Below are 144,179 nucleotides of genomic sequence, written 5' to 3'. Positions count from 1 at the left end.
CATCTTTGTGTTTATGCACGTTTTTAACATGGGTGTTTACATGATTCCGTACAGAAGCGGATGTATTGATGACGGATACTATCCTGATAACTAATGCTTCATACAAGCCGCTACCCGTGAAGAATTGGGATGATCTTCAGTGACCCGTGCTTGGCGTAAATGGCGACGTGACTAACGAGTGATCACACACTGTCATCGTATGCCAAGTGCTTAGATCGACGCTCGTGTATTTTGATCACTGGATTATCTGGTCTAGACCCGATTATTTACGGCCAGCCACTCGCTCAACCACTCATATATGTCGCCAGGAGTTTTGGGAGGTGGGGTAACCAGGCGGTTAAAGCGTCCACTCGTCACGCTTCGGACTTAGGTTCGATTCCCGACATGATGTGTGAAGCCCATTTCTGGTGTCCCCCGCCGTGACATAGCTGAAATGTTGCTAAAAAGGTTGAAAAAAATAAACTCACTCATACACTGTGCCGCCATATAGTTGGAATATCGCGGAGAGTGACGTCAAACAACCCGACCAAATGTTTATACTGAGGCGCACGTAAAATATCCCCACTAGCTTACAGGGAAGGTGTCTTCTCTCATTACGGCGGTGTGTTAATGATCGAGTGCGGATCAGGCAATCAAGTGAACGGCCATTGCACGTGTATTATCACCATAATAACTTTGGGATGTGCTGTTTGGAATAATAAGTCTTGACTGGAATGCCCAGTTGGTTGGTTTCATGTTTATCGATGCACTCCGCAATATTCCAGTTATATGGCAACGGTCTGTAAATAAACGTGTTTGGGCAATACAATCCAATGATCACCATTAGGAGCATCGTTCTCAGCAATTGGGATGCGATGGCACGTGTCAACCATTTCAGCGAATCTGACCACCCAGTCCTGTTAGTCCCATCTTGCTGCAAACATGGGGTTACTGAAGCACAATTCTTGCACGGATCTTTACATGTAGGAATACCCTAATGTAGGAATGTGCCTTTATGATCAAAGACCCGTGAAGGTCCCGGGGTAGAATAGGCCTTCAGCAACACATGCTTGCCACAAAAGGCGACTATGCTTGTAAGAGGCGACTAACATAATCAGGTAGTCATATCGATGCTCATGTTGTTGATCACTGAATTGTTTGGTCCAGACATATTGCTGGAATATTGCTGAGTGTGGCGCAAAACTAAACTCGCTCACTCACTTAATGATCAAAAGTCTTCAGGAATAATAACGGGAGTTGTGACTTTGACCTTGTCTCAATTTACACAAGTACATATCACAGCGACTTATCTAGAATCCAGTGTTTTCCATGTCATTGATAAAATATTTCAAAACCAATAAAAACTGAAACAAGTGACGAAGGCCTGCGTATAAATACACCGAAGTGAGCAAGCGTGATGAGGGAGGGCGTTATACCACTGCGGCATAAACATCAAGCACATAAAAAGTAATGCTGATATTTATTGCTTTAAAATCTGCAATACATAAGTTTCACCATTTGTTGGTGGCATTTTATGCGAACGTCTGTCGTCATAACAAATCCTGACCAAAAGTAACTTCAAAGCGGTGTCCATATTTGTTTACAGATGGTGGAGATTTAAGTAGCCCCAAAATATTGACCAATCAGCCATGAGCTAAAACACCCAACTTATCTTCTACAAGCGATATCTACTCTAGAAACCAGTATAAGATGATTAAATAATGTACAGATAATGGTAGTCTTCTCGCAGTTGTCAGTGGCCCTTTACTAGAGATACTTCTACTCTAGAAACCAGTATAAGATGATTATTTAATGTACACATAATGGTAGTCTTCTCGCAGTTATCAGCGGTGTTTTACCGACGCAGAGGTAGTTCTAAAGGACATCATTATTGATATCGCTAGTTTCACAGTATCAGTTGGACCCATCGGGATAGAACTCTAACACCATCTGATACCAAGAAGACGAGTGATTCTTCCTCGACATCATCGCAGTGTTGGTTAGCCTAGTGGTTAATGCGTTCGCTCGTCACGCTGAAGACCCGGGTTCGTTTCCCCACATGGGTACCATGTGTGAAGCCGATTTTTGGTGACGGCATTTCCTTATTTGTATAGATGTAAACAAATATAACAGGAACAAAACATCAGGGTCTAGTTTCTAGTTTGTTTTCAGGCGTCCATGGTAGAACGGCTGTGGAAAGTCTACTTTTATTTGGATGTAACTGTGTGAATCAATGTTAACGGTTGGGCAAGACATGCCAAAACCTTTTCGGAGAACACCTAGTGGCATCACTGGTTTTCGTTGGCCCATTCCTATAATGTCCCTGGATACTGTCCCTTTGCCTAAATCGAATCTGTTTTTGAGGAAAGTTATGACCATGTATTCCTCTTCATGGACATTTCAGATATATTAACACGTATGGATGTTTTATCTCAAACTATTGAAATCAATTCGGAAGCAACGCCAGAATCACATTATGGTAACCCAGTTCCATGCTGTATACAGAAATCACAGGGTTATATAAGTACGTGATCATGTGATAAAACAAGCACATCATAACTTCAAACCTAAGCATAATCATAACCACTAATTTTGATAAAGCGATAAGTAATGAATTGTAGACTATCCGCTGCACCTTTGGATGCATTTAGTATAACTAAGAATAATCAGGATTGAATAATCGTGTTCGCACAACAATCGAATTGTTTCACCCTCATTTGCCTATGAAGATGCTGAAGGACATATAATCAAACTGAACTCTGCGTCAGTGTACATGCATGTGCTTGCAAAATAATCATCAGCTTTAATTTAAACAAACAGAAATACTTTCTCTCATATTGTTTTGACACATAGGAAACCCAGCTTAACATAATCTTTCAATAACGCTGTAAACAGCTACACCAATAAATTATATACAAGCTGCACAATGTGTCGTGGTATATGCTTATATGTAAAAATCACAAAAAGTGTGTTTTGAGCCAATTAATTTATTGTAATCATGGCGAAATATCTTTTTAATATGCAGAAATGGGTTTCTTCCTTGATGTTTATCCATGAAAGGAGTATGTTGAACTTAGTAAAATAGTAATGGCATGATAAACAAATGAGGGATAAGGCAGGCAGAGAAGAAACATTTTAAGCATCCATCCACTGGACTTCACCAAGGCCGCACAGAGGTTACTGAAAACTTACATTTTGATGAGCATTTCCGAAATGTATGAATCAAGAAGAGTACATTCAGCATTCAAAGCATCAAAGCCTGTGAACATGACCTACATACACAAATTTCATATTATCCATCAGTCTCAATGAAACAACTTACGATTTCATATGTCATGGGTATTTTCTCGTCATCCATCTACGAAGTAGCGACTTTGCGTTTCCTTCTTCCTTGCTTCATCCAGCATTTCATTCGACGGTTCCACGATGTCAATTTCTAGAAAGCCTTCAGAATAAACCTTTTAGCATATTAGACATAGAGCAAGATAAATATTAATAAGTAAATGATTTGCGTATATCAACTGAGAACCAAATCACGAAATGATTTAAAACGTCTCCAATATGTAAATTTGTTCATCATATGCAACATATTTTTGATCTTTCACTTCGAACTCCGCCATATTCCATCTATATTACTACGGTCCATAAATCGGATCGGACAATCCAGTGATCATTACCGTCATCATCGATCTATTTGGATACGGCGTCATTTCTCTGCCAAATTAGCAAGCCTGACCAGCCTATCCTGTTAGTATGGACCAGTCTCCCAGTGATAAAGTATAGGAGAAAACACGCCTCAGTGGTTTTGGTGACAATGTAAAACCGGTGGTTTTACATTGTCCAAAAAACCGAGGAGATGTGTTTTCTCTAACATATATACCGTCAATGATGGGTAATTAGAATGCAGATGATCATTTAATGAAGCAGCATAACAATAATTGAAGCACACATAAAATCAATTTATTGACAGTAACTTAAGTAGATAATTTATACCCACCAGTTTCGTCGTTCCGGTGGATGTGCGGTAGAGCATCTGCCAATCTGCCAATCCCACTAGGAGAACACATTTGTCTTGTGAGTTTAATCTTAAACTATATTTTTCAATTGATTTCAAACACTCCTGTATCATGTGAATGTTGATGTTCGTATGAAGTTAGGAAAAGTAAAACCTGGGTAGCGGTCTTACTAACAAAAAGTAAAACCTGGGAAGCGGTCTTACTAACAAAAAGTAAAACCTGGGAAGCGGTCTTACTGACAAAACGTAAAACCTGTCCCTTCAAAACAAAAACCTCAAATGTGTGTGGATGACCTAATATGTAGTGAGAAGCACACTTTATATATAAAAGAGAATGCTAAGAACAAATGGACAGCTGTGAAATATCAGAGGGTTGGGCATATCAGCCTCGTCTTGGCAATGACTACCGAATTGCGGTCATCACTGACTGAATCCAATATAATGACTGATGTGGTGATCTGTGCATTGTCCTGATGACAAATTACATCTTTACAGTAATGAGCAACGAAGCCCAGTTTTATACGCATCATATTCCTACTTTCGGTCTATAATTGCCTCAAACCTTTTTTCTGAAATATTCAACTTCGTTCAAGTGCTAGGAAAATACGCTAAACCAATTTGATAGTAACGTTGTACCCTAGACTGACGCTTTTTATGTGGGACATGCAAAGCCTACAGTCTCGTGGACACCTTAATTCGCAATGGAATTGCACTTTGTATACGCTTATTGGACTGTGAATCTTAATGTTTGTTTTGCTCTAACTCTTAGAACATCCATGCACCAACGGATGTCAGTTTGCACATACATGTACCGTCCCGGAATTGTACGTGAAAATCGAACGGTGTATGCTCTATATTATGTAGTACCTAGTTGATTGGCTGTCAGGGTTCGTCTGATTCATTGAAACGAAATCTTAAAACCCTATAGACAACGTTATTTCTAAAGTACCTAATCCTGTTCGTGGGATTTCGATGCTCTTTGTAAATGGGTTATAGAATCAGATGGTCTGGTCCACAGGTTGTAATTATGCCTGTTGGTTTCTAGGTTTCATCAATATCACTTCAAAATGACAATTCAGAATCTTCCTACATTTCTGATTAATCCTGTCGACAGTCGAGGTATCCGACGTTATACAAGTAGATTCTATGTGTAGATTGACTGCAATACAATCAAATCCAGCTTAAGTAAAAGCAGTCAGTGTCAGATATGAAAACAAGTTCTATGCTTCTACCATGACAATTACACTTTCACATTTAGAAATGGAATATCTAGTACAAGGAAATGTCACTTATATCACTGGATATGTGTAAAATGATAATTTACCTTTTATCTGCTGGAGTGTCGTATTGAAGGTCCTAAGCATCGAAAACGTGAGAAACCAAAATAGAATTATCTCCCTTTGAGAGCTACAAGAATGCAGAGTGCACATCGCTCAGGAAAGCCTTTGTAAAAATATACAAGAATAAATTCAAAATTCCTACAATACCTACAGGGATATAATCATTGTGACGTACAAGACAGAAAACGGCTAAGATGGGCAAATCACATACTTTTTATAGATTTACTTTTTCGTTATGGCTACGGTTTATGTTTGAATATGCTAAAAGGATAATAAATTACTAGTTTTGAATTTATGTCTATGGTACACTAAATGTATTACTGTCCCTAGTTGACAGGATTTTATAATTTATCTTTAATTATTCATGTATTCACAGAAATACTGCTTATGTGACTTTGCATCTTAACTAACACACTCACTTACTCACACACTCACTTGTATGTACATATCAGTGAGTGAGTGAGTGAGTGAGCAGTATGGTGGCAGTTTTGAAATAACCGAGTCTGGACCAGACAGTGATCGATAGCACAAGCACCAGTCCACGCAAATGGGATAAGATGGCATGTGCCAGTCATGTGAGCGAGTCCGACCACTCGATCCTTTTAGCTGCCGAAGATTTAATCTAACATAGATCAACATGGATCAATACATATTTGAAGAAACGTAGGTAATAACAAGCATTTGAACACTTTATGCATGATGCATGATGCATGTCAGTGCATAGCTGTCTGATCGTGCTGATGAAATCATCCGTTCTTGCATCTGTATCTTGTATCTTGTTCTTGTATATTGTACCATTCGTATCTTGTGTAATTGGTTTTCGGACCCTTAAGAATATCCGTTGTTGTCTTGAGTAAAACAAACACAAACACAAACACAAACACAAACACAAACAACAACATCTGGCCTAATGTCAGTAGCCATTTCCATGTAGTATTTACGACGTGTTTGTGTATCAGAGTTCGATGGCACATTCGTTGTTGTTAGTTTGTTGGTTGTTTTTACCGGAATTCCGCCCAGAGCTGCAGTTTGATGCCGACGGTGTGTTCGGCATTTAGGCACGATCATACATTGTGTTTTACTGGTTCTTAATCGTTACAGGACCTTAAACATCCAATACTGGGTATGTATGGGACCTAGTCGTGCTGCTTTTCCTGTCTACATACTTGTTTCTGGTTTGGTGCAAGGCTAATGGCGTCACTTTTGTAGGGTAGAAAACGTATTTAAACCGAAATTCCAGTGAGAAGTATCAATGAGTTATTTACATGTTTGATCTTGCATTGTTTCTCATTACTTCGATTGTCATAACAATATGTTGTTTGGTATAAAGTAAACTAAACGGAAATAACATATTATATGTTCCGTGGGTTTTGTAGTCTATCTCAATAACTGGAAGGCGTTCTTCACATTACATGTATTTCACACATCGTGTTTCGAACTGTGCGTAAAATTATGTAGTAATGGATTACTACACAGGTCGAGAGACTGGGTGCAGCATGGTCCTGATCACAAGAATGTAACAATGTTGGCATAATCCATTCAAATTAAATTTGTCATTTTGTGTTCAGTGAGCGAACTTACTGCTTACTGCTGCTTGAAAGTGATATTGTGATGTTGAAATGTTGACTATTGAAATGACAGTGTATGCATTTAACGCCATGCGTCTTAGACAGGCATCTCTACATAATTCATAATGTAACATAACCGAACTGTAAATTTATTGCTTGTATTGCATGTAGTATATACTCTCTGATGGCCAACTGTAAATGTTGAATGGGCCTGTGGCCTCCACTACAACAAATAAGGATTGATTGATTGATTTTACACAATGTGCTCAGTATTGCTGATGCTGACGTGTTAGAGTACTCAAGGAAACAGAAAAAAAAATGTTTTTTAACTTTCATTGTTTTTCCTTAAAAGTAAAATGAGCAATTCAAACAAAATTTAATATCGTCAAAAATATCTTTGTTGTTCCCAACTACACTTTCCATTATCTGTATCGCACAGTCTTTTTCAAAATAGGCCGTTGTAAGGGTAAACATGGAATAAATTTGCATATGTACCTGATTTTAAGAAAAAAAACTGGCATCACTGACGTCACAGGCATAGACGAATGAGGACAACTACGTGCCGCACTGTTGAGATAGGAAAATTCATTTGAAGGTGCCTTGCCATTTGGCGCTCGTTGCTCTAATTGTTGGTCTAGGTTTCATTCGCATTTAGGTGATAACGTTCATTTGGAATTTACAATTATGTATAATTTATATAACAAGTGTAGAAGTGAGCACAGCTGTACACCTTGTGTTTTGGGGACGAGGAACACATTTGTTCATGTCCAAAAATATGTTCTTCTTCCTCTTATGTCGCTTGGTTTCGGTGTTGACGGAAAGGATGTTTCCCCTATGTATAAGTGTCCACAATCGCAGTCATGTATGTAGATTACGTCTTTGGGGTTTGGATTTTGATCATATGTAGAACATGTTACACATGAAAACATGAAGCCAAATTTGGGTCAACTATATGTCTGAACTACGTCTTTAATACAATTTTGAGCAACATACAGATTCCACAACCTTTACAAACCCAGTGATCTCATATTTCTCAAATATAAAGTATTCATGTCACAAAACATTTATAAAATGATATTTTAAAAACAATATCACCGATAGATCATTTGGGAATGTTTATTATGTCAGTTCTTACGTAATATCTGTTTTCATTGGAGGACTTGGTAAACGGAAATGCCTCCACATTCATCAAATAGCGCGCTAGGGTATTGCATGAGTTCCACGTGTTTCCATTTCCCTTGAAATTCCATGGTCTTCATGTTTTCCCTAAAGATAACTGCTCTGACATCTCCATCATCGGGATACAAGTTGTATAGAGTAGAAATAAGTATGAAACCGCCTGTAAGGAAAACACAGAGGGCAGTTTATATATTGGTGAATGTGACGAACAACTCAGCTGATAATCTGCAGGTTGTGCTTACATACTAAAACTTGTGGGCCGGGTCACAGACTGTGTCAAACGCACTAAAATCAAGGACCAGTTATTTGGTATGACTTATTTGTAGTACGAGGCGACTAACATGATCGAGAGGTTAGGCTCGCTGTCTTCTTTGTATCATGTCATCGTATCCCAATTGCCTTGATATTCATTGATATTCATTACTGGATTGTCTGGTCCAGACCCGATTACTTACTGCGGCCATATATCTGGAAGTATGTGAAGTGCGCCGTAAAACAACAAACACGCTCTTATGGTATGCCGGTATTTATCATTTATCGAAATCGTTTGCTTCATTTTCTTTTATCAGGGGTGTACTGATGACCAGTTTCACACCATACCACGCTCTCACACCAAACCAATATTCTCTGTGTTAAGGTGCAGTATTTTACAGCTTACCCATCTCATCACCTGGTGTCATTAATGAATTCTTGAATGCCATGGCAACTGAATCTCCAGAACCGTTGGCCTAAGGGACACTTTCTCTAAAACGTGACACACGGGGATACTTGCCTGGTTTCACTATGCGAGCCATCTCTTCAAAAGCAGTTAGAGGCATCCTTTTCAATACCACTGTGCTCAAACCCGACACTGTCACAACGTCATAGGTATCTAAAAGGCAAATTATCTGATACAATTATTAAATTAAACTCCATTTCCATCTTAAATTCATTCTTAAGGCTGAATATGCGAGCTTTGTTTAACACCTGTTTTAGCGATATTCTAGCAATATCGACTGTGAGACCAGAAAATGAGTTTTACACATTGATTGCTAATTACACAGTGACTATGATTGTTAATTACTTCTGAGAATGAGTAGATAAGTGACTTCACATGTATCAAACGTCCATTATGAGTTAATTAATATGTCCCACGCCCTCGAAGAATTAACAAGGAAGATTTATCCATAAAAGATGTTTGTCACATACACAGCTTCTAAATGCCTTCTAAATGCTAATGTTATTTCTCTTCCACATATTTTGCAAACAAACAATGGCACGTGGAGTAATGATCTTTGCATTTTGTGTGGTGACGATCTGCCAACGTTTCAGTTACATATGGAAAGCGAATAAATTCATTTTAAATGAAAAAAAAACACTAAGAACCTATTTTTTTTTGTTTTAACAAAAATCACCTCTCAAGAACGTATGTTTTTAGCCTGTCATTTTGTGTGCTTTATAGTCGGGAGAAAACATGTATTTCAAGCTTTCACTCTTTGAAAAATATCACATGCTCTTATGTGTACATAAGCTCATCATTCTGATAATAAACTACTAACCGCTAGCGATGTCCAAGGCATTGTTCCCTAAAGTGGCAATGAAGTAGCGGCTGTATAGACCTTTCATCCTTGCCACATCCAGCATTTTGCGTGAAGGTTCCAGGGCATCCATTTTGCGAAACCCGCAAGAATACAGCTGCAAATCGCACATGAAATATCACTACATCAAAATTAAGATGACAAGAAAACATTCTTGTGCACAGTATAACAATTATGCAGCTATACATCGAAAACACTAGTGTAAGTCAAAATATTTTTCATATACCCTGCACAAAAATAGGGGATTTTCCATTTTGTAAGCATACCATTAACAGTGCCAATGCATATGAGAAAAACGGAAACATTTGCAAATAAACTGTCACATTTTCTCTTAATTTTTCCTCATCATCTGTTTCCTCCTTGGCTTTATCGTTTGCATTTTATCAATAAACAATAAAGAGCTGAATAAACTATTAAAAGCATAAATGGGAAACGTTTGAAATTTTCAGTCAGTTGTGTGCTCTTAGTAAGTAAGTATAGTTTCTTTTCTTTTCTTTCCTTTCCTTGTTATATTTGGAAAGTATATTTATGTTACTCATTTGAGAACTTTGTGAACTGAAATCACACCATCGTTTTAATTGTGAAGCATCCGTGAGTAAGCATATCAATCTCCCACTTGACCCCGTGGCTCTCTGTGAAGATGCTACTTTGGTCCTGAATATATCGCTCTTCATATTCCTCTGTTTGCCTCTTTTACTGGATTCTTCCAGTTCTACTTTCACTGACTATTTATGTATTATAAAAGTGACTGCAAACCTTATCCGCACAAAGACCCGTTCCTGCAGCCACATCCAGGATATATATGTCTTTCCTGTTGCTAGGAAACAGCTCCGCAGTTTTCCAGGCTGTTAACTGTGGACCTTTGTAGGAGGCAGCTTCTAAAACCTTCATGTAAACAAAACATGTATGTGATTGTTCTCTGAATTATAGACTCGCGATCCCATACATCATTCATTACAAATCTGCAAATGCGTTTAAACACTTAAAGACTATCATGAATATTCCCCTTGAAAACAATGCCCTTCTCGACTTGTCATTCCACATCTGTGGACTTTCTGCCATGTTATGATAAGAGAGGAAGGAGGGTCTTTCACAAAACTATTTGACATAAACTGAAGGACAAACGAAGGTATTCATCTGGGGTTTTGAGATTATTCGAAAAGTTTTGTGATTTCGACTCGCAACGCCGAAAATAGGCACGCTTTATAATGGTATATATGGGTTTTGTGGTATTATTTTATGGCTGTTACTTATAAATCACACTAAAACCCTTTTCAAAATGTTTACACTGCTGGTGCTTTTATTTTTGTTTGTTTGTTTTGTTTTGATAATGATCTAAGGAAACCAGTCGTGTACTATATAAGAAGAGTATATGGTTGATGTATACTTCTCTCATATATTCACCAACTTCTAAATGCATCTGAAGGATCTCAAGTGCGTACTATGTTTTGAACATCAGTTTAGCAATTCCTCTCGAACATTCGATATTTCATGCAAGAAACATGCTATACAACCAACGCTTGACCGGTCGAGGTTTGTGGGGAATTTTCATCAACGCTTAACCCTGGTTCAAATCCAGCGATTCGTCTGTCTCTTTAAAAGGCAGACTGTGGATATACTAATGCATGGATTAATGACGCCTTACACCAACCTTTTCATACTGCTCACTGTAGAGAGAAAACCTCTCAATGATCTCCTCTGTGCTCATGTCATCGTCCCCCATCAAATACTGAATAATTCTGCTCACTTCCTCTTTGTTCTTCTCCATGTTTCCCGGGAATGCTTCTCGCAAATCTGCTTTGAATTGCATTGTTATTAATGGTAAAGATGCTGAGTAGGAAGGTGGAGCGATTCATCGTATTCTCGGTATATCTTGTCGGAGAGGCAACACGTGTTCTGTTTGTCAGCACCGTGACTGGCCAGTTAAAAGAAACGAAACTCTAGCTTTTCGTCAAGCTTTTAAATAGAGGACATTCACATGAAATCATACCTTTTTGAAATTTCATTTTTTTGAAAATTTCGTTTCTTTTGCTGTTCTGTATAGATTTCACTGGAATGTTGTTTCCACTTTGTCGTGTCTTAGCGATACTGCGCATATTTGTTTCTTTGTCACATGTGGTCAAAGATCGTACGTTGTACGTAATTGAAACTGCAAGTCCGCGGGAGGTGATTGGACTCAACTATCTCTCATCACATCTCGTGTATAAACAAAAAACAGCTGTTGGTTAAAGGCCCTGAAATTTCGGTCCAGGTCTTTTCTGAAAGCTTGAAAAATTTGATTTTTGATTTTAAGATACCGTTAGTAATTATATTACATCTATTTGTTTTTGGGTGATTTGTCCCAAATTCTGTCACAGATTGATCTCCAAATTTTCAATTTGGGAATCAGAACACAACCTAAACTTAATAAATGTTTTGTGGCAGTAGTTTGTAGTGAAAGGCAGCAATTAGAACTGAAACACTCTAATCTGAGCTTTCGTTTGGGATTAAAATAAAGATACCAGTACATTATTCATCCCGCTTTTGTACCCGGACTCTCAGAGTAAGTCACCTGTTCGCCAGCATAAAGAATCAGACGTCTAACCCATTCGGCCATCGCGGCTTCCACAAAACCGATATCACGAGCTTTGTGTGCCAATCTGGCATGCGTAAATTGACACGAATCACATGAATGTATGAATACACACTGCCTTTTAGAAATTTACAAATGCAACATAATACTTGGGATTACACTCCCTAGGTAAAGCACATATTCTAGTACTTTTGGGGGTTCGTTCCCTGCCTTTGGCAGATGCCGTGTAGAGGGTCCGAACTCTACCAATGCTTTGTGACTCGGGAGCAAGGTCATCTCTCAGAGATTCTCCAGTGAATACGGAAGAATGAGACATTTCCTCAAAATCACGAAATCACTCTCAGAATCAGATTGACAAATGACACAATCATGAGGTTGTAGCCATTGATACCTCGAGTGCTGGAGATGTGTGTGGTCGACTCTGTGAGTGTGGTTTCGAATTCTGACCGGGACTTTACTTCAAAATGTAATACAATATCTGCAAAGGGAGAAAATATAATCACAGATGTTACAATGAGACCTCGCCTTCGAGTACACCGACCATGGGTGTCACCAAATTCCAAATACAGTCAGGCTTCGTTTATCCGAACACTTTGGTTTTTTATTGAATTGTGCGGATATACGAATCTTTCGCATGTCTGAGTCAGGACCTAGGGGGTCGACCACATGTGTATAGCATAACATAACATAACTTACACTGGCTTGAAAAAGTCTTTGATGACGGGCAGTAGAGTTATGATTTGCTGCCTAAGAAATCTTGTTCATACTGAATTCATTCATCCAGGGAAGAATATATACAATATTAAAACATATAGAGTTCCTTACAAATAGCTGCTTCATTAGGAGACTGGAAAAATGGAACATTGAAGGATTGAGGGGTACATACCTTCCAACATTTAGTTGTGCAAACTTTTGTTTCTCTTGTTATAGTCTTGGATCTGAAGTCTCAAATAGAGCAGGGAAATGTTCGCAAATGAGAAACCTCGTGTTACGAGATTACTGAACATATGCATGTATTCATAAAACATTATGCAGTAGAAAAAGTGAGAGAATATGCAACATAATGTTTGAATAACAACTAACGGATCACATTATTGCATAGCACCTCCAATGGATTCATTATCTATATGGATTGCTTTATGGACGCTATGTATATTGTACATTTATATACAGTTGTAGGATAATTGAGTTTCAAATGCATCCCTTTCAGCCACGTTGATGATACTGGGACTTGTTGCGATAGATGAACAGGCAAACGCCTGTAATGAATACATGTATTATGGGGGTGATAATTTACCTACTACAAACGATCAGTCTGGGAACACCCTAACATGTGATAGCTACTTAAATGTGGTGAGGTCATGTATACTCTAAGGGAAATGCAACTTTTTGTGTGTTTAATGGACACTGCAAACAACGTTTTAGAACATGCAGTGAAACAATATTGGTTGAGTGCTTGTGAAAAGAAACATTGTCCAAAACAGCGAAAAAACAAGAGTGCTGAAACGCACCAGCACCGTGTTTGAGTCAACCGCCCAAACATAACAGCCACGTGCAGGTGGAAAGCAGGAGTTCCATGCGGTTTATTAAAGCTTAACTCCTACAAGCCATGGACAAACAGGTAGTCTTCCTGACAGGTTGTTCAAATCGAGTGGTTGTGCTAATCCCACGGCAGTATAATACAAAACATTGGTTATAAAAATATTTCCTTTAAGAGACACATCTGAATTACACCATGTTGTTGAAGCTTAAGCGGTAGGTCGGTAGTCAGAATATATAACACAGTATTCTGAGACTCACTCCAGATGCATTTACACTTCCCCTGTATAAAGTAACCTGTGTAATACAGAGGATACAGCCATAAGGTGTCTAATGTGTCTACTCATGCATAGATTATAGCTTCATGCGCGCTGTTGTTCAATATAAAGTTGCATTTAGGCTTAATGATGGGTGCTTTTATACTTTCATTCTAGAGTTACAATTCCCCAGATACCTCATGCCTCATAGGTCAACTGGACGGGTATTTATATTATCTTGTCTTTGTTAGTCAATACAATATCTTCTAAGCCTGTCTTATCTTATCTTGCTACGTACGAGGGCGAAAATATCGGGCTCATATTTTTCCCAAAAGAAAAATGTCATTTGTCATGATGGTGTTACATCATGAACAATGTTATGACGTCAGGTTTCTTCTGTGACGTTACGTCCTACATGCGACGATGGTGGGTAGCCAACCTATGTTTGAAAGTAGATTTGGGTTTATTTCCCTCAGTTTGACGACATCGATAATAAATAGAATATTATATTCGTGCTCACATCATGCTAGTATGCTTACGATATTAAAATATCGGTATATTCCTAGCTCTCGCTCTGGAAATACTAACATTTCGGCACTCGGATCGTAAACACAGTATGACTTGGACACTCATATAACATCATATCTATTTTCTTTTATCTTATCGTATCTTATGTTACTCTTCTTGGCATGAGTGTCACATGCTCCGATATATCATGCTTGGCGTGACTGGCGCATACTGGATTATTCACGGACAGCGGTCAATTAGGTGGTGGTAATTAGGCGGCTTTCAAAATATACACAACCATTGACTCCGGTTGAGTGCTCATGTAAGTGAGGCACCGGAAATTCAGCCATACAGCACGACACTAAGTTCAGATACATCTAAGTCAATTATGCACATTAAAACACATTGGAAGGCAATCTACGGAAAATATCGTCCCTATAATTTGATACTCGTGACCTTTTCAGCTTTTGTGTTTAAGTTCAGTGTGACATTGATTGTAAAACAGGGATTGAAGGCTTCTGTGTCGTCAGTGTTCCAGACATCGGGAAGCGGAGAACATATACTTTTGACTATGGGAATATTTACACTGACATTTTTCTGGATACTTTATCTGTTTGGGATTAGGGCCTCAAATGGTACCCTTGAAATCAAGACAAGACGTATCGGATACCCTGATGGACATGATAGTGACGAAATGTTTCAGGCATCATCGACAGTCACAGTAGATAGCGAACCATCTCGACTCCTCGTTGCTCGATACACTTTCGGGGAAACACCGCCAAAAGAACTCAGCCTTACTGACGGGACCGTTCGAGATTACCCAATCCCCATTCCCAGACAGATCAGCGCTCTTGCGTATGTCTCACGGCCGAGAAGACTGTTAGTTGCTACAAACAACCCTTATGTCATCACGTCATATAGATTGGACGCACCGGAAGACATGGCTACACTAAGGCGCGGCGTCCGTATAAACGCAATGGCCGTGGACCAGGGGAGACAACTCATCTTCCTTGCCGTGTACCACCCGCGATACAGTCTCTGTCGGATGACACCACAGGGCATGGACTTTCAGTACGTGCTGGAACAGTCCCGGTACGATGGGACATTTGTTGGTGTCACTGTTGATCCGGCGACAAGGACGGTATTCACGGCGTTTCGGACAAAGCTGCTCTCAGTGAACTACGACGGTGAACACATGCAGACGTTGTTCACTGGTGAGGTTGTATATGCTGTGAATTTCGATCCAGTGGACCACACCCTGTACTTCAACCACAACGAAAACGTGTTGAAGATAGTGCCTGGCTCCACCGAGCCTACTCTAGTGTATGAACTGGAGTACGTACCATTCAACATCGCTTATTATAACAGCAGTCTTTATGTCGGAAGCTATGCAGCTGGTGATGTCGGTGCTTTACGTCTTGGCAACCATTCCGTGGAATACGATGAGCTGCTGCAGGTGCAGCTGACATTTCGCGTGAGCATTTGTTTAATACCATAAAGGGCAATGACATGGCGATGTTACAATCAGTCCAATAACGCAGTTTCTCGGGAACAATTATGTTAGATGATGTGAATGCATTGTCTGTGTATTATTGATACTCGTTTGTATCAGATGCTTGTATAAACTGAACGTAAATAGGCATTGATTCCTTTTATATTCATTGATGTTTGTGTCTTTATTTTATATACACGCATCATACATATTGACAAACTGACGAGCAATAGAAAGGATCGCTGTCTGCTGGGTATTCACCTACGCAGCCGGATGTTGACGGTGTCGTCATTAGCGGCAACAGTCAACAGCAGCGGACAACAGGTTTCAAATCTAAATCCAGTGTCTGATCTAATTACAATTACAGAGTTTTTAAGCTTCGTCTTCCTATGAGCAACTGGGTTGAGGGATACACAACGTCTAAACCAGTCTGGAATAAAGCATGAGGCGACGTCACCCAAACACTCTAGAACATGTCTTCCACCTCCATGCTGATTCACCTTTAATGATCGCTCCAAGCTTTAGTAATTACGATGAGCGACAACACGTTTGACATTTTTAAGTGTATATAGTCGATAACCGTTAAAACGAGTTAAAACGACATGCTTTAAGGCACACTATCACGCCATACTTCTTTAGAAATATTGCATTTCCCTTCTTAAACCTAACCGCGTGCATACGCGGATCCAGGAATTTCGAAAGGTGGTTGGGGAGAGAGGGTGTGTTGGAGGAGAGCCCCTATGGCCCTATGGCCCCGTCAGTGCAAGAGAAGACCAATATGGTCTTGTCATTTTAAAAGGGGGTGGGGTGGGGGTGGGGGTGGTTGCACCCCCTGAATTGGGATGTGTAACTTCTCTCCTTACCCATAGTAACTGGGGTGAGTGAGTGAGTTTAGTTTTACGTCGCACTAAGCAATATTACAGCTATGTGTTGGGAGTCTGTAAATGATCGAGTCTGGACCAGACAATCCAGTAATCAACAGCACGAGCACCGATCTGCACAATGGCGACCCGATGACATGTGTCAACCAAGTCAGCGAGCCTGACCACCCGATCCCGTTAGCTGCCCTTTACCCAGAAGCATGGGCCACCCGAAGGCGTATATTTTAACCCGAACCTTCACGAGTACGGTGTTTTACGAGAGATACTACGGTTTGTGCCATGACATTTGGGCCTTCATGTCTGAGTACTCGTCTGATTCCATTTCGATGGAAAAAGAGTCTTGATTCGATTGCTAGGGAAGGACATGCTGACCCTTTCGCGAACACATGGTGTCCTCTGTGAATTGTGGTAATCAATTCATATAATTACCGCAGCAGTTTTGGCTTGACCTTTCAAGGAAACTTGTTTTGTCGCACCGTCAAGAGTTGAAGTCTTCTTATTTTGTGACGTTGCGCGTAGACACCATGCGCGTTCTCATTGGTGAAAAGCATACTAGCATTTATGCACTGTGACGCACTGGCGGTGACACCAAAACAGCAATCACACATGAACCATTTAACCACATTTAATACTAGTGGTTGTATACTGCAAGCACAGTTTGTTTAGTAAATGCCCATAACTGACAAAACAAAGACATGATTTTCGCTACACGAAGACAGAGACAAGTACATATGGTACGAGTCGCCATTCTGCTCGTCTGGAATAACACGAGTGACCCTGAATGTTGCATGGATGCCCACCAGCCTACCACCTGTATTACAAGTTTTATTTTAAGTAGCTTGGATTTACAAACGATTACATGTAGCTGAACTGTCATTATGAGGACTCAAATTATCTCATTTTGCGATTATTGACCGGTGTATGATATGAGTGTAGAATTAAGTTTTACTCTTCAACTACAGTCACTTGGAAAATGCCGAGAGGGCAGACCGTCTATTCTCCACATCCGTCTACTAAATAATCTGACATTTGTCATTGCATGATTTACTTAACCTTATGCCGCCCAGATATGTGGCATGGTACCATGAAACTATTTCATTGATTTGTCTTCAGAGTTAAGTGCATAATTATTCAAATTTTACTTTCCAATCTGTCAAGTCTTTTTGGTCGTCTGGTCTTCCTTTAATTTATTGAAACGATTGTTCATTAATCCTCTATAGTAATTGCTGAAACTCTCTCTCTGTGTGTGTGTGTGTGTGTGTGTGTCTCTGTCGCTCCATATATATATATATATATATATATATATATATATATATATATATATATATATATATATATATATATATATACGTATGTGTGTGCGCGCTCGCGAGTGTGTGCGTGTGCGTGGTCATTAAGATGGAAATGTAACTTCAAACGATGGAAATAAAAACTATATGAAATATGACTGTATTTGCAATGATTTGTCATATTTGCTGTTTATAAGATTGCCTTTGATCAATTGATCAAAACGTCTAACAGTAATTTAATTGTCAGCCTACTGGTTCTTTGTCATGTTGTTAAACAGAAGACATCGGTCAGTTGGGTGGTAACAAGTGAAGGCGGCTTTCAAAATAAACACAACCATAGACACGGGTTAAATGCTTCAGAAATGTGGAACCGGAAATTCAGCCATACAACACGACACCAAGTTCAGATAATCTAAGTCCATTCATTTTTCGAATCTCACGTTTCTTGTAATGAATACACAAGACGGAGCAAAACGATACAATTTGTACCTGATATACTGTAACACAGGAGGTACGGAAGCTACGAGAAAAGTTACCAGATCTTAGACTTACTAGATTTTTGTCCCAGGGCCCAGGTTTAGATATTGCCAAGGTATGATGCTCCTTTTTAGCTCAACTGGAGCACTTTGGTTCATCAAAATTGTGGCTTTTCAGATGCTAAGCGTTAACTTATAATGATCAACGACCACATGTCGCTGTCCACACGTTTGAATGGCTTGATGTGTTTTCGGTCGCAGAGCATGTATTTTTTGCGACGTAAAACAGGATGCACTTCCTAAAAAAAACTGTTTAAATTAACCGGAGACAGATTGCCTAGGCATTTTTCTCATCAGGTTAATCTCATAATCCTTTGGGGAATCTGGGTTAGAATAAGTCCCCAGGGAGCTTCTGGTGTGCTTAAGCTTGTCGCCGGAGGCAACCACATGGCTGAGGTTGATTTGGATCCACGGATGGTCCATTGCGAGTCATCGTGCCCTGGCTTTTGACATTGCACATTTTATTACTCTTATGGCTGGTAGATATCGAGAACATACTGCGATGGTATATGTGAAATCAGTGTGCGAAATAGACACTTGTCCTCTAGCCCGTGGCTAGTAAAAATCCATTCGGTCCAATAAGTCTCCGGAGTGACTGGCCAGTGAATTTTACTGGAGTCATTTTTAAAAGAAAATATCACTCTCCGAATTGTTACGTAATAACACTTTTTTAAATTATGCAAGATTTTGGGCCTAAAAATGCTCATCATGTTATCATCTTCATGATGAAACCCGTGTCTCCATTCAAAATTCGGACAAGTGAATTTATTTCGTGGGATAGTAACTTTCAGAAATAGCTAGCCTGACTGACTAGCAAACTTTGGAAACTAATTCGCACACTGGCTGAACTATCACATACTTATGTATCGTCAAACAATTAGATCGGGAATGTGTTAGAATAATTCTGGGATAGTTTAAAAAGGAAAAGATGCCATTTATTGACTGACCGCCTGTTTTCAGATGACACAAATCCGCAGGTACGGCTTGAAGATATGGATCCAAGATATGCCAGAACCAGGAGTCCGTACGCGTACTTACCAAGGCTGGAAGAGTCTGCATCATGCATACCTTGACTTCTGTGTTTCCTCAGACGTCAGACTCGCACGTCGAGAGGGAACATTAACGGCTGAGGTTCAAACCTATACACAGATGGGATGTGGCCTCCATGCCTTGCCAAAGTTGTGTTTCGATGCAAAGCAAAACAGTATTAGTCATAGTATAAACAAGCATGTTATGAAAACTCACAGCAGGACGCATGGCTGCAGACATAGCATACAAAACATACACTTTTTCAGAATATATTTCTCATATTTAAATCCAGATTTGAATTTCGTACCGTCATCAAAATATGTAGTGACAGGATTGTTGGCGATGTACTATAAAGCAAATGTTTATTCAGGTTGTAAATTTCAAAGATAAACTTTGATATCGCCGGTCACCCATAGCAGTGACAGTCCTGTAACTCACGGGCAGAAAACATCTACTCTGCTAAGGAGAAGCCAGTGGGTGACTAATTGTTTTTAGTAGTTTGCACCCCGGCGTTCGAATTAATATATTATAGTCTGTGACATGAAGCAATAGACACCTGAATGAAAATTGTTCTGTCATATATTCAGCTACACACTGCCAAATTTCGAAAAAAAAAAGGAATTTGTTGCAGACAAATCAGACTTTTTAAATATTTTTCAAATAGTTGATGTAAACCGTAAGTGTCTTGATCACCAAGTGGCACCACTATATCGTTGTTGTTTCCTTGCTAATGTACTTGATACCGTTTACCAAAACGGTGCTAAATTCCATGGGCTTCTGATGCAGCGCATGAATGGAGAACGTTCATCGTTATGTTTCAGTCGAGTGTCGACACTTGTGGGAAATCATTGCTCTGGTTGTAGATGTAATGTAATATATGCCATTAAAGTGTTGGGGATATACCATTCTCGGGACATACCATTAACCAATGCCAGTGTATGTGAGAAAAACTTATATACACCCATACAGATGCAACATTTCCAAAGGAATGGAATAAATTGTCTCATTTTCCCTTAGTTTCTCTTCATCAATTCTTTCCTGTTTGGTTTCCTCATTTGCGTTTTGACCCGTGAAGGTCCCGGGGTAGAACAGGCCTCCAGCAACCCATGCTTGCCATAAAAGGCGACTATGCTTGTCGTAAAACTAACGGGACTAACGGGATCGGGTGGTCAGACTCGCGGACTTGATGACACATGTCATCGGTACCCAGTTGCACAGATCAATGCTCATGTTGATCACTGGATTGTCTGGTCCAGACTCGATTATTTACAGACCGCCGCCATATAGCCGGAATATTGCTGAGTGCGGCGTAAAACTAAACTCACTCACCCACTCATTTGCTTTTTATCAACCTTGTAAATGCAATATCCCCTACTTCTTTTTAATGGTATATATTGACAACGACTCGAACAACTTCCTGCAGCGTCTTTGTCTTAAAACACTAGTACTGAGTAGCACTAGTAGCTTACTTCACGTATTCCTACATGTTCATGATATACTAGCATATTCTACATGATATATATTGATATACGGACGCAACACTTTAGTCACACGATTAACCGTGACACCACTTGACGGTTACGCATGGATTCTGACGTGATATTCTACATGTACTCGACTTATAGTCGAGACAGGAAGAAGTTCGAGATGAAAGAACTGTGAAATAATATGAATGGTGCAGTGAATGAAAATCAGTGATGATGTCCCAGGAAAGTGATTGAGTGAGTTTAGTTTCAAGCCCCACTCAGCAATATTCCAGCTATATGGCAGCGGTCTGTAAGTAATCGAGACCACACCAGACAATCCGGTGATCAACAGCTTGAGTATCTACGCAATTGAGATACGCTGAAATGTGTCATCCAAGTCAGTGAGCCTGGCCTTCTGATCCCGTTAGTCGCCTCATTTTACACGCATGGGCTACTGAAGATCAGTTCTAATCCGGATCTTCACGTGTCGTCCCAGGAACGCGTACTGTAAAGGATGGAGGTCGTGTATGGTTAAACACATGTGGACTGATATGTTTCAAATTCAGTACAAGTAATGCATTCGAAAACACAATCATCAGATTCTGTCAAGACAAAGATTACATCACATTGCATTATCAGGTAACAGCAAGTGTTATATCTTTGGTCTGAAATTAGAGGATACGAGTGATCAATAGTTAATCCAAGGATCATCAAAAACGTTACCTCTGATTTTGCCATATTTGATTAGTTTATTAGATGATATAATGAGTTAATGTGGTTTGATCAACGCTAAACAAAAACACTTACCTGTTTCTAAATGTGTTTGGATTTAAAACATTAAAAAGAAATTAATCCGAGTAATAATACACAATTACTAATAAACATCTTAAACGTCTCATCTTTGAAAATGAATGAATTTGCATTTTTGGGACACAGACTAATTCTCAAGCACAGTCTTCATGTTGATGCAATATGACATCTTAAATAAGTCTGTGTCTTCATTGAACCAATATATTCTTGCACAAAATATCCCGACCATATATTACCTAATTTTAACTGCTTCAGTAATGAGTAATGGAACAAGTTCAGAATATACATAATGTATTCCAACAGAAAGTAGCAGTCAATTTCTGCAACTGACATATAAGTCACTTATACCTGTATACAGAACTGTGGATAACCTTGATTCTTGTACCGGGGTAATTATCATGCTCGTGTGACACCATGAAGCGGTACTTTTGATGCACATTCAATCCTCGCCGACAGAAATGTTCCGAATCTCTGCATTGCATGTAAACATGCAAAATCTAAGCCTCCAGCACAGAGATAAATAGCCAAAGCTCACTGATGCCACCAAACTTTATTTTTACAAAAGGTCAATTTTAAAAGATACCGATAGCACCAACCTTCTTACATCTCGTTGTCTGCTTTCCTTGCTCTCAGTACTTACTGCAGTGAGCTGCCGTACATGGTTATAGTCACATGTTTTGGGCACACGAATGATTGATGATTGCAAATGGCTGCCGTAAACAAATGTTTCATTCACGAGTGGAATATTAGGCATTTTCACGCTGCTTAATCAATGAATAAAATAATCAGTGAGTATACAAAAATATATCGTGCATTTAAATAGGATTTTCACGCACTCCCCGTATATCCACGAATCAAGTTTACGCTATTGTAATTGTTTATAGTCTTGCTGTGTTGTTACCTCGCGTACAATGGAACTTCCCGGTAAGGAGAGATCTGGCCAAATGATCCTAGTATGAGATGACTGAGAGGTATTGATGTATGGCGATTAACACCGTTTAACGAACCAGGGAGTGTAAACGACGTCATGTCAGGTTGACATCGTCGCTTAGGGCGCTGTGAAAATGTTCAACTTCCTTTTTCATTTGCTCAGTGCTAAATTTGTATCGATTGAACATTTAGTTTATAATTCTAAAACTTGGTCAAATAAAATCAGCAGAAACCTCAAGATATTGCACAATGCCTGTATTTTACCTTAAATCGTGTAGGAAGAACAAACAGATCGCAATTAACATCTTAGCATCTTTAGATGGAGAGACTTAAAAATGTTGTTTCATGTAGTTAGGAGCAGTATTGCGCGGAAACTTTTATTGTATTTTCATTGACTTTAAAAAACCCATTCGATACTGTTGACAGAAACAAGCTTTTATACATATCTCTCTCTCAACAGTGACCTACATGATAAAATTAGCACTCTTTTCCGTCCAATGTATACCCATACAAAAGCAGCTGTCAGATGTACTAAGTACAGTATGTCCGAAATATTTAACCCAATGAGTGGAGTACGACTAGGTTGTATCTTAGCACCAATTCTATTTATTATGTACATTGACGAATTATTAACAACATCATAAAATAGCAACTATAGCGGCGCTTCTATTGGTGAGAATATATATACACTGTCAATTCGTCTGTTTGCAGATGACGTAGCTATATTTGGAGACAGCGTTGTGAATCTGCAGAAAAAGACTGATATTCTAGAACAGTATTGTACGAAATGGGGACTGTCAATTAATACAAATAAGACAAAGGTTATAGTTTTCAAATTAGATGGCAGAATAGCAGAAAGAGAAAAATAGTCAGTTGGAACAGAGAAACTAGAAACTGTCTCCAGTTATAAGTATTTGGGATTAAGGTTATCTTGTAGAAATGTATTCATAAATACTTGCGATGTTTTGTGTAAGCAAGCAGAGAAAGTATTGCTTACTATTAAGAAATTCATGTGCAGTTATAAAAGAATTCCGTTTGACATACTTTTCAAAATCTTTGACTGCAAAATTCAACCTATTTTACTATATTGGACAGACATTTGGGTAACTATTATCCACCATGGAATAGCAAAAGTACACACAAAGTTTTGTAAAAGCGTTCTAAAAGTTGGTTATCGTACAAGGCAGTTTTAGCCGAATGTGGGAGATACCCTTTACGTGTAAACTATACGTCACGAATTGTTTCGTTCTGGTTAAGTCTGCTTCGGCAACCAAACGTATATTACTCACGTCGCTCGTATGATATGCTGAGACGTATAGACGATAATGGGGACGTCAACTGGGCTTCAGCAGTACGATCAATGTTATTTCAACATGGCTTTGCTTATGTATGGATTTACCAAAATGCTGGAAACTGTGAATTGTTTTTAGATGTTTTCAAACAGTGCTGTAAAGACATGCACTATCAAGAATGGACACAAGATATAAGGAAATCAAAATCTTGTCACATGTATTCTGCTTTCAAATCTGATATTGCTCGAGAACTGTACTTGATTGCTCTCTCTTCGCAACATTTGCGCAGAGTTTTAACAAAATTCAGATGGGGCGCCACTAGTTTGAAAATAGCTTGGTGTAGAAGATCTAAAGACACTGACATTAGTGTAGCGATGTGTGATTATTGTAAAAATATATACCAGAAGATTAGTGTCATGTGCTAACGAAATGTCCTTTATATGCAGCAGAAAGAACTTAATATACACCATGTGCCTATTTTACGAACCCGAATACACAAAAATGTACATCTACTGAATACTAAAAACCATAATAAACCATACTCCGTCTAGCAATTCGTAATCTAAGATGTCATGATCATTTTGCACTATTGGCCTCACGGCCACATCTACGAAATAAACCTGTCTGTCTGTCTTGTCTGTCTGTCTCTATTACAGCAATATGACGGAACACCACAAGTGGGTTTCGCAAGTTGTATCCATCTGAAGAACGAACCGGAGCCATGGGGTTTATCAGAAAATATGTTCTTACGTATAAATGTGTAAATACATGGTGTATTACCAGATTACGAAGATACTAGCAACAGATGATGTTCAGTGTAAATATGACGTCACATTAATCACTATCCTGTAGCCCTTGGCAAACAAACACGTAAACACCACATGGACATACCATTTATGAATACGATTTGTATTCTGTATGATATCTATAAAGCCTTAATCAGTTTAGTAGCGCTTGTTGACATCTGTATATCAGAGGACAAGAAAACTTTTAAGTGTTCAAGAGGGACTTCTTAATGCAATAGATGCGACGTTTCGGTGTATAGTTTGGCACGAAATGAATGTAGATCAGGTTTTGTTTTGTAAATAACTCTTCATCCAATGATCCAATTGATCTCAAACTTTGCAAGTGGGTGTTTTGTCAGACAACCTAATCACATTGTAAATCACTGATTTTCTGCATTTGTATGAGAGAATCTGTCTGTGTAACTGTCAATAAAATAAACATATTTACAATGATTTACAATGTGATTAGGTTGTCTGATAAAACATCCACTTGCATCCACTTTACAAAAAACAAAAACAAAACAAAAACAAAAGAAAAAAAAACAAGCAAAAAAAACCCCGGGCCCACATGCATTTCATGCCAAACTGTAGATGCAAATGATGGACGAAACATAATGCACAAGAGGAAACATATATATGAAGGGTATATAAATTTATACACCTGAAGATGTTGATGTACAGCATTGTAACATAATGAGGTGTGTTGTGTTTGCATAAATGATTGAAGCCAGATGAACAAAGGGTTGAGAAAGCTTTTCTCTTCTAAGAATGTTTGTCTTCATGATACCAGTTTCTACATATGACTTAAGGAGGTTAGTGTTGACCAGTTCAGTTATAAGACTGGGTTAACGCCGTGCCCACACAAGTGACTGGGTGAGTGAGTTTAGTTTTACGCCGCACTCAGCAATATTCCCGTAATATGGCGGCGATCTGTAAATAATCGAGCACCGACCAGACAATACAGTGATCAATGTAATGAACATCGAGCTGCGCAATTGGGAACCGGTGACGTGTCCACCTAGTCAGCGAGACTTCACACATTGTGGGGAATCGAACCAGGGTCTTTGGCGTCACTAACGACCAAACTATCCAGCCGCCCTGCTGTCATCAAATACTAGGGGCTATGAAAAAGCTTTGAGCCTAAAATATCTTCTGATAAGTGCATGATAAAAATATATGTATGATACTGAAGAATGGTTTATAACACTTGCTCAAACGTACTATTGATATGAACATGACGCTTGTAATCACATGTAACCATATTAAAACGGCAGTAAATATAAATCATTTTAGGTTCAAAACTTGTAAATAACACCTTCATAAATGTTAATCAACTACATACCGAATATGCATCCATTTTTGATTAATGTTGTAATGTCTGCGTCCAAAGTGTAAAGGCTGGTGGTTTAAACATTATGCATTTCTGTAACTTGTGCACGAACTGGTAAACTGATTCTACGATTAATGGCAGGAACATGAGTACAATCAAGGTAGAAATTGACAGAAGATACCGATAGTTGGATATTTCCCACAGATTTAGAACCAAAAACGAATTGGTTATCACAATAAAGGTTTCTGCTGAGTACTTGTTATGTCTTACCCATGCAGTATACTACATTCAAGCACTCATATAACGAACTGACGGAAAGATCAGCTATACTCTCAGATGTCGAAGAACGTGAACTTTCAGTTCGGGTAGGACCTAAAAATGTTTCCAAAGTTTCCAAAGAACGCACGATCATAACTCTATATCACCACCCCTAAACACAACGCATGGGATGCACGGTTGCACAACGCAGTAGCCAAACACAAGCGCGTGGGGGGGGGGGGGGGGGGGGGGGCATTCTTGATTTTGACGGTTCTCCAGAAAGGTCAATAAATCACACAGTTGTTAGTGTTTGTTTCTAACCTGTTTGCATTTTGTTTACAAATGAAAATCCTCATATGCAAATTTAAGAGCGATTTCTGTACAAGCAACTGTGGTCATAAGGAAGTGCAAGTGATGCGCTCTAAAAACATTCATTATTATCATATCAACATTGATTTACTCCCATATATCTCCCACCGTTTTCAATGATAAATTAAAACTTAAGTTCCCCTACTTTTTTAAGTGGTATAATAGTCATAACGAAGCAAACGGGTAATGTTTTTGGCCCCTTGGAGTTTGTTATAACCACGGTTTATTAATGTACAATAAAACAGAAGAGTTACATTTAATTTAGTATCACAATAAAACATCCAATCCCATGTCAAGGAAAGCATGTTGTACACATTCAAAGTTAACCAATTGATGAATCAACAGTCTTCAAAGAACTATTAACATCACTTCAAAATCAATAAAACCGGAAGTGAATTATACGGTAGGCAATTATTACATCCAATTACGTGTTGTTTTGACCTACAGAGGAGTGTCCACTTGCAGTCAAAGAGTCATCAAGGCCATCATCAATCATCATTGATCTGGACCTGGTCAAGTGACCTTAAATACAACCGCAGGTATCCACTGACCAGTTGTGAGGAACAGTTGGTCTGGGAAAGACGACAAGTTGGTCATCGCATCAGAAAAAAGGTATGATCAGAGGTCCAAGGAATGACCAAAGGCCCTAATGATGTATATTTATATGTATTTCGTTTAGAAGATACACTACGAACAGTCTTAAACAGCGTTTAGTCTGAATATTTTACTGCTAGATGGTATATCTGTTAATGGTTTAAAGCCGCACTCAGCAATTTCGGGCTAAACGACGGCGGTCTGTAGATGATCAACAGCACGAGCATCGATCTACGCTACTTGAGTACGATAACGTGTTAACCAAGTCGGCTTCCCTGTTCACATGATTCCGTCACCTCTTACGACAAGTTCGACTTGTTAATCCACAATTCTAATTGTTTAAACGCAAGTACATTATTGCCTTGCACCGCGTTCTACCTTTCTTCTGTATTGAGCTTTTCGTTGACGTTGACGCTCAGTTTCTGTGAAAAAAAACACAAACCTTATACCTATCCAAAGCATTCGTTCCGTTTGAAAAAATGTTCACTATATTTCTGTTTTCATTCTTGTGCAGCTTTTCTTACAGGTAACACTTCTAAAACAAAATATATGACGCAAAAAGGATCAGCCATAAAATAATATTCAGATGATGATTCAAGAGACACGTACTTTCAATTAGTTGCACTGTCCTTCCAATTAGTTGCACGGTACTTTCAATTAGTTTTTTTTTGTACTTTCAAAATTTACTGAATGTTTACTGAATTTCAGATACCTGGAAGAAGTGCAAGATGTTGTCACGAGTGCAAGCGCTGTGTTTAATCTCCCTGGGTATGCTCTGTGTGGGCGTAACGGTCGTCGACGCGCTAGCACCCTGCGCTGACTGCGAATATTACTACGTGGAAATATTCTACCCTACTCAGGGTGTCCCCCTCTACTCACAACCATCTTTCAGCGCCGCGGGACAACTTCTCTTCAACTACGCACCGAAAATCCACCCAGTACATGTGTTTCAGGTGAGTCTAATAAAGACAGGTGTAAGCAGCCTAATTATGAAAGGATTTGAATGTCACGATTCTGGGTTTTGTTCCATAAAGAAAACATACACCGTCATTATCCTCGTGGTGAAACATACGCTTGAAGGACGGTTTTATGCCTTTGCATCTACACTGCGTTTTCCGTCAAGCAATAGTCAGCATATTGATACCAAGGCACTGACACGAAACAGTTACCTCCAGAAACAGAAAGAACACGCCAAAAGAGCAAAGGAAACAATGCAATTTGTTGTATAGATGTTTGGTGTTATGAGTTGTCGCGAGAATGATCATTGTACCGTGTGTGTGTGTGTGTGCGTGTGTGCGTGTGTGCGTGCGTGCATGCGTGTAAGGTGTTTGTATGTATCTGGACCGATGCAGGCTTATAATCCTTTCACAGGTCATATGTTGCCGTGTTGACGTCATATTATGATGATGAAAGAGAGATCGCAACGGCATTTTGTTATAGTCTTGTTCGGGACGGCCGTAGTGTGTCAGGATAAGGTTATTTTAGTGCAATAGACACTTTTAAAGACGTGTTATTAGTACACCCACGTTGTTCCCTCAGTTTCACCAGTCCTACTGACAGTACACGTGTACTGATAACGATAGCCTCAAGCGATGCCGCGCCTATCATCACTTCCGCTATTACAAAGTGATTTGAAACCTCTAAATTGCAAACAGAATAGATACCTTTTATAACGGACAACGATCTATCCTTAATGTAATATCTGCGCGTATTTTGGAGGTTTTCAGGGTGCTGGTATATTCTTTTTTCTTTACATTTACATGTTAAAATTGAAACTTTAAAGATTAGTTGTTTTTAAAGTTTTCTAATAATAACAATAATGATTTTTTTAATCATATTAATTTCCACAATTTACATGATACATGTGTAGTACATTCAGGTAAGTATCAAGGACGGTATAAGTAATTGCACAGTGCATAGTTAGTTACAAGGTATTTGCTTGATACACCTTTAACACACTTTCGTAAATCCCAGTCATGAAATAGATAAACATCTTTGAGTATGTTTAACACACTCTATCTTTCCAATTGAAGATAGCTAGATGCACTTATAGTATATTCTCTGGGGTATTGCACATAAATAGATTATGAAAAGATTACCAAAAGGTGAAGAACTCGCTGTTGCTGCTTGTAGAATATGCATTGTATTTTGTGATTTCATAGTATTTTGCTATCTCCCTACTGCATGGTTTTCTTATATATATTTTATATATTACCAGTTTCACTACAAGACATATTGCATTTAAAGAGTTATCATTTTCCCCTATAAACCCGATTAGAATATTTTCTGGTGTAAAATCAATTTTTAGCAATAATGATGATAGTGATGTGAAAATGATGCTAAAAATAGTAATAGTATTCTTCGTGATGTTATATAACCATCAATAATATTCAACGTGTGTTGAGTACTTGCCACTGTGATATTTCGTTGTTCATATGATATACACGCGGTGTTCATCATACCTGCATACACAGGTAAGGTTTTGATGAGTTGTAAATGAAAACGCTCTTGCGGCTAAATTGTGATGAATTGGTTCACCCTTGTTGACCACAGGTGGGCTTAAACTTCCTCAACAACCTGCTTCTATATATGCGCTCTCACCGACCTGCACCTTGTTGTACATTGACAAGTGTCAGTGTAGTGAGTCATCCACGAGCAGAATCAACAAAAAGTACATAAACTGATGAAACATATTAATAATTAGGCCATTAGATTATTTAGAAAATCATCCCCTGAGGATAGTTATTCTCCGCCTCTTTCTCAACATTAGGATAAGGATTTGGTTTAAATTCAGAGACCAACTGCTAAAGGTTTGCAATTGTCATGTACACTGACAACTGATTATTAACAACAAATAGTAGAGTTACGATATGAACAACTGTATTTTATCTTGAGTTGCTACCACTGAAGAATATTATCTCGGCGTAAGTGATCAGTTGATGCATACAAACATTTAACCCCTTGAAGATCCGTGCTACAACTGGTCTTCATCAACTTATGTTTTTGGAGGGACCCCATGAAGATACGGATTAAAACTGATCTCAAACAATTAATGCTTGTCGTATGAGGCGATTGACTTGATCGGGTGGTCATACTTGCTCACTTGCTCATGCTGTTGATAAATGAATTTTCTGGCCCTTAATCAGTTATTTACTGACCGCCGCCTCGTTGCTGGAATATCGCTGCGGCGTTAAACCAGAAATCAACAAAGTGAAAAATAACCAAACCATAATTTTACTCGTGGACGTGTTGAGAAATTTCATAATCACTATCAAATCATTGCATGTTCAATATAACAGTACACAGGCACGATAACTTCTTTATTTTATGTTTATACATCATGTCTGTGATATGACTACTAATAGATGCTTATAAACAAATTGTAAATCGCCACTCTTGCCTTCCAAGGACGTAAAGATCCATAAAGGCCGCATCGCAACTAAATGATGAAGATGTCGCAAATAAACGTATCATGCGTTCACCGTTACACAGCTTGTGTGCCATTCAAACAGTTGAAATATAGATCTGAAGTAAACAGACTGAACAGACAAAGAAAGGTTTCTAAAAAGTGAAATCTCATAAGAGCAAGCATTCATGTTTATGCCTTCCATTGAAAAAAAAACAAGAAACCAAAGTTGTTATCTCCAAGTATGTACATCTACACCAGTTAGACAATGGTATTAAAGGTCGTCGGTGAAAAATACCTAAAGCTAATGTTCGTTCAAATGCTGGCTGCATCTCTTGTGTGAGTTGATGCTATTTGCTTTTAACTGGATTTCTTTCTGTTCACAGGTCGTAGGGGTTGGCAAAATCGCAGCTAGTAAGTATACGTTATTTACTCTATCTGTTCCATTTGTATTGGCAATTTCAGCAGTGCCCTAAATCATGCACGAAACAAATCAGAATAACTGGTCGTCATGTTTATTTTGAGTATGATCACTTGAAATATTACTTTTAATTCAATTTCTTTACAAATAGAAAAGTAAGATATGATCACTATAGTTTCCTCTTCGTTTTCCTCTTCATTCGTGTTTCTCTTCCTCCCTCTCACCGTCCTTTCATCCATATCGGCTTCCCCTTTTTCTCCTCCCCTTTTGCCTTCATCCATTATCACCATCTTTCTTCTCCTGATGTTCGTCCTCCTCATCTTTCTCCTCCTGATCTTCTCGTCTTTGCCTTCATACTCTTCGTCTTCATCCCATCCTCCTCATTCTCGTCCTCCTCATCTTTGTCCTCACAATCCTCATCATCCTCTCTTCCTTTTCCTTCACATCCTCCTCATCGTCCTCCTCATTATCCATAGCCTCCTCGTCTTCCTACTCATCAATATCATTACCACCGTCATCATTACTGTAATTATCTATGTTTGTTCTTTTGTAGTATTAAAGGTAATGAAACCAGGTGTGATGTCCAACTTAGTCGTCCAGGTAACAAACCTGGGATTGGAGATCGATTCTGTGGCCATGTACTCATTTGAAGCATTTGCCCTGTTTGCTGGCGCTCCCCCAGCCCTCGCTGTGGAGCCCCTCAGGGTACTTCCCTGCCCCCGGGTGTATCTGATAGAGATGGCTATTACTCCTGCAGGTAAGTAAAAGGATTGTAACAATGGCTGGACTGAGTACTTCGGACACGGGAATATCACAGCACTTGTAATCGACATTTATCAGTTCAGGGAGATAGACTAGGCTGTTTTGAATGGATGCTGTTCAAACAGTGTTTAAGTCATATGAGTGGTATTGGAGGACCCCATGAACATTCGTGTTAGAGCTGATCTCCAGAAATTTATGCTTGTCGTAAGAGGCGACTGACTGGATTGGGTGATCAGACACGCTAGCTTGGTTGACACATGTCATCGCCTCCAAATTGGGTGGAACGACGCTCATGGTGTTGATCCTCGCTATATAGTTGGCATAGCTAAGAGCGTCGTAAAACTAAACTACTCGTTCATGTGGGAGGAAATCCCGAACTGATGCAAGTCTCAGACATTTAACATTTTGGGCAAAACCCATGAGAACTGGTGCTAGCTAAAGTCGAAACCTTGGCGAAACGGAATTCGACCCCACCGTGGAAGGCTGCTTGCGTGTCCAATTCTGTATAGCGAATTAGAAGACTGGGCTGCCTGTGACTCCCCTTGAAATAAAATATGTAACTGATGTGACACTGATTAGAATTTCATTACATATTTTTTGCATTGTAATTAACAAGCAAATGTGACTTTTCATATAACTGGTCGTTATTTTGCAAACGGTATCATTTAGGATTCAAAAGTCAGGATGGTACTGCACAGTTATCACCGCATGTGCATGTATATATTACAATTTGTGTTATATTTTAGGAAATTCATCCGACTACCGAAGGGTCCTGGGAGACTTTTCCAAAGAGATCCTGCAACTGAAGAAAGCTGGAATCATCATCGACGCCTACAAGTTTCTCGCCACTGTCCCGAGCTCTGTAAATTAAACTTCTGTTTTATAAAATGTTAGAGTTGGTTGGGTTAAACGCGATTTTAGAAGTATCAATGATAATTTTATGGGTAAAGCAGTAAAATATTAAAAGTGACAAATTACCAAACAAATGATGTAAAAATAATAGCTAGTTTTCTGCACAATGCAGTTTCAGCTAAGTGATTTGTTCTGAATGACATACTGTGAAAGTGAAAAATACCAATAACAGTTCATAAAAAGTCATGGCATTGCAAGAACAGTAATACGGCAACTGTTAGATCCCTACAGAGATTACAGATCAAGTAATAATTAACGTTGAACGAAAGAGACTACATGCATTCATTACTCACGCATTTACCTACTGTGAATAAATTCGTATTAACAGTGGAGGTTGGTAAACGTTTGCTCAAAAAAGCTGAGTTTTCCTTCACTTATACGTTTTTCTGCGCCAACCGTTTTGGACACGTCAGTTCGTGATCTGCGGATTATATTCTTTCCAACGCATTGATATGTCGATTCATTACTTTCCACCTTATATAGTGCTTTATCATGATCCTTTACAACTATAATTACTTTATGTCATAATAATGTATAAGGACATTTACTTCCCTGCACATCCTTTATACGTTGCTTACGTTAGTTCATGATTCGTTACCTGAGTTTACATTAGTTCATAATACATCAAACCTACTTCTACTTTGGTTCATGAGTCTGAGTTTACAAAAGTTCATGATCCTTTACATCTTCATTTACTTTACTGTAGGTTCTTCACGCCTACATTTACTTCAGCTGATGATCCTTTACAACTATATTTGCATAATGACACGATCCTTTACGCGATGTTTGACTTTATCTCATGGTCCTTTATACCTAGTTTTTCATTAGCACATGATCTTTCACATTTTCTTTACTTCAGTTCATGATCCTTGGATGTGGATCTCCCACTTTTTTCGACCAGTTGACACTCAGCATCGGCAGTATGGCTGATGACTACGGTTCTTTCGAAGTGGGACGAGCCACCGCCCTGACCAAATGGAACCCTCTTATCGGTGGCAAGGGTGGAGCCTGTTTCTGGGGTGGGGCCGCGACAGGCCTCTTCGCAACTGGAAAGAAATAATTGAGGGATAAGCTCTGAGCATAATATGGAATACATCACCTCATACTGATAACTTTTGATGAGGACGTTATATCCAGAAACAAAAGTACATTGAAAAATTGCAGAAAAATTTCTCGCCGAGATGCATCAGTACAATAAGCAAAATGATTTTGAAAATGATAAATAACCTTTGTGCAGGGAAGGGCTCATTAGACGTCACAATGAATCGTATTTATATTCAATTAATAATCCATCAATCAATTCACTTATCATGTAAATTATTTCAAGCATATTTGTTTTTATACCGGTGAACAGGGGAAGAATGTGTTTACTTGTGTAACAGTCATTACGTTTGTCACACTAAGGTAAATAAAGTTGGTGAACACAGTTTTAAAACAGTAATTTGTGTATAGAAACCTACTTTGAGGAGAAGCAAAACAACTCTATACAATACACTCCTTCCTAGAGGATCTAGTTTGTCAGATTATTAACTTACTATAAGTCGAATAAAGCATGGATTTTCCATGATGTTCTGAAAGATATTCACACCTGGATATTTACTATATGTCTCTGTTTTACGGAGAATGGAACATGTTTAGTCTTTGTGTATTGACTGTATAGAGACAACTGGAGATACAGCTGTAATATAGACTTGCAGTGATATATGCAACAGTGCGTTGCCCATACTGCTACTGCCCATGGCGTTTAAAGTTGAGGATTTCACACCATATGTGTGTGCGGTCGACGAAGTGCACGTGTCAAATTCATGAATGCAAAGCCACTGCTGATATGCTTGCTGAACACATTTATGATGTTACTACAACGGAAAGTAGAACAACTGACGTGTCCCGCTGATACATGTGTCATGAGCGTTTACTAGTTGCATGGATATCTTACTAGCCTATAATGTGATTGCACAAAATAATGCTTATCAGTACAAAAAAAAGACAAAAAGGTACACACAACAAAAAAACAGTTGTCAAAGATGATGTGATCACTAATTTTGACAAAAGCATTAAGGATGGTTTAAACACCATATACACTAAGGATCAATACAAGATCAATGGAAACACCCTAATCGATGCCCTGCGTCATCCACTAACAGCTGAGGAAACATGAAAAAAAACCCGAACGCCTAAGGAATAGTCATGGGCTGAGAGGTGCGCCCTGCAGGACACCAAGTCAGCATTAGTTGTGTATAACTCTACTCTGGCTTCCTTTCCACGGTCACAGTTCCCCAGAGATCTGTCGGGCGAAGATGTCTCCATCGTTGAGGCTTCTCGGATTGGTTACTATAACCCTATTTGCTCTTGCATTTAGGGTTGCTGATGGAACTGTTCCATGTGCGGATTGTGAGTTTTTCTACATTGAGATATATTACCCAACTCAAGGAATGCCTGTTTATGCTCAACCCACATACAGCGCAGCAGGACAGCTACTGTACAACTATGCGCCCAAAATATCTCCGATCCACGTTTTTCAGGTATCCACTTCTTATTTCGAACTTTTCAGGTATATTTTCGTAAAACTGTCAAAATCAACCTTCGGATATTCCGACACACATGAGACACATTCGATATCGGATTGTGATGCTTTGAGCTCCCAATATGTAATAACGCTAATGTCAGGCTCACATTGATTTCGTTACGACGGACTACTTATCTAATTATGTTTGATAGTTTCTATAAACACCAATTGACACTCAAGTCAAAGTAAACGCATCTCTTGATGTAGTTATTATGTGATTGAATACCCTGTTCTTTAACAAAAGAATCAACACTTACGCACAGCATAACTGACAGTTGAAACGCGGTGGAAGGTGTTTGTAAATTAGCTTAACTGAGATTTTTGTGTACTTCGAATAAAACTTTCATCAGTCATACGTTCTTTTAGAGAAGAATATTTTTGACTTGTTTCCTTCAACAAATTTGACAAAAAAAGAAAATCCAAATTAATATTTTGTTAGTATATGTGAGGCTACTCCTTGATGTTTCTTATACATGTACATTTGTATATCTCCTCTCCGTTCTCAAGGTCTTTTTATTAAAAGTAGTGTTCGCCTAATTGCATACTTCCAACAACAATGCCTTTCAGAAGCCTGAAACATTTAATTTAACCGATATTATATTGAGAAAACCATTTTCAGTTAACACTGATTCTTTCTGAGGGGCTCAGTTCCTTCCGTGATTTCGAATCTAAAGACATTGCGAGTTCACAGCTACGGCCAGTTTACACTAGACAAAGAAACGAAAGGCTGCGTGGGGTAGATCGCTGGGCGTGTGTTTTAGGGAGTGGGTGCCTGACTTAGAGAGTGTGGGGTCGAATCCAGGATGGGACTAAAATATATGTTCAAGAAAAAAGGCTCGTTTCTCAAATAAGGTGAAAGGAAGTCCATAGAAAAGACATAGAACATTTATGTTTATGTCCATCAGCTGAAGTTATAGAAAATACACTGATTGGAAAATCGATAAAACCCGATACCCATGACATCAGTGTCTATTATTATTAAAAAACATAGTGTCCAAGTTAAAAATGTGACATTTTATGTGACGATATCAAGATGTGACAATGTTATTTATTTGTATTAATTCACTGAACAAAGTCTCACTGGCATCTTTTATTATATTTAGCAAGAATGTGTTCTCCTCATTGTTAATTTGAAAAAGAGTAATAGATCTCTTGAAAATATTTTGCGTCTATATTGGAAGATAACATTTATTGGGAGTACTTGTAAGTGCATCATAAATCGATTTAAAAGTAAATTGCTAACCTGCGATGGTATTATGGCTAAATAACTACACTTTTACAAAACGAAAATCATCTCTGCGTCGTGAAATAGAAGGGTATACGCACGGATTCTATTTTTAAAATGCATGCTGAATGTGTTCCTTATTTTGACTCATTACATTGCTCTTTGTTGTCAGTTTTAGCCATGCGACAAGTGCCAGGAAAAATGAAGGACGGGGTTCGCTCACCTTTTTTGCGAACACCTGATACCATCATTATATGATAATGGATAGTGGTCCCAGAGTAGTATAATGGATAGCAGAAAGCAGAACGTCCTCCAGAACTTGGAAATGGACTTGTCACTTTCATTTGCAATGACAAATTATGTGACATCAGTATAAAGATGTGTCGATTGGAAATGTGGCAAAAACTAACCTTATTCTGAAACCTAGCAGGTAAATCAACACATCAGAATATGCTCAAAGTCATTATTGAAGTCTCAACCTGGGTAGTCGTCAAACATACACCAATGCCAACATGCGAGAGTAGGTCTGAATGTGTTCACTATGCAGCTGAGTGGCCAGTTTCACACTGAATGGATGCATAATGGGCCTCACTGTTAACAAGTGCAAGGTTGAAGGTGCTACCCAAAAGCAGCCCAAACTCCTCGCTGTTAAGCTCATGTTTCATATTTGTAGTTTGGGTAGAAGATGTACTAACGTTATACTAATATATGTATCTCATAATGTTCGTTATTTTTCAGCAATAACACATTTAGGAATGGCGTTTCCATAGTGACTGTTTTTCGTGTGCAGATTATTAACGTACATCCATGATATTTCAGATTGACGGTCACCAGAAGATCGCCGCAAGTAAGTTTGATATTTTGCATTACATCATACAGTTATATAGACGATAAATCGAACAGAGATTATAGTTTACGCTTTACACCATTCTTACCAATACATTAGCTCCATCCAATTTTACTATAACTCTATTCTTGATAGTACAACTTGACTGTGATCTTCAGAGAATGTTATTTGTAAGGAATATGTGTTTTACCATTACACAATTACTCACAAAATGAAGACTGAATGTAGTAGCATAATGAGGTCATCTTCTAGTTTTAACTTGGTTTATTTCAAATTCAAATTTATGTTTCCAATAAATGCTTTCATTTCATTATGACGATTTCTTTTAAAATTTCAAAACGACCTTTCCTCCTGAATGTTAAAAAATCATTTGTCTCATTTTTTTTCAAAATGATAACGCTGTCACTGGACATGCAGAATGATTGAGGAAATATTGATTTGCCGTGGGGGCACTGTCAAGACGTTGATCTAAGTTATCCAACGTTCTGTGTGGGGCGACGGGGTAGCCTAGTGATTAAGGCGTTGAAGAAACGGGTTCGATTCCCACATGGGTACCATGCGTGAAGTCAATTTCTGGTGTCCCCAACTGTGATATTGCAGGAATAATGCTAGAAGCGGCGTGAAACTATACATACCCATTCATTCATTGAGAGTTTCACGTTATTGGACTCCTGATGCATTTTCCGGTCTTCAGTTACTGGGGGGGGGGGGGGGGGGGGGGGAGGCTGTTGGATTGCCTAGTGGTTAAAGTTTTCGATCGTCAGGCCGAAGACCCGTGTCCGATTCCCGACATGGGTACAATGCGTGAAGGCCATTTCCGATGTCCCCGCGGTGATATTGCTGGAATATTGCTAGAGGTGGTGTAAAACCATACTCACCCATTCGCTCAGTTATTGAGGTCAGACTACATGGCTTGTATCACTTAGAAACGGTGTAAGGAAGACGTATAGGTGTACAGATCCTTCCCAAGATCTATAGTCTGGTTCATAATTATTGAGAATTTTTCTTCTTACTTTGAGCTATCCTAACACCTCAACTGATTCACTGATACTTAAAACTAAGTAATGGTATAAGGGAGGTAACTCATCTTGGCCTACTGAGTATAGTACAATTAGAGTTACCTCCCCTGAATTTGTAGCAGACGTCATTTTCCTCAGCACTGTCAACAATGTCTGCTGAAGATAAAAGAAGGTTGATTTTTGAGTTGTGTAATCAAGGAATTGATGATGTAAATACATTGGCAGAGAGAACAGGAACTCCTCTTTCTCCTGTGTATAGGATTAGGAAGAATTTTAAAGAGGGAAAGGATTTTGGGCACCAGAAAGGAGCAGGGAGACCCAGAAAATTGGACTTCTCAGATCGCGTCCGGCTGGGAATTTTAGCGTCTAAAAAGCAAAGGGCAAGCATCTCCAACATCAGGTATGAAATGATAGAAAGGGGATCAACAGTTGTATCAAAATCTACAGTTAGAAGAAATTTGATTGATCTTGGATGGGAGAAAAAGACTGGAATTCCTTCTCCTCTCATGAAACAAGAACATACAGACAGGCGTGTTGAGTGGTGTTTGGCACATGAAAACTTTGACTGGGAAAATGTGATTTTTACTGATGAAAGCTCAATATGGGTATATCCCAATAATGTGAAAATATGGACAAAGTCTGCGTCAGCACCGTTGTATCGACGACCTAAATACAGCCCAAAGTTTCATGTATGGGGAGGGATATCCTTATTAGGAACGACCCCGCTGTGTGTGTTTGAGGGAAATCTGACAAGTCAACGCTACACTAACATATTAGATAATTTTCTCCTTCCAAGTGCACATGTGTTTTATGGAAATGACTGGATTTTGCAGCAAGATAATGATCCTAAACACACCGCAAAACATGCCAAGCAGTGGTTTCAGCAGAAAAATGTGACTGCATTACCATTTCCTGCATATAGTCCTGACTTAAATCCCATTGAGAACATTTGGGGGATGATGAAGGAATGTGTGAATCAAAAGGGGTTGACAAAAACTGAAGACATGAAGAGAGAAGTGGTCCGATACTGGGACAGCATAACTCACGAGACACTAACCTCTCTGATAGGAAGTATGCCTACCCGTCTTTGACTGTGCCGTGAAGCTCAAGGAGACTTGATAAAATATTAAATTGTTACCTACACAACATGAAAAGGTCAGTTCACTTTCACAATACATTCAATTTTATCTGATTTGTTCTCGTTTAATAATAAGAAATGCTTTAGCTATTCTCAATAATTTTGAACCATACTGTATATGAAAGGAAGGGGATGTAACGACGAAGCAAATCTTCCTCAGTCAAAGTTAGATATCGCCACGGAAAGCATATTAAGGCCCAGCCGAAGCCCACGGATCGAAAGCCAAATGATTCCTCACAAAATGAGCTATAAATAGTTACAGTCGGATCATTAATTCAAAAGACGTGATTCATATTTTTGTCTTGCAATTGCGGGGGTAGCTGCTGCAGACGCGACATATAACTTTTGAAATAATGATCGTATTGTGACCATTTATAGCTCTAGGGAAATTATCTGGCTTTTGATCCGCGGGCCTCAGCAGGGTCTTAAAAATACTGTACGTGGTGAAATCGAACTTTGATCGAGGAAGTGGTCGTTTCGTCGTTACATTCCTTTCCTTTCATACAATGCTAGGGTAGGGCCTATACACCTATATGTATTTCTGACACAGTTTCTAGGCGATACGAGTCCCTGTGGGCCTGACAACAATATGAGGAGGTAGGACCACTCGAATGCGTGGGGGCAGTCGAAGATACTTCTTATGTATTTCTAACACCATTTCTGGGCGATAACAAGTCCCTGTGTGCCTGACAACAATATGAGGAGGTAGGACCACTCGAATGCGTGGGGGCAGTCGAAGATACTTCTTATGTATTTCTAACACCATTTCTGGGCGATAACAAGTCCCTGTGGGCCTGACAACAATATGAGGAGGTAGGACCACTCGAATGCGTGGGGGCAGTCGAAGATACTTCTTATGTATTTCTAACACCATTTCTGGGCGATAACAAGTCCCTGTGTGCCAGACAGCCATATCAAGAGGTAGGACCAGTCGAATACGTGGGGGCAGTCAAAGATACTTCTTAACCGGATCATTATTCTCCCCAGTTGTCAAGGTGAAGAAACCAGGCATACTCTCTAACCTCGTTGCTGAGGTCACCAACCTCGGGCTGGCAGTAGAGGCAACGGTACTGTACTCATTTGAGGCTTTTTCACTGTTTAACGGAGCTCCTCCCGCATTAGCCGTGGCGCCCCTGAGAGTTCTACCCTGTGCCAGGGTGTATCTGATGGAGCTGGAACTCGTCCCTCTAGGTAAAACAGTTTTCATCTCTTCTCAAGATATATTTATTGTTTGTATTCAGCTTTGTAATATATCCGTGAAGGTCCCGTGAAGGCCCTCAGCAAACCATCCTTGCCATAAAAGGTGACTATGCTTGTCGTAAGAGGCGACCAACGGGATTGGATGGTCAGGCTCGCTGAGTTGGTTGACACATGTCATTGGTTCCCAATTGCCAGGTCAATGCTCATGCTGTTGATCACTGGATCGTCTGGTCCAGACACGATTATTTACAGACCGCCGCCATATAACTGGAATATTGCTGAATGGCGTAAAACTAAACTCACTCTCTCACTCACTCAGCATTGTAATATTGATGGTGGTGGTTGTTTTCATGATTCGTACCATGAGAATATGTTAGCTACATGACGTTGCCATATCTAAGGAAGATAACCGCTTCCGTGGTGTGGATAGAGCGTTTGCCAGATGAGCGGAAGAACGAGATTTGTAGTTCGATCCCATGGTCATGTCACACCAAGGACGTATAGAAATGTTATTTCATGCTTCCCTGCATGGCCCTCGACATAAAGGGGGAAAAGAGGATAGTTTGTTTACTGTGACTCATATGGAGTTGTTAAACCGTTACATAGTGTCTGAGTTGGCTCGCACTCTAAACCTAATACGTTCGCTTCTCAAAGAACCATTTTGAATCCCTACATAGGTGTTTCATGTGTAATCCATGTCTTCTGTTCCCTGATATTGCTTGAAAGGGCTAAGTTTGTAACTCTACAAACTATAACTACGAGAACAAATGATCTATTTATAGGAAGCATGAAACTTGTCTCGGGATAATGTGGGTACCCGGTAGGAACGAATGCCTGTGATTATCAACAAGGATTTGGTTTTAACGTTGTTTTTAAATGACGTCGTGCCAGGCTAGTTTCTTGTGGAAGCGGCTGTCGAGTGTTTTCAACTTGCAAACCAAGAAGCAATATCGGGATTTCAACTCACGATACATTTCTGGAGGGACAAAGGTACCCAACTCTCTCCAGCGAAGTACAGTGTCAAAAGAGTCTGGGCCCCCTGTGTCCTAGAAAAGATTTAATATTAACTTTAAGCTGTTGTTATTTTGTAGAATATAGAATATTTATGAAGGACCTAACGAGGAAATGTGTATCTTCTAAGATATGTTTCCTCGGCGTTTTGCTTACGTCTGCCATTGAACGATATAACAAATGAACAAACTTTGGTTACTTGGTTACAAGGAAACATTACACAATATCAGACATCGCTGAGGAACTTCACCGTTGAGTTGTTGCGTCTAAGAAGAGTCGGAATCATCCTGGATGTGTACAAGTACCTCGCAAGAATCCCCGCCACTGTGAGTAATGCTAAACCTGGGGAACCATTTGGAGGAGGGGAACTGAATATCATAATCTGGTCACATGTACCCATGAATATCCTGGTTAGGATTGGTCTTCTTCACCCCATGCTTGTAATAATCGAGTCTGGACCAGACAATCCAGTGATCAACAGCAACAGCATCGACCTGCGCAATTGGGTTTCGATGACGTGTGTCAACCAAGTCAGCGAGCCTGATCACCCGATCCCGTTAGCCTGTCGACAGGCCTGTCGTAAGAGGCGACTAACGGGAGACTCGCTGACTTGATTGACACATGTCATCGGGTCCTAGTTTCGTGGATCGAATGTAATGCTGTTGATCACTTGCTTGTCTGGTCCGAATTCGACTATTTACAGACAGCTGCCATATAGCTGGAATATTGCTGAGATCGGCAACCGACCAACTAGCCAACTATAGCTGACATCAGGGTGACTTTTTCTAAGCAGTTCGGAGCATTGGTTCCAGGGGCATGATTGGGTACAAGAATTGGCGGAATAATAAATGATAATAAATACAGCTACAGCAGTGATGAACGCTCCGTGGTGTCCATTTGTATTCACCAAGTAGTTGTTGAAAGTTCATCGTTAATATACATCATATCAACTATACTAAAACTATTCACTCGGATTCCTTAATTGAAAACGGGTACAAATAGTGAGCGGGTGACTAGACACGACTTGAAACCTCACTATACTTCAAAGGCGTCGATGCCTTTTTCTGCTGGCTGTTTAACCAAATTTGATAATACACAGCCTGTCGAGGTATGGCTGGGACGCTGCTGACCATTACCTAAAACATCATACACACGAAATCCTAATGGTAGCTTTTTTTGCATAAATATATATTTCATACCAAACATGCATTTCGTTCAACTCTTTAGTTAGTCAGTAGAGAACTGGGAAGAAAATGATACAGTTCGTGGAAATGACATGTTACCTAAGATGACAATGAACACGTCTGCATCGTTGCTACGGTATTGAATTAGTTGTGTGTGTCTTCATAATGAACATTCTGAATCAGTTAAAGTACTACATTGTCTTTCTAGTTCAAGACTTTTAGACTCACGTTCAGGTTTATAACAATTATACTGAATCAGTAAGGTTATGTATCATATTCCATATTCATTATCCTTGGATGCGGAATTCCCCCCTTCTAAGAACAACCAACGCTTATTTAATGTAGACATACTAAATCAGCAAAACTCTGCATTATATCTTCAGTTCATTAACCTTCGATGCGGGACCAGTCTGATATGACTAGGTGGCGTTCAGCTGTACAATAGACATATTGAATCAGTACAACGCTACATTTTGTTTCCTTTTCTAGATTCTCAGATACGGAAGTCCCAACCTTCATAACTAGATGGCATTCAAGCGTACACTAAATATATTAAATCCCTAAAGTTCTACATTGCATCTCCAGTTCACGATCCTTCAGTTCTACAATCAGTTCTCAATCTTCAGCTCATGATCCTTGGATGCAGAACACCAACCATTAAGACCACTGGTCACGATATGGCGCCAGTATTACCAATGTGACGTTAAATCTTAACTCCCTTATTCACTTTAAGACCACGCGCCTCTCAGTTTTACAATAAACATGCTGAATCAGTAAAGTTAGCATTAAAATTCCAGTTCATGACCCTTGGATGCGGAACCCGATCTTCAATGGTCAGATTACGTTCTGCTGTACAATATTGAACCAGTAAAATGCTACATTTTACTTCCCTTTCTAGATTCCCAGAACTTCCACCTCATAAGAACAACTACCGTTTAGTTTTAAGGTAGAGCATCAGTTAAGCTCTGCACTTTATTTCCAGTTCATGATCCTTGGATGCGGAACCCCTACCTTCTATGACCAGCTGACGTTCAGTTTTACAAGCCTAGCTGATGACTATGGCGCGTTCACAATCGGAAGGGTGGACTCCTTGACCAAATGGAACCCCCTTATTGGTGGCAAGGGAGGAAGCTGCTTCTGGGGTCAGTCCGCTGCAGCGATGTTCACAGGCAAGAAGAAGAAGTAACCTCCCTGGAACATACAGAAAGACACGGTGCATATGTGGATTCTGAACCCGAATTTAGCTGAAAGGAAACGTCTGATCAAATTTATTTATCAGTTAAACCATAACATTTCAATTTCAATGGTAATTTGCATTGGAAAATCACAAATTGAATGTGTTGCGAAACATGTTGACTACCAGTTTGGCCTCTGTTTATATCTAATGGTTTTCTGGACATTGATGGAAAATCATTCTGCGTCTCTTTCAGTGTTATTGACGGTTGTTTTGGGGTGTTTGGAATCTGATCTACACAGTACTGTGCGACCAATAAAGCTGGAAAGTTTTGTGATGTCATGTCCATTTTAAAATGGATTTTATATCGTAACATGAACCTGTTCATGTTGAATTTATTCCATGTCATTGTGTGTTTAATGTACAGTGCAATATACAGTAGTGTCATGGATGAGGTCACCATAGTGTAGTCAGTGACCTCAAAGAGCAGCATCTAAACAGTCATACAGTGATTCGTCCCACCGGCATAATTTTAAAACATCAACAGTCTGTTCTTGTAGCTCAGTTAGTTACACAGCCTTCACACGGCAAACTAAAGTTAGACAACATATATTATCAAACTTGAGTCTGATGGTGTGAACATTTCATCAACTCGCCACTAACATCAAACAGTTGCCAAACAGCTGTCGAGAAACAGGATCTGGGTCTATTTTCACCAATTTTTCCATCAAACATTCGGTGTTGTGAAGCTCATTTTGTTCAGAAACAACGAATCTCAGTCAAAGAAACTGTCACATGACCGCACCGATAGAGACATGATGCTCAAAAGCCCACGAAAATCTGACATGTGTTTAACGTGTGAAAACGTGATTTTGAAAATTCTTTTTAAAATTTAATTATCATGTGTTATCAAACTTAAGTTTGCCATGTGAAGGTCGCTTTGGAATAGCTTCAACAGAACATACTTTGGGTTTGACGAGTTAGTTATAAACTTACGGTTAACGTGAAATGGCTTTACAAGCATGAGATTTTCATATGAAAACATAACATCGCATATGGACAAGTAAATATGGAGGAATGAAGTTTGCTAAAGTATTGAATTATCATTCTGTAAATGTAAAGCCAGATGCTGGCAATAAACACTTCCAATACTAAATCGCCGACTCTTTATGTGTAGACGTTGATGCATTCTCGGCTTCTCCACCACTTGCATGTCCATACGTTAAAAGGACAAACTTTTTATATTCAGAAGACTGATTGACTGAGTTTGGTTTTACCATGCTTTTCGCAATAATCCAGAAACATCGCGGAGGAGAACACCAGAAATGGGCCATTCATAAGAAGTCTCTGTTAAAATCAGAGTCGATTGTTCAATTTCCACCATATATTAAGAGCCTGTGCTAATTTCTTTGTTCAACACACAACCCAGCAATATTACAACTGCATGACATCGGTTGCGAGCAATCGAATCTGGACCAGACAATCCAGTGACTGAAATATCTCTAATGAGTTTCGATGACAGTACAATAATTTATGTGTTTGTGAATCAGTGTCAAATAGTGTTGACTCCTGATGTATGTGCTTTACCTCCAAATGGTCACGTGGGGTACAGTTGTTGTATACTCAATTACAGTGTGTGAATGAGGTCCAGTTAATAATGAGATCCATCTCTTGATTTAGGGCTAAGCCTACGAGCCCGTTCGTACAAGCAGACAAGGGCAAATTAACGACTGTTAATGGATGATATGGAATAATTAGGTGGTAATAATTAATTATTGTACAGTTATTATTATAAACTGTTCAAAGTGCATTACTGAAGCCTTAACACTGTATTACTATGTCAGCTTGGAAACTATATTATAGGCCAATGCTTCTGAGTGAATAAATATAATAATTTATTTACATTGTACAAGGGTCAGTGTTCTACAAATCCTAAATACAGTTGAATATGGCTTCCGATCATCAAACATGGAAATCTAGGACAGGAACAGACAGACATTAATTTACCGAACAAATTTAATTCATTGTGTGGTCCTGAGTAATTATTCTTCATATCCCTTTGGGATGTTTGTGGCAGATTCGGCCCGTCGCCATGTCGCCATGTATGACGTGCGCGATATCGCGACAATGCGATAATATGGTGCGAGATTGCAAATGTAAATGATTCGAAAACGTCATTAAGGGCAGTTTTAGCATTTCGCCCTGTTGAACGCCACTGCTCGTGCCATTTGACTTTGTAATAACGGTCAAACGTAAGGCTTATCTTTCACAACATACCGATCATCTTTATTTGTCTCGATCTGTAAGTTACAGTGGTCTTTAGGAAGGAAGACATTTGTTTTAATAATATTTTTTTAGATTTAAATGAACATGAACAAAACTAACATGCATCCGAAGTAGCTCATTGTCTTGAAAATGCATTGTGAAAAAACATTTTCAACGTAGCATTTGGAAATTTCATCAAATTTATGTTGAAGGTACAAATAATCTCTAATAGCTCTGATGGTGACACATTTTTTTGTTCGGCCACTGACCTCCCGAGATAGATGTTCTGTTGAAAGTTTACCTAACTCGGGTTCTTGCCACAGCGATGTTCTTCTTTGTGGATATTTCTCCTGTCCAAGAGCCGAAGACCTCAAGGCGTTGACGCGTGTTTGCTATTTTAAGGGTCGTTCATGATGATCTAGAATAGCGTTGTCTTAGCAATTGTGTAGTTAAGTATATGAAGTATTTTTAGTGTGACGTACTCGCTTGGAGGTGTTCACACCTAAATCCTCACACTTCCTGTCTGTGGAAGGGATAATCAGTCAAGTTTGTCAAGATCTGGAGAGACGGCTTTCCTCTTAGTATCAACTCTCTCGTCACGCACGGTTACCTTCGCCTCTAGTCACGCACCGGTAACTTCGCCTTCGGCTTTCCAGTAATTTCTATTTAATTGGTTTATTTTCTTTGAAAAAGAAATAACCCTCTATGTTACAGTGTTCTTGATAGTGGAAACTGAAGCAGCATGGATATATCAGCTGAACGAGAGAGTGAGTTTAGTTTTAAGTAGTCTGCAATGTTCTACCAATATCAGAGCTCTGATATTCTAGAGCATCAGAAATGGGCTTCACACTTTGTACCCATGTGGGGAATCGAATCCGGGGAGATAGGAGTTCTCATGTCTCAAAGAGGAAGAAATAGTAAAATGTACGAAATAATCTCTGTATGAATTTCAGTAGAGCTTACAATGGTGTAAATAGACACATTCCCCGTCAACAAAGTCGGTGAACCTTCAGCTTTAACTTGTTGGTTACACGTTTCGCAAATTATTATATCCCAGAGGGGAAAGTTTGGAAATAGGTACGGTTCGCTAGTTGTGTTCTTGATCACCGGGTCAGTGATCGCGATCAGAGAACGTGCCTTTTTGAACCCTTTTTGCCCTCGGGCTTCAAATAACCTATTTGTAAAGTGAAAATTAAGTCACTGGACTGTATAGTTTTGACTCATTGAAAAGTCATATATGACTGGTGTGTATCTTTAAAAAACTAAACAAAGAGTACAATATTGGTTTTATAAAGGGCAACACATTTATTATATCCTCCCTATATTCACCATTTGCGGTAGATTAGTACTATCAGATGTATTAATATTCAACGTAGTTGGGCAACAATATCCCCAATATTAAATATCTTTAACGCGATGATAGAGCAGGCCATCCGTAGGTTGCTATCTTTGATAACGATACTCAATGAAATTATGGCCGGGTAATGTTTAACAATGCTTTCAGCAGTATTCAAGGCATATTGCGACAACGCTTTTCATTTAGCTAGTCCACACTGTTAGTGCAGAGCAGCAGGTTTCGCAATACGTATGTAACAAATCAAGTCCGAAATACAGGGACAGAGTATTTGTATTTAAGTGGGTGAGTGGGTTTAGTTTTACGCCGCACTCAGCAATATTCCAGGAACAATGGTGGTCTGTACTCCAGACTATCCAGTGGTAAACAGCATGAGCATCGATCTGCGCGTTTGGGAACCGATGGCATGTGTCAACCAAGTCAGCGAGTCTGACCACCCGATCCCGTCAGATACTTCTTACAACAAGCAGGTATCTTCCCTGAAGACACCCCACACACACACCAGGGTAGACCCTTAAAACAATGCATTTTATGGTTGATTGCATAAGGCTCAATTGAGTTGATTCTTAAATTATGATAATTATATTGCATCAACATATATACTATATAGTATGACTAGAATTTATTGAGAATTTATAAGATTGTATTATTTGTATTTTTTTTCACTCACGTATTCAATGTAAATATTAGCAGAACATAACTCCAGATTCAAAGACAGGTGAACAGTTAGTATTTTGTCAAGTTACCATGGCAGCAATGCAGGTTTCAATGCGACGGGACAAACTATCGACTAAAGAAGTTAGAAAGGCGTGGGTCATCATGTCTAAATATCGGACCACGTGTTCTTTCATTTCAGCAAAATTTGTCAGATTGTTCTTGTTGACACTTTCCTTCATAAGTCCTAAAACATTTTCTATTGGGTTTAAGTCAGGGCTATAGCTTTGCCAATCTCATAATGTCACATTTTGGGTCGGTGTCCTGATGGAAAATCCAAAACGTTTCATGGAACATGTGAGCAGATGGAAATAAATGTCCCTTGAGAATATCATTCTGTGCACCGCTCACTGTTCATATTCCCTTCAACTACACAGAAGGGCGTTGCCCCTAACACATATATGTCACCTCACACGTTAAATTTCGGACTGCACTCTGGGTGCTGATACAAAGGTTTCTCAGTTTATTTGGACCAAAATTTCAGTGTATTAGGAAGCAGTCACACAGAACTTTCATCTGAGAAAATCACATTGTCCCAGTTACGTTTCTGTGCTGTAAGAACCAGTTCAACCCTTGCTCATTTTGTTCAGGTTTGATGTTCAGTGATAGAATTCCTCGACTTTTCTGCCAACCCATTACATACAGCTCAGTTCCAATTGCAATTGTCTTCTTACAGACAACCACTGCTCTCATTCAATCGTATCCAGCCTTACGTTTTCGAACTCCTTCGTTTGTGTTTAGAACCAAAAATGCCAAAACGTTTCCTGTCACCAACAGTCAATTTTCTGCACCTACGTGCGCTTTCCTGGTGCTCAATGTCAGGAGAGAAATGTTATGAAACTTTTTCCAGAGTTGGTCAGATGTTTTCATTACAAACGTTCGATGAAAAGAACGTTCGATCACGAACCGATCTGGAGATAGATTATGATTCATCGGTATCATTTTGACCCAAACAGACTAATAATTCATTAATATTTTTAATGGAGGACCGTTCAACAAATATTTCAAGTTCCCTGGCTCTTTCCGTTTTAGATAACATTGACTAAAGCGTCATAAAATCCTCTCTTCTTTTAACAGTCTACTGCAGAAAATGATATCACCAAAACGTTCAATGGGATGCTTTATTTACAAATGAATATAAAACAAATCTGCATAGGTCAGGTAGCAGAAAAAACATTATCAAGTGCAACATGGTGAATATGTTTGAAAGAGCAGAATGTCTAGTGGAATGTGCTGAAAATTTCAACTCTTGTGCAAATTTCTAATATTATACGTATATTTGTAACTTTATTAGCTAAGGAAATTTTCGATACAAAATCTACGATAACACAATATACAAGGGTGATAGAAATTGGTCTTTGCTTAGGATTATTTATTTTACTACATCAGCTGCAGTAATGCATGTTTGTCACATTCTTTTGGCATTCAAAGCACGAACATTCAAAACATGTGAAAAGCGCTTTTGGTGACTGCGAGCGTTTCGTGTGCATGTTTTCAGAGGGTGAATTTCAGCTGAATGTGACGCAGTCCAAATGCAGATCATGTGTGCGTGTTTTCTTCAGGTGATCTTGACAAGTGCCGCTTCCACCCCAACTATTGTCATCAGCCGTACGTGTGCTGTTGTCTTTTAGGTTGGTTTATTCCAAAAGCATGAACTATGTGTGTCTTTGTTTGTTTGTTGTTGTTTTACGCCGTATCCAGAAATATTGCAGCTATATGGCGGCGGTATGTAAATAATCGAGTCTGGACAAGAAAATCCAGTGATCAACAGCATGAGCATCGAACCACGCAAATGAAATACGGTAACGTACCAACCAAGTCATCAACCTGACCACCCGATCCCGTTACTCGCCTCTTACGACAAGCATGTAAATTAGTGATTAAACCATTCGCTCGCCATGTTGAAGACTCGGGTTCGATCCTCGACATGATAACAATGTATGAAGCCCATTCCTAGTGTCTCGCGCCGTGAGGTTGCTGGAATATTGCTAAAAGCAGCGTAAAACCATACTCACTCGCACAGTTTCTCAACCAAGACTAAAAATGCATTGATGCCATATATTCCAATTCGCCGCCAGTATTGCTACTTCTTGCGCTTGTTCTTATTTTTTTCATTTTTTTCCCGTTTCAACTTTGCCCAATTGTGTCTTCTCTCAATGAATAAAGCGAGCATGCACACCGACACGAACATGCCAATCCCAATGCCTATTCCCATTGCGATCCGAGCGGGATAACCTGAAATATACAGGAAATACGTTAATCCGTGAAGGATTAAAGCAGTCAAAGTTGTTTGATTGGTTGATTGTTTAAAGCCGCACTCAGCAATATTCCAGCTATGTGTCAGCCTTCTTCAAATGATCGAGTCTGAACCCGACAATCCAGTGATCAACAGCGCGGACATCACACAATTGGGATACGGTGACGTGTCAACCAAGTCAGTGTGACATGACGACCCGATGCCGTTAGTCGCCTTTTACGACAATCATGGGTTGCTCAATTGTAAGATCTTCACGGGTCTAAAACAGTCGAAGAGATCAGTGGAACATACAAGCAAAACAATGAGTTATATGGAGTCGTATATATCACGGCTGTATGACAGCGGTCTATAAATATTCGAGTTTGGGCCAGACGATCCAGTGATTGACTTAAGAGTGAGTGAGTTGTTTTAAGCCGCACTAGGCAATATTCCAGCCATATGGCGGTGGTCTGTAAATAATCGAATCTGAACCAGACAATCCAGTGACCAACAACATGACCATCGATCTGCGTGATTCGGAACCAACATGTGTCAACCAAGTCAGCGAGCCTGACCACCCGATCCCGTTAGTCGCTTCTTACGACAAGCATAGTCACCTTTCATGGCAAGCATGGGTTGCTGAATGCTGAATGTTGAATCATACTGTGGGACCCGGGACGTAGCTGGATCGATACATTGTGATGACAATAAGTTTTCATTACAAATTAAAAAGACAAGAGGCACAACAGTTTGTGTAATTTCAGTAATGTATAAAATAATGTTTGTAAAATGCCTCACTCATAGATATGCCCCCACATCCATCCTCGTCACAACCACCGTCAGCGCACCCGCAGTCGAAGTACCCATCACAACGATAGGACATGCTGATGCATTCTTTATTTGAACAGAGGTACTCGTGAGTTCGACACTCTGAAACAACAGATGCAAGAAGCAATCAGATAATGCAACATTAGAAAGAGCACGAGAAATAGAAACAATACATGATGTGATACAATACTCCATCACTGTAGGAATCAACACAAGCTGTGGCATTAGTGGGTGTCATATGATCGTGCCTCGGTTTGAAAATCCATCAGACGATAGCATGGAATGATTGAGACTAGTTTGTTTTATGCCGCTTGTATTCAACAATATCTCTGCGAGGGGCACCAGGAATGGCTTTAAACATTTGACTGCCCCGCCGTTTGAAGTATCATCAGTTGTAAGTGATTATGACGTTATAATTTTGCATACTGTCACACTGCCTGTACTGCTATACAAGATAGTGAATGGGCCAGCGGCAATACCAAAAGATCAAACTCTGATCCCCAACACTATCAGAACTAGGAAACATTATACACTCAACTTTAAACATATGCAGTGTTACACAGAGATACTGAGTCAATCTTTTGCCCAAAGACAATAAAGGGCTGGAATCTAATCCCTGATAAGGCCGTACTTGCTCCTAGCTGTGAAAAAGTCACAACACGTATAAGAATCTATGTAGCGCATGCGCGCCGTCCAACCCCCAGCATAATACTCAGAATTGAATCTGACTGGGAATATCTACAGATACAGCCACTAGATAACTACCCCATACAGTTGTCCTCGTGAGTGTCGTGTAATCGAGCTTCAGCTTGTCAATCCATTACATGAATGCATAAAAAAGGTCCTCGACTTGAGGGCGCCATGGGTGCCCGCGTAATTCCTCAAACGGTTTATTCATATGAATAAGAAATACGTAATTTTATGCAGAGAGCCTATCCCTGCTTTATGTGATGTTTACATGATTTGTGTTACCATGACTACACGTGAATAGCAGCTTCACATCTTGGTATGTGATATGCCATTATGAAGCAATATTGAGTATATAAAGAGTATTGTGAAATGGCGATATGGCATTATCAAGACCTGTGGATTATTTATCAGATATCGTGTACTCGTGGTATGACATTATCAAGAATTGTGGATTACATACCAGATTTTGTGTAATCATGATATGACACTATCAAGAACTGTGGATTATTTGTCAGATATCGTGTAATCGTGATATGACATTATCAAGAACTGTTGGTTGCGTATCCGACATCGTATAATGGTGATATGACATGTGGATTGCATACTGAGTGCTGTGTATTGGCGATAATCAAGTACTGTGGACTACATACCAGGTATTGGTGATGATATGTTGTTTATAACGGGACCTGTGGAGAAACAAGTCTAAAATGAAACAGAAAATCGGAAACAGAAACAAATCAATATCATGAATGGAACGTTTGGGGAAAAAACGCCACTATAGACAGGCAGCATATTTTTATATGTTTTATTCAGTCATTGTTTGTTCTGTTTTTTGTCAACTTCGATACCATAGTATCATAAGCAAAATCCTCATCACTCCTTATATAATGGAATAAAACGTGTGAGCGAAAAAATTAGTGTGTGAGGAGATTTTACACCACATTTACACGAACAGTGATCTTCACACATTCATGATCCATAGAACCCGGGACTGTTGCTTGATGATAGAACGCTTTAACCATTTGGCCCCTGCAGAATCTGAGCCTATGCCTTCAATAATGACCACGCACTCATCAATACATTTACTCCACCGGGAACTTCATTCAGTGGCCTTACCTGCATATATCTGTGAATACGAGGCTTGGAGACCTTGAGTCCCAACGCTCCCATCGCTATAAAACAGGATCCGCAGCCATCGGGCCGTTGACGTCACGTTATGTGACGTCAGAGTACCACAGGACGTGAGCAGAACGTCGGAGTTGGCGCTACCATCACGGATCTGTAATGGGACAATTTCATCTATGTTAAAAGAACAACGTTCTTCTTTTTTTTCTTTGGGTGGTAGTTTTAGAAGCTGTACGTTCCATACAGAATTTTGTATCGTTGTCAAACCACCTGAACAAAGCAGTTGTTCATCCTTAAAGGTTGTCCTTGTTTTATAATTTTTTGTGTCGAATTAAAGTGGTGTGTGTGTGTGTGTGTGTGTGTGTGTGTGTGTGTGTGTGTGTGTGTGTGTGTGTGTGTGTGTGTGTGTGTGTGTGTGTGTGTGTGTGTGTGTGTGTGTGTGTGTGTGTGTGTGTGTGTGTGTGTGTGTGTGTGTGTGTGTGTGTGTGTGTGTGTGTGTGTGTGTGTGTGTGTGTGTGTGTGTAAAGCCTTCCATGAACTTGTATGCTAGGATTCGCAAAAAATGTTTCATTGAGTAGGGTTGAGCAGTAAGTTAGCTTGGCGACGTAGTCGACTCTAGCCGGGAGTCGAGACTATGATCCACTACTGTCTATTGTGCCCAAGAGCGACAATTCTGCACATCAAAGACGACAGTTACCCGTGCCCCAACAACTGTGATAAATTATCACAAAAGACCTGGACACCACTCCCTCCCTTTCCCACTTCAAGCTGTGATGGGCTGCCTCCGTGGTGTTGTGGTTACAGAGAGCTGACGCTCCCGGGTTCAAGCCCCAAAAGACGTTAAGATAATTATGGTACTTGTTGGTCCCTGAGTGGAGCTCGGCATTAACTGGCACAACAAGGACCGGTCGGCTCAGTATGTGTGGCATGGTATCTCAGTGGGCTAGCATTATCATATACGTGAAACATTATTAAGTGCGATGCTCTACCCCATTTCATCTCATCTCAAGCAACGATGTTTACCTCAATGTAGTCATGGCAGACATTCCCTTCCTGTTGGCCCTGGAAGTTTATGGTCAGCAGTACCCGGTACTCCGCCGTAGCTTGAAATGTCCAGATGCACCGGGTAAAGTTTGGGTAGGCGTTGGGATAGTTAGGGCTTGTGATCTCGCCTACAGCTGCCCCAACTATTGTCTGGAACCCCCCACAGTCTGTAAAGGTAAAAGCGAAACATATCAGAAATGGGCCTGTTAAATCAGTGCTTTAATGGACGTACATCACAAGTCTTTGCATGTCATTTCTATGTCATTTTCTCACGGAACTCCCTGCTGCTGAAGCTGAAATGTTTTTCTGCTTACACGCAAGACACAACCTACTACTGCCTAGACCCGTGAAGATCCGGGTAGAATAGGCCTTCAGCAGCCCATGCTTGCCATAAAAGGCAACTATGCTTGTCGTAAGAGGCGACTAACGGGATCTATATGCCGTTGGTCTTCAAATAATGGATCAAGTGATCAAACTGCATGGGTATCGATCTACGCTATCATCATGGGCTGATCTGTGTCAAATCCAGTTGGTCGTCTTTTACGGCATGTATGGGTTGCCGAAGGATCTTCACAGGTTGCGAGAAGATTAACAATAATCATAAAGATATGTTCAGTTAATGTTGGCAAAAATGAAATGAGCTAGAATGGTAATTCGATGGAGGTGTTTTGTGTTCAGTGTTGTAACGTTAGGATTACATTTGTAATCTTGCAGTGCAGTTCAATTTTCGTGTGTACACGTGTTAATTCTATCCTCGAAGTCTCTCGGCACACTTCAGGTATGTTTCGCATCAACTCGTCTTCTATCATTTCATCCCGGAAATAACAGCTTACTATACACGCCTCATATTTTTCTAATTATTAGCAACTCATCTGGACACATCTGACATCTGAAGTCTCGTGGGTGAAATTCTCTATTTAATGGCATAATGATATTCTTTCCATTATTTGAATAAATAAATAAATAAATAAATAAATAAATAAATAAATAAATAAATAAATAAATAAATAAATAAATAAATAAATAAATAAATAAAACCGCTCTTGTTTTCATTGTTACCACGTGTCTAACATGGTCAATACGCATTTCAACTAAGTTCCGTCTTAGTGCAAACTGGCATTGATGTGCAATTGTCATTCGCCATTGCCGTGAGAGCGTGCGATGGTATTTTCAAAGTAATATGATTGCGTTTTACAATAGTGTGGCAATATCTGAACAACATATTCAGGTAAATGATATATATTAGGTCGGGACTAGGACAAAAACTTCATAACTTCGTACTGACATTCTTATCGGTTAGTCGTCGTTACGACGATGTGTGGTTGATAATAACCTTGTCTCAACATGGCTACTTTTTGGTGCTTCCGAGTTTCGTTGCTGCTGTATTTCGAACATCTAACGTTACATTATGGCTCGTTTGCTTTCAAACTTCGTATGTTGGTACTTACTTGTTGATGATGCACACTGTATGCATAGTAGGAGGAGGAGAACGGCATCTGCAACAAGAAGACAGGGAGAAGAGGATAATCAAAGACTAGTTGGAAGTATCCATACATGGACATGCATACACCTGTACACGCATACACGTATATGCGCGTTCTCACGCACACACGTACCAGTGTGCAAAATAGTCACTGACCCGCCAGCCTACGGCTAGTATAAATCCAGTCGGGCCAGTAAATCTCCACAGTCACTGGCTGTGAATTTCCATATGGTCATCTTGTAAATATATCACTCTCTTCGACCTGCCAAGTTCGAGTTTGCCAAGTTTCTAAATAGAAGACATAAACATGAACTCTTATTTGTATGAGATTTCATTTTTGTCGAAAATTGCGTATCTTTTGCTGTTCAGTATATATCGTAGGCTTTTACGCCGCTTTAAAGCCATATGCCAGCTTAATCCTGATGAATCAGCCCAGTGCGATGAACGCTTACCAATTGGATAAAGTCACTCTGCGGCATGGTGAACACAAGCCAAGAATGATTCCTCCTAGATCTGAGGGTAACGAGCATCTTCTACACACGCCATGATGTGACTAAATTCAGTTGCCGGCGACCATTTATCACTTATGATGAATTATTTGTTTTTAATCATTAATGAAAAGCTTGTTAAACGTAGATTTGTATGGCTTGAAATAAAGTTTTAGGCAAGTTAAAAGGTTCCATACGCCAAAAAATACCACTTTTAGTAAGCGAAAGAATTGTATTGTTGGCAGATGGTAAAAGTGATTCCAGCTATATCACATCTCCAAGAAACAACAGAGATTGTAAAGACTGTAAAGGCCTCGAGAGAGAAAGGAAGAGAACGAAATATACATAGAAAAGTTCTTGAAAGACATTTAGAAGTTGGACGAACGTATATGCACGACACGTTTTATGGATGACAACTTCTTGTTTTTCTTTACTCAGAGGTAACGCTGTTTCCTGAAGGCAACATGGACTGGGTAATTCTTGTTCTTTCGTCAGGTGAAGAAAGACTGAACATTTCTGTAATTTCAGTGTTTTGCGCTAATTTCTGTCCGGACAAACGAATCTATGTAATCAATCAAAATATCCACACGAAATTCAAGTCATACTAGTCATGCATATTTCAGTTGTTTGAAGAATTTGGAGAACTTGTATACCGCAAATGGGCGTCGACAGATATCCCCAAACATTTTAATGTATTTTTCATGTAATTCGATGCACTTTGAGAGGTAAAATCCCCTGACAATTTATTAGATATTCTTGACGGATCTTTTTGTCAGACGAAAATGCATGTAATATGACAGTCGGATTGTTACATACAAGGGATGTAACTCGCAATGGACACTGTTGATAGAACAGTTCAGTCAGCCTTCAGATAAGCCTCATTTCTGGGCGCTGATGCCCATTAGTGATCAATTGTGTTTAAAACAGATATTGTCGCTTTGAAAAATAAAATTGGTTGAAGCGACCTAAAATCACCCAGATACCAATATATTCTTCTGACGGATGTGGTTACAGGAATACGGCAAATAGTGAGTGAGTGAGTTTTAAGCTGCACTCATCAATATTCAAGCTATATGGCGGTGGTCTACAAATAACCGAGTGATCATCCACATAAGCATCAATCTGTGCAATTGGGATACGATGACAAGTGTCAACCAAGCTAGTCAACCTGACCACCCGATCCCGTTAGTCGCCTCTTACGACAACCCTCACCACCCTCGAATTTGTCGCCTCTTATGACATGTGTCAATCAAGTCAGCGAGCCTGACCACCCGATCCCATTAGTCGCCTCTTACGACAGACTTGTCGACAGGCTAACGGGATCGGGTGACCAGGCTTGCGCACTTGGTTGACACACGTCATCGGTTCCCAATTGCGCAGGTCGATGCTGTTGCTGTTGATTACTGGATTGTCTGGTCAAGACTCGGTTATTTACAGACCGTCGCCATATAGCTGGAATATTGCCGAGTACGGCATAAAAATCTCCATGGTCCCTAGTATGGTGACCTACCTTCTTTTGTTGGCGATCAATAGCGCTTTTTTATATTGTATTGTCCAAATAGTGATATCAGTTTTAACTTTCCTCGCTAGTTTTAATTCTAACTGTGACATTCTAGTTGTTTTACTACCCTTTGTCGACAGGTTTTTTACAATACACATACATCCCATTTTAGTGTTAAATGTTCTCGTCACAATGTGGCTGAAATATTGCCGATGTGACGTTAAAAAGTAACTCACTCACTCACTCACTCACTCAGGGATGAAGTGAATCAATTCTAATCTGGATTTGCACGGCAAATATCGTATGAGAAAAATGTATTTCCAAAAAATACAAGCCGTACTGCGATGGTGGAGAGAGGACCATTGTGACGTATAGCACCGTCTCCTCCAACAGAAGCGCCCATCACTCATGTCAAGAGCATGTCCCTGCTGTCTCTGATAAATATCGATTTCTCGAGGGGACCAGTTACAATAATTGCATTCATGTAATCAATAAACAACGAGCAGTTTGTGTATGGAATATTGTGTTTACCTAAGACATCAAGGGTGTTATAACTCAAGTATGTTGGTGCCTTCAAGGAGAAGCGACAGGGCTAGTTATGTTCTGGTTGTTTTTGAATGCCGCACTCACCTTTATTTCAGCAAAATGTGCAGTGTGTGTAAATTGTCGGGTCTGGATCAGACAATTCATTGATTAATATTATGTGCAATAATTCACGTTGCCGACGCAGGTTGACAGTCAATTAAACAAGAAGGCCATCTGATTCATTTATTCACCGTTATCAATCAGTCAATCATATATTTAACAGAGAGGCCACTAGCCAATATATAATACGTTTCAAACATATTTCGCTGTGACATCTGATACATTTTATTTCAAGTTGTAATTTTCTCAGCAACAGAGCTTCCTCTAACGACCAACAATGTTCCTAGAGAACTAGAATAACCTCGGCAACTTGATCAGAAACGATGGGGATGAATGTGGCACCGTAGAGTAGCGTCCCTTAGCCGATTCAGGATCTGCTAACTTTTATTAGAATCTCAGACAAGGGAGGTATTTGCCTTGAGGACCTTCCCGAGACAATGAGGTTAACTGACTATTTTTTAAAAAGACTACAAGGGAGTTAACTGACAATAAACGGATATAAACGGATTATTTAGGACATTCTTCAGGCAAGGACGTTAACTGACTACAAACGATCTTCCCCACACAAGGCATTTCACCAACTGTAAACCATATTTCGTATACAAGGCAGTTCACTGTTTTTAAACGATCTTCCCCATGTGAGGGGGTTAAATGTCTATAAAAGTCAAATGACTGATTGACATTGGGAGCAATAATTCACATCGTCGGTGCATGTTGACAGTCAATCAAACAAGATGGTCACATGCTTCATTTGTTCGCCTCTAACGACCAGGTTGCTGGGGAACCTCGGCAACTCCGGAAACAAGGTATCAGACACGTTGAATTAAGAATGGCACCGTGTGCAGTAGCGTCCCTTAATCTACCAGGATCTGCTAAAGTTTGTTCGAATTCCAGACTATGATCACCATTACATGCCCGTTTGTGTCAAAAGTCTTCCATCCGCGTAACAGTTGGGTATCGTCACGTCTTTTTCTGACACGAAATAGAACCTTAAATGCCGTTCAAAGCCATCATTACATTAAACACATGTCAATAACGCGGAAATTATTGATCCAAACCATGAGAAATAATTGATGCTACGATTAAATAATCAATACACTGATGAAGGATATACGAGCTCGTACAATACTTTGAGACGCTGTGTTCCTCATAAGAAGGATGCCGACAACCAAAAACTGTTCCTCGATATATAGTGGTCTTGTGGATGGGAGTCAACCATCCGTCAGAGCAGGTTGACCTAAATGAATTCCATAGCTACAGAAGCTCACCTTCACCAAGGAATATAGACTTTATGGGTTTCCTATTCTAACTTTATTGGATAAATAGCACATTCTCCATTTCAACACAACAGTTCTAAGTTATCTCATGTTCTTTGAAACGTAACTGACATCACATTCCGTTAGCTTTGTTGAACTCATATCTGAAAATAACTAAAATACATCTGATTCTTTGATTGGCATTCTACAAGTTGGTGACTCAAAAATGAAACATACAACTTTATGGATGTTGTATCTATTGCATACAGCGACGTTTCAATGTAGGTTCTTACATCGTTATCAAGCTAAGAGGGAATACAGCCAGATGATGAGAAGCACATGTACGTAGTATGGTTTGACAAACAGCGGATTAATACTAACTATTAAATATATTAAGGATTTCGATGACTTCCAATAGTTTTCTTTCTTTTTGTGAAGTCTTGCGTCTTGGTTGAAGGGATTTCGAAGTTGTAAGACGTGATTTGATGGGTAGGAAATTTCTGTTGGTGATCGTGGAGGGCTGATTTGCTGTCTCTTTGGCTGTTGAGGTTATATATTCTTTTGAGCGGATATCAATTGGGCGGGAGGTTTCACCAATATATGAGTCACCACATTCACAATTAATCTTGTAGATCACTCTTTTGGGGGTTGCTTTTTGGAGAGTAGGTTACGGCCATTGGTTTGGAGGATGGTCCTGAGAGTTGGGGAGCCACTCAAGATGGAGTGAATGCCTGCTTGTTAACGGCAGGACGGAAAACGGAGCACAATAACTATACACATGTCGAGAACATTACAAATATCAAATATGTTACCATAGCATAATTATACATTTCTCGTTATCACGATCTTTGTTCGTTTGATTGTTTACATTTTAGCTACCATTGTCATATGCGTTGTTTTGACCTTCAGAAATGCTGTCACTCAGCGTAGGGCGTATTTGTGATTTCCACACTTTGGATTTTTCTTTATCCGGAGAAAAGAATGCTGAGAATGAATCAATATTCTGGTTCTGGCAAAATTCGTTAATCCACTCGATGTTACTATAAACGTTACCATTTTGAAAGTAGAATTGGGGGATACACTTAAAATCATATGAGGGCTAAGAGTAGCCTCGTGGATACAGGCTTAACTCTCCTTATGGGTATGGGTCAAATCAAATTGTGGTGACCGTAGCTTCTGACGTGATATTTGGGGAAATAAAGGCGGCGTAAAATCATACTCACTCCTTAAGCTTCATTTTGGGTTTACTTATTTCTCATATCATGCACATTTCCAAAAGACATGAAAAGTAAAAGCATATGTCGAAACCAATGTTGTAAACAATATCCAGTATGGCGGAATGCTTACTTCGTTTACATGTGTGTATGTGAGATTTCAGCCGAATCGATTAATTACTGGTGATTCGACAAAACCGTGTTTCAGTGATCACTAAATGGCATTTTTAAAATTCAATGTACACACGATGTGTACATTCCAAACATACACCATATAACGCCGTGAATGATGATTCCATATTGTGTCGATATATACGAAGTCCATTTTCGGGGAACATTGGCAACCATGTTGCTTTGCCTAGAATGACGTTGAATGATATTAAGAGGCTTCAAATTTCACGAGGAATTAAAAACTGGTAAATATATTTGTGAGTTGAATATATACGACCTTATAATGAGGATTGGGAAAGGAAAAGGGCCCGCTAGCCCGTGGATAGTAAACACCCAGTCGGGCCAGTAAATCTCGTGACAGACTAGAGAGTTTGCATGGGATCCTTTGTAAAGATATCACTCTCTCCAACTTTTAAATCATGCACGATTATGGTCTGATAAAAATGGTCACCATATCAATAGCTTAATGGTGACTTATGTGTGTGTAAACAAACTATTTCAGAAAGTCAGACATGTCTTTTCTTATTTGTTTTATCGTATTTAACCTTTTCGTGACCTTTTGCGTTCTACAGTTAAGTATCGGGCTAGTGATACATTTTGTGGATAAACACCTTTCAGTCATAGATTGGCTAGCAGACTCTGGAAACCATTTCCTACACACCACATGTACATGCTTTGATTGTACATGTACATGATTATTCTTGATGTCAAAGACAGAACCACTGACCTACATTGTCAATCACAATGCACTTCGAACAAAACACATCTTTGTCCTTCCATAAACCACTATGTCAATAGCAATGAACAGACAATAGACACACGTCACACATATCCGACTACACGTGGCTACTGAAATAGACATGTGCCTATTGCTCTGTTGGCAGTAGTTATAGGTGCCCTACAGTAGGTCGCGGGCCTGTTAAACAGAGAATATGTTTACTGCGCGGTGTTTTGACATGAGTCCTATCGATTTTCGTCTTGGAGATCGGTAACTTGTAGCTTGCGATCGATTTCGTGCCAAGTTAGTCTTTGTTGATATCAGCGAGTCTTTTGAATTTTGAAGGCACGTTGTCTGTCACGCATGGAATTTGATCATCTTGAATCTGAAAACATTTACAGTATATTAACTCAATATATTCCTTTTGTCATATTTTTAGACAGCGCCGTGTAAAATATCATAGTGCAAAGCACATACAATATTTACATATTCTATAAGACAGGGCGTTAATTTTAGAATGGAAATATAGTTTTAATTTCCATTTGCACTAAGAATATAACCTTTCAAAACACAGATTCGACTTCAGTTAAATGGATTAAGTAAATTCAGTACTGGATTGTGATTGGTTAATTAAGGTCATTCAGAGGTATGTATATATAGTGATGAGAATACCGAGCTTACAGTTGAGCGAGTGAGTGAGTTTAGTTTTACGCCGCACTCAGCAATATTTCAGCTATATGGCGGCGGTCTGTAAATAATCGAGCCTGGACCAGACAATCCAGTGATCAACAACATGAGCATCGATCTGCGCAATTGGGAACCGATGACATGTGTCAACCAAGTCAGCGAGCCTGACCACTCGATCCCGTTAGTCGCCTCTTACGACAAGCATAGTTGCCTTTTGTGGCAAGCATGGGTTGCTGAAGGCCTATTCTACCCCGGGACCTTCACGGGTCCCGAGCTTACAGTAGTACATATACATATATAACAATGATAAGGAAATGATAACACGACGACACGGAACGTCTCCTCCCAAATGATAACACGACACGCATCTCCTCCGAACTGATAACACGACACGGACCATATAATCACTATCTATCCCCCTGATTTTCCAACATGGATTGTATTTTTTCAAGACGAAACTAATAACGCGGTTCGGTTTTAAATCGAATTTAGAGCTACTATAATTTTGTTATATATCTCTGATTTTCCAACACAGTATGCTTATCTCCTACACCCTCCCTAATCACATGCATCTCATTGTAGCAGACATCATATACTGTTTGTAACAGGTCTGAGCTCGATTCCCACCATGAGAGATGATAATATGTGAAATCACCGGGTAGTTTCTTCCTCCAAAATGTTGCTGGACTATTGCTAAAAGCGACTTAAAACAATCCCTTTCTTCAGTCCATTTTTACATCTATTGATAAAAAACCTGATTAATACAAGTTTTGTTTTAGGAGCATACAAAACATGGCGGAAGTTGCCCGGGAGTTAAATACGGGGCACGTGCAGGAATACCAGATGATGTACCCGATCCGTATCCGTTTCAGCAATTCTGTTTTTCTAATTCTGTCGCGCGGCTACCGGATCAACAGTTCAATATTTAATCAATGAATCACAATGCGTTTGTCATTGTGGCTCAGTCTATTTGTGTTGTTTACTTTACGTCTGCCGGGCTTGTGATAGCATCTCAATAAAATATGTCTCCTACCCGCCCGTAATTGCCCCTCACCTGGGTCGATATCATGCAGGAAACGGGTCGATCAAAAAAACCAACAAGACTAATCTGCACTTCGGCCAGATGAACTTGGACGAGCTTGAAAATGTTTGCTGTTACCATACTGGCGTAAAGCATATCTCTAACAGAAGGGTTAAGGGAAGGTATCGTTCATAATATATGGCTAAGGGTGGCATGTACGAGTGGCAATGTGAATGAGTATCGATCTCCCCCTCCCCCGTCATCACCCCCACCCCAACAAAACCAATTCAACAACAACAGCAGCAGCAAAAACAACAAAACAAAATCAACGGCCAAAAAACAAAACAAAAACAGCAACAAAAAACAAACAAATACAAAAAAACCAAAACAAACAAAAATAATTTTTAAAAAAAAACGTGCGGAGTAAGAACCCACCTCCACTCTCCCTTGTCGTGTGTACAAATTTCGTTACTTCCACCCTTCCCCAAATTTGCTTGCATGTTAATTACTGGTAAGCGCAGAGAATGTCTGACCTGTATCCTCTCCCACACATTAGCAGACGTAAATTATGATCAGTCCCTGAATGGAAAGAATTTCGCATTTCTTAAAATTATAAAATCAATATGCCTGTGAACATTGGTCCAGTGGAAATCAGTTTCAATACACCCTCGATCCATGTTTAACCTCCTTCTGAGAGCTCGGTCAATATTTCTGCCGTTAGCAAATGTTATTCGTGCCGGATAATCTGCATTCAGTTTGTTATAGAACATATTTCTATTCTTCTACACGTACGTGCAGGAAATAGGTGCTTTTACCTCATAATCTTCATCGCTTCTGCACACGTTATTTCCCCGATACACTTTCAGGTATGCACCCAAACATAACAAACAAAACGCAACAAAGAAACCAGCAAATGCTTTTGAACAGAAAATCAGTTTTACTTAAGTCGGAACGAACTGTATGCAAACTTCTGTGCGCTGGAATCAACACCTTCGTCTATGCATCATAATGAACAGACATGCCCCAGACCATACAAGGGGCCTACGTTGTATGATATGTGGTGCCACATGCACCACGGTACATTGTAGCATGCTCTCGAATATTTTCAAATCTTAAACGGAATACAAGGTACATTGTACTAGTATGTTCACGAATGTTTTCTAATCTTAAACGGAATACACTGTACACTGTAGTATGTTCTCGACTGAATCTTAAACGGAATACTCATTTGGTGTGTTCCACTTAAACGTGTTTAGGGTCTAAACATATGAAAGGGGCTAAACCAAAATCACTATGATCAAAAGCATGCACAGAATGTATGTGTGTATTCTGCATATATGCAAATAACTGAAATAATAGTTGTTTAGAGAATGAACACAAAAATGCGGTGAGAATTACTGGTCATGAAATAGGGATAACCGATATAAAAAAACCAGATTTGTTTTGTTTGCGTTATGGGATGGCGGATGAAAAGTGTATAGGTACACCAAGACAAATTTAATCCCCTAAATGCTGAGCGTCAGACAGGGCAACATCAAGTCCCATATTTTAAGATGTTTTGGCGTAATGCATCCTGGGATCAGCACACTGACTTTCCGCTCTCAGGACAAACGCTTATTAGTAGCCCACAGTAATGATCCGATTACTCTAGTTAATGGGGCTACGGCAAGGAGTCTTCTTTGACCAATTTTGTTTGTATGGGAGAAAGCGACATACCGCATCGCCTGCAACAACCAGTCATGCATCAGAACTCATATCACCCTCCGATAGATGTATATTTAAAGTAACTCATTATATGGTTACAGACAAGAAGACGGAAAAAACTCCACTGTTTTCTCGAACGACGGATAACTCAATATTATGTCGTTACCATTAATTGAGGGTGTTCGAGTTTAATATTTTCATTTGTTTGAAGTATGCTCTCATCAATGCTGTACGACTGTGACATGGAACTGACTATTCAGTAACTGACATGGGCACCAACCTTTAGGATCCCCCTAGGGATATGTTGGTGTTCTAGCCTGATCACCCGATTCCTTTCCTCACTTGATACAAAAAGCATGGGTTGCTACAAACAAGTTTTTACACAGGGTCGTCACAGACTGTAATGTAATGCGCATCACCATGCATTAAAACAGTTCTCAATACATGAACAAACATAAGTATTAGCCAACGCTATGGAATACAAGAAGGTGATACTGAAGGCAAAACATGTCCCACATCAGCGATCAATAATCGATAATCAATAATCCTAGGAGACCGGTTAGCATGAACAGCATGGGTCCATTGACACTCATCTCAGACGTCGAATAAATGAACAAATGCGCTGAAGTAATAAAAACAACAAGTCCACTTATGACCACCAAGGACCATTCGGTATTGTTTATAACAACAATTAGACACAATCAAGTTAAGGTTCATAAAACATTAACACGTTTGGGGAATGTAGGTAGATAAGGTTCTAAGACTATGAAGTAGAAGAATGTCCCTTGTCCACAAATTGCCCATTCTACTCCGATGTGCCTTGGTACTTTTGAATTGCACCGCCTATGTCTTACAATGGACAGGGCGCCATTGGATTTGAAGTTACCAGGACTTCAACCATGGTAATGGTATCTGTGTCAATGTCCGCGATAGATGGTGCCAAAGAAGCATGACAATGTGACCTGGTTTATGGCTCTTCAGTTCTTGCTAAGTGTGGTACTGGTCTCCGTTCAAACGTTTCCTTTTATTTTAACTTCACCAACCGAAAAACGGAATCCAATGCTAAACGACTGAAGTGTGCCTTCGACACTGGTTTGTTGAGAACAATTTTCTTTTTCCGTCACATTTACATTTCAAGCACAGTTGGAGACGTGTGGTTGCAAATTCATTTGTGCTCTATGCTTTTCTTTGTATCAATTACTCGTGAAGATCGGGGTTGGAATTGATCTTTAGGAAGCCATGCTTGTCATAACAGGAGACTAATGGGATCTGGTGGTCAGGTTCGCAGAACTCAACTATCCCACTTGCGTAGATCGATGTTCATACTGTTGATCACTTGATTATCTGTTCCAGACTCGATTTTTACAGACCGTCGCCATATAGCTGATTGCAACGTAAAACTTACGTTATCGATGGATGAGAGATAACTCTAACTTTGTATTCTTGTCTGCAAAATCTAGCGATGGCCACAAAAAGTTTTATATCCATGCTTTAAACGAACACTGAGGTGTTCGGTAAGATATATACATTTTCAAAGCCTGGGGGAGAATTGCTATACCCGCAATCACGAAGTGCTAACGCGGCGTCTCTGAAACATCATATCCAGTTTCAGTTATTGTAATGACTTATCACAGGTATGACTCATTACCGTTTCAGCAGCTCTGGAAGGATTTTACCTTTTCTTTGTTGATAATCCTGTTCAGTGAGCTAACGAAAGCCTTTGTCTTACGTGCACTCTAGAGTCTTCATAAACATCCGTCGACATTGTAAACATTTGCATTCAGTGCATCGTTTATAGCATTGCATACTTATGTAAACAAGGCGATCAAACATCAACAGATCAGTGAGTTACACGAAAGCGTGTCAAGTTAATGTATTGTCTCTGGGGAAACACACTGTGAAATGTTCAATGCCAACAAATCAATAATATTTTATGAAAATGAGCATCAAATCTCTTAGCATTTGCGTCTTTGCTGGTTTATATTCTGTACCATTCACAAAGGTAGGGGATAGTCCATTTTACGAACATGCCACTAGCCAATGCCAATACATATAAGAAAAAGTAATATATATCCATACAGATGAAACATTTCCAAATGGTATGGTCTAAATTGTCACATTTTCCCTTAATATCTCTTTATCATCTGTTGCCTTGGCTTCATCATTTGCATTTCAGCAATCTTATAAATCCTTTATCTTTACTTTCTTTGAACGATATATATTCAAATGTTGATGAGGTTTTATCGAGACCAAAATGCAAATGTATTGAACTTAATTACTACAGCGATAGTGAAACTGAGCTGTTCTATGTATTATCTCCATTTACGTTTTACGTTTTACCTTTTATAGCAAACTCGCACATTACTAGTTACATTTGGAAGCGCCCTGAGCAGCAAACGGGAAACATTCAGTTTCACGTTTCAGGCTAGAGAAGGACACATCAGAGCAGTATGGACTGGAGGATTCAACTTTATGGATCACAACTTCATGTTGACGTTTGCCGTTTCGGTGTAGATTTACCATTATCAAACTGAGAGTGAAAACGAGAATCTGTTATCTGTTAGAGTTGTATGCTTTGTTGTTGACTCACCAACTTCTGTTCGATGGCGTAGCTTAATGGTTAATTCTTGGTTCATACTGAAGACCCGGGTTCGATTCCCCACGTGGGCACAATGTAAAGTCCATTTCTGATGCTCCCGCCATGATACTGCTAAAAAGCGGTGTAAAACTTAACTCGTTCAGTCTCTCAGCAACTTCTACAATGCTGATCAAACAATCAGAGTTGCATATCAGAGTTGGTGTAAATAAAAATAGTAGTAGAACCAGTAGTAGCCTCGATGTATGTCAACTGCACGGACTGTTCGGACCACGCAGCATTTGTAAGCAAATAAGTCCCTCTCACACTGGACCCATGGGTATTTGACCCAGTTCTTGAGGGACACAGTCACACACCTTCACCACAGGGCCACTCCACCACCAAGATGTATCTGCTTTCTTCCATGCTTTAAGAAAGACAGAAACAAACACATCACAAGCAAAACTCCTCTTCGCTCATTCATGACCGCTATCCCTACAACACAAGAAAAGAAGCTTTGGGCTGCACGGATACCAGTGTCACCAATAAATCGATGACACTCAATTATTGGGGGGTCGAAGTACACCAGATGCGACATCTACAGCTGTGTGAACTTAACACGACGTAACACCCTTTGTCTCCCTTGGAAGAGGCCGAATGCGATGACGTCAAACAATGGTGTCGTGTGATCACAGGAATGTATGATTCACTGTATCTGAACGTGAGAAAATGTGGTTGCAGAATTCGTTCTTAAGTATGCATCACCGAAGATCGCATTTAGAAGATGAGTGTGGCCATGGCAATGCACAGTTTCTGAAGTGAATGAGCTGCGGGGCGGTAGGGTAGCCTTGTGGTTAAAACGTTACCTCGTCACGTTGAAGACCAAGGTTCGAATTCTCAAATGGATAAAGTATGTGAAGTCCATTTCTGGTAATATTGCTGGTATAATGCTGAAAACTAAACTCACTCACCTGTTTTATCAACTCCAGTGGAAGGAGAAAACAAAAACGTAAATATAAAATAAACTCGTCAGTTTTACAGTTACAGTTTTGTTCAGATCGACGTTGAAACTGCTGGTTTCAATTTTGAAAATTATGTCAACGAAAGCGAAGTATTTTCACAAAGTAAAGATATCTTCGCTAAAAGCAGGGTACGCGGATCTGCCTATCATATTCACATGTTAACGAATCTCTACCAAATAGTTGGCTGGTTAGCGTTTCTTGTACCAGCACACGTCAGAAATACATGCAAGGGAATGCCAATTGTGAAAGAAAACCCCACAGAAATATATGGTACAAGTCAAGATAGAGAAGTTCATCATCTGCACATACTGTAACGTTATAGAAATGCGTTTACTAAAGTGCAGGTATTAGGGATGCAGGGTCAGGTCCACAGAGACCGAATCGAACACGTCCAGAAACGCAATTGTCCCATGTGTAGGAACAATGCCGTCAAAGACGAATCTCGTAATCGGATGATCCAACTGATTTGTTTATGCTTCACCTGCAGCGTAGTGAGTATTAAGTTTAAAACGATCCTTTTAAGTTCTTTTCCTGGATTGAGTGAAACCTCCGAGTGTAAATTATTACTTACGAAAAGAATTATTTTAAGATGCTACAGGCATTCCAAAAGTCACCACTCAAAAATAAAAATGCAAAACAAAAAACATGCTCATAATACGCAAACACCTGACAGTTAATGAGTGAGTGAGTTTAGTTTTCGCCGCACTCAGCAATATTCCACCTAAATGATTTGTAATTAAACAAGTCTGAATCAAACAATCTAGTGATCAACAGCATGGGTATCGGCACATTTGGAAACCGATGACATGTGTCAACCATGTCAGCGAGCCTAACCACCCGATCCCGTTAGTCGCCTCTCACGACAAATATAGTCACCTTTTGTGGCAAGCATGGGTCGCTGAAGGCGTATTCTACCCGGGATCTTCACGGGTCGACAGTTAATGAGCAGAAGGGGAAATCACGTGACATGACGTCACATGATATGTTGCTGATGATGTTTTCGACTGTAACTTAGCAGTGTCCATCTTTTCCAAAGCAATGAAAGATGTTCCCGGTGTCATTTGAGAAATTGATGTTAGACCGTATCAATACAAGCCGAAGTTACAGCTTGTAAGACAGTATTCCAGAGACGATGAGGAAGAAGTAAAACGGAGGTACAGCTTGATGTCAAAGGAATTTTAGAAATAGCATAATTTATCAGGAATATTATTACACGAGTGTAAGATGTGTAATTTTACATATCGGCTTGCCTGCCTGTGAAAAAGACCCGATCCTGTCAGCTGTGGTACACAGAGATGAACTTTGGAGGGTTTAGATGCACTTTGGGGGGGGGGGGGGGGGGGAGATGCACTTTGGAGGGTTTAGATGCATATAAACCAAAGAAACGTAGCTGGGGTCGATCATCTGTGATAATTTGTAACTTAATGAGATCCGATAGAACGTTCATTCTTAAAGAGGGCGTCAAAGCAACTTCAGTGGGATTTTTTAAATCGTATGTTCCAAAAATTTTGGAATGGTATGGTGAAACATGTAAAGGGGGTAAAGTTTAGATGCTGTATTATTCGCTGTTATTATTCGGAATATGGAATTCCCTACTCCTTCTTCATTATCGTAATCATCATCATCATGGTCGTGTGCACAAGTAACGAATCAACCCGTGAAGAACCGGGGTAGATTAGGCCTTCACCAGCTCTGGCTTACCATAAATGGCGCTTATGCTTGTCGTAAGAAGCGACTAAAGGGGTCGGGTGGTCAGGCTCGAGGTGTGAATACATAACAGTTTGCCATTAGATTATATATTTCGTATACAGTGAGATTCTGTATGGGCGTGAACTTGGTCTGCTTTGACGTTAGGAGAATTCAATAATTCAATAATAAATAATTGTTGTTCACCGTTTCTGCCAAACGTGTGCGGATGCCAGTTTAGGGCGGATGTGCCCTCTATAACACTATGGCCAGAGGGTTATCAGATACATCAGACACATGGTGAAATGACTGTCAGCATACTGGAAACAAAACCTGACCCCGTCAACTATCGCCAGGGGGTATTACTGAAAGGTGAGCCAATAATTACCTGTCACTGACACTCTGAGCTCGTATGGTCAAGCGGGCCACATTCTGGTTCAGCAGGGTCAGAGTTGCGATCCTTGGACGTGCAGGAACCGAGCTTGGTTCGAATCCTCAAATAGTCCCAGCTATTGCGTTGTCCTCGCTTTGACCCGAATCACCAACCTCGCCACGTTATACACAAGTTGCGGGGGAACGACTGCTCTTGCATAGTTGGTTGATTTTTGTTTAACGCCGCTCTCAGCAGTATTCCGGCCATATGACGGCGGGTTGTAAATATTCTGGACCAGTACTTACAATCTAGTGATCAACAGCATGACCATCGATCTACGCAACTGGGATACGATGACGTGTATCAACCAAGACAGGGAGCCTGACCACCTGGCCTGATCCCGTTAGTCTCCTCTTACGACAAGCGTAGGTTGCAAAGACCAATTCTAAACAGTTCTTCACGGGTCATCTCTCCAGTGGTCCCACGGTGTTTGTGACCCAGGTTTCATGTTGTTTCAGTTATATAATGGTGTTTCAGGTAAATGTGGGAAGTAAACCCCAATATAGATCTCTAATGTTTCCCGATTTGGTTCAAAGAGGTGAAACTACATATACGGACAAGAAATTGCAACGTCTCAGAATAGTGAACCATCCACGGCTCTTGGTCCCATGGAATGGACTTGTATTATTTCAAGTAGTGCAACAAAGCTTGTCTGCTTTATGCATGATCGTTCTCATAACTCATTATCTTTCAAGCAAAAGGTAACCATGTGTTACGTCAACACCCGATGCCATCCGACCCCCAAAACCTTTCCTCCCGAAACACACCTACACTTACCCGCGTCAATTCCCAGTACATACACCTACACCTGCAGGCACTTTTCAAGTGACTAAAGTCGCGGTTGCTAACGCCAAGTCTGACAAAACAGTGACTGAATCAAGATAAGAATATGAGTAGCTGTGGCGATTATTTCGACCTAATGTAATCCAAAGGCAGGCCAATACACAACTGCGATGAGTTGCTGTTTTTCAGCCATTGCTGAATGCACTGATAACACCTTACTGTTACACTACATACAGCCTCGATTATTACTTAGACAAGCTTAGAGGAACTAACGTGCATATCTAATTTGATATTGATGAGTGCTAAATTCATCGTTGATACTGTGTCGAAAGAATGATAGAATAATGCCTGTAAATGCTTATCCGGTAACACACATACAAAAATACCCGTAAGTTTGCACATATTGTGGACACAGTCTCTAGAGTATTAGTTACGTGTATAGTTACGGGTTTAAGTATGTTTTATAGTATGATTTGAAACGATTTACACGAAAGGGGCCTATAGCACTGCACCTTGGGAGATTCCATGTGTTATTATTACAAATACACCTGTAAGTTTCTATGTGTCGTGGACACAGCCTCTAGCGTACTTGTTACGAGTACAAGTATAATTCAAAGTGTGATCTAAAATGACCTATAAGAAAGGGACCTGTAGCATTGCTCCTTGGCTGACGCCACGTGTTATCATTACGCGTCGTGCACTAGTACTCTATTTCTTAACTGGCTTTATACGAATGACTTAACCATGACAAACACATGACACATGTACGTGAGACAAATGCATGACTAACAGGCAACTAATGCATGATCATCACATGACACATGTACGTGAGACAAATGCATGACTAACAGGCAACTAATGCATGATCATCACATGACACATGTACGTGAGACAAATGCATGACTAACAGGCAACTAATGCATGATCATCACATGACTAATACATACCGATACGTTCACAGGACGCAAATGAATAATCCCCACTTTTACACCTACCACGATGCTTGAATATTTGTATGTCTCACATCGTAATTTAGCCGCAGATTTAGGCCTGATGAAAAAATAAATAAACTATGCAATTTTGTAACTTCACTTACTTCGGAGTTAAGAGTTTATGAATAACTTGAAATGTTTTGCATAAATATCACATTAACTTGTTGATACTGATAATAGGCATTGCTAATCATACACGATTGGATTTATAATCGATTTCATTTCAATTAACTGTGTAATTTTCTTTAGTATTGTTTGCATATTAATCATTTTGAAATATATTTTGCAATTACTTAGAGATCTGGGTAGGAAGTTGTTTTTGGCATCCTAAAAAGGGATTTTCAGCATCCTGTTCTAGTCGTAAAAGACTCATTAGGCGACTTACGGTAGTAGCTCGTTGGTTTGGTTGAAGAACGTCATTGTATCGATGCTCGTGATATTTCACTGGCATGCATGTCCAGAATCGATAGACTGTCATTAAATTTCCCAAGAATATTTGCAATAATATGGTGTGCCTCGTGACTATCCCCAGGAGTATGTAGTTTATGTATCAGGACCATCACAGACATTCCTCAAAACGGGATTAAAGCCTTCTTTTGAAATTTCAAAAATAGAACAAGTAAAGCAGGGACTTGATAATTCCCCTAGGCGTATATTTGATGGCGTTCATAACTAACAAGGTCTGCGATTACCGAGTTACAAGCTCAAGACATCTTTGTCAAAAGCCGTGTGAAATCCAACGTATATATCATCATGATGGCGTGAGAAAAGTTTCGAAACTGATATAGTATCAGTATCCACTTAAATGTTTTTGTAACTGCAATAAAAGTGGAGATGAAAGCCATTTCTTCTTAGTTTAGCCACTGTATAAAGATAGTGGAAAACTATATGTCCCGGCTTACTAGTGGCGGTCAACTTGGTTGAAATAATCGAAAATGGTTGCAGTGACTAGGCGATCATACAATCGAACATGTTTTCTCATAATGGAACTCAAACAATTTTGCAACAACTGTTTACATCAAGAATATTTTTCACAAGGTTGGTTTTGTCTATGTCATTAAACTTACATGTCATAAACACTACATTCCAAGACATGGTTGAATTCATCTTAAATACACTAACACACTAGTCTACCTTTAAATATGTGAAATGTGCATGCTTGCAAAAAACCAAGAAACTAAATGCTTTTTTTTCTTTATTTTTGTTTGTATGTACAATAACAAAGATAACAGGAGCATTTGATAAATGGTGCTAACCTATTAGTTTTGAGTGAGTGAGTGAGTTTAGTTTTACGCCACACACAGCAATTGTCCAGCTATATGCCGGCGGTCTGTAAACAATCGAGTCTGGACCAGACAATCCAGTGATCAACAACATGGGCATCGATCTGTGCAACTGAGAACCGATGACATGTGTCAACCAAGTCCAACCTGACCACCCGATCTCATTAGTCGCCTTTTACAACAAGCATAGTCGCCTTTTATCGCTGCATGGGTTGCTGAAGGCCTATTCTTCCCCGGGACCTTCATGGGTCTATTAGTTTCGATGACTCTCCGTTGTAATGGACCAATCCTGAATTATTATTTTTTAACCAATTCCCAACACTACACGGTACTTTAACATATTAAGCTTATCGAGAGAGAGAGAGAGAAAGAAACCTGCCCGTTCAATGTATTTACAATACATGACATTTGTCCCATTCGTCTTTGTGCTGAAGGTGCATGATACAATGCAGGATCCTCTTGGCCATGTGGTCTTGGATACGAGGTAAAGCGCTTGTTCCTGTTCTTTTGAACCATGCAATCATATATATTTGACTGTGGATATTGTATTGGGATTGGGGAAGGGTGGGGTTTGAACGTCCGCCAAAGGCCCCTTTAAACACATTTCACAAACATAAGCAATGTGTACTACAATACCTGTACACGTTTACTTGCTGAACGGCCGCGTAACGTCTAGGCTTCCTTTAGTGAGCGCTCGGTGAGATTTGGAGAGTTATGATCCAAATCGTGGCGTATTTAGAGAATTACGTAAGGTCTCGGTGTATAACTCTGCTACGGAAACGGGCTTGCAAAGCATTAAAAGTGTTTGTTATTCTGTACGGGAAATCGGGCGAAACAACAAGAATCAATAGCATATCGAAGTCTTTCTAAAGAAACTGTTTGCTTGAGTCGATTGACGCATATTACATACCCACACAAACTACCTTGATAGCATTAGACAGCTTTCAGCAACGTGTACTCTGGTAAATGTACGGGAACTTTAAATTGATTGATGACTTATCGAAATAACTTAGGCATGTACGGGGTTGTTGACAAAGCATGTGAATATTGTTTGGCGGTGTTTTGGTTGATGTGTCTGAATGAAGGACACCAGCTAAAGTTGACACTTACCTCTGAAGGCTGGCGGTAGTCGAGAACTTGTTACAGCAAAACTATTCATGGTTAACATCAGTATCTCGTCAGGTATATCGCATGTAAACTCCACGAAATGTCTGAAGCATTTTCACAAACGGCCAGATCCCAAATACGTAAAAACAGCGACCTGTCATGCGTCACTGATCGAAGCAATCGAAAGCAGCCTTCACAGGGAATCGGATTGGTTGTCAATTGCAGATCGAATCCTTTCAAAGCAAATAATGAGCGGCTCGGCGTTCAGGACTAGTGAGGAGAAATAGTAGGGTCAGCTCTGAAAGGACTACGAACAATGGTACAAAGAAAATCTGTCCATAACACACCCGGTCCTTGTACCATGCAGTCGTTATACTTGCCAGCAGTCACACACCGTGTCCCTATCGACTTGCTCGTCATTCCTATATATTATTAACGGGCATATGGGAGCCTCGTGTGGGCGTGCTCGATTCTGAGAGCGCTTTATTATATAACGGTATTAAAGGTATAAACATTGGATTATTAGATTAAGGTCTACCTGGTGGTTGGGTTATTGTCGGATGCATAAAAAGTACAGGTATGTGGCGGCGGATTAGTAGAGTTTTATTTCTTTATTAGGGTCAAGACAGGGTTGATGTTTTTCAACCTCTTTATTCTCGGTATGGGTTGAACTGGGGACATCAGTGGGTCAAATTAAACTCCTTTCATAAGTTTGTAAAATGTCATTTAAAGATAGATAAATGTTTGACAGTAAAACTTGACATAGCTCATTACCACTGATATATGTAGGTAATATGACATAGAAAGAAAGTATTAAATATATACTCTGGAACGTAACTCATGTTCTATTTGGAGTTATATTTTACCAATAGTGTCTATTTTGTAATACTTACAAATGGCATTCTTGATCACCAACTTTGTATACGTATCTGAAGAGATACGTTGGCACTGCTCCCATGAACGAAAGCCATGAATATACACAGACATATAGAAAGTGGTCAAATGTTAGAGATGACACTTTCTCTGTAAACTCTAAGAGTGTTGGTTCGAAGGTCAGATAGGACTCAACCTTCCAGACTCCGTGTACCTCATAACTTGTTAAGGCTTTGGCTACTTTCAATATGACATTATGAGTTCACAGTTCAATGTATTTGTCATGCTCTGTTGTAAACATACACACGATTACCCCTTGGGTGGTCAGAGGGAAAGACTTGGTATAAGCTTCTTATGCTCGCAGTGTTATTTGGCTTTGCTCTCACTGAAGAAAATACTGGTGATAATAGTATGACTGGTGGCAACACAAGTCATAACTGGCTTAACAAGCAACCTCACTGAAGCATGGCATGCTATAGTACGGCAGTATGACACGCCATAACACTACACAGCATGACAGGCAACCACATGAGTGAGTGAGTGAGTTTAGTTTTACGCCGCACTCAGCAATATTTCAGCTATATGACAACGGTCTGTAAATAATCGGGTCTGGACCAGACAATCCAGTGATCAACAACATGAGCATCGATCTGCGCAACTGGGAACCGATGACATGTGTAAACCAAGTCAACGAGCCTGACCACCCGATCCCATTAGTCGCCGCTTACGACAAGCATAGTCACCTTTTATGGCAAACATGGGTTGCTGAAGGCCAATTCTACCCCGGGGTCTTCACAAGTCAGGATATGCTAGAAGACAACAAAGCATTACAGGCAACAACATGGTAACACGGCATGCCAGAACATGACATGGGACGACAGGCAACCACAAGACAATATAACATTCCAAAACAGACAACCACATGGCAATATGGCACGCCATAACACTAAAACGCATGACAGGAAACCACAAGACAACATGACACGCCATGACACGACACAGCATGACAGGTCATATCACGACTCCATGTGACACGGTGACTCAGAAGGACGGAGCATGACATGTCGCTGCACTAGGACAACAACATAGAAAGTCGAACAAAGAGCTACGGCTGATGTGTATACCTACTGGTCCCGCGGGACCAGAGCCAGTCAGTTAATTTCGTGAAACGACTGAGCTTGTACGTCTTCTAGAGCGTGAACTGCATAACGTATTGATTAACAAAGGATCATGCAGAAATCAACTGACAAAACATTCCTTGGACCCGTCAGCAAATGGTGAGTGAAGGAATGAAAATGAATTAAATGCGGAGTGAGTTAATCTACGTTTACGCCGCACTCAGCATATTGTTCCAGCTGTTGGGGACATCAGAAACGGCTTTCAAGCATTGAACCCGGATCTTCGGCGTGACGTGCGAACGCTTTAACCTCTAGGCTACCCTACCCTAAATGCGGAGAAATCTAAATTTTCTAACCATGTAACAACATAACTGGATGAATGACTCAGCTGGAAGTAGATTTTAGTTTTGTGACTAAAACAGATTGGAAAAAGCGTTTTGAGATTCTAAACTGTTTGTTCTTGCATCTCCATTTGTCATCTAACAACAACCGTTTATCTGCGAGGACTTAGTGACTCGGTCTGTAAATTTTCGAGTCTGGACTGAACCTTCCAGTGATTGACATCATGAGCATCGATTATTTATAGACCGTCGCCAGATACCTGGAATATTCCCAACAGCGGCGTAAAACTAAACGTACTCACTCACTCAACAACAGTTTCAACAACAGAATCAACTCTAATGAGTGAGCGAGTTCACTTTTAAGCCGCACTCAGTAATATTACAGCTATATGGCCGTGGTCTGTAAATAATCGAGTCTGGACCAGACAATCCAGAGATCAACAGCATGAGCATCGATCAGCTCAATTTGGAACCGTTGACATGTGTCAACCAAGTCAACGAGCCTGACTACCCGATCCCTCAAATTGTCGCCTCTTACAACAAGCATAGTCGCCTTTTATGACAAGCATGGGCTGATGAAGGCCTATCCCTACCCCATACCTTCACGCGTCAAATGAATTCTACCCAAAAACCCATAGACCACTGCACCAGCTGTGCCTCCTGTAGCTACGCTGCATGTCAGCATAATCATTTCGCTAAAACGTATACAGATCTCACGGTGAGAAAGATAGCCACTGGCCCGCCAGTCCGTGGCTAGTAAAAATCCATTCGCTCAGTAAATCTCACTGGCCCGACTGGCTGGGAATTTTCATGGGGTCTTTTTGTAAATATATCAGTCTCTCTGACTTGTTAAGTTATGACACACATTTAAATCATGCATGATTATGGCCTTATAAAATCGTTCGTCGTATTAGTAGCTTAATGATGAACCCCGTGTCCACGTTCCGATTTCGGACTGGTGAATCATTTTGTGGAGTGGTAACTTCCAGGCATAGCTAGCCGGACTGGCTAGCAAAATCTGGGAAAACCATTCTGTCACTGGTCTCATGTACTGATCAATCATTTAAACAGAACCATTTCAGATGTTGATAAACCTAGTAAATAAATACTGACGAAAGGTTCGTCAAATCCTCGACCATCGGATTAAGGGACGCAACTCCAGACCATCAACCCAACTGCACACCCCACGATCCAGCTTCGTTGCATCCGATCAAATTAATGTGATACACACTTAATGAATAACTAAAACGGACAAGTTGTTGTATTGATTACAAACAACTGATACGGGAACATGCGATCGATTTATTTACAACTATAGTTTGTTTCATACATCCAACTCGAATCTGATAAATCATTCAGTTTGGACGGCTTTGATGGTCAGGATTAGGACTTCCGGACATTGTGTGTGACATGCCGGGAGCAGAATCCTTTCACCCACTAAACAGGGTAATAGGATGAGATCAACGTGCATGCACTGAGTAATTTCTTGGGCGCGTTGAGCAGTCGCCCGATGTAGCGCAAGGACAGCATATTCAGGGAACCGGTTCTGCATGTATAATGGTGTGGCAGGCAGTTTTCTTCTGAATAAAATTCAGGTAGTCACATCCCTCGTGTATCCTCCATTCTACGTAATAAATTCCTGCTGGTGGATTAGCCCAGTGGTTAAAGCGTTCGCTCGCCATGCTGAAGGCCCGCGTTCAATTTCCTAGATGGGTATAATGTGTGGAGCCCATTCTGGTGTCCCTCGCCGTGATATAACTGGAACATTGTTAAAAGCGGTGTAGTGCCTTACTCACCAACTTGATGATAAATTCCCTGTTCTCATTCACTCCGTAACTAACAGTGAACAGTGTGTGAACGGTTACTGACAAGGATATCCTTGTCTCCTAATCAAAGACATGTTTGATGGCTTAATGTGACACGATTGGCTGAAGTGATGAATATCTTAGACGTCTGCAGCCATGATGAAACCAACTAGGGTATGGCACTCAAAAAAGCATGAAACAATCCAGGTGAACAGGCTCTGAAACCCCACAATCACAGGTTTCTTGTGATCCCAAGGGACACAACTCTGCATAGCAAGTATTTATCGTGAAAGACTGTATGTGCATATGGTGCATTGGATAATCGATGATCAGATATCCAGGGTAGTGTGTGACACGGTAATGGAACTGGTGTGATTGGAGAGCCTCGTTTGTGCCAGAAATATTTTGCTGTGGGTTCCATCAGGTACTGAGTCAACGTTCGGCAGCATTATACCTATGCTGGTGGGCTCTAGCATAGGTGTAAACACCAAGAACATGCATCAGTTTGGCCATAATATATGAACTACTACATGACTCGAACATGAATAAAGCGGATATGATACATTTCAAATGGGCTTCTCAATGTAATACAGTTCAAATGGGCTTATAAATATAATACTGATCAAATGGCCTATACATATAATACTGTCCACATGGGCTTATAAATATAACACTGATCAAATAGCCTATAAATATAATACTGTCCACATGGGCTTATAAATATAACACTGATCAAATGGCCTATAAATACAATACTGTTCACATGGGCTTATAAATATAATACTATCCTAACAAACACAGTACTTTTCAAATGGGATTTTAATTAATAGTAATGTTAAATGGGCTTATAAATATAATTCTGTTCACATGGGCTTATAAATATAATACTGCTCAAGTGGACTCACAACACATATATGATACATGTACTGTTTAAATAGGCATATAAATACAATTGTTTCTCAATGGGCATATAAATACAATACTGTTCAAATGGACGTATGATGATAACACTGTTCACGTGGGTTTAAGAGCACAATACTGTACACGTCTGTAATAATTCCAAATTCACACACTTCAGTGGAACGTATGCATACTGTATACATGACAAGCCACAGATTATGTGTGCATGTGTATCTTAATCTTCAAGAATATTGTTTTGCAGCACCATACTACCGGGTACCCATTCACTGTGAAATAACATGACGTTCTCTGTACAATATCACACCTATCAATGGCGATCAAACAGTAATGCCAGACATACATCATGATGTAATGATCACAAATACAGATACAACGCAATAATGATTTCTATTACAACACCGGTTTTCCGACAGATACAGACTCGTACCAGTGATACTGGGCCACTTGGCGTAATTCAAATAGCTTACATCTCAATTTAGCATAAATGATATTCATTAATTTAATTTTCGTAAGATCCAAGTCAAATTGGGCACATTCGTGAAGAACCATCTTACCTACAATCACATAATTTCCAGTTGCTTATTTATCGAATGGCAGCAAGTTGGTGAACATGTGTATCACAATATGCCGAGATCTCTTTAACATGGCGGTTTGTAGGGTAATGCATTGTGGAACCATACGTATGTTGATACATGCAGAGAACATATTACATGGTCTCTGATACATGTGACGTCAGTGGTTAAATAGTGGTCGTAAAACTGAACTGAAATTATGTGTGCAGAGCACAGAAGATTTCACATTTGACTGTCAGACGTTACTAAGATCCATTCTAAACTAACTTCATGAAAAGTATTAATTTTGTGCTGCACTGAAGTAACATTATGCCATTCTATGGCCATTACGTCAAGTTGCCCAATATAACAGGCACTGTATTTGGTTCGAAAATAATGTAACCTTTGGCATTGCTACTGAAAATATGTAAAAGAAGGGATAACAAATTTTGTAAATGTGTTACAACATACATGAGAAATTGAGTTTCGAACCGGCAGAAACGGCACGTGGGATTTAAAGCCTGTCGTAATGAATCTGAGTTACCTCCCCTCGATTACTCTTCTGACACATCCGGTCAGTAATCTTTATATTCTGATTAGAGTGCCGAAAATCGAGGCAAAAGGGGTAAGATAACGTCCTTTTCGGCTCTGAATAATTTTCAATTTTCTTTAAAATAATACACGGAGAAGTGTTGCTTCAGAATTTCGTAAAACAGAAGGCTCTTATACTTGCAGACATTTTCATAAATTGTTCCCGCCATAGCCGAAGCCGAGTGTGTCAGATGGGCAACGTGAACCGTGATTCATGGATGAATGAAAACATGGCTGTCATCTCGTGAACATTCTGTTCTAAAATTCCTTCCATTGATTAACTAATTCAAGATGGCCGGAAAACCAGCACAGGTGAACACGCTATTGCAGTACAGGTTTGTGAAGAGACCAGAGAACAGACTTTCACATAGCGGAGAATCGAATTGTTCTGATTCGGCAGAGGAAGAAATCAACAATGGGAACGCAAGAACGGCATCTCAAGAGAGCACGCAAGGTTCGTCGTTGTATTATTACCTGAGATTCCATGTTCAGAAATGTTACCGAAAAAACAGTTATTACTGGTGTCTTGTATATTATATAACTGTTCTGAATCGGGTTCAAAAATCCCATCGCCCGACGCCCGGGTCAAGTCAGTTTTCATTTCGGGCAATCAGATAATGGTATCTTACTTGTCCGTGGGCTACTAGATAATTTCCACTTATGGTTTAAAACTGCAAATAATCTTGTATTTCATATCTGATCATGATGAAGCTATTAAATTTCGCAATAATAATAAAATAGGTCTAGTAGAGTGAAATCATCGCTCTTTGTTATAAATAGTTCAGGAAACATTTACATCAAGCATTGTGTCATAAAATCAGGGTACGTGGAAAATTAGTCAGGATAAGTTTAAGTCACTTACCCTGTGGCAAGTGGCTTTTCAACATATTTTTGAACCCCTGGGAATGATAGGCATCTTGAGTCAGTATATCCGTGATTGCAGTGGAAAAAACACAACCACATAAAACCTATACATTGACATGTTGAAACAATCAGTACGGGTTAAAAACCTACATTCACAGAATAAAAATGTGTACGTTTTGGAATTAATAGTTTTGTGCAAAGACTTAGAGACTTAGAGGACATCATAAAGCTCAGTACTACCATGCTGAGTTACTAAATGTTAATGCCTTGAGTGGTAAAGAGTTCTATTCCTACCTGCATCCAAAACATTATTTATAAATTGATATATACTAGAATTCTTAATAACATGACAATTACTAGAGGATTCACAAAAGTAACTAAAAGCCTTAAAATTAAGTGTAAAATCTAGGGTTGAACCACTTGGTCTGCAGAAGAAAGAATTTGGGGGATCGGAAGGAACTCGTTCCCCTTGAGTTTTTCTGAATATTGAATACAGTAAAATGGTAAAATCTGCATTGCATGTTTGTAATTTTCTTCATGTTTAATTTACATTCGTATGGCACAGGGCAGAATGTCCTAACACCACAGCTAAATGTGAACCAGGGTGAATTTTTGGTTAGAATTTGTTCTAAGAAATCTGTGCTGGTACCACGAGGCAACCTATTTATCTGGGTTGTCCAACTCGGTGCCTTGGTTGCAGTTGGTTCATTGTCAGCATGCCTGAACAGGGTGCAGTTTTGCTATTTACAACCTGCACTGGTGCATGTTAGAAGTGGCTGGTGTACAGTACTTGAGCCACAGGTTGCACACAGTTCAGGAAAAAATATATCTTTCAGGATCTTATAGTTGTCATCATGTGTTTTAATTGGAAAGTCAGTGAATGTGACTCTAGTGTGAGTAGTACCTTCCTGTCTGCATGACTTTTTACAAGCACAAACATTTGTGCACTCATATAATGAGTTACACTGAAGTTATGATATAACTGAGATTCATAATTAATGGTAAGACACAACTGAAAAAGAATCATTAATCATTTTTCATCATGGGGTCAGGTTCTGAATTTGTTGAATGTATCTGATACTGAAGACTTGTTATGAAAATTTAAGAAACAAATACTTTAAGTCATTAAACTTTTGCGAGCATGATATTTTTGCGAAAATTGCGAATGACTTGAGCCCGCAAAAATATCATTTTGCAATTTGCTGGTAGAATGCAATGAATAATCAGCAAACAACCTTTCCTATCGTCGCTTTATTGTTCACCAGCTCATATAATTAACAACAGATCTAGACAATACGTAAATTAAGCAATGACAACAACGTGAAGAATGACTAATTACTAGCATTACTCGTACTCACGTGTCACATGTCAAACAATGGATACCTGAACAAAAGTCACTCAAACAGTACATCCGATAGTCCAGACAGGCCCCAAACACGCAACACACGTTTCTTAGAGACTGTTTGAAAGGCGGAGACCATCCAACGGGCATGGATAGGTTTCACGACACTTATCTGGAGATCAACAGCTTCGCTGACACTGACTAAACTGGTCCTTCATCAGTGCCAATTTATAGAGTCATTCCATTTGATTTAATTTCTTTGAACTGTTTTAAGCTTATCTGGCCTATGAAGCAAGTGTTGTTTATAGGAAAACATAACTGATTGCATACATGTGGCAGTACTCCACTGAATGGTGTTCAAGATTAGCGTCAAACAATAATATGTGATTGGATTTACTTCAGATAAAACTTTCAGATGCAAGTAAGCTTTGAAACTGTCAAACTAAACTGTTTTGATAATTAGGAATGTCACAAAAATATTGTGACGTAAAAACGTCTGTTGGTCGACACTCTCAAAAATATCATGATGCAAAAAATTTGTGATTTACAGTATTTGTTCTTTTTAATAACCATGACATTATTTTAAGGTGCAACTAAAATTTTGTTGGTGTAGCCAAACCTATAGGACATCTTGCACTTGGTTCAGGTACAGAAAAAAACAATAAAATTGCCTCCTGCATCACAGAATGTCAGTCACAAGATGTCACTCTCACAGATGGAATCTTGCTGAGAATGAGAGTGGCATTTAATAAGAGACACTCGCCTGTGATTAAAATCAGTCATATAACTGTTCTTGGGTCTGCATCTGAATGCTTTGAGGCGCCCTGACCGATTGTATTTCATGTTTCACTTCACAGAGTACGTGTACAGTCCACCCAGCACAACTACCGTACCAGAGTCCCCCCTGGCAGGCTCAAGCTTTCCAAGTAGTCCGACGTCGCCTGTGTTTGTGTCAAAGAAACTGATTCGACCTTTGTCTATCGAATCTGATGAGTCGCAGGATATAGGTGGTGCTCAATGGCTGTCAAAACAACAGGGGAAACAGAATCATATTGTCAATGGTTCTTCTTGCAAAGACAAACTGAAAAAGTAATTTGTGTGTAACTTGCATAAACAAGATTCTTAGACATTGGTAGAAAATTCATCTTGTTCATGGAAATCCTGAGAAAAACGTATGTTTTACTGATTACATTGTATTACATGATTATGTTGTATTCGTGAAATTAACATATCTGAGTTGCTGGTTAGCATAACTCCCCAGTAACCTGTTGTCAGAAACAGTGAAAGAGTGAATTTAGTTTTACGTCTCACTCAACAGTATTCCAGGCACTGGTATATGGTGGCAGTCTGTAAATAATCAAGTGAGGACAATCAAGTGATAAACAGCATGATCATAGATCCTCGCAGTTGGGATATGATGACATGTCAATTAAGTCAGCCTGCCTGACTACCCTATCATGTTAGTCCCCTCTTACGACAACCATGGGTTTCTGAAGATCTAATCTAACCCAGATCTTCACAGGTCTGTCGGAGACAGTGATTAAATGGATCAAGTTGTCAGGCTTGAGGACTTTTTTAATTGTAACTCAGTGGATCATTACTGTCGATAACTAACAACAGATTGTCTAGTCTAGAGTTAATGTGTACACATTGTACACATCTGAATTAACGATTGCTGAGTTAAACAACAGATAGACTAGTGCAGAAAATTGTCAAGAACATAGTATATTACCTCAGCCATTTGTCTGAAAGCTTAGTTAACATGTGAAATGTTGTGTATCAGACTTTGATATGATAGTGATTTTTTTCAAAATTATATTTTGCAGATATTTGGAAAGACATGGGTCATTTTGCTCATTGGAATGGCTCATTAAAATTTACTATTGATACAAGGGTAGTTGTTCATTCAAAATTAAGAAGATGACTTATAATCCTGAAATTGCCCATTGTTAAAGTTCTCTGTCCTATTCCCTGATTCTGATACAGATTTGGCTTATCTGTTAATTCATACTGCTGCCCCTGAGTTTTGGGTATTGTTAGGGAAAATCTCTGGGTAGGAATTGACCTTCAGCTACCCATACTTCACGTAAAAAGCCACTAACAGGATTGGGTGGTCAGACCCGCTGACTTGGTTGACACGTCATATTCAAGTTGTGTAGAACTATGCACATGTTATCGATCACTGGGTTGTCTGGTCCAGACTCGATTCTTTAAAGACTGTAACTAGAATGGACTACTGCTGAGTGAGATGTTAAAACAAAAACCAACCAACAATGAATATTTAAGTTTTTTGTCAGTTTACTCTGAATCATTTACTTAACATCTAGTGCACATATTAATAGTATCCTTGAAGATATTCTTTTTGTCTGAACGTTAGTGATTACCTTTTTCTGATCCAAAGCTGTCCCATTTCAGATTCAGGAGACTTAAACCTATGTCTGACAGCGACTCAGATGATGCATCCACTGTGTCTAGACAAAGTCCAAAGGAGGAATTCACCCGCAGTCGCATTGAGAAGATCAACCACCTGAAAAGCATGTTTCCGATCCGAGCCAGCAGTCAGCTTGGTGATGCAGTGGATCTGTTTGATGGAGATGTTGAAGAGATTGTCACTTCGCTAATGAGTGGCAAGTTTGACAGAGGTAGGTTGCAGGATGATGTTGCTATTTCCAGTAGTAGTTCTATCAGGTTCTGTCGTGTTCATCTATAAGTTATTTAAAGGTCACATGCAATGTAAAACACAACTCTGCAGATTCTGGTACCTTTCTGTATGCACTTATCGAAACAAATAATTAAAAATGCCAATTCAACCTATAAATTTGTGAAAAAAACATGCGATGGAAAAAAAACCTGCGAAATCTGAGTTCAAACGATTCACTAATATTTTCCCAGTGCTGGGGGGAAAAGTGGTTTCGACAGCTGTGCTGTGCTGTGCTGTGCTGTGATCAGAACGCATATACAGTGAATAGGTTCGCAGAGCTTAAAACAGTATGCCTGGCTGGGGTATTAGCCCGTGGGCAGTAATCTAATCTTGGTTGTGTACACAAACAAATAATGAATCCACTTGTTACATAAAAATAAACATGTTGATTTTGATAAGCAGCCTTTGTCACAGAGAAAACTCAATGTCTGGTTTAATGACACCTGTATGTCTTCAAATTTGGTGACAGCCTACAATGGGTGACTGTGCAGATACCAGTCATTTTATGCATCTTGTGTGTGACCAGAAAGTGAAAAGTAGTGAATATGTTTAAAATATTTCATTCTTCTTTAGCGACAAGGGACATTGCCCTGTTAGTGGCAAACACTTGTTACTGATTGTTATGGTGATGCAAAGTGGTATCTGCATGTAATTATGAGATATTTCATGCGTATGCTTACTTACGTGTTCCTTCACCTCCTTTCAGAATTGGTTGACAGGAAACGAAAACGTGCTCACGAAGAGAGTTCTCCGCCTCTTGACAGACGGCCTTTTAAGCGTATCCGCATAGTGCAGAGTAGTGACAGTGTAGAAACAGTTTCTCCAAACAGCTCCCAGTCCACTCAACTTGACTCACAGACACAGGATCAGAGGCTTGGCACCTTATTGGAGGCATTTCCCGACAAGCCTAATGAGGTATGATGTATATTTGTGGTCTAAACCCTGTAAGTTCCCCATAAGTTCCCTTGTGGTCTCAACACATTAGGGAGCTCCCCACAAGCCTAACAGGGTATGGTGTACTAGTGGTCTCAACACTGTAGGGAGATCCCCACAAGCCTTATGAGGTATTGTGTACTAGTGGTCTCAACACTGCAGGAAGATCCCCACAAGCCTAATGAAGTATGATGTACTTGTGGTCTCTACACTAGGGAGATCTTCCCAAGCCTAACAATGAATGGTGTACTAGTGGTCTCAACACTGTAGGGAAATCCCCACAAGCCTAATGAAGTATTGTGTACTAGTGGTCTCAACACTGTAGGGAGATCCCCACAAGTCTAATGAAGTATGATGTACTAGTGGTTTCAACACTGTAGGGAGATCCCCACAAGCCTAATGAGGTATTGCGTACTTGTGGTCTCTGCACTAGGGAGATCTTCCCAAGCCTAATAATGAATGGTGTACTGGTGATCTCAACACTGTAGGGAGATCATAACAAGCCTAATGAGGTACGGTGTACGTGTGTTATCAACCCTGTAGAGAGATCCTGAAAAGCCTAGGTGCCAAGGTGCCACATATATTTTTCAACAAATGTCTTGAGGCATTTTTGTTTGCATGTTAACTTGATATTTCAGTGATTGAGGTTTGCCATTTCCGACTTCTCATTGCCCATAAAATGCCCTTCACTTTTGAGTCAAATGTTATAAGAGAAAAAGTGCAATCTATGGCTGATTACATTGATGCCTTCTTCATATGTTATAGATGTTTTTGCAGTATTGTGTAGACATTAATCTCTGTACAGGTATTGCTGAAAGCCCTGGAGGACCACAACTGGTCTACAGAAGACGCCATGCTGGCTTTGTCATCCAGGGTGCAAAATGGGAATGATTCTAAAAGCAAGAAAAAGGAGAAAAAGAAGGGTGTGTTCTTTGTTCTGTCTTTTGAAATTTGATCATATTTTGTATGATTGGTTAGAACTTTCAAAACGGCCATATCATTGTTTTGAAAACAACTTCTAAGCAGCTTTGAATCACTTTACATACTTATCATACATATGTTTCTTCTGGCCGTAAAGTATATTTGACTGAAGCTGTATTAATCACCTGAGGGGCAGTGCCATGCCAAAGATCAAGGTTCGATTCCCCACTTTGGCACATTGTGTGAAGTCCATTTCTGGTGTCCCCTGTCATGATAATTGCTGGAATATTGCTTAAAGGTCACGTGCAACGTAAAACACAACTTTGCAGATTCTGGTACCTTTCTATATGCACTTACCGAAACAAATCATAAAAAATGCCGATTCAACCTATAAAGTTGAAAAAAAAATGCGTTGAAAAAAATCCGAGTTCAAACGTTTCACTAAATTTCCCCCAGCGCTGGTGGGAAAAGTGGTTTCAACAGCTGTGCTGCGCTGCGTCCATAACGCATGCACAGTGAATAGGTTCGCGGAGCTTGAAACAGTATGCATGCCCAGTGTCTGAGGTCATGAGCAGTAGTCTAATCTTGGTTGTGTACACAAACAAGTAAATAATCTACTCGTTACATAAAAAAACTTGTTGATTGTGGTAAGCAGTCTCTGTCACAGAGAAAGCTCAGTGTCTGGTTTATTCACACCTATATTTCTGTTTGCCTGTCTTTTTAAGACAACATGCAATACACAGCTTCAATCATTGACCATGTGCAATTTGAACTTAACACCTATCAGACTATACGACATAAAGAAAATAAGTTGATTTATGACTCGTGCACCCGAGTCCTGTGTCTGCCACATTATGTAATTAGGCACGTGTGATACACATGACATGTTTATATGTCTGTGGGTTGCCAACAAACTACATTCATTTTTTTCGCATGACTGGATCTGACGGAAACTGGTGTAAACTCTTGTCAGTTTCAAGTCCTGCTTTGTACTTGGATGAATTCCAGCCATGCAGTAGTTCACTATCTCTACTGACATGATTTTTGATTGGATCAAGTGCAAATTCAGAGGACATGTATTTTCCAAACCCAACATCTCTATATACATTCTTTATGGATAACGACTTCTTTTAGTGTATATAATTTTGTTTGACAACAGTATATGGATCCATACTGAAACGATGCATCAAGTACACAAAATGAAGTTGTTATCCATAAAGAATCTTACTTTCTTGTGATTGGCTATTCTTCTAAAATGCCCATCAAACAGATCATCTTTCTGTACACATAATGAACCCTCAGCATATCAGCAAATGAAACAGCCAATCGGAAGCCGTCGTTGCACTTGAGTGGATATCCACCCGTTATGACTGGGTTCGGCCTCCCGAGTGCTTCGTTTCGGGGGAAGTAAGCCCAAGTACAAAATATTGCACTTTTGAATCGCGATTGTACGCTTATAATTTTGTTTATTTGTTTTTTTAAAAGCAGCAGTGTATATTATATGTCATGAATAAGTGATAAATGTTTTTTAATTATGTTTGATTTTTTGGTTGCATATGACTTTTAATGCAGCATAGAGCAATACTTACTCGATCACTTGAGCAGCTGACTTCACAATTTTGTAGACATTTGCATTACAAATAGAAATTGATATTTCACTTCTTCCAAGGAAATGACTTGTTTGCAATGTTGCGATGTTGGTGGTTTACTAACATGCAGCATGCTAACATGACATTGATAATTTATTTGGACATATTTTCCTACAGTATCCAGAAGGGACGAAGATCTGTCAGATGAGGATGATGATTATCTTGATGATGGCTGGGACAGTGATGACAGCATGGTATGGATTCTGTTGTATATATTCCTATATTCAATGAGTGAGTGAGTGAGTTAAGTTGTAACCCACACTCAGCAATATTCCAGCTATATTGTGGTGATCTGTAGTTAATTGAATCTGGACCAGACGATCCAGTGATCAACAGCACGAGCATCGTGCAAGCGTGACCACCCGGTCCTGTTTGTTGCGTCTTACGACAAGCAGAGTCGCCTTTTATGGCAAGCATCGGTTGCTGAAGGCCTATTCTACCCCGGACATTCACCTGTTCCTATCTTCAGTGACCCAGTGTGCATTGGATTACTCTGTGGCTTCACGTGAAGTCTTACTCAAGATTGATTTCACTTGTCATTTAATGTGTCAATGAAATCAATGGCTATGTCTTCATACCCTTGACACTTTCACCTTTATAGTTTGGCTTTGGCTGAAACAATGATGTAAGAAGCAATGTTGGTTTAGTTAACTATGTTGCATTTTGCAATGTGTACTACCATTACTACTACGCAGAATATTTCCTGTTTACAGTACCCATGAAGATATGGATTAGAATTGGTCTCCAGTGGTCAGACTTGCTGAATTCCTTGATGCATGTTGATATGTTCTTTAGTCATGATGATGTCCCATTCCTGCATCACCATTGCCCACTGTTTCGTCAGTTCAGTGTGATGCCAGTGTCCACTTATCATGACTTTACAATCTGACCTTACAGTCATCCACTTTACTACCATGTCACTATTGTCAACTATCCCACCACCATGTCCCGATTGTCCACTGAGTCGCTATTGTCCACTGTGCCACCATTATGTCCCAACTGTCTACTGAGTCACTATTGTCCACTATGCCCTGATTGTCCACTGAGTCACTATTGTTTCCTGTGCCACCACTATGTCCCGATTGTCGACTGAGTCGCTATTGTCCTCTGTGCCACCACTATGGCCCTATTGTCCCCTGAGTCGCTATTGTCCACTATGCCACCACTATGTCCAGATTGTCCACTGAGTCGCTATTGTCCACTGTGCCATCACTATGTCCAGATTGTCCACTGAGTCACTATTGTCCACAAAACCAGCACTATGTTCCAATTGTCCACTGAGCCACTATTGTCCACTATGCCACCACTATGTCCCGATTGTCCACTGAGTCGCTATTGTCCACTATGCCACCACTATGTCTTGATTGTCCTCTGAGTCACTATTGTCCACTATGCCACCACTGAGTCACTATTGTCCACTGTGACACCACTATGTCCCGATTGTCCACTGAGTCAGTATTGTCCACTATGCCACCACTGAGTCACTATTGTCCACTATGCCACCACTATGTCCCGATTGTCCACTGAGTCACTATTGTCCACTATGAGTGATTTTCTGCTGCTGCTGCTACAGGAGGAGGAGGAAGCAATGGGCCAGACAGAGATGATACTGTCATTCTTTGAGGAGGCCACAGTGGAGGAGCTGATGACCGTACCAGGGTGTTCCCGGAAGAAGGCAGATCTGATTACCTCGCTCCGGCCGTTCAACAGCTGGGACAATCTGGCAAGTAACATATCAGTTATATTAAGGGGCATTTTTCTGGAATTGGGACATTGGTTGTTGTAAGACTAAGAGCTTTAACTTTTTCTTCGCAAGGTACTAGCTACTTGGTTTAAAAATACAAACCAGCAAGTTGTCAACACTAGCAGGTTTAGACATGTTTCAAAACCCCTTAGCAGGTAGAAGCATTCTTTCATATTGGTGTTAGATCCCTCCCTCCCATTACCAAACATTAGAAGCAGTAATGTTGAATTATGCGCATGCTCACTGAGTTGACTGGTTTTCTGTTGGAAATTATTAGTGACCAACAAAAGCTCCGATGAGCATTTTGTGGGGAAAGTAGAATACCAGTATCGGAAAGGTTCCCAGTGAAAGCGTACAAGTAGCGATCTATCCTTGAAAATGTTGACTAACTGATGAACGTAATTAGGTTCTTTAAAAAATACCAAGTAGCAAGGTGTTGCTGTTGTGTGTCTTTTTCAGGTGGTAAAATAAGATTTTGAACAGCAAATTTGCTACCTCAAAGTGTTAATTTTGAATCCTGTAAGAGTGAAATAATGATTGTAATGAGCACAAGGTTTAATCTAACTGATCCATACCCATTGATTGGATCAGCGCACATTCTGTCAAGCGCTAATTTAACAGGCTCATTTGTTGTCTTAGGCTTGGAAACAGTTGGGTGCAGCAGTCACAGTGACTCTTGTTGATTAAGGTTATGCTTGGTGAACCTGCTGCTCTCTTCCTTATAGCCTGGGCGGTGGGATGGCCTGTTGGTTAAAGCCTATGCTCGGCAGCCCAAAAACCTATGTTTGAGTCCCCACTAAACTCTGTCTTAGATTACCAAATAGTTTCTGACATTGATATGGTACATTTCTGTTGTTTTTCCATGTAGATTCTGTTTCCAGAAAATGTTTCACAAATATGAATATCAGCTGACATTATATTCAGTCCACATAAAATCTAGCCAGTAATGTCCCATACCTTTGAATGTACTGAACTGAAGGCACCATGGTTGGTAAGTCAGGCTTTTGGATCAATAGAATTCAAACAGACATGGTTTAGAGTGACTGAGTCAGTTTGGTTTTGCACTGCTTTTAGCAACATTCCAGCAATATCTCAGTGGGGGACACTGCAATTGATCTTCACACGCACACATATTCAACGTGATGAGTGAGCTCATAACCACGAGGCTACCCCACCGCCCCCTTACTTGTAAGAAAGGTTCATGTTAGTGTTGACAATGTAACACAATGCAGGGAGTAAAGAAAATGGGATATTTCATATGTAGGTACAGAAGTTTGAGTCCACAAAGTCACTGTCGTACAACCTGATCAGTGGTTGCAAGGAGACCATCCATGTCCGAGCAATCGTCACAAAACTGATGAAGAGATGTGAGAAGATTGCAGAAGAGATGGAGTCTGTTGTGTCCAGTTTGACTGATCCCTCAGCATCAGGGACGGAGACGGACAGAATCACCAAACAGCCAGATCTTCTCAGTAAAACGTAAGGCGTGGGGACATTCACATACGTCGGCTAGATCCATTATTGCTAGTTTTTCTGACCCAAAACTGATATTTGAGAATGTAACTATTCAACTTGGAATAATCTTTGGTTTAAGCAAGCTGAGGGGATGGGTTATCTCATTGTGTCCCTTGGACATGCCAGGATCCTATGAGTTTAGGTCTGAACACCTTGAGAAATAGCCATTGACCCACTAGCCCGTGGCTAGTGAAAATCCAGGCAGGCAAGTAGATATCTGCAGTTACTGGCCTGACTGGTGATTGATTATCACTGTGTCATTTCATATATATGTCACTCTCTTCGTTGTAATGAACTTATGTATCATGTAAGATTAAGGCCTGATAAAATACTCATCATATTAGCAACTTAATGAAGAAACCCTTGTCTACATTCAAATTTTGAGCAAGTGACTTATTGTAAGGGCTAGTAACTTTCAGGCACAGCTATCGTGACTGGCTTGCAAAATTTGGAAATTATTTTGCTCACTGGATATGAATCTAGGTTTACCCAGGTTAAATTTATATCATTGCAGAACCATACACTTTCACATGGACTCATGGTCTTTTGTTTGTTGTTAGCCATATTGATAATAAGGAATAACCTTTCTCTTTGCCTTATTGACAATGGGGAAAAGCTGCTTTGTTAGCCTTATTGTTAATGGGGAAAAACATCCCTCCTAGCCTGAATGGCAGTGGGGAGTAATATCGCTGTTGCGTCGTTGATAATGGGGAGTAACCTCTCTTTGCCTTATTGATAATGGGGATTAACCGCGCTGTTGGCCTTATTGATAATTGGGAATAATCTTGCTGTTGACCTTATTGATATTTGGGAATGTCTGTGCTTATCATATAATTGCCTCTGTAAAGCCTTCCTTGGATATATACTTGAACTACTAGCTGAATCAAGATGGAAATATACTTTGACGCCATAGTTTCTTGTATGGAATGTTTTGAGATGAAAATGGTCCATGATATGTTTACAGGTATGAACTGAAGCCATATCAGATGATTGGACTGAACTGGCTACGTATCATGCACTCTCAAGAACTGAATGGCATCCTTGCTGATGAAATGGTGAGTTTATACCATTTTATTAACATTTCCTTAAGTTTACCTTGTCTTGAGTGAACAGAACCTGTTATGTAGTTCCTAATACATTTTATGAAGCATTTGTTCATGTTATTGTTCATGTTTGTCAGAACCCAGATGTTTCTACTGTGTTGTTAACGAAACTGATCTGTACAGTTCTGTCGTCAGCTATTTATCTTTCATCTTAGAGTTTGTATAATATTGACAAATAGATTTGCTATTCATCTTGAATATGATAAGGATGATGGTAGAAATCATTCATGTTAGTTTATCCATTGTTAAATTATTCTATACTGTGTACACAGGTGCATAGTGTGATGCCCATTTCTGGCATCCCCTGCCATGATACGGTGTCAAACTATTGCTAACAACAGCATAAAACCTCACAAATGCATGCACATCGTGACACGAGCGAAGCATTCTTAAGTGTGATGTTATACCCCATTTCATTCACTCGCTCACTCATATTTCAAAAGGGTAGAGGCACATGACCCATTGTGTTTGTCTTTGCAGGGTTTAGGGAAGACTATTCAGGCAATCGCCTTCCTCACCCACCTCATAGAGCAAGGTGACACTGGACCACACGTCATCATAGTACCTTCATCAACAATAGGTAAGATATAGACAATCTCTTCCTTGAATCCTAGATGTGTCATCATTATTATTTTTGGTCTGTCACTGTTTCCTAGTGGTTAATGTGTTCGCTCATCATTCCGTAAACCTACCCACCTTGATACTGTGTGTGAAGCCCATTTCTGGTGTCCCGGTTCCATGATATTGCTGGAATATTGTTATACGCAGCATAAAACTACACTTAATCGGTGTCTCTGAAGGCTTATCTCCCACTTTGAGATGACATGCTGCTACATTACTGATCTACTGAATGTTGTGTTAGACCCAGTGCTGAACCTCCTTGCCTTGGAATTGGATGAGGGAGATGGGTAGTTCAGTCTTTCGAGACACTGCGATCCTCTGGACAGGGTTGCCTCCCTTGGGCACATGAGAGCAGTTTGAATGTTAGTTTGACTCCTGGTCCTCCCAGTTCTTTGAGTTAACATGTTACTACTATAAATCATGAAACTAAAGTGTCTCAAAATTAATACAAGCTGAGGAATTTGTGTTGATCATGAAATGTGTCACCCTGAATCTTTGATGTTTATTTTCATTTCATGCTTGCTATTTACCAAATAACCTGAACTGAGCTTGTGAAGCATTGAATGGAAATGAGCTGATGATTTTTTTATTATGCTGCCATGTTTGGTCACATGATTGTTTGTTACTGCTTGTCGTACGACAAAATTTGTAAATAGAGTCTTACTCGAAACACTTTAAAGGTGACCAAAGATCGCAAAGTGATCCTGTGTGGTTGGGGAATGTCCAGTTTGACTGATGTGCTTGAGTGATTTTAAACAATGACAAATGATTGTAACCAGTGATAATTGGATGTGACTGTAATGAGGAAGTGACCTATATTGGTGTAATGTGTAGTGTCAACACTCCAGCCATTGTTATGTTCTCGTAATTTGTCGATGAGTAGGTTCAGTGGATATCAGTTAGTGTCATGGAAATTAGTTTTCTATTGTCAAGAGATGTGAGATGTCTATATTGTTGTTATATTCTATATTGTTATGATGAATGCTAACTTGGAGACAGTAAAGACAAGGGTTTTCTGTCTTCAGTTGTCAAAAGTAGACATGGTCAGACAGAAATGCATCTTTATAATAATGCTAGAAGAATACTAACATGTTTTTTCGCAGTAATAAAATGTGCACATTAATTTCATGATTTACAGTATTTCTTGCGAATTTCTCCAAAGTGGTAGTCTAAGAGCAGCACTGCTTTGGCTTGTTAAGATCTAGGTACAGATTGTTTTTCTGTAGAAAACGGCAACTAACAGGATAAGGGTAGTAAGGCTCAGTGACTTGGTGAAACATGTCTCTGTAATTGAAGATTGATGCTCATGATGATGATATGGATTGTCTGGCCCAGACTAGATTATTTACAGACCATGGCTATTGTAGCTCAGTCGCTCCTGGATTCTGTGGTGGCAGAAAAAATAGCGGAATTTACGTTTCCATGCAGAAAAACATCTGGTCTGTGAAAAACACATTTCCGTGCGGAATTTGCCACTATTCTGCTTTGCTTATTTGCATATTTTAAAAATTGAGTGAAAACTGACTGATAGCCGAAACGAAAATTAGGGTTGATGTCAGAAGTAGGATCGGTTTCATATAAGACGAACTGACATATTTATAGTGACAACATTTTCAAAATAATTACGATTAAAGATACCTTATTAATAAAGTAAGTTTCAGGCATGTTTCAAATAGAATTAGATGAATTTGACACAGTAATTATGTTTTCAAAATCGATCAGTTTGAAAGTAGAAATTATTTCAGATTTTGTTTAAATATAAAATTGTTGTTATTTGCTTAAAACCAGAAATTGTTCATCTGCATCAAAGTTACGAATGAGAGGAGTGTTTAATTCTCAAACACAGAAAAAGGTGTCGGTTCTTTGTCATCAAACTTACTCAAGATGTGATGTGTACTGTCGACTTAACTTTATATCTGTCGAGAATTAAACTATGAAGGTCTGCATAATGTTTTTGTTGTTTTTTCTAAATGTTTTAACTGCAGAATGTTATGCCGAATATTAAAAAATGGGGTGCAGAATTTGCTTAAATTTACTGTGGAATTCTTACAAATTTACTGCAGAATCCAGGAGGGACTGGTAGCTGGAATACCGCAGTGCTACGTAACAAACAAACTTTTGGCTTATCTTCACATTAAGCTGTGATCTGACTGTTAAAAGATGCATTAATCCCTACTTACTGATTCACTAGAGCAGAATGTTCAATAGAAATGGATTTTTAGTCCAGGTTTATGGTTCATGTGCGATTTTTCAACACTGCTTGTTTGACAGTGATGACAAAGTTTTCTGCCACATTATTAGGATTCTAACTTGGGATTCTCAAAAGAGATAAGACCGTATGGTCTTACCAATGTATGGTACATACTGTGCAGTACAAGACCTTCGGGTTGGTGTGTTTAGGTTCAGTATAGAGAACTTACTTCTGGGAAATAGGGTCTGTCGAGGAGAAAAAGTTATTGATTTTGACAATGTGATTAGATTTCTGAACATTTTAGAAAAGGTTTAGAAAGGTTATTAAAATGATGGTACAAAAGCAGAAAATACCAAATTCTTGGATTACATTGCTTTATACCGAACCAAAGGCAAAGTATGGCAGTTCCACTAACAGTAATACCGTTTCACCCCAATTTATCATCACATTATTGTTGATCACACTTTGTGGGTTTGTTTAATGTAAATTCTGTGCTGAACATGAGCAGATTCCTCATTGATGTGGTGTTTCAGAAAACTGGTTACGAGAGGCCAGGAACTGGTGCCCATCGATGAAGGTGACCATGTACTATGGCAGTCAAGATGAACGCAGACTTGTCCGTCATCGGATCCTCATGGATGGAAAGAAAAACTTCAATGTTTTACTTACTACGTAAGTAAAAGTCATTGTGTGCTCATGCTGTTGATCACTGGATTGTGTGTTCCAAACTCAATTATTTACAGTCTGCTACCATATAGCTAGAATATTGCTGTGTGCAGTGTTATACAACCAACCAACCAACCAGCCAACCAACCAACCAACCACTAGTGCATTCCTGCAACCAACCACTAGTACATTCCTGCAACATTATTATGATATCCTGCAAGAAACAAACAAATGATCACAGGAAAATTCAAGTGTTTCTTTAATATTTTAATCACCATTTTTGATAGCTTTGTTGTGATAAAACTCGAATATAATTAAAGAACTCTTGGATTTTCCTGTGATCCTTTATTTGTGTCCCTCAGTATAGTTTCCAATATTGCTGTAGTTGGGCGATATTAGTATAAAACAAACTTTAGTTTTTGAGCAATTATGATAATTTATTTATTAATTCATATTGCTTACTATATGGCTATATTATATTAAGTATTCGTGACAATCTCATCACACAGTGAACTCTAAAGTGGCTTTAACCAAAGGGAAGTAACTCTAATCTGAGGTCATACTCAAATGATGATCCTTGCAAACCAACACACAGCAGGGTTGAATTGATGTATTATTTAAAACTATTTTGAACTATTAGAACTATGAATTCTTTTGCATGATATCAGCAGTAATTGTGGCATTTTTAAAAGTTCTGTCAATATACTTTTGTTGGGAGACAGTTGCATCACTTTGATGTTTATGATAAATTGCATGTGATGGTGTATGAGTGATTTGTTTGTAACCGATCATAAGACAGGCTACAAAGATAAAGTCATAAGAAAAATATCTATAGCAAATATAGGGAATATTATCATTAATATAAAAATAGTGTCATTGATAATATCATTCATGAACGTTTTGATAGATACACACAGTTGTGCGATACACAAAGTTTTATTTATATTTTCATATTTATGAGCTGCTTCTAAATTTTGTTCACAATGTTGTTTTCTTACTAATCCCTGCACAAACATGTCACCATTCTCCAGTGGTGTGAAATATTTCATTTCTTCTCAGCATTTTTGGCACTTTGGCTCAAAGTTACATCTTGGTAATATCAGTAATTGATTGATATTTAGTGACTGACTATCAATGATTATGATGTGTATTGATAGTCACCCCTAAGAGTGTGATATTGTTTCCACAGGTACACAATAGCGACAGGGTCAGTGGAAGACCGGTCACTCTTCAAGAAATGTGCCTTCCACTACGCTGTGTTTGATGAGGGACACATGCTGAAAAATATGGCATCTCTACGCTTTCAAAATCTGATGAAAATAAGGGTATGTATAACACTGACAGAGTCTGATGAAAATAAGGCTATGTATAACACTGACAGAATCTGATGAAAATAAGGGTGTGTATAACACTGACAGAATCTGATGAAAATGAGGGTGTTGTAACACTGACAGAATATGATGAAAATAAGGGTATGTATAACACTGACAGAATCTGATGAAAATAGGGGTATGTATAATACTGACAATGACTTTTGATTAGATTTTCCTCTTCCTGAATAAGCCCATTTGCCATTATCAATACCGACAGCAACTACATGCATATATACTCCAATATTGAATTTATTTGTCATTTTTGCAACCAAACATGCTATAGTTATTTCATTTGTTGTTACCATGACATGATTTGACTGTATGTAAAATGCACCAGGACAGAATATTAGTGAACTGCAGGCATATAGTAATAGTTTTGACTATGTGCACCATGGTTTGTTAGATGTGTTTCGCTAACCCTTTCCTTCACAAAATGGCCCCTCACTCTTAGTAACTCTAAGCTTATGTTCTAGTCTTAGTCATATTGTTGAACTGAACTCTAAGAAATCCCTTAGTTCATATACTTGTAGACTTTAGGTATAAAAAGTTTAAGCAAAGTACTACAGCTAGTACCTGACATGACTGTTAGTGTTTAGAGAATTGTTTAAACCCATGGAAATGGCTGTTGTTCACAGACAACATATGCCAGTTGAAAAGTCTTGAATAGACTTTAAGACATTTATTCATTTCTCAACTAGAATTTTTCTGCAGCAACCCCTGCTTTCATTAGCAGCAACTAACATGATTGAGTGGTCAGCATGGTCGTTTTATTTTTCATCAAGGTATTCTGCTTGTCATTAAATTTCATTCAGATTTCTTGTTGGGAGTGATTAATGCCACACATGTTGTATTTTGAGAAAGTGGTGTTGAATAGCTGAATATCTAATGTGTACCACTGGAATCTATGAACATCCGCATAGCAGCATGCAGTTGAAAACTCAAACTGTATATGAGCTAAAATGTGTTTTGTTTCCTGTAGGCTGAACGTCGCCTCCTGCTGACAGGGACCCCATTACAGAACAACCTGGTTGAACTCATGTCATTGCTCTGTTTTGTCATGCCAGAGCTCTTCATTGGGAAAACAGAACCGCTGAAAAAGATATTTGCCATGATTAGTGTAAGTAAAAGAGCAGAGTAAAATGTGTTTATTTCCATATTCTGAAGTAACACATTTTTGTTAATTGTGTTGAATTTTTAAAAATATTATTAGACAATTGTAAAAAAAACTAACAGAATTTTGTGGTGCAATTTTTCATTGTGACTGAGCACAATGATAAAGGTAGGCATGTTTGCTGACAACTGTTGTTTGTTTTGTTACAGCGAGATGACAGTCAGGGTCGCTACGAGAAAACTAGAATAGCACAAGCTAAGAGGATCATGAAGCCTTTTCTACTGAGAAGACTCAAAAGTGATGTATGTTGTGTTTTGTTACATGATTTGGAAATGCCCAATTATGATTGGTTTGCCAAGTTCAAATTACAATAAGCACTGTTGACAGACACAACTGCTTCGACACCGTCGCGACAGCAGAATTATTGCTTATGGACAAGGAATTTTGTCAGAGCACAAAAATATTTTGTTTGATTACACAGCCAATGAATTAATTACTGAGTTATGGTTCACAGGTTATGGAAAATATGTGTGGCACCAAATTTTCCTGTGTGTAGATAAATATGCAAAGTAGGATTACCTCAAGTCACACTTTGCAAAAACAGTGTGAATTTGTTCATACATTCCATGTTTTCTTGTTGATCGAGTAGTTAGTTCTGATTGTATTTACAACTGTATATTGATAATAATCGTATAGTGTTTCCTTGTCCTTGTTAAGTTGAGCTTGCTGCATATTATAGATGGTCTGTTTTATATCATAATCATGATGGTTGTTTAATTAGATAATGATTATCTGGTATGATTACTTCCTGTATTTTGCCACTCTGAACACTGTGTTTTATGACACACTATTATTGACGATCTGTGTATATGACAAGACAGTGTCATACCAATCTGTCCATTATGAGGGCAGGAGTGTAGTCTTGTACACTGAAGCCCTGGGTTTGATTACCTGTGGGTACATTGTGTGAAACCCATTTCTTGTGTCCCCCTGCTGTGATATTGCTGAAATATTGTTAAAAGTGGCGCACAGCCATACTCAATCACTCCATTCTGAGTATGAGTGTTTATTGACAGAGTGTATTATAATGGTCTTGTAATATGATTGTCTCATGTGATTTTATGCAGGTTCTGAAGCAACTTCCCAAGAAGACAGAAGAGGTAGTCCGGTGTCCGATGATCCCAGACCAACAGGAGCTGTACGAGTCCCTGATCGCCCAGTACGCCCGCCAGATGGACAACACTGACAACCCTAATGGTGGCATGTCCATGTTCATGCAGCTCCGTAAGGTCGCCAACCATCCGCTGCTGGTGCGCAACCACTACACAGATGAGAAGTTAGTGGCCATGTCCAAACAGATTGCCAAGGTGGGTCTTGTGCCATGGTTTATAGCCTGTCAAAACAGGTAGCTAAAGTGGATCTTCTACCATGATTTGTAGCCTTTCCAAACAGATTGCTTGAGTGGGTTTTGTGCCATGAATTATTGTGATGTGCTAACAAATTGCCAAGGTGGGTTTTGTGCTATGAATTATTGTGATCTGACAAATTGCCAAGGTGGGTTTTTGTGCCATGAATTATTGTGATGTCCTAACAAATTGCCAAATTGCCAAGATGGGTTTTATGGTATGAATTATTGTGATGTGCTAACAAATTGCCAAGGTGGGTTTTGTGCTATGAATTATTATGATGTCCTAACAAATTGCCAAGGTGTGTCTTCTGCCATGATATTGTGATGGCGAGACCCGTGAAGGTCCCGGGGTAGAATAGGCCTTCAGCAACCCATGCTTGCCATAAAAGGCGACTCAGCTTGTCGTAAGAGGCGACTAACGGGATCGGGTGGTCAGGCTCGCTGACTTGGTTGACGCGTGTCATCGGTTCCCAATTGCGCAGATCGATGCTCATGTTGTTGATCACTGGATTGTCTGGTCCAGACTCGATTATTTACAGACCGCCGCCATATAGCTGTAATATTGCTGAGTGTGGCGTAAAACTAAACTCACTCACTCACTCACTGTGATGGCGATCACGAAGATTGAGAAATTATTTTTTCCAGTTAAATTGCAAAATTCATATGATACAAAAGCTTGTAAATTATTAGTCATTACGAGATATCTTTTTATGTATTTCCCTTTTGTAATTTTTATAGCTAATGGCAGTGCAGAAATTATTACCATAATTATCATGTAGTTAGTTTTGCGAGTATATACTAGTATTATTGGCAACCTCGTTTTCACGTAATTCAGTGTTTTGAAATCTCTTTTTTGGTAACAAATCTGTCAAAGATCGTAGCATGTTGTTTCAAGCATTATAATGTATTGTCATTCGTAAAATATCATAAGCTATTGCCATCACATTACGCTATTGGTTTAGAACACAGTTGCACTTTGTAAGAGTCAATGTCAACAATGTCGCCTGTCAAAACGATCTTGTTTACATTTTCAAGCACTTTTGAATTGACCACACTTTTTTTTTATATTTCCTTGTTCTAAGCATCCAGTTTCGAAAACTGACCATCAGATATGGATTAATCATACCTTGTCCTTCAACAAACTGTGACATAATCCCTGTGACACTTGTTAATTAACCATTCTTTGGTGAATTTGTGATCTGGGCCGAGCTACGTGTTTTGGTGACGCCCGCCATTTTAACTTTGTGACAACCAGCCTATGTCGCAATGGGGATACCGCTACTTTTGACTCAGTTTAGTGTTTTCATTATAAGTTTACGTAATCTTGTGAATTACAAACAGCAGAACCCAGAATTGTATTTGATGATATGTCAGTTCATCTTGCAAAGCCGATGTTAGTTCTGACAACGGGAACTATGTAATTCCCACTGTTGTATTCATATGCGATGTTCAGCATATTTATGAACATGTTTTCTATAAACACGACTTCCAGTGCCACTGTCAAATTGTATGAGCGACTGAGTCATGTTGTTAAACATCTTATGTGCCAGATAAGCTCCAGTTGCCTCCTGACATCTGTAATCTTCCTCTTTGAATTGTCCATCATAGTTCCCAGTCGATGTCGCTCGTTGTTATTCCTTCCCCCTGAGCAGGCAGCAAGGACGTAGCAGGACGTAGAGAGACGTAATTGTTGATCTTATGATATTGGAGGGCATTTAATGATTTAATGAGGCGTAATTAATTGGTGGGTAAAAATAGTCATTTTCGTACCAGATTACCTTCTGAGGTAATGCGTCTTCCCCTTTATTTCAGTGGTATCATGTTGAGAAAGTAGATCTATCAAAAGAATAAGGACGTAACGGGACGTAATATCTCGTGATTTGATCGGTCTAGAACTGACATGTGACCATTTTCTCGCACCTATAAATACGATGCGATCCAGTTTGGGTCATTCTGACTTTGGCAGTCTACAGGTCAGTCTCAAACTAAGGGCAGATAATTCAGCCTGAAAGTTCCCCTTGTCCTTACAATTATAATAGCTGATGCCATAAATAGACTACACTTTTCGAACACAGACACAAATTATTATCTTAATAACTATCGAGTTATTCAGATTACCAAATAATTAAGCCATCACCATATCTACATAACAGTCACTACCACTGAAGCCATAGGTCATACTTTTATTGCCCTAACACTGGTCCATGCACATAAACCTTAAGCTTGAGAGGGATCTACTTAGTGAAAAAGAGCATTGTGCAGAATTACATTTATACCCATGAATAAACAGCTATTTATTCATTGAAAAGAAGTGTTTGACTTTTCCTGAAAACAAGACTGACAAGGTTTATTGAAAGTTTGAGTCTCGGCCGCCACAATATGTAGCCTATGGACGAGAATTTTCAATGGATCTGTGAATTTCCTGGATTTTTCTTGAATTTTTTAGATGTAAATATGCAATGAAAAAACCCGGCTCTTTTGTGCCCTGTCGTTGTCATGTCTGAGCCTGACCACACAGATTGCCAAGATGTGGTTTGCAATAGGGACCTCTAGTAGTCACCAGATGTAAGCTTTGTTGCATGAAATCAGGTGTCCGAATCATGCTGTGGTTGTCATGTCATCATATCCTGACAGATTAGACCGATAGCATTACTTGATTTGTCTGGTACATACTTGAATATTTACAGACAACCATCATACATCTGAAACATTGCTCACAGTGGACGACAAGGATTTGTGTTAATGATGCTGGTACTGTTTCGGTTCCAGGAGCCATCCCACAGAGATCGAGGAGCACTGCCCCACCTCATACAGGAAGACATGGCTGTACTGAATGACTTTGATATAAATAATCTCTGCCACCAATACAAGGTGAGGTGTGGGGATTCGATACATATCTCGAACTTGTTAGTTATGTTACTGTAGAATGAGTATAAGTGAGTTAGTTCTGCATCGCTTTTTGCAATATTTCAGCAGTATCATGGTGGGGGACACAAGAAATAGGCTTCACACATTGTATCCAGGTGGGGAATTGGGGTGATGAGGCAACACTTTAACCACTCGGCTACCCCACTACCCTACTTATTGTAGAAGTAACCTCCAAGATATAATCTGACATGTGGGCCCACCTGTATAAAGGGTGATATATGACCCTAAATGCAGTATTTTGTGTCAGTTTTGATAGGTTTAGCTCTTTGAGCTTGATTAATCTTGATTCTTGTTAATCTTGTGAATAGAAGAATGCTGTTATGAGCATGACATCTGTGACATGCAAAATACACCAGAAAGTGCCAAAATATTTCATGAAACGTATACTGAACAGTAAAAGAAATGCAACTCTAGCTTTTTGTGAGGTTTTTAAATACAAAATATAAACATGAAAGCTTACTTTTATGGTATTTCATTTTTTTGAAACTTGCGTGTCTTTTCCTGTTCTGGACAAAAAGAGTTTTAGATAAATATGTGAATTGTGAAATTAGTGAATAATGATCTATTAATCATTGACACACTGATGTAATATCAATAATAAAAATATCAGTAACCCTAACTTGTTTTGTCCAGTATATATAGAAGGGGAACCCTATGATCTAAAATACAGTCCATTTGTATTCAAATGAGAATGAATGAATAATTAAATAGCTGGAAATAGGGATAAAAGCACGAAACAGAACTAACACAGATGGTCCTGAAACCACTGTACTTTTTTGATTAATCATGAAAAAAGTTGTTACGTTTTATCATTGCAGAAATATATAGGTTCCTTTGCATTAGACGTCAGCCTGATCTCTGAGTCAGGAAAGTTCCGGATGTTGGATGATCTGCTGGAGAAGTACGAGAGACAGGTAATACATCCTTTGCCAATAGCCTCCCTTTATGTATTATAGTGATGGTGATGTTTTTTGGATGGGGGGGGGGGAGAAATTTATTTGCTTTTGTTCAGTGCCACAGTCAGCAGTATCCTAGTTTTATGGTGGTGGTCAGTGAAAAATCAAGTGTGAATAAGATGATATAGTGATCAACATCATGGGGATATTTGGATATGACAAGTGATTAATGGCAATGTAGGAAACCTAACAAAAAGTTCTACCAGACACCAATACTGGTAACACTGAAAAGAATGTTTTGTGTGTAACTGCAAATCATTCACAAGCTAACTTTCACATTCACATTGCAAACAGTTATAAGAACTACACTCAATCACAGTGCTGTTAAATCTTAACCAAGAATGTTTTGTGTGTAACTGCAAATCATTCACAAGCTAACTTTCACATTCACATTGCAAACAGTTATAAGAACTACACTCAATCACAGTGCTGATAAATCTTAACCAAGAATGTTTTGTGTGTAACTGCAAATCATGCACAAGTTAACTTTCACATTCACATTGCAAACAGTTATAAGAACTACACTCAATCACAGTGCTGATAAATCTTAACCAAGAATGTTTTGTGTGTAACTGCAAATCATTCACAAGTTAACTTTCACATTCACATTGCAAACAGTTATAAGAACTACACTCAATCACAGTGCTGTTAAATCTTAACCAAGAATGTTTTGTGTGTAACTGCAAATCATTCACAAGCTAACTTTCACATTCACATTGCAAACAGTTATAAGAACTACACTCAATCACAGTGCTGATAAATCTTAACCAAGAATGTTTTGTGTGTAACTGCAAATCATTCACAAGTTAACTTTCACATTCACATTGCAAACAGTTATAAGAACTACACTCAATCACAGTGCTGTTAAATCTTAACCAAGAATGTTTTGTGTGTAACTGCAAATCATTCACAAGTTAACTTTCACATTCACATTGCAAACAGTTATAAGAACTACACTCAATCTCAGTGCTGTGAAACTGTTAAATCTTGACCATAGGAAACTTCACTCAATATTTTGTCGAAATTGAATGATCTTGACACAAATCTCGACTGATAAATCTCAAGTGATTTTGTTCTCAAAGTAGTTGCAGAGATAAGATTCTCATGATTGCAAATAAAATACTGCCCTGATTGTCGGACTGGTAGGATTCATTTCTCACAAGTCCTCCGCAGAATTTATCCATCTTTGATGTTCAGACAGGCAGTTGTTTCCTACAGTGTTTTTGTGTGTTTTATTACTTTTAAGAGATTAAATTGATCCAGATAAAGGTAGAAATAGGTGTGGAAATGGATTGCATGTTCAGGCTTGGTGACGTGTTTGATTATTGCTTGTATCCTGACATACTGCATTATTGCTTACCATGTCCTTTACATGAGTATTTTGTCCAGACACAGTTATTTACTGGGGGCTTTAATACAGGGAGACTATTGCTGAGGGTCTATTTAAACCACAAACAACAACCTGTCAGACATGAACAAATGCCTATCGGATATGTTGTTGGAGTATTTGGTGTAATTTCTTATCATTAAATACGATTATACGCCCAGATTGTATGCCAAATCGAGTTGTATTAGTCAAAAGATAATTTCATTCCACACGGTGATTCAACTTTTAGTATTAACCATCGTTGAGAACGTCTTTGTGTGATCTTCCATTATTGTGTATCAATGCCTTCAAAATGCATACTTGAGTCCTTCTGATATATTCCAGTTGCTTACTATTGACAACAACATGGCTATTCAAGCCACTGACAACCTCCCAGAATAGAAATATGTCTTGTGAGTGAGTGAGTGAGTTTAGTTTTACGTCGCACTTAGCAATATTCCAGCTATATGGCGACGGTCTGTAAATAATCGAGCACCCAATCCCGTTAGTCGCCTCTTACGACAAGCATAGTCACCTTTTATGGCAAACATGGGTTGCTGAAGGCCTATTCTACCCCGGCACCTTCACGGGTCTAAAATATGTCTTGTGATCAAAAGTTTATTGAGAAATACTCTTCCCCAGAATAAGCAGGTCAACTGAAGGAGCCAAGTATATGTATTGTACCTATTGCCATGCAGGCATTAATATTGCGCATTCAGGAGACGTGTTTGGAGGAGCCAGGTTACATTCTTTTTGAGATTGTACCTGAAAAAAAAACTCTTTTAGCCACCATGAATAAACTTTGATGACTAATAACATCTGATATGTACCATAACTGAAATACAGCCAGAACGATGAATGGTTGTTTAACCAGACAACCCCTAGTTCGCTATGAGTTTTGTCAACCGTTTCTGCCAGTGTTTATGGACTGTTTCTGCCAGTGTTTATGGACTGTTTCTGCCAGTGTTTATGGAGTGTTTCTGCCAGTGTTTGAGAAGTGTTTCTGTGTTTGCAGGGTGACCGAGTGCTACTGTTTCTGCCAGTGTTTATGGAGTGTTTCTGCCAGTGTTTGAGAAGTGTTTCTGTGTTTGCAGGGTGATCGAGTGCTACTGTTTCTGCCAGTGTTTCTGTGTTTGCAGGGTGACCGAGTGCTACTGTTTCTGCCAGTGTTTCTGTGTTTGCAGGGTGACCGAGTGCTACTGTTTCTGCCAGTGTTTCTGTGTTTGCAGGGTGACCGAGTGCTACTGTTTCTGCCAGTGTTTCTGTGTTTGCAGGGTGACCGAGTGCTACTGTTTCTGCCAGTGTTTCTGTGTTTGCAGGGTGACCGAGTGCTACTGTTTCTGCCAGTGTTTAAGAAGTGTTTCTGTGTTTGCAGGGTGACCGAGTGCTACTGTTTCTGCCAGTGTTTAAGAAGTGTTTCTGTGTTTGCAGGGTGACCGAGTGCTACTGTTTCTGCCAGTGTTTAAGAAGTGTTTCTGTGTTTGCAGGGTGACCGAGTGCTACTGTTTCTGCCAGTGTTTAAGAAGTGTTTCTGTGTTTGCAGGGTGACCGAGTGCTACTGTTTCTGCCAGTGTTTAAGAAGTGTTTCTGTGTTTGCAGGGTGACCGAGTGCTACTGTTTCTGCCAGTGTTTCTGTGTTTGCAGGGTGACCGAGTGCTACTGTTTCTGCCAGTGTTTCTGTGTTTGCAGGGTGACCGAGTGCTACTGTTTCTGCCAGTGTTTCTGTGTTTGCAGGGTGACCGAGTGCTACTGTTTCTGCCAGTGTTTCTGTGTTTGCAGGGTGACCGAGTGCTACTGTTTCTGCCAGTGTTTCTGTGTTTGCAGGGTGACCGAGTGCTACTGTTTAGTCAGTTTGTGATGATGCTGGACATCATGGTCCCCTACCTTAAGGAAAAGGGAATACGTTTCTTGAGACTGGATGGATCTACACCAGTCACAGAGAGGTGAGTCTGCTGCTTCTGCAGGATGATTGTCTCTCTCTCTCTCTCTCTCTCTCTTTCTCTGTGTCTCTCTGTCTCTTTCTCTCTCTTTGTCTTGCTTTATTATTGTCTTGTATGTTCAGCTAACATCTTAGCCATTCTCATCTTAGCCATTGAAGATCTATGAATTTTCCCACCCGGTACCCATGCACTATGAGGGGAACAGGCAGTTTATGAACAAACTTACTTGTAAGTTTCTCTAGGGTGACTGTTTGATAGCAATAATTCACAAACTGCTTTCCCACATTGTCATATGAACTGTGAACTTGCAGACAGCGGTTGATAGATGAGTTCAACAACGATCCTGAAATCATAGTCTTCCTGCTGTCTACACGAGCGGGTGGCCTCGGTATCAACCTGACAGCAGCCAACGTGGTTATACTACACGACATAGACTTTAACCCATACAACGACAAGCAGGCAGAGGATCGATGTCACAGGCTAGGGCAGACCAGGTAGAAATATATGGTTGTTAAGAGTGAGTGAGTTAGTTGGGTTTATGCCATTTTTAGCAATATTCCAGCAATATCATGGCATTGGACAATAGAAATGTGCTTCCAGTATTGTTTCTAGATGGGAATCGAACCAGTTCCTTTGGTGTGACATACTCACAAGCGAATGCTTTAACCACTTGGCTACCCTGCCATCCCGAGTTGATTTTAGCATCAATACAGATGTGTTGATTTATATTTTTTCAAAATGTTCAATTTCACAGTTAGATTGTTGGTGCTGTTCTAGAATTAGTGATTAAGATGCAGATGTTTCATTGACTTGTGCATGTAGGAAATGAATCCTTCACAAATATATCATAGTTTTTGTTTGAGATGGTAAGATACACAAGTCATTAAACTGTTTGCTCACCACACGGAAGACACAGGTTTGATTCCCTACAAATGGGTTCATTGTGTGAAGCCCAATTTTGGTGTCCCCTGCTGTGATATTGGCTAGTGTTTAACCAAATTCACATACCTGTTATCGGACTTTGAGTTTATAATCATACTAAGCTTAGGGATAATACTAAGAATTCAAGTACTCAAGTTTGTAATGCATTTAATATGGTTAAGCTTTATATTTATATTCACTGGCTACTAAAAGCATAGTGGAAGAGGACTCACTCTTTCTGTTGGCATTGAAGTAGAATAAGAGCATAATGTTTCACTACAGGAACGTGAAGATTGTGCGCCTACTGAGTCGGGACACGGTTGAGGAGGGCATGTTCCGATGTGCCCAGGAAAAACTTAAACTGGAGAGAGACGTGACTAAGTCAGATAAAGGTGAGTAGGCTGAACTGCTTCACACTAACATAATCAGACGGTAAGGCTTGGTTCACACACATGATCATACCCGAGTTGTGTAGGACAGTGCTCGTGCTGTTGATCACTGGATTGTATGATCTAGAGTCGATCATATACAGACTGCTGCCATATTGCTGGAATATTGCTGAGGGCAGCATTAAACAACAAACAAAGTAAAATCACATTTGTAAATAGCCTGATGGACCCAGAATTTGAAGGGCAGTACTACTTAAGTGCATACATTTTTAGTGATTCTCACTTAACAGTGACTTCTTCTTGATTTTCCTATTTCTTACTAGGGCCAGTATTTTTCATATTTTGCAAAGATGCCCATATCCATTTGATATCATTACGTTACTTTATATCATGTGATGTGTTTCATTTGTATTCATGGTGTTGCTTTGATGTGATTTTGGAACTACTGTTTTAGTCAATGAGTGTTTGAAACTCTCGCAGATGGAAAATATCATAGAAGTTCTCAGATCCTGAAAACATGTTTAGTGTTTAGAAAACTCACTTCACTTACTGAAAAGTTACGCATAATATTTCTTGAAGACTCTGGGAAGTCTGTGTTCACTTTAAAGAAGGAAGTAGCTTTGTTTTACACTGGATGTGAAATTTGCAAATACAGTTTATGTAGTTTCTAAATGAAACAAAAAGCAGGGAACCACGTTTTTTCTTATACTTATCTGCAATAACAACCTGCGCAGGAAAATCTGAAACATGGCGCTAGGGAACTAGTCATTGTTATGGAGGGTAGTTATTGATTATGTATGTGACATGCATTGAGGGTCACTTACTATGTACATAATTTAAGAGGGGCAATTTTCATTGTACATACTTCTCCATAAAAAAGTACTTCTACCAAGCGACAAATTTTGAACGGGCCATATCCAATTGTTTTTGATGATTGCTTGTTGGTATTGAATCATTTATTATCTGTGTGATTTGGATCATTTCCCAACACTAATACCTGTAACTTTGTTTCCTATTCAGGTGAAAATGAAGAGGACACAAGTGATGTGGTGTCCCTACTGAAACAGGCATTCGCTGAATACAAGAAGAAAACCTCATGACACCATCACATCGTAGATCATCGTTCATCACATCACCAATCATCAGCATCTTGTGCATTTCACAATCAGAATGTGCTATGTCATGTGTAAGCTTTCATCAGTGTGTGTTGCACTTCAGACTTGCCATTTAGGCTTTATCCAGAACTTCCCTCAAGCCCCTATTTATTGATCTTGTTCAGGGTGGATCTTACAGATTCAGTAAACCTCATTGGTCGCTGCTACAGTAGGCTTTTTCCAGTGGAGTTGTATATATCTGCGAATGAAATGAAGTTTGTACGAAAGTAGCACTGCACTCTGGATTAGTCAGTGACAAGTTTTAAAATAACAAAAAGTGAAAATTGAAATTAAAAAGTGAAGTGTCATTGGAGTATGTTTCTTATCTTGCCATCCTTGAACCAGGAAGGTGTCATCAAGTCATTTTGTTTCTTTACCTTGAGTTCTGGCTGAGAATAGGTTCCGAGCATTTGGATGGTGGTTGCTTTTGCGATCTATCAGATCCGTTCTGTGGTTTGGTTACTTGATTGATAGCATGTCATCGTGACCCGGTCCATGTTTTTGATATCAGTCACTGGATTTGTCTGATACAACCCACTCATGTAAATGAAATGTTGCTGAGTCTGTCATGACATGAGAAAAGATATGTGTACATACTCACCCTTCTTTACCAAATGAGGTAAATATGTCTTTCTGATATTTTATATGTCACATGATAGTTTAAGTCAAACTTAATGTGAACTTAATGTTAATTTTGTCTGAAATTTTTCAACAAAATAGATTGTTGCTCACTGTGCCATGTGACATCTCCACCCTCAAAAATATATCTGTTGCAGTACAATAGACATTATCAACAGCATCTACAGTTGTCAGTCTTGAGGGATGACAGCATTATTTATATGCTCTCAGTCACAAGTGATGACAGCATTTTTTACATGCTGTCAATCATAGTGACGACAGCTTTACTTATATGCTGTCAGTCACAAGTGACGACAGCGTTGTGTACCTGCTGTCAATCACAAGTAATGACAGTGCTATTTGCATGCTGTCTGTCACAAGCGACATCAACATAGTCTACTTGCTGTCAATCAGATGTCTAGGTCATAACTCCTCAAGGGAATTCCTGAATAGAGCCAATGCCAAATGTTGTGTTGTGTGGGACTGCAGCAATATTCATCTCCTTTTCCAGGTTGTCTTTGCTTATGAAAGTCGGTGATGTATGCTTTGTGTTCATATGCCATCTGCAGAAGTAATGTACATTTCTGTAGATCCGAATTGTGATTTTCTTCAGTTTTGGAAACTGATTATTTGTCTGTGTATTGATCTGTCAACAAGTAGAAAATACATATCTAACTGATATTGCGGATACTAGTATTTTAGTTGTGACCAATATCGACAGCTAAGTTAGTGATCTTACCACAAGCAGCATGAGGGTAGTAGGGAAAGTATAATGACTGAAAAAAACAGATAACATGTTCATGTCCTATTTTAAGACAGTGCATGGAAAATAGAAAATAATTACAAGCTTCTTGTAGCCCTGTCAACATATACATAGCAGGATTTATGAAATTTGTCTTTGCCAGTCTGGTTACATTGGGAGTTCTGTCCCAAACTGTGCAATAGTTGAGAGACAACTTTGGAATCTTTGCTTGATGCCTAAAAGTGACTCGCACAATTAGACATGCTGGTGAACCAACAGTTGTTGGTATCTCACTATACAACAACACTTTCCCAGTGTTTCTGTGTTCACCTCTGATCCTGATTATACTGGGATCATATTTGATATTTTCTAAACTCCAGAACTGTATCAAACTTCCTGCATTTTGTGTTAAATTTCAGGGTCAAAACTGCGGGTAATTTTTTGAAAATAAAAGATGAGAAGAGCATTGTGTCAATATAGGAACGATCTGTGATAACATGCAGTACATACGTCTGTGGCATGCAACGGATGCCTGAAGCATTGTAGACTTTTAATATTTTATTGTAATTGTTTTATAAATATTATTGAACACTAAAGAATATGACATTTGAATTCTGTTTGACTCTAAATATGAGATAAGCCTTGATGTTTGCTTGGTTGGGGTGGCTCAGTTGCATGAAGTGCTCCAGTTATTTCAGTGCTCAGCAGAGTTACATCCCTTTAGCATGCCAGGAAACGTTTAATGGTTGGTGTGAATTGGACAGAGTGATTGAGTATGTTTTATATCGCCTTTAGCCATATTCCAAGAATCAAACCGAGGACATCAGAAATGGGTTCCACACATTTTACCCATTAGGGAATCAAACCAGGGCCTTTGGTGTGACGAGCAAACACTTTGAATTACCAAGGTATCTTTCTAGCTGTGTCAACACTCTATCGGTTCTCATGGGTTTCACCAAAGGTATAGATGTCGAAGACCAGCATCACTTTATGCTTTAATCCCATTTTAAGACTGCCTTTATATTGCTGGAGTAATGTTTAAAGTGGCATGAAACTAAACTCACCTGCGGCACTACAGTCCATACCCTTCATGGGTAAAATATGTGAAGTCCATTCTGGTGTCCCCTGCCATGGTATTGCTGGAATGTTGTTTAAAGCGGCATAAAACTAAACTCACTCACCTACGGACCCTGCATTCAGTTCCCTTCATGGGTAAAATATGTGAAGCCCATTCTGGTGTCCCCTGCCATGATAGTGCCGGACTATTGCTGAAACTGTAGTCACTCACTTATCCATATTAAGTTTGTAGGTCTCACTCATTATGAAAAAGATGTATTCACAAAACAGGCAGATTGCTTGTGTATATGACTGTTTCCTAAATTCTTTTCACCTTTATGTTTTAAGTGTTTGGTAAAATCAACAGTTCATTAAATGAAGGAAATATGAAAAGCATGAATGTTTTTTATTGTTTTTCATCATTTAAGATTATTCCTCAGTGTGTATGAGTTTGAAACAGTTTGGTTTTAGTCAAGTGAAGGCACATCTTTTATGAAGTATTCCTTCTTGTACATACACAGTGTGCACATACAAGGTACTAGATATGAGCAAGGTCCCTATGCTTTTGTCATCAGGTTTACTGAATACAAGTAACATCTCTTGGATGTTGGTCTCAGTATATATGTTTTGGTCCTTTTATGTGAAAAGTCACCAGTCAGCTAATAAAATCAGTAGAGAACATGCTAGGATAATTGTATGCATCTACATAAGCATGAAATTTATGTTTGAATGTGTATTACAGTATTTGCCAATTTAATAGTGTATTGGTAAAGCGAACATCAAAACAGCTGTTATTAAATTACCACGCATAAGAATTAGGATTATTCATTTTATTATTTTCAAGCATTCATTAGGGAGTAAATCAACGAACGTTTAGCAATTTTATGAAGAGAGTAATGATGCATTTTTGGTTAAAAGAAAATAAATATAGATGATTAAGTGATTCTGTGGGATCTGAATACATTTTCTGTTTCTACAACTAGCGGGTACTACTGAAGGTTTTCCAACTTATGAAGTCTCTGAGTCCCTGAAATTGTATTCAATAAATTGTGCAGGAGCTTGGACACATCTTGCTGGATGACTTCTCTGTTTTGTGGGGGATATCCTCTCTGTAGTAGTGTAAGAATTACTTTCTGGTTTGTCATTCATAACCAATGGTAATACCTCATGTCATGAGTTAGAATCCTGGCACATCCCAGTTATCCTTCATTCATAACCAATGGTAATACGTCATGTCATGAGTTAGAATCCTGGCCCATCCCAGTTATCCTTCATTCATAACCAATGGTAATACGTCATGTCATGAGTTAGAATCCTGGCCCATTCCAGTTATCCTTCCATGTTTGTATGTACCATATCCATACCTGTTTATTTGACGGTAGTGATGAATGTCCGATACCTTCTTGCCTTCAGCCTTTTTACCTATACACAAGAACTTAATTATGGACTGATAAGACTTCAACACCTATATCAAAATTCTCATGGTGATCGTGATATGAAAACTTGCCTTTTCTGACCTGTGTGATCCTCTGACCAAAAAATTATTGGAATCCATGTTCATTTTATGACAGTAATTGTTCATTTGAGTTCAACACCAAGTGGAACCTCCATGTGACTGTATGACAGCCAGCAATGATCCTCTGAAGGGGCAGTCTAAGCCATTCTGTGGCTAAAGCAGCAGTTAAGATTGGGGCTCATTCAATCGTGAAACACGCCAGGGGGTGCTTAACTAAGTTCCTTGTGTATACATTAAGCTGACACATTAGACTGTTACTTCAGTAATGCTCAAGGTGGAATTAAAACCCATCTCACTCACCATGCTAGTTTCTAATCTTCAAAGCTAGGAAAATACTTTCAACATAGAAAGATACTTTCAACATATCTAGTTATTGAACAGTTCAGTGTCATAGGGTATTTCAGGGGTTCAAAAATCCATTAAATTACGCAAAAATAATAGAGTAGAGGGTGAAATTATCACTCTTTCTTATAAATAGTCCAGTTAACATTAACATCAAGCATTGTGTCATAAAATCAGGGTAAGTGGAAAATAAGTCAGGACAAGTTACTTTCTTGTAGTCAGTTACCCTGTGGGAAGTGGTTTTTCAATATATTTTTGAACCCTGTAATTAATAGAGCTGTTCAATTTTGTCTCATTATTAGATCATGTTTTAATTTAGTTTGTGTGTTGCCCCTGTGTGGACAACACACAGTACCCAGCTGCTTGCAGATTGGTTCTGTATGTTCTTGTCTGATGCTGACTGGCCTGCTTGCTTTGTATATATGGAAAATTACACCTTGAGAATCTTCAGAATACTCTGAGAACCATTTAAATGCTAAGTGAGTCAGATGAATGTCCATATCAGTCTTTTTCATGTATATTGTTAAGATCTTCATCTTCAAGTGGACATACAAATGCAAATATTAAAAAAAGCTGAATTTTATCATTTTTGTTATAGAAAAACATACCGTTTTATCTTTTTTCCAATCACATACACAGTGGTGTGTGGACAGATACCTGTAACACCTAGCAGTGAAAGGCAGTGTTTTACTTTTGTTCCACGGCATTATTTATGGGATTGATGAAATAAGTGATTATTAAGGTGCGGTTTTGGGTATTCAGATTATGCTCTGGTTTTGAAGTTTGTCACCCACAGCACATGCTTGTCCAGAGAGTATCGTGCACAGAGTATTCTCTGACGTGAATCTTCATGGATAGATGTTCATGATATCAGTCACAGGTTTTCCCAGTTACTTGCAGGTGGCTGTCAAGTATCTGAAATACATTAGTGTATTGGTGATTATGGCCTGTTCTAACAGTCACTAGATAAGCATTTACTGCTACAAGGAGCCAGGTGTTTACGTTTGTAACCCAGTTATTCTAACCACTGCATCATTGGATGCTCAATGGCTAAAGCGTTTGCTGGTTGCACTGGGACCGTTAGTGTTAGACCTGAACTGTCGGTTTCTTATGGGCATTAAAAATTTCCTGAACTATATTTCATAGAGGCGGCAGGGTAACCTTAAAGTTGTAGCGTCTGCTCGTCACTCTGAAGATTCCCCACATGGGTACAATGTATGAAGGCGTATCGCCATGATATTGCTGGAATATTGCTGTAAGCGACGACGTAAAACCATATTCACTCGTTCGTTATCGGGTCAGTTATTGTGCTGGCAGCTCATTTTGAGTTTGTAGTGCTAGTCAATTACTTGTAACATTACATTACGTAGTCATTTCTAAGTTTACCGGTTGTTTTTGGAAGAGAGATAAAATTTCCGAGTTATGAAGTGGAAGTTACCAAAGATACTTGTTAATCACTGGTTGTAAATATTTCATGTCTACATGCAAATAAATGTGGAGTCTGTACCGTTGTTGTCTCAGTTATCGTTTAGACAGCTCAGACTGTCTGGTTCGTTGTCAATAGTTCTTGGAAGATCCAGTAACACTGGTATATTGGCGTGTTAGTTCAGTGAGGAATGGAGTGGAAAGGTGCGTTTGGGGTTTCCTTGATTCACATACCACCAGTATTAAACATTTCGTTTGTACTATTTGTTCATTAACACCGCACTCATTAATATTCCAGGTGTTTGGCGACTGTAAGTAATCGAGTTTATACTACACAATTCAGTGATCAATAGCGTTAGCATCGATCTGCTCAACTGAGATACGACAACGTGTGTCAACCAAGTCAGTGAGCCTGACCATCTGATACCGTTAGTCGCCTCTTGCGACAAGCATGGGTTACTGAAGACCAACTCTAACTCGCATCTCGTAACATCAATCAATATACCAGAACTGTATACATGTATGTGCAGCTAGAGCTTGAACGTTATTGACAGCAGCATTTCACAATCACAGAGCTCCCCGTTTTATTTGAACACATTCACTGATTAATTTTGAAAGGGAGACTCTTAACAATTTGTAGATTATCCCTGATTTGGATAACAATGGTAAATTCAGAATCCCCAAACAAAATTGTCTAATCAATGTTTGTTGTACGAAGCAGGCGACAAGGAGGTGCCGTGAGAGATTCGCCTGATTGTTGTATAGAGTTTAGTCATGAGCGCCCCCGAGGACAACTGGTCCAGGTGCACCCTCATAGTCTTTCTTAACTATCCATAAAGTAGACATCTGAAGCCTGTATGTTTTCAAGTCTACAACGCAGATATCATGCCGTGGTGCAGTTGGAATACATTGGAAGAAGTCTAAACCGGCATTCATTGGAACTGAAGAATTTTTCCGGCTTAGACTGTGCTGGATTGTAGAGCTGATGATAAATGTACAAGCCACGGATGGAATTGAGATTTTATGCCAATGTTGACAACTTGCCGGATTGGACAGATGGCGATTATGGCAACTTCCATTGTACTGTTAAAAACGGTCTTCAACCCATCCTCCTCACTGTTTTGAAAACATGGTACTTGGTTTGTAGTTATGTCCCACAAGTGGTTTCTCAGCAGGAAAGTTTTTACGGTTGGTCGTTAGGTTTGTTGTTTAACGCCACACTCACCAGTATTCCAGCAATATTCCGGCGGTCTGTAAATAATCGAGTGTGAACCAGACAATCCAGTGATCAACATTGTGAGCATCAATCTACGAAATCCAGACACGATGACGTGTGAAGCTAGCAATCTCCCGCTCCGATAGTCGCCTTTCACGGTAGCATGGGTTGCTGAATTCCAAAATTGTAATCCGAATGTTCACGGGTATAATAAGACTACGGAGAACATGGGATCTCTGTTGTGGTCATGCACGTCCTTATGGTATCACTTTTACCGTCTGACAAAACAGCGCTAAAGCATGTCTTTACCTTTCGATTCAGATTTGACGATTAGGCATCCAGATAACTGGAACTATAGATCAGGCCTGATTAGAGAATTCATCCTTCATGCAGATCGATGGAGCAAAATATGAAGGATCCGCCTATGCCGAGCAACGATCAGAGTAATGCACATACTGAAATTTAAATTCAACTTGAGTTTGTTGTATATGCACAATTTTGGTGTCCTGTAATGTACACTGAAAACAATGTAAAATTCCCAAAGGTCACTGTTACAGTCCGACTAATCTCTGTCCGACTAATCTCTGACCATGTGACATATTGTATTAAATCGCACATATGAAGAAAGTCCATCGGTGCGTCAGTGAGAGCTGAGAGTTCTTTCATCCACGACCAGTAGAAGAAAGACGTGGGATACATATGCTATTACAACGCTTGTTTGCGATGAAGAGGGGATGTCCTTAAACACTCCTCAGATAACCAGCGCGGGTCTATTATCGCTTCTCTACTTGAAGCACTATTGGTGCCTTTGGCGCCAAGAAACTACTGTCCGCGAAGGTTATTTTTTCCTGAAAAGGAAAAAAGAAAGAGATGGTAATCAGGGTATGTGATCTGCGTGTAGAAATATACCAGTATATCTTAATGTAATTATACCATTCAAACAGAATGGGAACAAATACATTTACATGAAAACGTGAATTTGCACACGGGGAATTTCTTTTGCAGAATGTGCCCCCACATAGGTGGAATATTGCGGAGTGCGGCGTGAAACTAAACTCACTCTCTCAAACCTCCAGAATGTCACCCACAGTAGAGGGGAGGGGATTAAGGGGTGTATTGAGAAAATCAGAAAAATAGAAAGGAAAAAAATACCTGTGTCTTCTTCGTCGTGCTGAACTTCACCGCTCTCAGGACTTTGATTATTGCCACTTTCAGTTCGAAAACCGCCAGTTTCATCCCAACACAGAACCTTGGACCAGCCCCAAACGGAATGTACGCCATAGGATGTCTCACGGTGTTATCAGACCATCTAGAAACAAAATATTCAAATACACACCATCTTTACTCATCAACAGTCTTACGCGAGAAACTGAGAAAAAAATATGTAAGTTCGAATCCTTGCTCTCGCCAATTTTGATTCCAGGTTTGTCATTCTTAAAATCCACATTTCTGAGAAATTTGACTAGACAATCATGACTACTGGTGTTACAGTAAATATGCAGACGATAGAGTGTACCATGTTGATGTAAAGATTTTATGTCAATGAGGTCATGTTAAGGGCTACTTTTTGATCATCGTTTATTCGGCATAATCAGAAAGGTTGAAGGCCCGAGGAATGTTTTTTTTTCGTTTCCAGTAATTGTTTAGAACCGACACTAAATTTGCCCATCCGGTGGAATGTTCCGTTCTTATATTAAACAGAAAGTCTAACATACGTGTTGGTTAAGGTCAGTGAAGACTTTTTCTGACATTTGAACACCACGAACATTAGACACGTGGTGGAACATTTTGTCGTGGGTCAGGTCTCGTTTGGATGTTTTGTAACTTTCACTCATTTTAACATAGTCACATACAACAATGAGAGAGTGAGTATGGCGATATGCAGTATTATGAAGACGTGAGAAACCAGAAATGGGCTTCATCCACAGCACCCATGAGGAAAATCAAACCATGATCGAAGCAAAACGAGCAAAAACTTGAACCACTTGTCTACCCCAAAGTTTCGATCATAGTATGCAAAGGTACGTATAGTTGATTTATATCCTTAGAATCACGGATTGACGTTTTAGTTTTGTTTTTTGTTTTTTAGAAGAAAAAAAAAGAAAAAGAAAAAAAGAAGGAAACAAACAAAAAAAAAGAAAAAAAAAAAAAAGAAAAAAAAAAGGGAAAACAGCTCTCATCCACAGTTGACCGAGAAGAGGCACCGAGGATGAAACACGTTGAGGCTGAGAGGAACATTTTGACACTGAATACTGTTTGTCGAAGACTAGACTTACCTGTCCGGGTTGAATGTGTCCGGGTCGGGGTAGATGGCGGGGTCCCTGTGGATGTGGTAGATGGGGATGTAGACGTTGCTCCCCCTTGGAAACGTCACGCCCTTTATGGTTCGAGTGTGTACTGTATGTCTGTTCACCCTGTGATAGAAATTCTATAGTGCATGTCACTCAATAACTTCACGAAACTTAGTTGTAAATATGTCTCAGGTTCTTGCAAACATTATGATTCAGATTCCTGTAAACATAAAGATTCGGGTTCTTGTAAACATAATGTCTCGTGTTCTTGTAAACCTAAAGACTCGGATAAACAAATTGTTTCGGGTTCTTGCTAACATATTGTCTCGGGTTCTTGTAAACCTATAGTTTCGGGTTGTTGTGAACATAATGTCTCGGGTTCTTGCTAACATATTGTTACGGGTTCTTGTAAACCTATTGTTTCGGGTTCTTGTGAACATAATGACTCGGGTTCTTGTTAACATATTGTTTCGGGTTCTTGTAAACCTATTGTTTCGGGTTCTTGTGAACATAATGACTCGGGTTCTTGTGAACATAATGTCTCGGGTTCTTGTGAACATAATGTCTCGGGTTCTTGAGAACATATTATTTTGGATTCTTGTAAACATAACGTCTCAGGTTCCCCTCACCGTTATGAATCGGATTCTCGCAAATATAATGACTCAGAATCTTGCATACTATAATGTCTCAAGTTTCCCCCAGTTGAATGTGGCAAGAAAACCCGTAGAGATGCAGGTCTCAGACGTTTACTGCTCAGATCCACGAGCACGGGTATACTGATAACTGAAACAATACTCAGGTCGAAACAAACCACGATCATATGTTCCTGGTGTGTGTAAGAGACGCAGCTCTCCACAGCCAATTGCAATTCCTTAGATGATACCTTCCGTATTCCACGTAATGGTAAGAACTCAGGACGCGCTATCATGAACTGGGGGAAACTCAGTTCAGCGACTTCCGGTGCCTTACAATTAACCGTGTAGTTAATATCTTCAGGTACACTTACCCGTATATAACAGGGTACATACGTAGAACTTCCTTCACGACGTTCTCCAGGTATTTCAACTCGCCCACGTTGTGGTATGTTGGCTCCTCCTGAATTGATTTGGAAAGTGATCTAATGAGTGAAAGTGTGTTGGGCCATGTCAAGTAAAAATACAGGCGATGACATCATGGCGAGGGACACCAAAAATTGCCCTCTCAGTTCTGACGGTGTACCCTCGTGGAAATCGAGACCAGGCCATGAAGCTGAGTGCGGCGTCAAACAACATTCAGACAAACACAAATTTAACCGTTGTGTTTGTCTTTTTGTCCGTTTTATGCACTCCCGCTACACCAAATTTACTCAGTAGCTGAAGTCGCCATATTTTCTCTCACATAATTAAGAGTAGCTGAAGTCGCCATATTTTCTCTAACATAATTAAGAGTAGCTGAAGTCATTCCATTTAATCAATTTTGCAAGGCCGATTTCGTAAGAATCTCTATAGCGTATGTTATTTTTTCGGTGTTTAACGCCGCACTCGGGCGATCTGTAAATACTCCAGTTTGGATCACACAGTCCTGTGATTGACATCGGTATCATTGGGCATTGTTGGATACACTGACATGCACCAACCAAACCACCTTACCACCCGACCCTTTTGACATTGTAAAGTAAGCATTGGTTGTCGGTTCTGTCGCGGATTTTCACGGATTAGGTTTGTACATCACAGTCTGTTCGTTTGGTCTTATCTGCTTGTACCCCTCTTGCTCACATGTTGACACGTTTGTGAATGAGGTGTGTTTTACCATGCTTTGAACAGGATTGATTGATTGATTGATTGATTGCATCAAACAAATTAACGACGACAACAACAATAACAAAATTGGATATTGGTAATATAGCCGTGGCGATAGGAGGAAACGTTGTATCACAATAAAGTAAGTTGTCATCTAGACAGTATCATGTATTATAACCTGTTAGCTTTGCCTGGCACTTGAAGGCATAATGTTATACCACATTTCTCTAAAAAGACATCTCTTAATAATACTAACCATCAGCCCTTGGTTACCATATAATCCATTCAAAAATAGTAATACGTATTTAAATTGCAATATTAAATTAAATAGTTCGAATGAATAAATGCAACGTTACAGTAAATCGACATTCTTCACCCCCTGCCGATCGAACATTACTTCCAGCGAACCTAACAGAGTTATGTCCCTTGGAATGCTCTTCACGAATATCCAATAACGCAACATGTAATTGAGGTCAGTTCGGCAAACACATTTATAACACCGCGTGAGACATTTTGTCGGTGTAAGGAGCAATCGGTTACATTCCATATATGGTACGTGTTATCCGTTTGGAATGTGTTCCCGTCCCAGTTTCAATTATCGATATGACGCAGGTTGTAAGCATATTATGTCCTGTATCAATCAATACAAGCTAAGTGAGGGCACATGCCCCCAATATGTAAAATATGGGCCAAACTATTTTCAAAAATATGTGACATTGTGCCATTAAGGTTAGTATAATGGAGATTTTAGACATTTACAATATAGAAAAATCCGATCTGACAAAACGTAGAGACACAATCGAAGGGAATGTGGTTTTCGAACCCACAATTATAACTGCTTTTGAAATTTCTGTCTAGTCTCAGTGAGCGAGTGTGTGTTTGGTTTTATGCCACTTTTAGCAATATCCCAGCAATGTCACTGCAGAGCACACCAGAAATGGACTTTGTACACACATTGTACCCACATGGTGAATCTAACCGGGGTCTTCGGCCTGACGAGCGAAAGTTTTAACCACGAGGCTACCCAACCGCCCCTGAGGCACCTCTCAAGGATTATACAGATATCGCAAATGAGTTGCGAAGATTCATAAGAGAGATATTCCTCACCTGGTCAAGATGTTGATGTATTTCGTCCACAACCTTCCGCTGTATATCGGGGTACACTGCCAGGGAATGAGCCAGGAAGTTGAGGGTGGACGCCGTCGTCTCGTACCCAGCGATGATAAACATGAACATCTGTCCAAGAATCTCATCCCCGCTCAGTTCTGGAGTATAAATATACCACGGTAACTGATTGATTGAGTTTAGTTTTACACCGCACTCAGTAGTGTTAGATCTCTATGGCGACGGTCTGTAAATAATCGAGACCAAACAATCCCGCGGTCAACACAATTGGGAACCGATGACATGTGTCAACCAAGTCAGCGAACCTGACCATCCGATACCGTTAGTTGCCTCTAATGACGAGCATGTGTTGGTGAAAATCAGTTCTAACCTGGATCTTCACGGGTTGATGGCTTAACAAGTTGTAACACCACTAATATCCGATTGGCTCAAAAGCGGACCGATGAAATGCAGTCTAGCTCAAAAACTAACAAACTGTGCATGCTCAATGAAACGCCGATCACAATCAGAACATCATACCAACTATGAGTCTTTTGCAGAATATTTTTCCTTAAAATATAATAAAAGTTGTTTAACAAACTATCATTAAAATATTGACACAGTTCACCATTTATTAAGAGGGAGGACTGCAGTGAGAGGGACAGCCAGGTGTGCGAGAAAGTATTCGCCGTCGTAATAAACAGTGAATTGTGGCTATATTGTAATGGTGGTTTGTTAAACAACTTTTCATTATTATTAGGACAAGAATTATACAAAAACCTTACCAAGTTGGTATAATATTTTAATTATGATCAGCGTTTCATAGAGTATGTTACGCTTATTAGTTTTTGAATTATACCGCAATTCATCGGTTCGCTTGTGAGCCAAACGGGCTATAGGGTTGTTTGGTTTCTCTTTCCTTTTTTTCTTTCTCTTTTATATTTTAAATAAATAAAGCAAACAAACCACAAAAAACCCACACTGTTTCTGTGTTACATTCTTCATGCATACCACTCAACTTATAACAGAGACAATCAGTTGTGTCAGACTATTTTAATATGTGTTTGACAAATTATCGTTTTGCATGTTTCATGTTTTGCAAGTAGTGCCTAACCCGATCCCGTTAGTCGCGTCTTACGACAAGCATAGTCGCCTTTCATGGCAAGCATCGGTTGCTAAAGGCCTATTCTACCCCGGGACCTTCACGGGTTGTTAGGCTTTAAGTGACATAAAATTGAACAAGAAAGTTTCTTTTGTCCGTCAGTATAGACAAAAAACAGTAAGTATACTAATTTGGGGTGATATTATTTGGGAACCACGTGGTATGAATTTCTCGCAAACACACTAATTTATAAACATATTTATCATTATTATTAGTATTGTTTTTGTACAGATCAATAAGCCATTCGTCACACCATCAATCACTTGCACTACTGCACGGACGGACAGAACACAGGACGACTGACTCGTTCACACTTTGTTAGCTTATTTAATAATCTTACTTTTTATTGTTTTCTCGTTTGCGTTGGGTATTTCCGTGCTTTCAGCGTCAATAAGCAGCTGCATGAAGTCCTTGTTCTGGAAACATATCAAAACATTGATGCAAGTTCGAGACGTATATCACTTCAGTGAAATACAGGAATATAATGATAGCATGATCGGAGGGAACAGAGACTCGAACCATGGTCAAAGATTTCTGGCGCAATGAATTGAGATGCAACTTGACCACCTGCTCCTACGTCATGGTAACAACACGTTCTTAATGCTCAACTCCACGAATGTTCTCTGAGAAACACATCATGACCAGCTTGTAAACCACGCCATTATAACTTGAGTGTGGATATTTCATCATAAATAATTGTACACACCGCACCCTGGTAAAATGGATATTTTGCTATGTTATTTAAAGGAACGGATATTCTGCCCGTATGCAGGTTTTCATGCTAAAATGGACATAAGGCCATTTGTTAATGCTAATTTTGGAACAAAAGTCATATTCCCCTCATTATAACGTGAATTACACTGGCTGTATGTAGGATAAATACCTTGTTTGGTTATTGGCATAACTCATTAATGGCCAATTTGTCACACTTCGTTAACACGATATGGCTGCAATATTGCCGTTGTGAAGCTAAATATTTACCCACTTCGTTAATGATATACGAAGTCACTTAACTCGACGAATATATATATTATTCCCAAGGTTTTAATTTATAAACTGAAATATTGTATCAGTAATCTTGAAAACTATAAGTGAACAATATTGTTTCCATTCGCAGAGCTGTGGGTATACCAGGATCTCCTGACTGCAGACTCGAACCAAATTTCCTTCTGAAAGATGAGTTTACGGGTTTAAGACATGCATGTACTAGTGATGTCTTTTGTGACAGTGGTGACTAAGTAATACATACGTAACAGATACGGGTGCGGCGAGGTAGCGTAGTGGTTAAACCGTTCGCTCATCGCGCCTAAGCTCGGATGCAATTCCCCAAATGGGTACAACACATGAAGCCCATTTCTGGTGTCCCCCGCCGTGATAGTACTTGAATGTTGCTAAAGACGGAGTAAAACCCAACTCACTCACTCGCCGTAACAAGTATGACATACTACCCAACACCGTGCCACACAAACTGGCAAATGGGCAAACAAATTTTTGTGATGACGTACTTCTTTCTTAGGTTGGAGCTTCCTCAGTCTGATGATATCAACTAACAACTGCAGGATATACTCATACGGATCCTTGGGAATGACGCTGAAACCAAGTAACCTCAGGAGAGGCACTGTGGATGGGAATATATCTGGAAATAAACCCAAGTTTCGATTATACCCTGACTCGAAACTCTGAATAACAATACAGATACTAAATACTAATAATTATACTTGACAAAATACATGATTAGAGATGTAAAGAGTCATGGCCTCATTTCGAATCGTTGACTAGGTCCCAACCATGAATGATAATAAGACAGCGGTGAAGAGTTCTCGTACGTGTAACTAACACCTTTGGTCATAGAATCAGCTAAAGTCCTTGTTAAAGTACAATGCGGTTTGAACCAACTGTTACAGTTTCTTTCTGGCTGTACAAGCATGCTATCTCGAATATCTGGATGTGTCGAGCTTCTTTCGGCATATCAGGGTCTGACTGCGTAGGTCAATTTTATCTAGCACTGACAAACAATCGTGGCTTTGTAAAGTTTCATGTTGGATGCTATGAAAGTGTTGGAAAACAATAGCATCCAGTAAAACATAAAAGCCACACTATCAGCTGATGATGATGATGATGATGATGATGATGACTCACTGCTGCTGAAGTGGGAGAAGGCTCCTTTCTTCCCAGGACGGATCAGCTGTCGTAGGTTATCGTATAAAATGTCGTCGGTGTCGGTGTTGAGGCCAAATGCTGCTTTGACGATCACCTCAAGGGTAAATTGACCGAAATAACTGTTGATTGAATATTGAGCCATGTTAAAGATCATTTCACAAGAATAACAGTTATGAGCATTATTACTCATTAATTCACACAGCAGTGATGGCTTTTATCTAAGATGAGTTTAGTTTTATGTGGGGAATCGAACACGGGCCTACGGTGTGACGAGCGAACGCTTAAACCACTAGAAACCCCATTGTCGCTCCTTAAATCCAGTGGTTAAAGCGTTCACTCACCACGCCAAAGTCCCGTGGTTGATTTCCCACATGGGTACAATGTGTGAAGCCATATGATGTGTCCCGCCGTAATATTGCTGTAGTATTATTACAAGCGGCGTAAAACTAAACTCGCTCAATCATGTCATATATGAAAAGCACGTACTCTCGCAAGACGATCTCTTCTCCAGCTCTGTCTCTCAGTCTCTTAACCAAGGCATCGGCACAGTCATTCAATGTGCTGCCCATCTGGGGATACAGCAGAGTAAACATGCAACACAACAGACATATTTGTTGTCACGTCACTGAGCGTACAGTGCTGTTAGGATAGTTTCTAAGAGTGAGTGCGTGAGTGAATTTAGGTTTACGCCGCACTCAGCAATATTCCAGCTAGGTGGTGGAGGTCTGTAAATAATCGAGTCTGGACCAGACAATCCAGTGATCAACAGCGTGAACATTGATCCGCGCAATGGGGAACCGATGACATATGTCAACCAAGTCAGCGAGCCTGACCACCCGATCCCATTAGTCGCCTGTTACAACAAGCACAGTCGCCTTTCATGGCAAGCATCGGGTGCTGAAGACCTGTCTTACCCAGGATCTTCACGAGTCATAGTGACTTAGAGTGACAAGCTGGATGTTGGAAGCATCTTTTTACTGCCTTTTGTCTGCCTGTATTTGGAATCGGATCCAACAGTTCATCTTCTTGCAAATACTTGGAGACATCACCACTTAGGTGTGATTCTTGAATATTTTCAAATCTGACTCTTTCAGCAGACGACTTAATTTTAAATGCATTTAAACAAGCATACCCACACGCACGCGAGCGCAAAGGAACACGTGCACAGACAGACACACAGACACAGACACAGACATATAGACACAGAAACACACACACACACACACGCGCGCGCGCGCGCGGAGGAGGAGGAATAAAGTATCACCTTGTCCAGCTTCACTCCACTGAATGTGGGCGCCATGACAGCCCGTTGCCGCCTCCACGCATCACCTTTGGAGAAAAGTACACCGTGGCGGATAATGCCTGGATTCAGATCTGAAAACTTCAGAATAAAGACAGTTATAACACATATCCGAAATATCAAAGTAACAAGTCTTATTACTACTTACTTACTCTGATAAACACTGCTAGGATTTGCCCAAACATTACAAACGCTAGCTAAACGATAACAGGATGATACAGTCGCAGAAATAATGAAATCGTCAGGTCCAAAATAGTTGGGACTTTTTATGCCGCTTTTAACGGTATTCCGGCAATATCATGGCGGGAGACACCAGAAATTGTCTTCATCATGCCATCGGTTTGACGAACGAATGCTTTAAACAATTGACTTACCCACCGCCCCTAAAACACATTTACGATACCTTTATCAAATAATTTTCAGCCATGCCTTTTTCTTTCTTATCATCCTCAGGTGGTACAATTTCTTTCCACGGAGGAGCATACATATACATGTTTGTGCTTAACATTTGTTTTATATTGTCCGTAAAAAAATGGGTCATAACAGAAAATAGGCTATGGGCACCAGTGCGTAGCAAAATGTTGCCCTTATATAAACTAATGTATTTTCCAATGCAAAAGGATTTATTGCATTCAGATATAAAAAAGAAAATGTTACCATTCTGTCTGGAAAATCTTGAAAGTGTTTGACTGAGACGTCTTTCAGAATGTCGAGATCTTTGACAAATATGGTCGGTGTGTTTCCAATGTAAAATCTGAAAATGTATTGAAAGCCAATCGAAGCGTTCTAGAGCACATATCACATATACCAAACTTTAAGTACCTATGTACAACCTGGAACCTTTGGACAGAAGCCATGTTTTCATCAGATAAATACATTTTATTCCAGGGCAAAAGTCTGTGACATAAAGCATCATATAGAACCAGTGTTAACTTTCACTGAGTAACGTTACTACACGGAAATACATAGTTATCTTTCAATGAACCACAGCAATCACTGACAATAGGAACAGCGTGTGATTAAGATAACGCTCTAAAACTGCGGAAAGAATCTGGAGGTTGAAACCTCAGGTTGACGTCGATATGAGGTGTTGTTCTGACATCTGCATCATTTAAGACTGAATTGAGAGGAAACAGAATCTGGTTGTGTGGCCTTTTAAAGTGAACATCGATGGCCATTTTTCTTGATTAAATCATGGTTTGCCGATTCCTTCTAGCTCGGCAAACAACTGCTTCGTTTCCTTGTCCGTTTAACACGTTTTCTGTAGTTCAAATCCAAAACGTCATTCACAAGATTAGCCGTGAACAGATTCCATGTTGCAGTAACTTTTGTCCCTGAATATACATTGTTAGCCGTTCATTTTTAACCGTCTGCTTATAGATAGCTAAATAACAAACTGAATGTCGATAATAAAATGTACTTATGTACACGTATTTGTGAATTTGTGAATTATCCTCGATTATTATGATATAAATGCGTTATGCTTCATTCTGCCGTCATACACTTACAAAAGGATGACAAACTTGATAAGCACTTAATATCGAGACATGTACACGTGTCACATTGTTTCGTTGCACAATAAGAAGTTTACATCAAACCACAGACGGAATATTAGAGAAACAAGATACTGATAAAGCACATAACGTCAAAACGTCACTCTGTGTTCTCTGACGTAACAGATCCCATTAAAGGCAAAATTCAACATAGTGATAAAAATCACGTGAATACATGAACAAAAATTAAGAGAAGAAACTAGATATAAGCCATCATGGCATAATTAATGACGTAACTCCGCAACATACCCATACACATCTCCGAATGACTGCATCCATTCCGTTAGCACTTCGCGAAATCCCTGGGAAAACAAAAATGTTATGACTAGCGTTTCAAACGTTTACAAGTATAAAAGCACTCTTGAGAATTCAGATCATCCGCTTTATATTAATCCGCCAGATGCGAACTCTGAACAGGTTGCGTGAATCGTACCGCAAGCAATGTTCCAGCCATATCGAGGACACCAGAAATGGGTTTAACACAACGTTCCGGCTATGCAACCTGTTCAAAATATTTATGAAAATCACGCATACAGAAACGTATTGTTCACCAGGGTTAAAAGTTACACGTTCGGTATACATGCTTCCAACGGTACCTTTTTGAACACATGAATATTACCTTTTTCCTGATTTCCCTAATGTTTCCAAGATATGGCTCTGGGTGGGGTCCAGGGATTCCGTACTGATGGAAGAAAGTGTTCTTCCATTGACCGTAGCTACAGTAAGAAAATACGTTGTTCTGAGGCGAGGTGAGGTTAGGATGAGTGAATTTGGTTTTGCACCCCATTCAGCAGTATTCCATCAATATATCACAGCAATGGACACCAGAAATGAGCTTCACACATTGTACCCATAAGAGAATTGAACCCTATGTACTAGAATTCGAAGTGGCGAAACAAAACTCCAACCACTAGAATACTTGTATACGTTATCTTTACCCTTTCAGAGAGGTAAACCAAAGAATTATCCTGTTTTAATATATATGTTGTTTTTTAATCTTTAAAACATACCTACTTCACCAGGTAAGCACAAGAATGATTGTCACTATGTCACGACAACATATGTTTTATTATATGTTGTTTTAAAGTTTTATGACATCTCTACGTGATTGCTACGACAACATATGTTTTATTATATGTTGTTTTAAAGTTTTATGACATCTCTACGTGATTGCTACGACAACATATGTTTTATTATATGTTGTTTTAAAGTTTTATGACATCTCTACGTGATTGCTACGACAACATATGTTTTATTATATGCTGTTTTAAAGTTTTATGACATCTCTACGTGATTGCTACGACAACATATGTTTTATTATATGCTGTTTTAAAGTTTTATGACATCTCTACGTGATTGCTACGACAACATATGTTTTTTCGTAATATCTGTTGTCTACATCTTTATGACGATTCTACTTAATCAGGTAAACACAAGAATGATTGTCGCTATAACAAGTGCTGTCTTTAATCTTTAAGGCATCTCTACTTCATCAGGTATGCAAATGAATGATTGTAGCTACAACACATGTTGTCTTTCAACTTTAAGGGATCTTTACTTTATCAGGTAAACTCAAGACTGATTGTCGCTATAATACATGTTGTATCAATCTTTAAGGCATCTCTGCTTCATCAGGTAAACTCAAGAATGATTGTCGCTATAAGATATGCTGACTTTAATCTTTAGGGCATCTCTACTTCTTCAGGTAGACACAAACCTGATTGTCGCTATAACACATGTTGTATCAATCTTCAAGGCACCTATCCTTTTATCAGGTATACAAACAATGATTGTCGCTACAACGTTTTGTAGTGGTTTAGTATATGTTTTAACGAAATCAATAGTAAGTACAAACTCACATGTACGCCAGTGACAGGAAGGTAGTCCCAGCCAGGAGAGCGCTCTCTATGCAGTTACACGCATCCATAATGTCATGGCGCGTTCTGGCGGAACCGTTCAGTGTGGTAGATTTTATTGTGATATTATTTCACAGCAATATTAATTAGAGTACTCTGTAGGTGGCCGAATATATTGAAATGGACATAGCAAGTCATATTAACATTATGGATGGCAGTATGAAATGTGATATACTACACAGTATGTATATGCACACGTCTGTGTGTTCAGCGAACCAATAACGATGTGATGTCAACAACGTCTGTGCTATATAGGCACCATATGGCACATGTGTGCTGGGACCATATATACTGTTATATATTACATATAGCGATATTCTGCTGTTGAGCCTTTTTTTCAAGAAAAACGTTTCGGAAAATGATATTAATAATTTATATAGAGGACGCGTGGTAGGGCCATGGTGAAATATTTTTTGATGTCACTATCTCTTACGTAGGGCTTACTATTTCTATGTAGGACTGGTGGGACATCTAAAAGGAGATACTAAGTCCTACGTAGGAGGTAATGGAACTTAAAACAAATCACTATGGCCCTAATATGCCTCTGTATCTACAAGTCTTCACACTCTGTAAGTAAAAATAAACAAAACAATGTTCATATTTTCATTCATATTTATTCAGTCCTAATTTGCAGCAAAATTGAAGCGTTTGAAAGTTGATAGCGGTACCATAGTCTTTAAGTGCCACTTCTCTGTGAGGACTATCATATATAAGTGGATACCAGCTTGTTCTAAGCATGATTTTATCGTGCTAGCGGAGTAGCGTAGATTTTGGAAGCTGGATATTCCACAGTTCCATGCCAGTCTGATCATCTCGACATGTAAATACAGTACATATGGTTGATCCTTGCTGCCTCGACTGCATTCCTATGTCGAACATGCCTAACAAGACATGTTTTGACAGTCTCACAACTAATACATGCACGCTGCACACTGATTTTAGGAAATGTTATTAATCACGGAATGATATTATCAACAGGTCGTCGTGTGCACCTGTTGTGATGTATGTCACTGTTACTTTATGTGTCTGGGCGTATACTTAAGCGTATACTTATACTTAAGAAAGACAGTTTCCTGTGTATGTGCCAAGTTTGAACATGAACGCTTACCCTCGTGAGATTTCATTTTGTTCGTAATTTGTGTTTCTTTTATTGATCAGTATATATGATTTGAATATTCGGATGTCTCGAAATTATGACACTGGCTTGGATAATGAGGTTGGATTGTAATTGAATGTTCTCCCGCTGACGTACAAACGGTATTACACCTGCTTACCAACCTCATTAAACACGCTATGGATGCAATCGGGAAATGCTGGGAATCGGGAATCGGACATGGACCCCTGATCGTGGTCATACGGATCGTAAATATAATAATGCCCACTAAAGCCCATGCGTATTTAGAATAGGCGACAAGTGTAGAGTTTCTGAACAAGAAAAAAGTTATCTCCTATTCCCTATGTTCTATGAATACAATCTAGGAACTGTTTATTTATAAGACCAGGTGTGTTTGAGGCTGTAATAAATAAGACAGAGCTGGGTCGCACTCTTCATAACTGGGATTCACACATTGTACACATGTAGGGAATCGAACACGGGTTTTCGGCGTGACGAGCGGACGCTTTAACTACTAGTCTACCACACGGTCTCGGATATGAGAGAAAGGTTCAGAGTACTTTTACTGACCTTGTAACGAGGACAAAACCCATTCACCCTTTGGGAACGTAAACCAAGGAGTGTAACTTTCCACTTTGGCATTGTTTGACATTGTTGTCATATTGTTGACTTTAGTCCACAGTGACACTTTTGTCATATTGCTGACTATAGTCCACAGTGACACTATTGTCATATTGCTGACTATAGTCCACAGTGACAATATTGTCATATTGCTGACCATAGTCCACAGTGACACTTTTGTCGTATTGCTGACTATAGTCCACAGTGACACAGTTCTCATATTGATGACTACAACCTTCAATGACACTGTTGTTATAATGTTCACTACTCTCTGCAGTGACACTGTTGTCATATTCTTGAATGCTATCTGCCCCTACATTGTTGTCAGTTTATTATTTGTCAACATACCTTTGCATACTTATATCAAAATATTGACAATACAGCTATATCAAACAGATAATTTATTAACAGGAAGTGACGACACATGTTCATGACGTCACATGCACCATGGACGCCAGTGGATAGACATCAGTCATGGCAGGTTTGGCGAGTTATGGGCGGAGGGACATGGTCGAGGTAGGGGTGGGGCATTAGAACTAGTGATCACTTAGGAAACAGAAAGGATGCGATGACGTGACTCCAGTGACGACTGACAAGGCAGCAGATTCGGCACCTGGAAATTAGCAGACGTGGTTTATTACACTAATTTGATTTGATTCCCGAACTGAAACTAAGTGGATAATTCATATGTCAGAATTATGGAAACTGTTTACGTGGCCCAGTATGGAAAATATATTCGAAAACAAGCTGAATTCGACGTTCTTGTGATTTCAATGATTGCATTGCTAGCGCTATATCGGGGAAGTACGTGTGCGATCTGAGTGCAAAAGCAGTTTCATCGGTAGGTTGGATGTCCCGTTCCGTTCGTGAGAAGTTTTATTGACAATTGAAATCCGAAAGTTACATTATGCAAAAGATAAATAATACACATCAATACTATTTACCCGGGATCGTTAATACCACTTCAGATGAAAAATCAGTTGCCTGTATAACAAAAAATAAAGAGCGAAATTCAGCAAGGTCATTCGTCGTCTAGTGACAGGTTATGTATGAAACAGGAAGCCACGTGATCAAAACACTCTCTCGCAGTGCAGAGGTAAGTATGGCTCATCGTCGAAAACACATACAAAATACCCGGAGGTGGCAAGCGGCTGCAGTTTTGCCGATACGATGTCATCAACGCTATTTTTGTAGGAAACATATGCTATTTTTGTGTGAAATAGATGAATATATCTTTATCACGCAAGGTTAGCAAAATCAAAACTTTAAATGATATTAAAGATAAGAATTGCGTTTTCGTTTTACATCGTCGAAAACCGCTAACACCGGGATACTTTGGTAACTGACCATGAACATGGAATGATAATGAGGTGAACATGAACAGAAAGACAGTTAAATAAAAAAAACAGGTAGAACGCTAAATATGAAAACAGAAGGGTAATTATGAACAGATAGAATGGTGAATATAATATGATACAAAGGTGAATACGAACTCACAGAAGGGTGATTATGAAACAAAAGTTTATGAAATGATAGAAGGGTGAATATGACTTGATAGAAGGAGGAAAATGAGCATAGAAAAAGGTGAATATGAACTGCTAGGAGGATGAATGTTAACCTCCGAAAGGAGGTTGAATATGAATAAATAGAAGAGTGAAATTCAGTAAAATCTGACAGCGTGATAAATAAGAACATAAATATAAAAGGGTGAATATGAAGAGACAGAAGGACCAACATGAACATAAAGAAAGGTAAATATGAGGAGATAGAAAGCGTGTGAATATGAAAGGAGATGGTGAATATGAATGGAGATGGTGAATATGAATGGCGATGGTGAATATGAATGGCGATGGTGAATATAAATGGCGATGGTGAATATGAATGGCGATGGTGAATATGATTGGAGATGGTGAATATAAATGGCGATGGTGAATATGAATGGAGATGGTGAATATAAATGGCGATGGTGAATATGAATGGCGATGGTGAATATAAATGGCGATGGTGAATATGAATGGCGATGGTGAATATGATTGGAGATGGTGAATATAAATGGCGATGGTGAATATGAATGGCGATGGTGAATATGAATGGATACATGGTGAGCTATGAACACTCCAGCAGTGATGATGAATCGATAGGGATAAAGTGTGACTATCAACAGAGTGACTATTTTGAGATTAGCCTTTGTTAAATAACGCCTTGAAGAACAAAGGATTGTATTCACATACAATCAAGGTATTTTCAAGATTTGTCCTCCTCGTCCAACAGATTCTGGTACGCCCCAACCCTCGACATGGAACTGTGGCAACAGAGTGAGTGGGCTTAGTTTCACGCCGCTTTTAGCAATATTCTAGCAATATCATGGCGGGGACATCAGAATGGACTTCCCACATTGTACCCATGTGGGGAATGAAACCAGGGTCTTCGTCATGACGATCGAACGCTTCCATCACTAGGCTACCCCACCACCCCAGAGAGGCGACCTAGACGGGCAGTCCGTACCATTTGTTTTGTTTTAATGTGATCGGACTGATGGAGGGGGTATACATGACATCATTTATGAAGATTGTTCATCCAATCATGAATATACACAGATAGAAGGATGAAAATGGGCAGATAGGAGGTACATACGATGACACCGAAAGGTCAAGATATAGAGGTGTGAATACTAAGCGACTGACACATGGATATGAACAAATGGAAGAATGAGTACAGACATAAGGGTGAATACGAACAGATAGAATAAGGTGAAAACGAAGTATGACAGTGTGATTCCGAAGCGTTTAACAGATGAATACGAACAAATAGAACGATAAATGTGAACAGAGAGAGAAGGAATGTGAACAGAGGGATGAATATGATTTGATTGGGAAATGCATAAGGCGAGGCTTATATGACCTAAGTCTGAATCTATTTTCCTTAAAACAAATACTTAAAATAAGAATGTTTAGGAGAGGGGCGATTGTTGTTTCTTTTGCAATTCTCTGTTCTGAACTGCAGATTTTGGTTACATACGTTCTGCAGACAGCGCTGTAGATGACGGAAGCTGGTCCATGTGTGCCGTGTGAGACTAAGTCGATTTCCTTCTCCTGCGCAGTCCGTTGCGCGTTTATTGCACTCAGTTAGAATACAAGTCTTGTACACAAGAGCTGTCCGGGAAGAGTAACATTGAGTTCTGTCAAAACTGTTACAAAACAAAACGGATTTGAACTAGTGAATATAGGTTCCTGGTGTGCCAAAGGGACACAACTCTGCCCAACGAAAAACCGTGTCTGTGGCGAGTGGTCCGCTCTTGTCCCCTCTTGGAGGCATCAGAGACCTTGTGTCCATTACTTGCACACACAGAACAGGCCGTAATAATAAAACTGACCCAACCAACAAAATGCAATTTAAAAAAAAAAAATGTAATAAAGAAAGGATCAACCTACGCGCAGTCGGTACTCAACTGTACATGCTGGAGACGCCGAACATGCTGCATCGCCCGCGGAGATGGGCTTTACACTTGAATCGAACCCGTGTCTTCAACGTGACCAGCGAACGCGTTTACCATCAGGCTACCCCACCACGCCTAAAATCATAAAAAAACATGTTCTGAATCCCCATTTCACTTATAATGGAGTTATTTAATTGTGCCTATCCAGAAACTAAGCGTCATTCTAAGGAAGAGACCCTTGCAGATCAGGCTTAGAATTGGTTTTCACTTAAGACATGCATGGCTCATGACATCGGGAGTGTAAATTTGTTTAAACTTATTACATATATAAATAGTGTATATGTCATATTGAGAGAAGTGATGAGGTGAAATGAACAAGTTTCAACCAAGTGATGCTTGATAACGGTGTGTTCGAACCTTCACACAAACGTCGCAAACAGTGTAATGAATAATTTACTCATCCATATATTATTACCCTTCTGATCGCCTCTCAAGGACGTTACTAAATGCAACGATAATATCTGCCAAACCGTTACCAGGTTCAGAACATTATAAACCTAAGGGACCCGTGAAGGTCCCGGGGTAGAATAGGCCTTCAGAAACCCATGCTTGCCATAAAAGGCGACTATGCTTGTCGTAAGAGGCGACTAACGGGATCGGGTGGTCAGACTCGCTGACTTGGTTGACACATGTCATCGGTTCCCAACTGCGCAGACCGATGCTCATGTTGTTGATCACTGGATTGTCTGGTCCAGACTCGATTATTTAGAGACCGCCGCCATATGGCTGGAATATTGCTGAGTGCGGCGTAAAACTAAACTCACTCACTCACTCACTTATGAACCTAAGGTCACAGATTCACAGATTGATTATTTATTTGTTTCACTTCAAGGATGCCCCTTTGTTAGCAGGAATTAAAATATACGATGGGTAATTGGTGAATCTAACCCTGCATAGGTGCTATCAATGTGATTGGAATTAATGAACGAATTTAAAAAGTGAGTTTTCGCTGTGTTGGCTGTGAAATCCCTGATTTTGGTTTGGGATTGTAAATTTGGCTGTTTTCGATGCGTCTTGGCGTTTAACGTTTGAAATAATGATCCGTTCGTGGCCACTTATAGCTTATTTTGTTGGAAAATCATCTAGCTGTCGATCCGCAGACCTCTGTGGGGCATTACGAGTATTTTACGTGGTGAAAGTCGAGGTCGAGGCTGGATCAGGGAATCTGTGCCATTGCTGAAATATTGCTAAAAGCGTCATAAAAACATCCTCACTCACTCACCGGGCAAGCTAGTCGATGGCAGTATATGCAGCGATCGACATATTTTGATTATCATCAAATCCAGGCTTTCTCCTTTATGGCTGTTTTCAGGAATGGCAAACAAAAAACAATTTTGGAAATGTTGCATGTACATTGTATAAGTTTCCAGTCAGCTGAAATGTCCTATACATAGAAAAAAACTCCAAACCTCACATACGTTGTTGCTGCAATGGTAAACAAAAGCAACAAAACTGTTTCCACATACTTAAGAAACTCTGTTTAAAGCAAGGTCGATTGAACAATTCTGACTATGCCATGAGGATGTGTTTATTCATTACTATCATTTAGTGATCATATGATGCATTCTCGAAAAGGTAAGCGTACCCTGCCTCACCGTTGGCACCTGTCCTAAGAAAACAGCTACCAAGGTGTCGCCATTAAGCTGACATACATGTGTTTTAACCAGCTGCCTACATGCCTTGAGATAATTTCAGTGATATCCTACATCATACGTTTGCTTTACATTTCATATCAAATTTGTGATCTGTCTGGGAACATATACAGTGTAATAACAAATTCAAGAGTTTGTAGTCACTTGTCAGGGCGGCCAAGACTAGCCGCAAGAATTTCGCCATCATCTACCTTTCTTGTGTTCCTCATCTGCAGCATCAACTGACAAATTTCAATTTCATGTACTTGGAGAAATACCTGCTGTAAATATGGTTCGGGGGTACGATCTTCCTGTAATGGTCAACAATGAAAAACATGGAATGTTAAACCAGAAAATCCATGATGCAAAATTAATAAAACCCATTGACATATTAATAAAAAAAACCCAAAAAAACAAAACAAAATAAGAATAAAAAACAAAACAAAACGGAACAAAACAAATGGTCATAGGACATATTTGACACAAACAAGACCCATGGGTGTCAGATTCATATATGACGATGTAAAGAAAGGATATGTAGATATCGTAAAGGAAAGTGAATACGACCAATTGTTATCAAATTCATGTCATAGTATGACGACAGGTGATGGAGCCGAATACACGACATTGGTTGGGTTCTCTTGAGTGAGTTAGTCTCCCTCAAAATGACTGAAAAAAGGCATTGTCTCCACATGTTTTTCACAAGTGATATTTCGGCATTAAGTTTTCGAAAAAATGTACGTGTTATGGGAAACACAGGTTTAGGAAATGCAACACAAATCTAATACATGCATCAGTGACACGCAAAGAAACGAGGTCGTTGATTTTGCAGTGAATATCTCACTGAGTCGTAAATAACCGGATGTTTGCGAAGAGTGTTTCAGGCAGAAGTGGTATTTTACTGCGCATCTATCAATAATACACACTTAGAACACTGACATGTTCCCTGGCACCTTCGGACGTGCGCCAGTCGAGACAGCAACGACGCCCGCATGGTAAAACACCACTGACATACAAATGGTTGTCATGTATGTTCAAGCATTGAAACTTTTCATGCAAATACAGCATACCGTAAAATGAATCCTAAAACATCTGCACATTCTACAAATGATTCATCATTTAGAGATACTTTTGCGTGATTGCCTCGATGCTTTTAATGCCTTTTAATACATCAGCAGATTCTGAACACATTAACCAAAGAGATTCACCGGTATGTTGTCTCCGTGGTTCCAATCATGAGGCCAACCTGGGTTCATGGTGTGGTATGTTTTTTCAACGAATCAAAGAGTAAAGGCGGGTCAGACTCGAGCACTTTAACGTGGAGTCAGTTAAAAGTTAGCAGATCGAGTCAAACCTTGGTGGATCCAGTTCAGTATAAAAATTAACCCTGCGTTGCGTTAATCGGTGAATGAATTTGCGCCGATACAAGAATCATAGCTGGGTCGTCCGATCCTTGACCTACAGTAACTTCACGTCGGAGAAAAGGTCAAGTGTTGAAGCTTCCTGGAGGCACAGAACGGCAATACGTTAAGTAACCGTTGGTGGATCCTTTGGCGTTACAGTTCCCAGCTGTACCATGATGACAACTGACTCTCAGTTGTGCTAAACCGTAGGCTGGTCATAATTTCGGTTGACGAACTGACGCTGTTTTGACATTCACAATGAACATTCTCCATGAATATTGTGTCACATGACCACAACCTGATGAAACAGTATTGTGGGCGGTGGGATAGCCTAGTGGTTAAAGCGTTCGCTCGTCAAGGCGACGACCCGGGTTCGATTCCCCACATTGGTACAATGACCATTTCTGGTGTCCCCCTCCGTGATATGGCTGGAATATTGCTAAAAGCGACGAAAAACTAAACTTACTCACTCACTCAGTCAGTCTTTGTCAGTGATTTTAACAGTGTCACGTAAAGCAGGCTGTTAGCAGAGTTACTTCCCTTTGTTCTACAGAGGGAAGTGATTTAACACATAACACACTGACACACCCTGAACACTTACATTAAAAACATTGTCCACATATATGACACTTTGGGTTACGAAAGCCTAATGCTGCCACTTTTGTAGCACAAAATATTTTTTCAAAGACAATTCTCGTTACTTCAATTATTTACTCGTTGCTTCGAGTATTTTCTCGTTATTTCAATAATTTTCTCGTAACTTCGAGTATTTTCTCGTTATTTCAATTTTTTTTCGTTGCTTCGATTAATTTCTCGTTACTTCGAGAATTGTCTCGTTGCTTCAAGTTTCAGTCAAAAACTTGAAATTTCGAATATTTTCTCGTTGCTTCAAGTTTCAGTCAAAAACTTGAAATTTCGAGTATTTTCTCGTTGCTTCAAGTTTCAGTCAAAAACTTGAAATTTCGAGTATTTACTCGTTGCTTCAAGTTTCAGTCAAAAACTTGAAATTTCGAGTATTTTTTCGTTACTTCAAGTTTCTTTCAAAAACTTGAAATTTCGAGTATTTTCTCGTTGCTTCAAGTTTCAGTCAAAAACTTGAAATTTCGAGTATTTTCTCGTTGCTTCAAGTTTCAGTCAAAAACTTGAAATTTCGAATATTTTTTCGTTGCTTCAAGTTTCTTTCAAAAACTTGAAATTTCGAGTATTTTCTTGTTGCTTCAAGTTTCAGTCAAAACCTTGAAATTTCGAGTATTTTCTCGTTGCTTCAAGTTTCAGTCAAAAACTTGAAATTTCGAGTATTTTCTTGTTGCTTCAAGTTTCAGTCAAAAACTTGAAATTTCGAATATTTTTTCGTTACTTCAAGTTTCTTTCAAAAACTTGAAATTTCGAGTATTTTCTCGTTGCTTCAAGTTTCTTTTAAAAACTTGAAATTTCGAGTATTTTCTCGTTGCTTCAAGTTTCAGTCAAAAATTTGAAATTTCGAATATTTACTCGTTGCTTCGATTCCTTTTTCTTAATTTCTAAGTTTAATGGAGGTAGCATGTATATTTTAGATCTGCCCCGAGCAAGATGACATCCTCATAGTCACAGCCTAAGTCACATGTCCATGGATATAGCAAAAAAATAAAATTCATATCTGAGTATAAACATCAAATGGCACATCTATGGATCATGCTTGGTACGTGTGCCAAATTTCATGAAGCTAGCATGTATAGTTTAAGGAAATCTTCTCCGAACGACATGACACCCTCATATCCACAGCCTAAGTCACATTTGGGAGGAAACCGCAAAAGGTTCATATCTGGGTTTAAACCCCAAATGGCAAACCTATCTATCATGCTATCTATCTATCCTATCTAACCTATCTATCCTAGTCTGATGAAGTTATCATGAATAGTTTAGGAAATATGCTTGGGACGGTATCGACCCCCCAAAGGACAGACCACTTAAAACAACACATTTTATAGTTGGTTGCACAAGGCTTAATTAAGCTGTGTCGTTGAAAATTGTGGTATGTGTCCTGATGAAAAAGACAACATTAGGTTTAGAAATGGTTATACGACCTCTGGCCATATGAAACTTTAAGTGTTATTGAAATTGTTCATTAAATATTTTCAAGAAAACTGCTTCGCCACATGTTGTATGTGGAGACTGGAAGCAAACCAATTCGTACTGATATTCATACCAAAATGGTATGCGTTTTGATCAAATTGACTTCAGTCAGATCCTCAAAGTTATCGAATATATGGTATCATTTCACAGTTAAGTCTTATTTGCGGTTCACTCCAAAATGACAGACCTCTTGTAAGATAAATTCAGTTAGTACACTAGTTAGCTCAGCCGTGCTCTCCACCCCTATTCCATTAATGAGTTCACTTGGAGTCAGTACATAGTATACAGTCTGTTCAATCTTGGAATTCAAGCAATACTCAATCATCAAAAGGATTTCATTTCACAATGTATGAACTTGAAGTTATTCCAGAACCTTATTTTAAATTAACCTTACAAAGTAGAATTTCACTGAGAAAATTTAGGACAACAAATCATAGGTTACTAATGGAAACAGGGCGCTGTCTGAATGGTTTGAAAGAAAGCCGACTTTGTAATCTTTGTAAACAAGCCATATGTGACGAATTCCATGCTTTACTAATATGCCCACCACTTGTCGAACAACAACGAGTATCATTTCCAACAAAATATTTCAGTGTGAATCCCTCTACCTGTACATGTATTTTTCTCATGAAATGTGATTATCAACCACTCACTATCAAATTATCCAAATATATGACACACTATGCCTTTTCAAATGATATCAAATTCTGTTTGTTCTTCTACCAGTCACTACAGAGTATAGTAACAACACATTTCCATCTTTCTTAATTTACTTGTAATTAGAGTGAAAAGTAGTCGAGAACTGAGTTGCTTGAGAAGCTGAGAATGTTCTCAAGCACTTTTAATATAAAAAGTCTTAATATAAAAATCATAATTCATTACATGAATTAAAACAAAGTATAGTTTCCATATCTGGGCACATGTTATTATTATCAGCTTAATTAAGCCTTATGCAAACAACCCTAAAGTGTGTTGTTTTAAGCGGTCTGTCTTTTGTGAGGTCTGCTTTATGGGAAGATACCGCGGTTGCAAGGGTGCGCATCCTCCCTATTGAACTGAAAGTTTGTTTTATGACCACTGAAACTCGGGTGGTGTAGGGTGTAGATTGTAGGGTGTGTGTGACTGAGGATGTCATCTTGATCGGGGTAGATCTCCTAAAATATACATGCTAGCTTCATCAAACTTAGAAATTAAGGACAATAAAATCGAAGCAACGAGAAAATATTCGAAATTTCAAGTTTTTAAAATAAACTTGAAGCAACGAGAAAATACTCGAAATTTCAAGTTTTTGACTGAAACTTGAAGTAACGAGAAAATACTCGAAATTTCAAGTTTTTGACTGAAACTTGAAGCAACGAGAAAATACTCGAAATTTCAAGTTTTTGACTGAAACTTGAAGTAACGAGAAAATACTCGAAATTTCAAGTTTTTGACTGAAACCTGAAGCAACGAGAAAATACTCGAAATTTCAAGTTTTTAGAAGAAACTTGAAGCAACGAGTAAATATTCGAAATTTCAAGTTTTTAAAAGAAACTTGAAGCAACGAGTAAATACTCGAAATTTCAAGTTTTTGAAAGAAACTTGAAGCAACGAGAAAATACTCGAAATTTCAAGTTTTTGAAAGAAACTTGAAGCAACGAGAAAATACTCGAAATTTCAAGTTTTTGACTGAAACTTGAAGCAACAAGAAAATACTCGAAATTTCAAGTTTTTGACTGAAACTTGAAGTAACGAGAAAATACTCGAAATTTCAAGTTTTTAGAAGAAACTTGAAGCAACGAGAAAATATTCGAAATTTCAAGTTTCTGACTGAAACTTGAAGCAACGAGTAAATACTCGAAATTTCAAGTTTTTAAAAGAAACTTGAAGCAACGAGTAAATATTCGAAATTTCAAGTTTTTAAAAGAAACTTGAAGCAACGAGTAAATATTCGAAATTTCAAGTTTTTGAAAGAAACTTGAAGCAACGAGAAAATACTCGAAATTTCAAGTTTTTGACTGAAACTTGAAGCAACGAAAAAATACTCGAAATTTCAAGTTTTTGACTGAAACTTGAAGCAACAAGAAAATACTCGAAATTTCAAGGTTTTGACTGAAACTTGAAGCAACGAGAAAATACTCGAAATTTCAAGTTTTTAGAAGAA

At 39.3% G+C, this 144,179-nt stretch overlaps 6 protein-coding genes across 6 annotated transcripts; 3 read left to right on the top strand and 3 right to left on the bottom strand.

The window, feature by feature from the left end:
• Positions 1-8,004: 8,004 nt before the first annotated feature.
• Positions 8,005-13,231, bottom strand: LOC137288086 (methyltransferase-like protein 27). The gene is made up of 6 exons (XM_067820462.1): positions 13,117-13,231; positions 11,310-11,452; positions 10,415-10,543; positions 9,620-9,755; positions 8,854-8,952; positions 8,005-8,241 (listed from the first exon to the last, which is right to left on the bottom strand). Exons 1-6 carry the CDS (start codon positions 13,124-13,126, stop codon positions 8,051-8,053), a joined length of 708 nt encoding a protein of 235 aa, XP_067676563.1. The 5' UTR covers positions 13,127-13,231; the 3' UTR covers positions 8,005-8,050.
• Positions 13,232-28,322: 15,091 nt separating this feature from the next.
• LOC137287636 (uncharacterized) lies at positions 28,323-34,156 on the top strand. Its single transcript, XM_067820013.1, has 5 exons — positions 28,323-28,547; positions 31,387-31,414; positions 31,975-32,178; positions 32,930-33,045; positions 33,955-34,156. Exons 1-5 carry the CDS (start codon positions 28,323-28,325, stop codon positions 34,153-34,155), a joined length of 774 nt encoding a protein of 257 aa, XP_067676114.1. The 3' UTR covers position 34,156.
• Positions 34,157-35,344: 1,188 nt separating this feature from the next.
• Positions 35,345-44,791, top strand: LOC137287255 (uncharacterized). Its single transcript, XM_067819486.1, has 5 exons — positions 35,345-35,617; positions 37,706-37,733; positions 40,878-41,081; positions 42,312-42,427; positions 44,268-44,791. The coding sequence occupies exons 1-5, from the start codon at positions 35,393-35,395 to the stop codon at positions 44,469-44,471; spliced, it is 777 nt and encodes a 258-aa protein (XP_067675587.1). The 5' UTR covers positions 35,345-35,392; the 3' UTR covers positions 44,472-44,791.
• Positions 44,792-49,899: 5,108 nt separating this feature from the next.
• On the bottom strand, positions 49,900-75,918 carry LOC137287009 (membrane frizzled-related protein-like). The gene is made up of 7 exons (XM_067819088.1): positions 75,488-75,918; positions 56,164-56,211; positions 54,695-54,882; positions 53,663-53,825; positions 53,197-53,232; positions 51,827-51,958; positions 49,900-51,027 (listed from the first exon to the last, which is right to left on the bottom strand). The coding sequence occupies exons 1-7, from the start codon at positions 75,543-75,545 to the stop codon at positions 50,876-50,878; spliced, it is 777 nt and encodes a 258-aa protein (XP_067675189.1). The 5' UTR covers positions 75,546-75,918; the 3' UTR covers positions 49,900-50,875.
• A 5,727-nt stretch (positions 75,919-81,645) lies between these two features.
• On the top strand, positions 81,646-111,788 carry LOC137286817 (SWI/SNF-related matrix-associated actin-dependent regulator of chromatin subfamily A containing DEAD/H box 1 homolog). The gene is made up of 22 exons (XM_067818824.1): positions 81,646-81,718; positions 81,829-82,138; positions 84,748-84,979; positions 86,306-86,532; positions 87,298-87,506; positions 88,330-88,447; positions 90,212-90,288; positions 91,668-91,817; positions 93,103-93,317; positions 94,318-94,408; positions 94,937-95,036; positions 97,802-97,940; positions 99,124-99,259; positions 100,287-100,424; positions 100,628-100,720; positions 101,546-101,785; positions 104,596-104,697; positions 105,573-105,668; positions 108,901-109,019; positions 109,328-109,510; positions 110,220-110,329; positions 111,347-111,788. Exons 2-22 carry the CDS (start codon positions 81,976-81,978, stop codon positions 111,424-111,426), a joined length of 3,018 nt encoding a protein of 1,005 aa, XP_067674925.1. The 5' UTR covers positions 81,646-81,718; positions 81,829-81,975; the 3' UTR covers positions 111,427-111,788.
• Positions 111,789-117,738: 5,950 nt separating this feature from the next.
• On the bottom strand, positions 117,739-131,682 carry LOC137286375 (cytochrome P450 3A8-like). The gene is made up of 14 exons (XM_067818191.1): positions 131,603-131,682; positions 130,363-130,459; positions 129,993-130,045; positions 128,848-128,944; positions 128,155-128,271; positions 127,377-127,459; positions 126,870-127,009; positions 126,236-126,366; positions 125,071-125,146; positions 123,572-123,729; positions 121,693-121,781; positions 120,672-120,809; positions 119,548-119,704; positions 117,739-119,243 (listed from the first exon to the last, which is right to left on the bottom strand). Exons 1-14 carry the CDS (start codon positions 131,668-131,670, stop codon positions 119,169-119,171), a joined length of 1,479 nt encoding a protein of 492 aa, XP_067674292.1. The 5' UTR covers positions 131,671-131,682; the 3' UTR covers positions 117,739-119,168.
• Positions 131,683-144,179: the final 12,497 nt, after the last annotated feature.

This window comes from Haliotis asinina, chromosome 6 (genome assembly GCF_037392515.1).
Source record: "Haliotis asinina isolate JCU_RB_2024 chromosome 6, JCU_Hal_asi_v2, whole genome shotgun sequence".
NCBI lineage: Eukaryota > Metazoa > Mollusca > Gastropoda > Lepetellida > Haliotidae > Haliotis > Haliotis asinina.
The sequence above is the reverse complement of the archived record's forward strand: the minus strand, read 5'-3'. Positions and strand labels throughout refer to the sequence as shown.

Coding starts and splice junctions, on each gene's coding strand:
- LOC137288086 (XM_067820462.1), bottom strand. Junction 10,544..11,309: donor ACAGTGAGCAGTATGAAAAG/GTTGGTGTAAGG, acceptor GTTTACATGAAG/GTTTTAGAAGCTGCCTCCTA. Junction 8,242..8,853: donor GGCTCGCATAGTGAAACCAG/GCAAGTATCCCC, acceptor TTTTCCTTACAG/GCGGTTTCATACTTATTTCT.
- LOC137287636 (XM_067820013.1), top strand. CDS start 28,323: ATGTTGTCACGAGTGCAAGCGCTGTGTTTAATCTCCCTGGGTATGCTC. Junction 28,548..31,386: donor ACCCAGTACATGTGTTTCAG/GTGAGTCTAATA, acceptor TTCTGTTCACAG/GTCGTAGGGGTTGGCAAAAT. Junction 32,179..32,929: donor GATGGCTATTACTCCTGCAG/GTAAGTAAAAGG, acceptor GTTATATTTTAG/GAAATTCATCCGACTACCGA.
- LOC137287255 (XM_067819486.1), top strand. CDS start 35,393: ATGTCTCCATCGTTGAGGCTTCTCGGATTGGTTACTATAACCCTATTT. Junction 35,618..37,705: donor CTCCGATCCACGTTTTTCAG/GTATCCACTTCT, acceptor ATGATATTTCAG/ATTGACGGTCACCAGAAGAT. Junction 41,082..42,311: donor GCTGGAACTCGTCCCTCTAG/GTAAAACAGTTT, acceptor CTTGGTTACAAG/GAAACATTACACAATATCAG.
- LOC137287009 (XM_067819088.1), bottom strand. CDS start 75,545: ATGTTAACCATGAATAGTTTTGCTGTAACAAGTTCTCGACTACCGCCA. Junction 53,826..54,694: donor TCTGCCATGACTACATTGAG/GTAAACATCGTT, acceptor GTCCCATTACAG/ATCCGTGATGGTAGCGCCAA. Junction 53,233..53,662: donor GTATTCACAGATATATGCAG/GTAAGGCCACTG, acceptor GTTTCTCCACAG/GTCCCGTTATAAACAACATA.
- LOC137286817 (XM_067818824.1), top strand. CDS start 81,976: ATGGCCGGAAAACCAGCACAGGTGAACACGCTATTGCAGTACAGGTTT. Junction 88,448..90,211: donor GAAAAAGGAGAAAAAGAAGG/GTGTGTTCTTTG, acceptor ATTTTCCTACAG/TATCCAGAAGGGACGAAGAT. Junction 109,511..110,219: donor CACAGGCTAGGGCAGACCAG/GTAGAAATATAT, acceptor GTTTCACTACAG/GAACGTGAAGATTGTGCGCC.
- LOC137286375 (XM_067818191.1), bottom strand. CDS start 131,670: ATGGATGCGTGTAACTGCATAGAGAGCGCTCTCCTGGCTGGGACTACC. Junction 128,272..128,847: donor AAGATTTTCCAGACAGAATG/GTAACATTTTCT, acceptor TTTATTCTGAAG/TTTTCAGATCTGAATCCAGG. Junction 126,367..126,869: donor CTTCTCCCACTTCAGCAGCA/GTGAGTCATCAT, acceptor GTTTATTTCCAG/ATATATTCCCATCCACAGTG.